The 139264-nt window shown below is 46.4% G+C and overlaps 3 protein-coding genes across 6 annotated transcripts in view; 1 reads left to right on the forward strand and 2 right to left on the reverse strand.

The window, feature by feature from the left end:
- LOC142488459 (uncharacterized) overlaps window positions 1-4717 on the reverse strand; it is a 9005-nt gene extending 4288 nt beyond the window's left edge. The window contains exon 1 of the mRNA XM_075588985.1: window positions 3546-4717. Within this exon, the coding sequence (XP_075445100.1) occupies window positions 3546-4572 (1027 nt within the window). The 5' untranslated portion in view covers window positions 4573-4717. The remainder of the gene's footprint in view (window positions 1-3545) is intronic.
- Window positions 4718-15024: 10307 nt separating this feature from the next.
- LOC142488439 (uncharacterized) lies at window positions 15025-59561 on the reverse strand. The gene is made up of 6 exons (XM_075588953.1): window positions 59212-59561; window positions 42168-42312; window positions 39241-39567; window positions 30437-30550; window positions 29947-30060; window positions 15025-17406 (listed from the first exon to the last, which is right to left on the reverse strand). Exons 3-6 carry the CDS (start codon window positions 39257-39259, stop codon window positions 15638-15640), a joined length of 2016 nt encoding a protein of 671 aa, XP_075445068.1. The 5' UTR covers window positions 39260-39567; window positions 42168-42312; window positions 59212-59561; the 3' UTR covers window positions 15025-15637.
- A 194-nt stretch (window positions 59562-59755) lies between these two features.
- Window positions 59756-97680, forward strand: LOC142488436 (uncharacterized). Of its 4 annotated transcripts, none has more exons than XM_075588947.1 (4): window positions 59756-60691; window positions 86820-87209; window positions 87496-87609; window positions 95057-97679. In XM_075588947.1, exons 2-4 carry the CDS (start codon window positions 87191-87193, stop codon window positions 96988-96990), a joined length of 2067 nt encoding a protein of 688 aa, XP_075445062.1. In that variant the 5' UTR covers window positions 59756-60691; window positions 86820-87190; the 3' UTR covers window positions 96991-97679. The 4 variants fall into 4 exon arrangements, with proteins under 4 accessions (XP_075445062.1, XP_075445063.1, XP_075445064.1 ...); XM_075588948.1 differs by having other exon boundaries at window positions 59756-59867; XM_075588949.1 differs by lacking the exon at window positions 59756-60691 and having other exon boundaries at window positions 86869-87209; window positions 95057-97680.
- The last annotated feature ends 41584 nt before the right edge of the window (window positions 97681-139264 follow it).

Here is a 139264-nt window from a genome sequence, read left to right on the forward strand (position 1 = left end):
GGAAACCAAAACACAGACATTGATACTTAAAGAATGTTTACACAATTAGAACCATCTGTAAACCCAATATCCAAGCTGACCATGAGCCTTTCATGAAAGCAGCATGTTGAACTGATAACATGTTAACCTGTTGGGTGCTGAATATATATAATACATGTGTATATACTTGTATATTGCTATAACTAAACTAATTTCATCAATTGCCACCGTCGGCCGGCACCCAACTACAAGCCAGGGGATTTAGTATGGCTCTCTTCTAGAAACATCCACCTGAGAGTTCCTTCCCCTAAATTGGCTCCTAGGTTTTTGGGTTCCTTTCCCGTCGTGGAGCAGATTAACCAGTGGCTTTTCGCCTTAATCTACCACCCTCCATGAGGATCCCAGACGTTTTTCATGCCTCGCTATTAAAACCCCACATTGCCAATCGTTTCTTTCCCAAACAGACCAGAAAGCCAGATCCAGTCACGGTACTCATAAACGAAGAATACAAGGTACAAGCCTTACTGGACTCCCGCGTCTCCAGGGGGTAGCTTCAGTTTTTGGTCCACTGGAGGGGTTTCGGACCCGAGGAGAGGTCTTGGGTTCCGCTCAAAGACATCCATGCGCCCAGCCTCCTGAAGACTTTTAGTGAGTACTGTGTGTACACACTGGTAGAGGTATCTTTAACTTCTTTTAGTTGTGATGTACTCGTGTCTTCTTTAAGTTCAGGGCAGATAGAGAGCTGCGGTTGGGGGGAGACTAGCACAGGAGCGGGGTCAGGGGAGCTGGCATCACGTGGAGCCCGGCAACCACAGGAGGGGGCAGCAAGACCGAGCAGCAGAGCAACCCTGGGGGCAAGAAGGAGAAGTCTTCATCTGTCCTGACTACAGTCTCAAACGCTGCAGCTTTTAATTAATTTCTGCATGGAGGAATAACGCCTGCCCTGAACTTAAAGAAGACACGAGTACATCACAACTAAAAGAAGTTAAAAATACCTCTACCATTGTGTACTCACACTGGTCCGTGAGGAAGCAGCCAAGTTTGCAGTGAGAAGTATAGAAACATCCCCGAACCTGATCTGAGACCCCCTGAGGCTCCGCCAGGGTAATGGGGAACTCTAGCTGCCATACCTGCTGCTTTTCCTCCCCGGGTACCACTAGCCCATCTTCTCTTACTGAGACCTCTTGCTGGCTACCTACCTGCAGCCCTCCCTCACTCCACTTCTCCCTAGGTAATCCTAACCTAGATACTGGAGTTACCTGAGTGAGGCCATCTCCCTGACACTGCCTCCCCATTACCGGAGAGGAGCCCAGGGGCATCTGTGCCGAAGAATCTGCCTTAGCTCCTGGCTGGCAGGTATCCCTGGGGGGGCTAAACTTACCACCTTCCCTGATACCTCCAGCCCATAGCAAGGCTGCAACAGCGGGGTCCTAACTTGCGGGATCCCCTGATGCTCTACCAGGATAATGGGAAAGCCGGACTGCCCTACGAGCTGCCTTTCCTTCCCTCCCCCCGGTAGCCCTGTCTTTTGCCACCCACCGGTCACTCCTACAGGGGGGCAACTGGGTACAGTGATAGAGAACAGTAAGTCAGGGTCAGTCTGTGACTGGGTCTGGCTTACCTCGCTGGTCTCCGCAGAGACTGCCACCTGCGTAGGTCACGATTGCAGGGGGACTGGAGTGGCCGCCGCTGGCGCCATCTTGGCCGGCGAGCTCCGGGCAACCGCCGCACCAGTACCCGGGTTCGGCACAAAGAAATCGGTGCAGGACATGGGTCCCAGGTCGCCATGGAGGAATTCTGCTCCCTCCAAACTAGATGCTACCCCCGCCTCCTGCACACCCTGTCCATCCCCCACTCAGAAAAGGCTCCGGCACTTTGCCGGAATCGCGGCTCTTCCGCCGCCGTCGTGGCCAGCGAGCTCCGGGTAACTGCCGCAACAGCACCTGGGTTCGGCACAGGGAAATCGGTGCAGGATACGGGTCCCAGGTCGCCGTGGAGGAATTCTGCTCCCTCCAAACCAGGTACTACCCCCACCTCCCACACACCCTGTCCCTCCCAAGCCATACGATGCCATTATACGGGTTACCTTCTTCGCAGCTTGTGAGCATTGGCCCTGAGGGGGGATACATTTGGATTGTGGAGCAGAGGAACATGTGTACTACAGGTACATTTCAGGTTAACCCCTTACTTCCCAGATGGCTGAAGGTGGTGCCTAATGGGGGTGACCCCTTTATTACTGGCTTGGCACCCCTCGACCGTCACAATACCTACCCTGTGTAAACACTTGGGTGACAAGATTTTCTTACTGAGAAACATTTTATACGCTCTGCACATGGGAAAGGTTTCTCACTTGTGTATATGCTCTGGTGTCTGAGGAGTGTCCTCCTTTTACAGAATGGATTTTGATGTAATCACCTTGTATGAATTGTTTGGGGTGTGTGTTGAGGTGCCTCTCAGGGCTGAAATGTTTCCCAAATTCTGTACAATTAAAAGGTGGCTCACTCCCTTGTGTAAATCTACTGGTGTAACAAGAGGTCCCACTTTGTATAAAATGGTTTATCACACTCTGAACAAGCAAATTATTTCCCCTGTGTGAATCATGTGGTGTATGAGGTCATTCATCCAAGAAAAGTTTTTCCTATACTCTGTCCATGTGAAAGGCCTCACCCTGCATGAATTTGTTGGTTTCTAAAGAGGTGACCCTTAACATTGAATTGTTTCCCACACTGAACAAGCAAATGGTTTCTCCATTGTAAATACTTGGGTGTGACAGGAGGTCACACTTTGTACTGAATTGTTTCCAACACCCTGAACTAGAGTTAGACAATAACAAAAATACTTCCCACCATAAGAGTATTAAGTAATTTATCGTGATAACAATATTCAGCAACATATTAACACCCAATAGAAAGCAAAAAAAGCAAAAGTCCTCAAAATGTTCAAGGTCATTTATTGTGAAACATATTTCTTATACAAATGCATTTCATTCTTAATAAAATGTAAAAACAAAAAACAAATACATTTTAGTATATTTTAATTTTAAGAATAAAAAATGTTTCAATAAAAATGTTACACTAACTACACCCACACTAAAGACCCCTTTCTTCACCATTTACAATTAGCCCCTCTACCCCCTTCTGCTGTACACATTAATAGGGCAAGGGGAGGCATGGGTTAAATGGCATGGGGAGGAGGGGGTTAAGAGGCACTGGTGAGATCCGAGAGAAATACAGGGGAGAAGAGAAAGGGTTTGAGTCATGGTGGAAGGGTTAAGAGGCATGGCAGAGGGGAAGTGGTTAATGTGGAGGGGTGAGATTACCAGCAGGATTCCTTATAACTGCAGCATGTAAAAGTCAAGGAGCTTCCAGACTCGTCCCACTTCCCTCTCTTGGTAAGTATTGAATTACCGGTTAGTTTTATTACTGTAGTATTACTATTCTACCGGTATATTGCCCAATCCTCCTCTGAAAAATCAAATGTTTCATCTCATGTATGAATCTTCATGTGTGTAAGGAGGCTGATCATATGTGAAAAGGTTTCCCGACACTATGTACATGGAAATGGTTTCTTCCCTGTATGAATCCTGTGGTGGGTGAGGAGATCTGTCTTCCGAGAAAAGCTTTTACTACACTCTGCACATGTGAATGGTTTCTCTCCTGTATGAATCCGCTCATGTATGCGAAGATCTGTCTTCTGAGAAAAGCTTTTACTACACTCTGCACATGTGAATGGTTTTTCTCCTGTATGAATCCTCTGATGTATGAGAAGATTGCACTTAATTCTGAATTGTTTCCCACACTCTGAACATGTGAATGGTTTCTCTCCTGTATGAATCCTCTGGTGTACGAGGAGTTCTGTCTTCCGAGAAAAGCTTTTACTACACTCTGCACATGTGAATGGTTTCTCTCCTGTATGAATCCGCTCATGTATGCGGAGATCTGTCTTCTGAGAAAAGCTTTTACTACACTCTGCACATGTGAATGGTTTTTCTCCTGTATGAATCCTCTGATGTATGAGAAGATTGCACTTAATTCTGAATTGTTTCCTACACTCTGAACATGTGAATGGTTTCTCTCCTGTATGAATCCTCTGGTGTATGAGGAGTTCTGTCTTCTGAGAAAATCTTTTACTACACTCTGTACATGTGAATGATTTCTCCCCTGTATGAATCTGCTCGTGTTTGAGGAGCGCAGACTTCTGAGAAAAGCTTTTACTACACTCTGTACATGTGAATGGTTTCTCCCCTGTATGACTCATCTGGTGCATGAGGAGACTTTGCTTATGTCTGAATTGTTTCCCACACTCTGTACATGTGAGTGGTTTCTCCCCTGTATGAGTCATTTGGTGTGTAAGGAGACTTTTCTTAATACTGAATTGTTTCCCACATTCTGTACATGTAAATGGTTTCTCCCCTGTATGAATCTGCTCATGGTTGAAGAGTTCTGTCTTCTGAGTAAAGCTTTTACTACACAATGCACATGTGAATGGTTTCACCCCTGTATGAGTCATCTGGTGCCTGAGGAGGCTTGTTTTTCTACTGAATTGCTTCCCACACTCTGTACATGTGAATGGTTTCTTCCCTGTATGAGTCATCTGGTGCCTTAGGAGGCTTGCTTTTCTACTGAATTGTTTCCCACACTCTGTACATGTGAAGGGTTTCTCTCCTGTATGAATCCGCTCATGGTTGAGGAGTTCTGTCTTCTGAGAAAAGCATTTCCCACACTGAGGGGAAGGGCATTCCAGAGGTGCGGGCAGTCAATGAGAGGTTTAAGGCAGGAGAGGGCTTTAGATACAAAAGGAGTAGAGAGAAGACATCCTTGAGCAGAACGCAAGAGTTGGGATGATGTGTAGCGAGAAATTAGGGCTGAGATGTAAGGAGAAGCAAAAGAGTGTAAAGCTTTAAAAGTGAGGAGGAGAATTGTGTGTGATACAGGATTTGATAGGAAGCTAGGAGAGGGATTTCAGCAGGGGAGACGCTGAGACAGATTTAGGAAAAATTAGAGTGATTCTGGCAGCAGCATTTAGGATAGATTATAGGGGAGGCAGGAAGACCAGACAGCAGGAGGTTACAGTAATTGACACAGAAGAGAATGATGGTCTGTGTCAGAGTTTTAGCAGTCGAGCAACAGAGGAAAGGGCGTATCTGTGTGTAAGAGATGTTTGCAGAGGTGTAGTATAGCATGGGTCTCCCTCTGGGCTTCGATTGACCCCGTTGGTTCCCCTTCATTCCCTTACCTGCCTCTGCGGCTGTGACCGACAACAGAGGATGAGGCGGGTGCGGGGAGGTGGATGGGAGCTGAGGCACAGAGCAGGTTCATGAGGTGCCAGGAAGGTTGCGATCGCGTTGTTGGCAGCTCACTTTGCAGGGCACCGCCATCTTAGAGGCAATTGCACATGCGCGAGATGCTGCGCATTCGCAGGACAAGCGCGCGAGTGGTGGCCAATAGGAAGAGGCTCCAAGCAGGGACTACATACCCCATGAGTCTCTGGGACAAGGTCAAATAGCGCATATCAGTCAATAGCGCCCCTGGATCCTCCTGCTCTGCAGATAGATACTTTTCGTGCGCTGCAAGCCACGCCAGTTGGAGCTGGGACAAGGAAGGGGTAAGAGGTATGTGCAGGTGTCTGTGCCACCTGCAATAGGCCAGATATCCCCTATTGGGCACCAGCTAGGCCCCGACTCCCTGGTGTAGCTTGTGGTTGCTGTAGGGACACTGCCCTGTAGAACCAGAGAAAAAGGGACAAAGCCAGGACACGGCTGCATCCTTGATCAGGGTGATCTGGGACCAGATCATCCATCTATGACCACAGAGACTTTAATGTGGTACAATCCACGTAGGACCCACCCAACGTTGAGGCGGAGGCGTCGCGGTTCATCGCTTCGGATCCGTGGATCCCATATTCATCCTTGCGCGCTCAGGTGTGGAGACACCCGGCTGGTATCTCATCTCACCAAGTGCACCAACCATACACGGGCTAGTAGGGCAGCGCTGTCACACATGAGGGACGGTGATTGACTCCGTGGACACCAGAGTATTGGGTGCTCAGGAGCACTTTAGTACTTGGGGTAAACCCCGCGAGGGTGGGGACACGGTGCAAAGGGGAGCACGGTGAAGTAAGTTCAGTAAGTGTTTTTATTAAGTGTTGTCATGGGAGAGGGGGTTTGGCCTGGTATTAAAGGGGTTACAACCCATTTGGCCACCCCCTGCTCTCACCTGGGAGGCGAGGGGTTAACTGGAATGATGTCCAGTACTGTAGTTATGCCCCTGCTTCAGCACCAACTGTGTATCCCCCTGTGAATATGTATTGTTCCCATTCCAGTGTCTGCACCAACACATACACTGGGATCTATGCGGGAGGGAAAGGGTTATGTTAATTCTGTGTTTATGGCCCTTCGTCCCTTTTCCCGCCTTTGCAGGCTCCATTTTGCAGTTTCTCCATAGGTCGCTATAACAGGGGACTTATCCCTGTTCAGTAATGTGCCTTTAATCTAGCAGTGTGGTAGTTAATTACTAAACACCACCTGCCTGATTAGATTGTTTACAAAAAGCCTGCCTTTGAGACAGGAAGTGACTCCTTAGCTCTGACTGAGAGCTGACCAGTCTTGAGCTCTGCACAGCAGAGCTGATTTCAAGACACAGGGAAAACTACTACACCTGAAGCTGAACCAGGAAGTGAGAAGATTTTCCCTCCAAGAAACAGATAAGACTTTTATTCTTAAGTGACTGCTTATATCTGCTTATTTCATGCTATATGTTTTGGGGCTGCGAGAAATGCTTGACTAATGGAGATGTGAACTAATTGCATAGGATTTCACTATAAATACTCGCAAGTGAATAGAAGCTTTGTTCCCCCCTCTGTGTTTTGGATGGATTTCCTGATGAAAAGGAAAAGGCACAATTTCACTTATTATAATTTCACATTATAAACGTCTCCAAATTGTGTACCTCTGTGAACGTCCGTCTACATATGGTGTCCGAGGTGGGACAAGAGGTGTCTTTGTGGTTAAAAAGGACCGCAGATTTTTAAGTGAACATTTTTTTAATGCTTTTTGCCTTCAAACAGTCTGAGAAAAAAAAAAAAACCTCATGCAACAGAGATCGGAATTAAAGAGATACACACCACTGAAACCACACTGCACTGAAACTTACAAAAACCCAGAAGAGACTGCTGAAGTAGCTAAACCTTAATTTGCCTATCACAAAGTGTAATATGGTCATTGAAATAGGGGTTTTGCCTTTCAGCCATAATCAGGGTTCAAGAAGTGAGTCAGCCCTTAAAAAGGGATAGGTGTTTGTTGTTTTCAAAAGTTTCGCTGAAGCAGTGAATACAGATGGTGACCCACGAGTGGTACTGATTTTGCAAATAAAGGTTGCCACACCGCATAGGGCTACCAGCTGTGAATGGAGTATATGCAGAAAAGTGTGAAAATTCTAGCAGATACAGTGGCAACAGCTGCAATAGTGCCTCCTGAGGTCAGGAAGAAAATTACACCTGATAGCCTAAAAATGGAGGACAAGATGCAGCGTTCCTGTAATGAATCCTACCCCACGGAAGAGTGGCCCTTCCAGTCCAATAAAGAGGAAGACATCTCTTACGGGGAACCCGAACCGAGTCAGACCCGCAAAACACCCCAAGAATGGTGGGGGTGCCTGAACTCGGCACGAACAGAAAAGACCGCTCCCTTTGATGACGAATATGATCAACAGGAGACAGAGCGGGAGCAGCAGATCACCCAATATTTCTGTCAGCTAAAGCAATTGCAAGAAAAGCCTGGCGTATATAATGAAGCTGCTAAAATTTCAAATGAAGATGGAGACCCCAATATCCCTGAAGGGACGGTGTCATCCAAATCAAAAAGGCGGAAAAAGAAAAGCAGTTCTTCACTTGCCGTGGAAGGAACAGACACGTCCACAGATCCTGTGGAGGAAAAGGGGGACCAAGTTACCCTGCAGCCTAGAGAAAATGGAGAATTCGTCCCACGGTTAACCGAATATCCAGAGGGCCCAAGGCAGAAGTCGTGTACCCCAAAGAAGTGTCTGTCCGGTGCCAACAGCGAGGAACCCTCAACCAGTCATCCCAGGGAAACGGAGCCGGAACCAGTGAGTGACGATCCCTTGACCAGCCCTGAAGACGCCCTGAAAATTGCCAGGCATGACTGTGATCTGCTCTGTGAAGAATTAGGAAGAGAGAGAAAAAATAATGCTGAGCTACAGAAGACTGTGCTCGCAATTTACTCTGCGGCCAAGACCGAATTGGAGGATCTCAAGACTGAGCTAGATACTGCAAAGGCTACTATGTCCGCCATGGATGAAAAGCAGAGCCAATCGGATAAAATGGTGGCTACGCTAAAGCGGAAGTATGAGGAGGCACTGAAGCAGATGACAGTCTTCCAGCAAGAGGTTCACACTCTTCGTATAGAGCTTGATGCCTCACATCATGAGACCAACAGGGCCGGGGGGAAGGAGGACCGGGGGGAAGGAACACCCCCGCACCACCACTGCCACGCTCCCCCGCGCCAATCTCCCGCCCCGCACGGGCAGCTAGCGGAGGACCGGGGGGAAGGAACACCCCCGCACCACCACTGCCGCGCTCCCCCGCGCCAATCTCCCACCCCGCGCTGGCAGCCAAGGGAGGACCGAGGGGAGGGGAGGACTGGGGGGAAGGGAGGATCGAGGGCAGTCAAGGGAGCACCGGGGAAGGAATACCCCCGCTACCATCCAGGGCAGGAGGCAGGGACATCACGTGAAAACACACAAACACACTTTTACACTTACCCGTACAGACCTCCCATCCCATCCTACCTCCCGAAAGAATTTTGTCTACTTCCACCTTCAAATCGCTAGACAAGATCAAAAGGGACCAGTAACAGATCCTTTCAGACATGGCGATAACCTCTAACAGGCTCTTCATCTCGCCCAGATTCGTTCCAGAGGTCCTAGATTGGGGACACTCTTCTAAAACCGCAGGTCACCCGGGCTTCAGAAGGACGTTAGACTTAATTAGTCGGAACTTTTGGTGGCCCAGTATGTCTAAAGACATTGCGGAATACACTCACGCTTGTCCTGTATGCGCCCAGAACAAGACACTTCCACAGAGACATCAGGGACTTCTCCTCCCTTTGCCTGTGCCTGTGCCTGCTCGTCCATGGTCCCATTTCTCCATGGATTTCATAGTCGATCTCCCTAGTCCTAGGGGCTTTAACACCATTTTAGTTGTCGTAGACAAGTTTTTGAAGATGGCCCACTTCATTCCCCTCAAGGGACTGCCCTCCTCTCCCGCCCTAGCAAATATTTTCTCCGAGCATATCTTTAGGATCCATGGCATCCCGTCTTCCATTGTCTCTGACAGAGGATCCCACTACGTCTCCAAGTTCTGGAGGACCTTCACTAAAAGACTGGGAATTGTCTCTTCCTTTTCCTCTGCATACCACCCCCAGTCCAATGGACAGACAGAGAGAACTAACCAGTCGCTGGAAAAATACCTCCGATGTTTCATCTCCGATTCCCAGGACGATTGGTCCCAACTCCTCCCATGGGCAGAGTACGCGGTCAATTCGACCTGAAGCGAATCCACCCGAGAGTCTCCATTCTTTGGCAGTTATGGGTTTCAGCCTCCCTGCTTACCTATAGAAAGAAGGGGTCCTCTGGCGCGTTATTCTGATTGTGGCTCCACGACGTTTAAAGCATATAAAATAAAGGAGAGAAGAGAGGGGACCACAGTGAGGGAACAGCACAGTGGTTATACACAGCTCTTCGTTTAAATAAGGGGGGTGGTGGGAAGGTCAAAGGGGGATGAAGGATAATAAAAATATGCTGTATGAGAGGAGACACACTCACATCAAATGTCTGATATCTTGAGCTGTTGTACTCTCCTCTTTATATGACTGGGTTGGTTGAGGGTGAGGAAAAGCCTCCTGGTATCCTCCTTAGCAAAAAATAAAAGGGAAAAATAGTGCAATAAAATTTATTAACAGATGAAAAAAAGAGATTTAACACTTACAAGCGGCCGATAATTTCAAGCATAGAGAGGAGATGCCGCCAGACTCCACAGCGCGTCCCTTCCTGGGTTGGTGTGTTTTGTCCTGGCTGGTTCCCTGTTGGCAGATGATTCCTGTGTTTGTCTTCAGTGTAGGTGGCTGTACTGAGAATGTCCAAAAGCCCGTGCACAGGCTATGTCCTCCTCCGGCCACCTATCCCTCTGTATACACAGTTTACAGCTCCCTGCTCCGTTGCGCGTGCGCATGCGCAGACGGCGAGATGCTGAGCCAGAAGAACAGGGAAATCAACTCCTCACTACGGTGGCTTGCAGTGGCCAAAAAACGTCAAACGCGTTTCGCCAATGCTTCCTCAGTGACGTATGCAAGCGCAGGGTAACAGCAGTCTTATATATCCTGTAGATTCATCAAGTTAACTCTTAGGATGCTGGTTTCTCTCATGTCACGTGTATATGTTATTAAACTCAATTTAACATGCTTTATACACTTATTAAAGGTAACACAGAATATAAACAGTAAGTATATATGAAAAGCAACACAAAATTCAACATATTTAAAAACAAATGGCATGCCTAAAAACTTTATTGATTGCAAGCCTCTTGTATATATAATAGATAAATACTTAAAATAAGGAAGAAACGATGGGCAATTGAGGGGGGGAGATAATTTACTCATGAAAAGAATTTTAAATTGTCATTAAAATATAAATTAGTATTTTTTAAAATGGTTTGGTAGACCTTAAATCAAGAATCTTAAAAGAGGTTATTCTAAGGTGTGGGTATTTAAAATGAGGAATAGATATTAGTTAAAAAGTATACCATGGCTCATAGGAGGTATAAAGAAAACTTAGGGATGCCATCTATTCAACATAAAGTTATTGCATCTAAACCATCCAGCAATATATATATATCATATACCCTATGTCTTGAGAACCATTTCCGCGCAACGGAGCAGGGAGCTGTAAACTGTGTATGCAGAGGGATAGGTGGCCGGAGGAGGACATAGCCTGTGCACGGGCTTTTGGACATTCTCAGTACAGCCACCTACACTGAAGACAAACACAGGAATCATCTGCCAACAGGGAACCAGCCAGGACAAAACACCCCAGCCCAGGAAGGGACGCGCTGTGGAGTCTGGCGGCATCTCCTCTCTATGCTTGAAATTATCGGCCGCTTGTAAGTGTTAAATCTCTTTTTTTCATCTGTTAATAAATTTTATTGCACTATTTTTCCCTTTTATTTTTTGCTAAGGAGGATACCAGGAGGCTTTTCCTCACCCTCAACCAACCCAGTCATATAAAGAGGAGAGTACAACAGCTCAAGATATCAGACATTTGATGTGAGTGTGTCTCCTCTCATACAGCATATTTTTATTATCCTTCATCCCCCATTGACCTTCCCACCACCCCCCTTATTTAAACGAAGAGCTGTGTATAACCACTGTGCTGTTCCCTCACTGTGGTCCCCTCTCTTCTCTCCTTTATTTTATATGCTTTAAACGTCGTGGAGCCACAATCAGAATAACGCGCCAGAGGACCCCTTCTTTCTACCAGTATCTATACAGAGGTTGGTGAATCACCTCTGAGAGACTCAGGCTGCGGAACTGTATTGTGTAAAGACTGAAGCTACATATTGAACAGTAGGATAACCCACTTTTGGCGCAACTTTTTCTCTTTTTCTATCCCTGCTTACCTATATCCAATGTTGCTTCTGGGGTACCGGTGGTAGACGAACGGACTTCCACTCTCCAAGACATTTGGTCCAAGGTACAATCTTCTCGCCACAAGGCCGCAGATACTGCTAGACTTCAGGCCAATCGCTGTTACAAAAGTTTCTTCTTCAGAAAATCAGGAATCAGTTTCAGTTCAAATATATCAGCAGTTTATTCTTCAATCAGCTTTCATTCTTCAATAAGCTTTTATATAGCAAAGATACATACATACTCTTACTTGTCAGTTCAAAACTAAGAAGGGTAGTAATTTAAACTATGTTAACCATGATTATTATACTTTTCTGAACAAAGAACTCATCAATCAATGTCTCCTTCTCTCCTGATTAAACACACTGATTTCCTCAGGAATAAAACCCCTAGGGATCTCAGTGCTGGCAGGGATATAATATATCACAGAACAGACAGGAAACCAAAACACAGACATTGATACTTAAAGAATGTTTACACAATTAGAACCATCTGTAAACCCAATGTCCAAGCTGACCATGAGCCTTTCATGAAAGCAGCATGTTGAACTGATAACATGTTAACCTGTTGGGTGCTGAATATATATAATACATGTGTATATACTTGTATATTGCTATAACTAAACTAATTTCATCAATTGCCACCGTCGGCCGGCACCCAACTACAAGCCAGGGGATTTAGTATGGCTCTCTTCTAGAAACATCCACCTGAGAGTTCCTTCCCCTAAATTGGCTCCTAGGTTTTTGGGTTCCTTTCCCGTCGTGGAGCAGATTAACCTAGTGGCTTTTCGCCTTAATCTACCACCCTCCATGAGGATCCCAGACGTTTTTCATGCCTCGCTATTAAAACCCCACATTGCCAATCGTTTCTTTCCCAAACAGACCAGAAAGCCAGATCCAGTCACGGTACTCAATAACGAAGAATACAAGGTACAAGCCTTACTGGACTCCCGCGTCTCCAGGGGGTAGCTTCAGTTTTTGGTCCACTGGAGGGGTTTCGGACCCGAGGAGAGGTCTTGGGTTCCGCTCAAAGACATCCATGCGCCCAGCCTCCTGAAGACTTTTAGTGAGTACTGTGTGTACACACTGGTAGAGGTATCTTTAACTTCTTTTAGTTGTGATGTACTCGTGTCTTCTTTAAGTTCAGGGCAGATAGAGAGCTGCGGTTGGGGGGAGACTAGCACAGGAGCGGGGTCAGGGGAGCTGGCATCACGTGGAGCCCGGCAACCACAGGAGGGGGCAGCAAGACCGAGCAGCAGAGCAACCCTGGGGGCAAGAAGGAGAAGTCTTCATCTGTCCTGACTACAGTCTCAAACGCTGCAGCTTTTAATTAATTTCTGCATGGAGGAATAACGCCTGCCCTGAACTTAAAGAAGACACGAGTACATCACAACTAAAAGAAGTTAAAAATACCTCTACCATTGTGTACTCACACTGGTCCGTGAGGAAGCAGCCAAGTTTGCAGTGAGAAGTATAGAAACATCCCCGAACCTGATCTGAGACCCCCTGAGGCTCCGCCAGGGTAATGGGGAACTCTAGCTGCCATACCTGCTGCTTTTCCTCCCCGGGTACCACTAGCCCATCTTCTCTTACTGAGACCTCTTGCTGGCTACCTACCTGCAGCCCTCCCTCACTCCACTTCTCCCTAGGTAATCCTAACCTAGATACTGGAGTTACCTGAGTGAGGCCATCTCCCTGACACTGCCTCCCCATTACCGGAGAGGAGCCCAGGGGCATCTGTGCCGAAGAATCTGCCTTAGCTCCTGGCTGGCAGGTATCCCTGGGGGGGCTAAACTTACCACCTTCCCTGATACCTCCAGCCCATAGCAAGGCTGCAACAGCGGGGTCCTAACTTGCGGGATCCCCTGATGCTCTACCAGGATAATGGGAAAGCCGGACTGCCCTACGAGCTGCCTTTCCTTCCCTCCCCCCGGTAGCCCTGTCTTTTGCCACCCACCGGTCACTCCTACAGGGGGGCAACTGGGTACAGTGATAGAGAACAGTAAGTCAGGGTCAGTCTGTGACTGGGTCTGGCTTACCTCACTGGTCTCCGCAGAGACTGCCACCTGCGTAGGTCACGATTGCAGGGGGACTGGAGTGGCCGCCGCTGGCGCCATCTTGGCCGGCGAGCTCCGGGCAACCGCCGCACCAGTACCCGGGTTCGGCACAAAGAAATCGGTGCAGGACATGGGTCCCAGGTCGCCATGGAGGAATTCTGCTCCCTCCAAACTAGATGCTACCCCCGCCTCCTGCACACCCTGTCCATCCCCCACTCAGAAAAGGCTCCGGCACTTTGCCGGAATCGCGGCTCTTCCGCCGCCGTCGTGGCCAGCGAGCTCCGGGTAACTGCCGCAACAGCACCTGGGTTCGGCACAGGGAAATCGGTGCAGGATACGGGTCCCAGGTCGCCGTGGAGGAATTCTGCTCCCTCCAAACCAGGTACTACCCCCACCTCCCACACACCCTGTCCCTCCCAAGCCATACGATGCCATTATACGGGTTACCTTCTTCGCAGCTTGTGAGCATTGGCCCTGAGGGGGGATACATTTGGATTGTGGAGCAGAGGAACATGTGTACTACAGGTACATTTCAGGTTAACCCCTTACTTCCCAGATGGCTGAAGGTGGTGCCTAATGGGGGTGACCCCTTTATTACTGGCTTGGCACCCCTCGACCGTCACAATACCTACCCTGTGTAAACACTTGGGTGACAAGATTTTCTTACTGAGAAACATTTTATACGCTCTGCACATGGGAAAGGTTTCTCACTTGTGTATATGCTCTGGTGTCTGAGGAGTGTCCTCCTTTTACAGAATGGATTTTGATGTAATCACCTTGTATGAATTGTTTGGGGTGTGTGTTGAGGTGCCTCTCAGGGCTGAAATGTTTCCCACATTCTGTACAATTAAAAGGTGGCTCACTCCCTTGTGTAAATCTACTGGTGTAACAAGAGGTCCCACTTTGTATAAAATGGTTTATCACACTCTGAACAAGCAAATTATTTCCCCTGTGTGAATCATGTGGTGTATGAGGTCATTCATCCAAGAAAAGTTTTTCCTATACTCTGTCCATGTGAAAGGCCTCACCCTGCATGAATTTGTTGGTTTCTAAAGAGGTGACCCTTAACATTGAATTGTTTCCCACACTGAACAAGCAAATGGTTTCTCCATTGTAAATACTTGGGTGTGACAGGAGGTCACACTTTGTACTGAATTGTTTCCAACACCCTGAACTAGAGTTAGACAATAACAAAAATACTTCCCACCATAAGAGTATTAAGTAATTTATCGTGATAACAATATTCAGCAACATATTAACACCCAATAGAAAGCAAAAAAAGCAAAAGTCCTCAAAATGTTCAAGGTCATTTATTGTGAAACATATTTCTTATACAAATGCATTTCATTCTTAATAAAATGTAAAAACAAAAAACAAATACATTTTAGTATATTTTAATTTTAAGAATAAAAAATGTTTCAATAAAAATGTTACACTAACTACACCCACACTAAAGACCCCTTTCTTCACCATTTACAATTAGCCCCTCTACCCCCTTCTGCTGTACACATTAATAGGGCAAGGGGAGGCATGGGTTAAATGGCATGGGGAGGAGGGGGTTAAGAGGCACTGGTGAGATCCGAGAGAAATACAGGGGAGAAGAGAAAGGGTTTGAGTCATGGTGGAAGGGTTAAGAGGCATGGCAGAGGGGAAGTGGTTAATGTGGAGGGGTGAGATTACCAGCAGGATTCCTTATAACTGCAGCATGTGAAAGTCAAGGAGCTTCCAGACTCGTCCCACTTCCCTCTCTTGGTAAGTATTGAATTACCGGTTAGTTTTATCACTGTAGTATTACTATTCTACCGGTATATTGCCCAATCCTCCTCTGAAAAATCAAATGTTTCATCTCATGTATGAATCTTCATGTGTGTAAGGAGGCTGATCATATGTGAAAAGGTTTCCCGACACTATGTACATGGAAATGGTTTCTTCCCTGTATGAATCCTGTGGTGGGTGAGGAGATCTGTCTTCCGAGAAAAGCTTTTACTACACTCTGCACATGTGAATGGTTTCTCTCCTGTATGAATCCGCTCATGTATGCGAAGATCTGTCTTCTGAGAAAAGCTTTTACTACACTCTGCACATGTGAATGGTTTTTCTCCTGTATGAATCCTCTGATGTATGAGAAGATTGCACTTAATTCTGAATTGTTTCCCACACTCTGAACATGTGAATGGTTTCTCTCCTGTATGAATCCTCTGGTGTACGAGGAGTTCTGTCTTCCGAGAAAAGCTTTTACTACACTCTGCACATGTGAATGGTTTCTCTCCTGTATGAATCCGCTCATGTATGCGGAGATCTGTCTTCTGAGAAAAGCTTTTACTACACTCTGCACATGTGAATGGTTTTTCTCCTGTATGAATCCTCTGATGTATGAGAAGATTGCACTTAATTCTGAATTGTTTCCTACACTCTGAACATGTGAATGGTTTCTCTCCTGTATGAATCCTCTGGTGTATGAGGAGTTCTGTCTTCTGAGAAAATCTTTTACTACACTCTGTACATGTGAATGATTTCTCCCCTGTATGAATCTGCTCGTGTTTGAGGAGCGCAGACTTCTGAGAAAAGCTTTTACTACACTCTGTACATGTGAATGGTTTCTCCCCTGTATGACTCATCTGGTGCATGAGGAGACTTTGCTTATGTCTGAATTGTTTCCCACACTCTGTACATGTGAGTGGTTTCTCCCCTGTATGAGTCATTTGGTGTGTAAGGAGACTTTTCTTAATACTGAATTGTTTCCCACATTCTGTACATGTAAATGGTTTCTCCCCTGTATGAATCTGCTCATGGTTGAAGAGTTCTGTCTTCTGAGAAAAGCTTTTACTACACAATGCACATGTGAATGGTTTCACCCCTGTATGAGTCATCTGGTGCCTGAGGAGGCTTGTTTTTCTACTGAATTGCTTCCCACACTCTGTACATGTGAATGGTTTCTTCCCTGTATGAGTCATCTGGTGCCTTAGGAGGCTTGCTTTTCTACTGAATTGTTTCCCACACTCTGTACATGTGAAGGGTTTCTCTCCTGTATGAATCCGCTCATGGTTGAGGAGTTCTGTCTTCTGAGAAAAGCATTTCCCACACTCTGTACATGTGAATGGTTTCTCCCCTGTATGAATCCGCTCATGTTTGAGTAGATCAGTCTTCTGAGAAAAGCTTTTACTACACTCTGAACATGTGAATGGTTTCTCCCCTGTATGAGTCATCTGGTGTCTGAGGAGGTTTGTCTTAATACTGAATTGTTTCTCACACACTGTACAAGTAAAAGGAGTCACTGCTGTCTGAATCATCTGGTGTGAATGAAGTTTCCCCTTCAGTGAGAAACTGCTCCCACCATCTGTACATGTAGAGGTTTGCTCCCTAGTGGGGACACACAGGTGTGTGAGCAGGTCCCTGTCCAGTGAGAAGCTTTTGCCACACTGACAACAGTGAAAAGGCTGAGCACCGCAGCTTCTTCTTAAATCTCTCGCATACCTTTTGCTGGACCCATATTTAGAGTTCGTCTCCGCTGTGTGCTGTACAAGGTCTGTAAATTCACAATCATGTGGCACTGGTTCCTTGCACGTGTCTAAAATGTGGCAGAAATCATTGTTTTTTGGCACTTCTGGGCTGTGAGGAGTCAGCCAGCTTCTGGATGTATCAGAGCTCAAGTTCTGTTCCTCATTCAGGCCGATCTCTAACAGAAGTAAACAAAAAAGACAGAACAAATGTTTTCAATTTTTAAATCAAATTACAAATCCAAAACACTGAAGAATTTACTTTACCAATAGTTAAAATTTTCTCTTCACACAGGGTTTTAAAATTGTGGCCCATAATGACTTTGGTGGTGGTCCCGAAGGCCTGAAATGTATATGTAGCAGCTCTCACAGTGAAATCATTGATACATATATAACTTGTATTTATTACTGTATGCATTATTTAAGGGTTCATGTACCTCCTCCAAATAATTAACATTGATAATGCCCATGAGAAGTAAAGTTAAGGAACTCCTGGTAAATCATATTAGTGCGTTAATAATATCAACTAAACCAGACAGCAACCTATAGTGTAAAGATACTGTAGATGCCCATGTATGCATGATATATATATCTATATATATATATCCGCAGTATACTCGGTGCTTTACAGCAGAAATAATACAGTACAGGGAATTATAATACAATAAGTGCAACAAACACAATCAGACAATAGGAACAGAAATCCCTGTCCTGGAGTGCTTACAATCTAAGTGATGCAGTGACTACACTGCCCATGTAATCTTCTGCCATAAGACCCACATAAATTATACTGCTCCATTTTGTGTCATATTTTGTCAGTCAAAAATACTATTCATATAATTTCCCAAGCACGCGGCCTTGGTGTAATATTTGACTCCTCTCTTTTCTTCTCCTCTCACATTCAAAACAAAGAAAAAAAGGAGCACTGCAGAAAAGAAGAACTGGAGGCAAAAGTAGAAAAAAATAAAGGAGTTATTGAGGCACACAGCCTAAGTTAAAAGAGAAACCTCCAACGCGTTTCTCGCCATGGGCGCTTTATCAAAGAGTGGTTTCCTGAGTCTAGAGAGTGTCACGTTATAGGCACTCACCGCCGGAAACACTGCCTACCTGTATCCCAGGTAAAAAAAAAAGTCCCATGGGAACAAAACAGTCCGGGGAAAATGTAACCACGGAAAGAAGGCAGTATAACTGTGGGGGAGAAATCCAGCAAAAGGACACAATAAAGAAAACAATAAAAAAAAACTTAAATAGACTCATAAAGGACAATAAAAATTAAATGAAAAAGCATCAAATTTAAAAGTGGATAGGATGTGGAGAGAATAAAAAGTAGTGAGTGGAGTACCTCAGGGATCGGTACTGGGACCCCTGCTTTTTAACTTATTTATTAAGTACCTTGAGGTTGGGATCGAGGGCAAAGTCTCCATCTTTGCTGATGATACTAAATTGTGTAAGGTAATAGAATCAGAGCAGGATGTAATTTCTCTTCAGAATGACTTGGAGAGACTGGAAACGTGGGCAGGTAAATGGCAGATGAGGTTTAATACAGATAAATGTAAGGTTATGCATTTGGGATGCAAGAATAAAAAGGCGATTTAAAAATTAAATGGAGATATATTGGGGGAATCCTTGATGGAGAATGATTTAGGAGTGCTTGTAGACAGCAGGCTTAGCAATAGTGCCCAATGTCATGCAGTAAATGCAAATTTTGGTCCTTGTTCAATTGGCTCTAAGGTCTTCCTCCAAGGTGAGCACTTCCAATGTTTCTGGATTTATTTATTTATAAAATTTTACCAGGAAGTAATACATTGAGAGTTACCTCTCGTTTTCAAGTATGTCCTGGACACAGAGTTAAGACAAATAATACATGGTTACAAATACAGTTACATAAATGAACAGGGTACATTATATACAAGACATTGCATGCACAGAACGATTGAGCGGATTTGATTTATGCCGTGTAATAAACAGCGGAATGGACCCTTCGGGAGTGCCCTGGTCTCTCCTTGATTTAGACCCCCTGCCAAGAACCAGTCGAACCATAAGACAGTAACTCAACATGAGTACAGAGTTTGGCATTCATGTAAGCCTCCTCTGTAACCCCTGTTCTACAGCCCCTGACAGAAAATCTGTTTGCCAATTCGGTGGCCTGTTGATCAAAAGAATCCTCGTTAGAGCAAAGCCGCCTTAGGCGGAGGAATTGGCCCTTGGGTATACCACGGACTATCCGCTTTAAGAAAGGTATTTCTGGAATTTTGTTTCCTATAAATGTCAGTCTGTATTTCTCTTGTAATGCCAATAAATAAAGTGATATCTAAATAATTAATGTGATTAATATGGGGTTCATAAGTAAAGTTAAGATTCAACATATTGGAATTAAGTGTATTAATGAAAGTGTCCAGTGAATGTGAATCCCCTTCCCAAATCATAATCAGGTCATCAATATAACGCTTGTAAAAAAATAACATGATGCCGAAAAGGATTAGAATCACCAAAAATAAATGTGGATTCCCAGAGACCCATAAAAAGATTAGCATACGACGGGGCAAAGGAGGTACCCATAGCCGTACCCAGTGTCTGCAAGTAAAACTGTGACTCAAATAAAAAATAATTGTGAGTCAATAAAAATGTGATGGAATCTAAAAGAAAAGTGCGAAGTGAAATAGATAATGAAGAGCCGAAGAGTAAGGGGTTAAATACTCCGCTAGCAATGCTCACAGGGAATGTCCACGTGTTAAACATACACTTTGTATCCTTTAGAATCTTGTTTTCCTTGCCAAAGAAGCCTAGACCTCCATTATCCACATCAGCCAAAATCAATAATGTCACATATCATGTCCTTTCATAACCCCTCTTGATAGACTTCCACTAGCCTTAATAGGTAAATCTTATGTGGTTGTCAGTGGTTTAGGGTACTGTAGACATATAGTATACATCACTTTCACTGTCCGGAAGAATTGCCGGGACTCTTGGAACGCGGTCCCCATCTATCAGTTAAGCTATGTCTAAAGATTGGATATTATTGTGTATCTAGTGACCCTTAATGAGAGGGTATTGTTTAAGCTGGGGAACCAGGTTAGTTAGGGATGGGTCCCTTGAATTTGTTTTCCCAAATGCGTTTTATCGCATCTATTGATGGTCAAATGCCCATAACTCTGCATTTCCAACCTTTATATGTGTCTGAGAGCCATATTGCACTTCTAACTCTGCTGCATGTGTCTTGTCCCATAACACCCAGCAGGCCTGGGGACTTCCTATGAGAGGCAATTAACTATGAATATTCACTAAATGTGACCATGCTCCTTGTAACAAGATAACAACCCTTTGTGCAGACAAAGGGGAAAAGGTACTCACCAGAGACAGGAAATGGAACAGTTTCACTCTTTATTGGGGTCAGATGTTCCTCAGCGTTTGCCTCTTCCTTCTCTGACTTAATCTCTAAACTCTCAGACCAGGCCACAGTTTACAATGGGTCTAGTTCTCCCGCACCTGCTCTCCCAATTACAGAAACAGGTATATATGGCAGCAAGCCGTGCTGCTTCATTCTCTCTCCTAGAGCCTGGAGGCTGGGGGCACGCTGCTCCCCTGTATCCAGTTCGGGGAGGACGCCCCCATCATGACTTTCACTGTCTGGAAGAATTGCCTGTACTCTTGGGACGCTGTCCCCATCTATCAATTAAGCTATGCCTAAAGACTGGATATTATTGTGTATCTAGTGACCCTTAATGAGAGGGTATTGTTTAAGCTGGGGAACCAGGATAGTTGGCCCAGCAACCGTTAGAGAGGCTGATACTACTGTATAGTTAGATCCCTAAAAAGGATCTTTTGTTTCTTAAAGTGAACGTGTTTGAAATGTTTAGTGTCACTTATTTATTTATAAAACATTTTACCAGGAAGTAATGCATTGACAGTTACCTCTCGTTTTCAAGTATGTCCTGGGCATAGAGTTAAGACACTGATATGAGTAAACCACTGGAGGTTAATGGCTGAGTGCTTCCAAAATGTATCTATTGAATCTGCAGTCCCTTACTGGGATGAAATAAAACAGGCAGAAGCCTGGAGTTACGCACTATACTGCTACCTCTTATTCTTGTGTTTTTTCTAAATAAACCCTAGAAGACTGTGTCGGTAAGAGCCCAGACAGACGTCAGCGCTACGCAAGGGTGGCGTTTGTCACTTATGGTGGAGAATGTGGGTTGACACTAAAAAGTCCGTGGGTTTGCAAATAAATGTGGATGTTAAAAAAGTCCGCCCAGCTAAAGAACAGTAGAAACTGTAAGTAAAGTCTGTCCTACTGTATATGACTGCCAGTTCTGCATACAGCATTGCCACGGTAGACCAGAACTTATGCGCATAAAATCACTGGGAACTGATTGGAGCGAGATAGCGATAAAATAAACATGTAAGTTTATTTCCTGATCACCCTGGCAGTGGGCACCATTGGGTTAATCCCTTCTCACTCTAGGTAGGACAGGAAATAGACTTTTGCAGGTAGGCCATATAAGGCCCCTCCCTCTACCTGCACCTTAGTCTTTTTCCTGTCCTCACAGATAGGTGTAGGATTTTTTTTATTTTCTAACAGGACTCACCTACTGCACCTTGTGCAGATATCCAGGGTCTCAGCCTTTCTGCCCTGAAGCTCTGATCGACGCGCCCTACGGGTGGCAAGACGGAGACCCCTTAGAGTCGGGGGAGCCCCTGTTGGGGGGGGGAGCAGCTGCAGCCGCGGGTGGGGAAGCTTAGGTGCAAAGCCCCAGGACCAAACAAAGGCACACAGCAGCTGCAGCTGGGAGCCGTGGAGGCCCAGACTCACCGCATTAGCATCTGGTACGCTGCGGTAAAGTACCCAGGAGCCCGCTACACGCGGAGGGGGGAGCAGCCATAGCTGCGAGCAGAAGGCTCAATGACCGCACTAGTGTCTGTGGATGCGGCGGTAAAACTACCCCAGGAGTCCCGCTACACGCGGAGGGGGGAGCAGCCATAGCTGCGAGCGGAAGGCTCAATGACCGCACTAGCGTCTGTGGATGCGGCGGTAAAACTACCCCAGGAACTCTGCTAGAAGCGGAGGGGGGAGCAGCCATAGCTGCGAGCGGAAGGCTCAATGACCGCACTAGCGTCTGTGGATGCGGCGGTAAAACTACCCCAGGAACTCTGCTAGAAGCGGAAGGAGTAGCAGCTTTAGCTGCGAACCGGGAAAGGTTCTTTTGACCGCGTGAGTATTTGAAATACTGCGGGAAAAAAGGGTACAGTACACGCGGCCGCTTGGGAGCGTGTGCGTCACGCCGGCAGATACGTGCACAGCACGTGAGCCGTGCACGAGCACTTGATGACGTCAGAGAAGCGACGACCACACTGTGTGTATGTGTGAGGAGAGCTGCAGCATGGAACGCTCAGCAGGGAGAAGCCAAGTGCTGGAAATGTATTCAAAAACGGAAACACCCAAAACTTCAGTTCCCAAGACTAGGTGAGTCCTTAGTTTTAGTTCTACAGGGGAAAGAGAGATGGTGTATATATATATATATATACACATTAGGGTGTATGTTTAGTATTTATTTTGTTTTTATAATTTAGTTCGGTGGTTACCCTCCCAGAAGCAGAATCTTCAAAAGGGAAGGGGGAATCCCTGCAACATAAAAGAAAGGTTGCTAAGAAAACTAAATGGTGTTCAGCTTGTGAAAAACCAGCCCTAATATGGAAGAAATTATGTGAAGATTGTCTTAAGGCAGCAGCAGGTGACAATGAACAAATGAGCAATTTCCTTGTATTAATGAAGGAGGCAGTTAAACAGAGTGTGGATGAAGCAGTCCAGCAAGCAGTTAACCCTACGCAGAAAAGATCTAGATCCCAAACCAGTTTGGATAAAGGGAAAGGGTTTTCGTCAGATGAGTCTGAAATTGATTGTTTTCAAATATCAGAAGGGGAAGTGGATTCATCAGATCAAGATATTCAGGAGGAAGAATCTGAATTTGATGTAGAGATGGTGGATCCACTTATCAAAGCCATGAGACAGGCGTTAAAACTAGAAGACACTGAGGAGTTAACCCACAAGAAGGATAAACTTTTGGGGCAAGACAAAAGAAAGGTAGAGAGTTTCCTATCCATCAAGTGATTAAAGACCTCATTCAGGTGGACCTGGCTCGACCAGACGCCAAAATATTTGCGCCTAAAAGATTTGGGAAGATGTATCCATTCCCACAGGAAGAGGTAAAAAATTGGTAGGTTAGCCCAAGGGTGGATACTGCTATTTCCAGAATAGTAAAAAAGACCACAATCCCAATAGAGGAAACTGCGTCACTAAGGGACGCTATGGATAAGAAAATGGATTATGTTTTAAAAAAAGCATATGTTACCGCAGGAACAGCCTACAAACCTGCCATAGCAACTACGTCAGCAGCAAGGGCTATGCGAGTATGGATTGCCAACATTGAAGAGGCAATAGACAAAGGCGTAAAAAGAAGTGCTATTCTTAAAGCACTGTCAGAAGTAAAATGGGCAACAGATTACATAGCAGAAGCTTCGTTGGATGCAGTAAAATTAGCTGCCAAATCTATGGCACTGACGGTATCAGCAAGAAGGGCTTTATGGCTCAGACAGTGGATGGCTGACACAGCATCAAATAATACCTTGTGTGCATTACCATTTGAAGGTGAATTCCTCTTCGGCAGCAAACTGGATGCAATAATAACAAAAGCATCAGGAGGTAAGAGCACTTTTTTACCTCAGGAATACAGAGCCAGAAGATTCGGCTTCCAACAGGCTAATAGAAACCAGTATAAAGAAGCAAAGACATATAGACCTGGTAGGTCTTTCCCAAGACAAACAACATGGAGAGGTGGCCAGAATCGGCTTTTTCGTGGCTCCAGAGCAAGAGGATCATTCACAAGGAATAAGTCCACATGAAGGTCAGAGGGCCCAGCAATTGTCCGTAGGAGGGCGGCTGAGACAGTTTTATACAACATGGGCCCAAACAATACTGGACAATTGGGTATTACAGACCATTCGTCAGGGGTACAACATAGAATTCAGGGAGATACCAAGAAGGAATATGGGCGTAATAACATGTATACAGTCCAAGGAAAAAAGAAGACAGATTAATTCGGCTTTAAAGAAATTATTACGAGCAGAAGTAATAAAGAAGGTACCTCAGGAAGACAGAGGAAGCGGAATTTATTCCAGGATTTTTCAAGTAAAAAAACCTACTGGGGATTACAGAGCAATCCTAGACCTAAGAAGGGTAAATTCATTCTTGAAGATAAGAAAATTCAAGATGGTGTCCTTGAATCTGATTATTCAAGAAATACAACCAGGAGACTGGATGGTGGCGATAGACTTAAAAGACGCTTATCTGCATGTGCCCATAGCAAAAGGACATCAAAGATTCCTAAGGTTTGCAGTAAATCAAGATCATTATCAGTACACAGCGCTGCCATTTGGTCTGGCTACTTCCCCAAGGACGTTTACAAAGGTTCTAGCCCCTCTAGTGGCAGAAATGAGAGAAAGGGGGGTAGAAATATACCCTTACCTGGACGACATCCTGGTAAAGTCAAAGGATTTGGAGAAACTCCAACAAGACCAAAATATGGTAATAACCTTCCTAGAACATCACGGTTGGTTAATAAACAGAGACAAGAGCCATCTCGTACCCACTCAGCTGTTAAGATTTCTGGGCGTAGAATTCGATACAGCAAAAGGAGAAGTGAGACTACCAGAGGCAAAAAGACAAGACATAGCCATACAAACAAAGAAGCTCAGGAAAGCTACCAGGACTTCAGCAGAAGAATGCATGAAGCTCCTAGGGAAATTCGCTTCAACATTAAGCGTCACAAAATGGGCAGCACTACATATGAGACCACTGCAAAACAATTTCCTACAACAATGGAATGGGAATCACAAAGACACAAGACAAAGAATCTTGTTACACCCACACACAAAACAGGAATTAAAGTGGTGGGAAGATACCCGAAACCTGGGAAAGGAAAAACGCTACAACCAGTACACTGGTTAAGAATTACAACAGATGCGAGCAAAACAGGTTGGGGTGCCCAGATGGGAGAAAAGGTGGTGCAAGGAACCTGGGGAAACCAGGAAAAGCACCTGCCATCAAATCTACTGGAATTAAAAGCAGTACAAAGGGCCCTAGAAGCTTTCCAAGACCATATAAGAGGTGGCTGTATAAAAATAGAATCAGACAACAGGTCAGTTGTCAAGTATATAGCCAAGCAAGGAGGAACCAGGAGCAGAAAGCTGATGAATCTCACAGCAGAAATCCTCTTTTGGGCAGAACGCCACTTGTTGGATATTACAGCCATACATATCCCAGGACTAGAAAATGTCACAGCAGATTTTCTAAGTCGGAACATCACACACCCAGGAGAATGGTCATTAGATCCAGAGGTGTTTCAAGAATTGGTAGAGCGATGGGGTCATCCAGACATAGATCTCATGGCGACACCCCAGAACCGCAAGGTAAGGAACTACTGTGCCAGACAGTTTCATCCAAGTGCACAAGCTACAGATGCTCTCAGCTTCAAATGGGACTTCAAGTTGGTGTACTTGTTCCCTCCAATTCCCCTAATTCCAAAAACAATCAGGAAAATCAGGGAAGACCAAGCAGAGGTGATATTCATAGCACCATATTGGCCAAGAAGGCTTTGGTTCACACACTTGGTAAATATGGCAGTAGATGCACCATGGCACATACCAGATCGCAAAGGACTGATGCGACAAGGACCAATATGTCATCCGAATGCCAAACAATGGGCTTTGACGGCATGGCGATTGAGCGGGAAACATTGAGACTGAAGGGTTGTTCAGACAAAACAATTCAAACCCTTTTACAAGCAAGGAAAAGTTCCACATCAAGTGTATACCATAGAATCTGGCTTTGCTTTTGCGATTGGTGTGAAAAAGAGAAACAAAATTTCCTTTCACCTGGAATTGTATCTATAGTGGAGTTCCTGCATAAAGGATTTGAGAGAGGTCTCAGCTCGTTAAAAGTACAGGTGTCTGCATTATCAGCCTTGTTGGAAAGAAATCTGGCAATGGAAAGATTGATCATCAGGTTCTTTCAGGCAGTTAAAAGGTTAAGACCTCAAATCAAAAACAGGGTACCTACATGGGACTTGTCCCTAGTATTGGATGTACTAACAGCAGCTCCGTTTGAACCTATAGAGGAGATAGGCCTAAAATGGTTGTCATGGAAAATGGCGTTTCTGATAGCAATCACCTCAGCAAGGAGAGTGGGAGAACTACAGGCACTATCTGCCAAGGAACCATTCCTAGTCATACATCAAGACAAAGCAGTTCTCAGACCAGTGCATCAATTCCTGCCAAAGGTGGTATCACAGTTCCACATGAATCAAGAGATTGTGATTCCGTCATTTTGTCCAGAACCAAAAAATAAGAAAGAAGAAAGACTACACAAGTTAGACGTGGTAAGATGTCTAAAGGTGTACCTGGAAAGGATGCAAGATGTCAGAAAGTCAGACAAACTATTCATCATTCCAGAGGGAACAAAGAAAGGTCAAGCAGCATCAAAGACAACAATTTCCCAGTGGATCGTGTCTTGTATTAAAAGGCTTATGAAAGCAAAGGACAAGATAAACCTTTGAACATTAAAGCTCATTCTACAAGGGCCATGTCTACTTCATGGGCATTTAAAGCCCAGGATACACCAGGACAGATTTGCATAGCGGCAGTCTGGCCCTCATTTAATACATTCTTGAAATACTACAGACTAGACGTACAATCATCAGCTGACGCAAGCTTTGGGCGTAGAGTGTTAGAAACTGTAGTAAAATAAAGTGTAAAGTGTATTAATAAAGGTTAAACTGATAAGGCATTAAACTGGTGTTGTCTATTCTGATGTATCCCTCCCTAAAATTTGCACTGCTTGGGTATGTCCCAATGGTGCCCACTGCCAGGGTGATCAGGAAAGGAGAAAATTTAAACAACTTACCGTAATTTTCTTTTCCTGGAACCATGGCAGTGGGCACATAGTTACTCTCCCTATGTATGTCTAATGCCTATCAGTTATATATTTTCAGCTATGGAAGAATCGTAAGACTAAGGTGCAGGTAGAGGGAGGGGCCTTATATGGCCTACCTGCAAAAGTCTATTTCCTGTCCTACCTAGAGTGAGAAGGGATTAACCCAATGGTGCCCACTGCCATGGTTCCAGGAAAAGAAAATTACGGTAAGTTGTTTAAATTTTCTCCTTTCTTTTCTGACTAACACACACCCGGTAAAACGAATAACATGGGATAAAAACACAGCAATCACATGAACGAAATACCAGGTCACACAGGTAGCAGCTCGTTCCTCAGGATTTGATCTTCACATGATTCAACAACAACAACACAGGAATGAGGGTTACAGGCATCTTTATAGACAGGGGTCCCTATACTGTACCTAACCTTCGCTCAATTCCATTGGTGGGAGAATATTTTCCTCCTATCAAAACCTGCCAGGTAACGTGGGAAATGGGCATAAGGCCAGCCCAGCTAACTCTTAGGCTGAGGACCCAGTACCTCCGCTGCACGCGCGCCCGCGAGACTGGCGGCGCGTGCAGCCGATTCCCCGGTCTGCAGGAAGCTGCAGACCAAAAGAGGGGGGGGGGGGGGGGAGGGCGTGACGGGGGTGGGACATTGGCACGGCCGTGACGTCACCCGGCATGTTCGCCCTCATTGGCTGAACCGCCGGGGGGCGTGGCTTAGCGCTCCGTTGCGACTCATGATCACAATTCTCTTGCGAGCAGGAGTCACTGTCGGCAGAGCGCAGCGCCCCCCTCTCGCAGCGGTCCCGGTCCCATTGTGCAGCAGCTATTGTCCCTGCAGCGTCCCCAACCGCGGGCGCTGCAGTAGCCAGCGGGGACCTGGCCTTAGCATGCTCAGTGAGCAGCAGGGTAGCACTGCTTAGTAAAAAGGGGCCACTCATTTCTGGGGACACAAATTCTGGGGTTGAAACATATGGCCTGGTTGTAGTATTGTCAGATAGCTGAGGAACTCACACTTCAGCTGTTTTAACAGACCCTGGCTATCTCCAAGACTGCATACTAAATAGGATGGCTCTGTGGCTTTGTCCTTCTTAGGTCTGGCAGCACCCAGCGGGGGGTCCCCTTTGAACCCCAGGCAGAACAAAGCCATCCCTTACCCTCCCCTGAATACATTAGCATATCTGAAGGGAACAGAAAACCAGCTTTGGCTTACATTTATAACATATAGAAAAGCATTGCTTCTTTTAAAACTCTAACTTCTGCCCTTCTAAATATTGTAACAACTATGTGGGTATGCCTGCCGGCTACGTTTAAAAAAAATTAACCCACTAGCATATATACATTTAAAGGGAATGAAACCGTTATTACATACAGATTCTGTTAACCCCTTCCGTCCCAAGATGATTTAGGGGACACACCATTTAAAACGCATGCAATCTGGGACAAATAAAGAAGGTGAAGGGGAATGCAAGCTATTACACACAGTTTACACATTAACCCCTTCAGTTCCAACACGATTTAGGGGCTCGATCGTCACAAGCATACACAGGGAAAAGTGTGAAAAGTATTGATGCAATAGCCCCTCCAGAGGTCAGGGTGAAGAATACACCTGAGTGCAAAAATGGAGGGAAAAAAATGTGTTTAATGTGTCATGTGTCTGACCACACAAAGTGGTGTCCTTTCAGGAATGAGCGTCTGAGTACCCAGTGTCCCCCCGCAGAGCAGTATGAGACGGAGCACAAGAAGGTCCAGAAACTGAAGCAAGAGCTAGAGGAGCAGAGACGCTGCTCCATTCCCAACCGTCAGGATGACCAAGAGAAAGAAACCTGGGAAGGCAAGCTGATGGGACCCTAGCAACGGGATTTGTCGATGCCCTAGATGTAATGAAGGCAGAGTTCCTAAACGTAATGAGGGATGCGTTCATGCACACAGAGACAGCGCCAGGAAGAGATAGAGGCTCTGAGAGCAGAATTGCGATATGTACGCAAGGAACAAGATTCTCTCACAAGTGGACTAAACATATTGAAAAGGGAGAAAAGCATTCAAATTATCCCAAAGCCCTGCAAAGCTCTTATCCAAGGAAGAAGGGAAAGAGAAAATTATCGGAGTATACGCGCCGCAACTGTAATCCTACAGGCTGCCTACAGAGGGATGAAAACTGGTCAGTTTAATCATCTAGTTCTCCCTCACCTGCTATCCTAACTAAGGAACAGGTATTTATGGCAGCTAGATTTGCTGCTTCATTTTCTCTCCTAGAGCCTGGGGGCACACTGCTCCCCTGTATCCAGTTCGGTGAGGACGCCCCCATTATGACTTTCACTGTCCGGAAGAATTGCCTGGACTCTTGGGGCGCTGCCCCCATTTATCAGTTAAGCTATGTCTAAAGACTGGATATTATTGCGTATCTAATTACCCTAAATGAGAGGGTATTGTTTAAGCTGGGGAACCAGGTTAGTTAGGGAAGTGTCCCTTGAATTTGTTTTCCCAAATGCGTTTTATCGCATCTATTGATGGTCAGATACCCATAAGTCTGCATTTCCAACCTTTATACGTGTCCGAGAGCCATATTGCACTTCTAACTCTGCTGCATGTGGCTTGTCCCAGAACACCGAGCAGGCCTGGGAACTTCCTATGAGAGGCAATTAACCATGAATATTCACTAAATGTGACCATGTGTCTTGTAACAAGATAACACCCCTTTGTGCAGAGAAAGGGGAAAAGGTACTCACCAGAGACAGGAAATGCATCTACTTCACTCTTTATTGGGGTCAGATGTTCCTCAGCGTTCAGTTCTTCCTTCTCTGACTTAATCTCTAAACTCTCCAGCACAATCACTGGGAAACCTGGCAATAAGAAAAGGGAAACCCATCATGTAAAGCTGGGAGTGGGGGCGCTTCTTGTGATATCAGTATACAGAAATACACCATACTGATTCCTATGGGGGAGGGGTGAAGTGATTGATTTTACTTAATTATTAACCCTTTGAGTGCTGAAGAAGTTTTTACCCCCCGAGTGCTGAAAACATTTGAGCTACCAATGTTCAAACCTCAATAACAATAATATTCCCAATATAACCTTAGATAAATCATTTTTTTCATTAGGACAGGTATCTTATAATTGTATGCATGCTTTAATATTATTTCCCAAAATATTGTACACATTTCAGTCCATGTTTTAAACATACTGAATAAAGACAAGTGAGGATGTAAGGGTACTTACCACAAACAGGAAATGCATCTATTTCTTCCTTTATTGGGGTCAGATGTTCCTCTGTGTTCGGCTCTTCTTTCTCTGACTTAATCTCTAACCTCTCCGGTACAACCACTGGGAAACCTGGCAATAAGAAAAGGAAAATCCATCAGGTAAAGCTGGGAGTGGGGGTGCTTCTTGTGCTTTCACCTCCTCTGATATTTATTTATTAAATGTTTTACCAGGAAGTAATACATTGAGAGTTACTGCTCGTTTTCAAGAATGTCCTGGGCACAGAGTTAAGATGACAAATGAGAGCATTGAGAAAAATGGACATTAAAAGGGGGTCTGACTCAAACAGCACTGAGATCTAAGCAGCCATTTTGTTTGACTATTATTGTCAGAGGTGTTGTCTTGTCTGCTATAAGTCTCGTCTGTCATTAATTTTGTAAGATGTTTTCTGTGGAATATGTGTGTTTGAACTGAATGTCTGAAGCAGACGCTCTCAGCAGATATTCTTGAATGCATAGCTGCAAAAGATAAGTGATGGGGATCAAAGAATAGTCTAAGAAAGAAAAAGGGAGTAGGCCTGAAAATAATGAGGGACCTCGTTATAGTTAGCGGGAATCGGAGATAAGCAAAACTTCACAAAGTGTAAATAAAGATATTAGGTAAGAGAAACAGCTAAGACAGCAATTACCATAATTAACCCGTTTGAAATAAATGTATAAACTATGAACCCCCAGATATGTAGAATCTGGTATAATGAGTTTAGCTGATTAACACATTCATTTTGTTTTTTATTATACAATTATGTCATTTTTAGTGACGCACAAGTCACCCCATAAGAGGGGTGTGCATTTTAGGTTTTAGGGTATAAATATATTGTATACCGTATTGCCTTTCGGAGAGCTTTCGCTTTGAAAGAACTGTGAGAGTCTCCGGTAGATTGTTCCATTTTTGGGGGCACAGTAAAAGAAGGAGCAACCGGATACTTTTTTGAGCTTGGGGACCATGAACAGTCTTTTGGACCAATCTAGTTCTTTGAGCATTTCGCAGTGATGTGTGTTGTAGTTGCATTGGAGAACAAAACGAGAAATTGAATTGTAGAAGGTGTCAAGTTTGCTAAGTTGGGTTTGGGGTGCCGAGCCATATACTAATGTCTCCATAGTCGATAATTGGCATTAGCATCTGCTGTGCGATACGCTTTCTGACCAGCAGACTTAGGGAGGATTTGTTCATGTAAAGTACACCTAGTTAGATTTTGGATGCCAGGGTATCAATGTGCATCCCAAATGTTAAGTGGGAGTCAAACCATATGCCCAGGTATTTAAAACCAGTAACAGGAGTTAGGGTGGTGTTAGTGTTGAATCTGATCTGGAGCTCAGTCACTGGAAGCTTTAAAAATGTAGTCTTGGTCCCAAATACCATTGTTATAGTCTGGTCAGTGTTTAAAAACAGTTTGTTTTGGGAAATCCAGTTTTCGAGTCTAAAAAGTCAGACTGATGTGTTGAAGGTCGGAGAAGCTATGGCTGTGTGCATATAGGATTGTGTCATACATGTGTATTGAAGCTTACTTACAAGCTGTAGGAAGATCATTGATGAACACTGAGAAGAGTAGGGGCCCCATAACAGAGCCTTGCGGGACACCACCAGGTGATATCCAGGGGATTGGAGTTAGAGCCTGAGATGGACACATGTTGGGATGTACCTGATAGGTAGGACTGAAACCAGTTTAAAGCTTGCTTCCCTATTCCAGAGCTCTGGAGTTTGTTAAGCAGAATAGCATGATCAACAGTATCAAAAGCCTTTGCAAAATCTAGGAATACTGCACCAGTGAGTTGTCCCCGTTCCATTCCACACTGGATTTCATTGCAAACTTTTAGCAGGGTAGTTACGGTGGAGTGTTTGCGGTGAAAGCCAGATTGGAATTGGCTAGGGAAATTTGTCTTGGTATAGTAATCGGGAGTGGACACATTTTTCCATGACTTTGAATAGAATTGGGAGAAGGGAGATTGGCCTGTAGTTTGAGACAGTGTTGTTGTCCCCACTTTTGAAGATTGGGACAACTCTGGCAGTTTTCCAGGTCTTAGGGATATGGCCTGCAGATAGGATAGAGTTGACTATGGAAGCAATTGGTTTGGCAATGGCTGGGGCACCAAGTCGTAGGAACCTAGATTGTAGTAAGTCAGGTCCACATTGGCTGCTTCGTTTTAAATTTGAGGAGCGCTTGTGTAATCTCCTTTTCAGATACTGGGCCAAATTGAAAATTTTGGCCAGTGTTGGGAGGGGGTGGGGCATTATGGGTACTCCCAGGATGCAGCCCATAGTCAAAGTGGCCCTTTATAAGTGGCATGACTACTGAACAACTCAAGTTTAAAAGGAAGGAACTCTTATCCTAATGGATCTTATCCTTCTTCTCTCCTCAGGTAAAAAACCATCTCTAAATCCTCATTGAAGCCTTTGCTGTGTGTATTATATATATGCAAGTGATCTAATGCTAGGTAAAAACCATCTCTAAATCCTCATTGAAGCCTTTGCTGTGTGTATTATATATATGCAAGTGATCTAATGCTAGGTAAAAACCATCTCTAAATCCTCATTGAAGCCTTTGCTGTGTGTATTATATATATGCAAGTGATCCAATGCTAGGTAAAAACCATATTTGAATGCTGTTTTCTGTCTATCCCTAATCAAATTAAGTGTTGTCACCTAGGCAGGGAACACCCTGTGTAGAAAACCATCTGTTTGAATGTGCCTCAGATGTGCTAATTAAGCAGACAGAACCACACTGTCAGGTGACTTTTTAGGCCTATATAAACCCAGTCAGAATAGCTAGTCTGCCTGCAGCCCATATTCAAAGTGGCCCATTATAAGTGGCATGACTACTGAATAACTCAAGTTTAAAAGGAAGGTCAAAAGAAGTGAGGAAGAAGTGGACACCCCAACAGGCCCTGATTCCTGCATTTGAACAACGCTGGAAAGGAGGATATCATCTATACCAGATTGCATCATTACTGCTGTGATGCTGCCTTTACCATTTATATTTGCTGTGACTTCACTTCTTCTCAAATTATGCACTTATTTTTACCAGCATCAGTATGTCTCTAACTCCATTCATATATCTCCATCTCTCCTTCCTTCACCACTTCACTGTTCACATGAACTCCTTTCTTACCTGCGTCCTCTGACACCACACAGCTATATCCCCTGCACTAAAAAACACCCCTACAAATCATCCTCACACATCCTCTTTCTATCCATGCTTCGCCTCCTTGCTTCTGGGGATATCTCTCCCAATCCTGGTCCGTCTTATTCCTACATGCGCTCGTCCTCGCCTGCCAATTGCTACCTCTACTCCTTCTGGTGTCAACCCCTCCAACCTCATACCCATCCCCTGCCACCCTCCCTCCTCTCTCCCTCCTCTCTCCCTTTCTTTTTTCTCTCTCACACTCTGCTCCTATTTGCTATAACTGAGACCTGGCTCACTCAGTCTGACTCTGCTCTGGAAGCTGCCCTCACCTATGGTGGCCTTTCCTTCTCCCACACTCCGCGCACTGATGGCAGGGGTGGAGGCGTGGGGCTCCTGCTCTCCTCTCTCTGTCGTTACCAAACCCTTCCTATTCCTCCCTCTCTTGCTTTTCCCTCCTTTGAGGCTCACACTGTCCAGATTTTCTCTCCTCTCCCTGTCCATGTGGCGGTCATCTATCGCCCACCTACATCTACTCATCCCCCTTCTGCCTTTCTCTCTCACTTTGAATCCTGGCTTTCTTTCTCCCTCTCCTCAGACTCCCCTGTTCTTCTCCTTGGGGACTTCAATTGCCACATTGATGACCCCTCTCTCCCTTGGGCTTCCCGCTTTCTTTCTCTAACCTCTTCTTTTGGCCTTCAACAGTGGACTGCAGCCAGCACCCACAAGGATGGCCACTACTTAGACCTGGTTTTCACTAAGAACTTCTCTCTCTCCGATTTCTCCATTTCCTCTCTCTGACCATCATCTCATCTCATTCTCTCTATCTCGCTTCTCCCCTTCTCCACCTACACCCCGGTTCTGCAGAAACCTGCGCTCTATTCACTTATCTGACTTTGAGTCCACTTTACGCTCCTCCCTCTCCTCTCTCAGCTCTGCTACAGACCCCGACAATCTGGTCAGGAACTACAACTCTGTCTTGTCCTCGTCTCTTGCCCCGCTTTCTCTCTGCCGCACTCGCCCTTCTAACCCTAGACCCTGGCTAAATTCCCACACACACATGCTGCATTCCTCCACTCGTACCTCTGAACGCCTCTGGAGGAAGTCTCACACTCTCGCAGACTTCCTTCACTACAAATTTATGCTATCCTGTTTCAACTCTCCTCTCTCACAAGCTAAACAAGCCTACTTTTCTGCACTAATCAACATGCACAAGTCTAACCCACACCGACTGTTCTCTGTCTTTGATACTCTACTCAAACCACCCTCAGCTGCCTCTCCTTCCTCCATCTCCGCTCAGGACTTTGCTGACTATTTTAAGGAAAAGGTGGAATCCATACGGCAGAACATCCCCTCTGTTTCTTCCTCCCATCCTACACCTCTTCCTAACTCGCCTCCTGCCTTCCTTGACTCTTTTTCCACTGTCTCAGAGGAGGATGTGTCGCTGTTGATCGCCTCTTCTCCCTCTACCACTTGCCCTCTTGACCCCATTCCCTCCCATCTCCTAAAACCTCTTGCTCCTACTATAATCCCTACGCTCATACACATTTTTAACTCCTCCCTCTGCTCTGGAACCTTTCCATCCTCCTTCAAACATGCAACAGTCATACCATTACTCAAAAACAGCAAGCTTGACCCTACTTGTCTTTCTAACTATTGACCTGTCTCCCTCCTGCCTTTTGCCTCTAAACTCCTTGAACGTCTTGTATTCTCTCGCTTGCTCCATTTTCTCAACACCTATTCTCTCCTAGACCCTCTACAATCTGGCTTCAGCACTGCTCACTCCACGGAAACAGCCCTCATTAAAATAACTGACGACCTCCATGCTGCCAAAGACAGAGGTCATTACACTCTGCTCATATTACTCGACCTTTCTGCAGCATTTGACACCGTGGACCACCCTCTTCTCCTTCACATTCTCCATACTCTTGGTATTCGGAACAAAGCTCTATCCTGGATCTCATCCTACCTCTCCCATCGTACTTTCAGTGTCTCTTCTGCCAACACCTCCTCCTCCTCTATTGATCTCTCTGTGGGGGTACCCCAGGGCTCTGTCCTGGGACCTCTTCTCTCTGTACACACTCTCTCTAGGTGACCTAATAACATCTTTTGGGTTTAAATATCACCTCTATGCTGACGACACACAAATATACTTTTCAACACCCGACCTTACACCTGCTGTACAAACCAAAGTTTCTGAATGTCTCTCTGCTATATCATCCTGGATGGCCCTTCGCCGCCTTAAACTCAACATGGCTAAAACAGAGCTCCTCATACTTCCCCCCAAACCTGGCCCTACTACCTCCTTCCACATTACTGTTGGAACTACGATCATTCACCCAGTAGCCCAAGCACGCTGCCTACGGGTCACACTCGACTCCTCTCTCACATTCGCCCCTCACATTCAAAACATTTCTAAAACTTGTCGCTTTTTCCTCCGCAATATAACAAAGATACGCCCTTTCCTCTGTTGCTCGACTGCTAAAACTCTGACTCAGGCCCTCATTCTCTCCCGTCTTGATTACTGTAACCTCCTGCTGTCCGGCCTTCCTGCCTCTCACACTCTTCTGCCCCTCCTTACATCTCAGCCCTAATTTCTCGCTATGCACCATCCCGACTCTTGCGTTCTGCTCAAGGATGTCTTCTTTCTACCCCCTTTGTATCTAAAGCCCTCTCCCGCCTTAAACCTTTTTCACTGACTGCTCCACACCTCTGTTATGCCCTTCCCCTCAGTACCCGACTAGCACCCTCTCTATCCACCTTTAAGACCCAACTTAAGACACACTTGCTTAAAGAAGCATATGAATAGCACTGTGGATATTCTGAACACATGATACATAAAGCTTGCCCCCCTGCAGACGCACTTACCAGAACTCCCTCCTACTGTCTCTGTACGTTCTCCCTACCTACCAATTAGACTGGAAGATCCTCGGGGCAGGGACTCCTCTTCCTTAATGTTACGTTTATGTCTAAAGCACTTATTCCCATGATCTGTTATTTATATTATCTGTTATTTATTTGATTACCACATGTATTACTACTGTGAAGCGCTATGTACATTAATGGCGCTATATAAATAAAGACATACAATGAGATTCAGGTTTGTGGTTTGGGTTGCGTTTCACTAGTAAGTTAGTAGCACACCCCACAAAGTAATCATTGAATGCATTTGCAATGACAGTGGGGTGTGTAAGAGTAATATACCCCTTAGTGATATTACTTGGTTGTTGATGGTTAGAAGGCTGGAATATATTGTTGATAACCATCCAGAAGTTAGCTGGGTTTGATGCATTCTGGAGAAGATTGTCAGACTAATATTGTGCTTTTGCATGCCTTGTGCACATGTTCCGCAGCCATCTGTAGTGATTGAAATCCTTGGTAGTGCCAGTTACTTTGTAGCTTTTCCACAAGGCATCCCTGAACTGGTAGAGTGCTATAAGGTCAGTTGTAACCCATGGAAGGTGGGCCCCCGTACCCTTATTCAGCGTTGTGGAGCATGGGTATCACAGAGTTTTAAGAACTCGGATTGGAAATAGTTGAGCGCAGAAACAGGGTCGGGAGTTAAATCAATTCTGTGCCAAGGGCAGTTGGTAAGGTAAGCCAGAAACTGTTGTGGGTTAAAGTTTCAAAATGTTCTAGTGAGGAGAACTTTGGGCTTGATTGGGACGGTTTAATTTTACTTAAACAGTACACTATTGCATGCTCACTGAAAATATCAGGAAGGATGCCAGAGGATTGGATTCTGCTGGGATTTGAGGAGAGAATCCAGACTAGCAAGGAATGGTTGTGCGATTCCAGGTTTGTCCGTGTGGGTTGGGAGATGAGTTGCATTAGGTTAAGTGACTTGATTTGTATCTGGATTTTGTGGTTTTTAGGGTCAAGCCAATTGAAGTTGAAATCACCAAGAACTACAGTAGCAGCTCACTCTTCTCATTCAGAGAGGAAATGGAGCCAAGAAACTGGGTGATATCAGTCAGGGATTGTAGAGGGGCTTTAGGGGGGCGGTAGATGCCAGCAAGCCAAATGGGCTTAGAAAAGGGAAGGCAGATTCTGCCAACTAGGATTTCAAAAGAGGGTGGGCTTGGGGGGCAATTTAACAGTGTAATTTGTAAGGTGTCTCCAATATAAAATAACACCCCTCCTCCTCTCTCTGATCTATCTCTCCTAGAAATGGAGTATCCCTGAATGGCAATATTTGCATCGGGAGTTTTAGGGATTAGCCTTGTTTCTGTGAGAATGATGGCTTTGGGTTTACACATAAAGCACCATGCTCTTAGTTCATCCAGTTTGGGCAGCAGGCTCCGGATATTTATATTGGTATAATATAATACCTCTTGTAAAGAAATGTATTACTAGCCCTTCTGGCAGAAAATGACAGAGGTGAAGATATATTATCTTCTTACCTGGCTGGTGGTTCTATAAGAAATTAAAACCAGAGACAGAACATGAAACACATACAGAGCTCAGTGCTACATCCAAAGACACTAATACACGGTACAGTGCCTAAATATATAGAGATAGAGATATCTTTTGAATAAAATGGACTTTTAGTTTAACTCTTTGGCCAAAGTGTTGTAAACCCTTGAGCCCCTCCGAGGCAGACCACGTCTCAAGGGTCCTAACTCTAAAATAGATTCTTAATAACCTATACCAGGCCTGCACAACTCGTAAAGCGAGAAGGGCCGAACTGCTCCAAGGAAAAAAAATTTGGGCCGCACGGGTAAAATCATCATCATCATCATCTCTCCTCATCATCATCCTCGTATATCTCCCCCAGCACCCCTCATCATCATCCTCATACCTCCCCCAGAACCCCTCATCATCATCCTCATACCTCCCCCAGAACCCCTCACTATCAACCTTTGCGATACTCCCCATCTATCTCTCATACCCCCATCTCTCCCCCTCTCCCACGCACATAATACCCCCCTGCACACCACACACATCCCACCCCCCCTGCACCTCACATCACTCTCCCCCCCTGCACCTCACATCACTCTCCCCCCCTGCACCTCACATCACTCTCCCCCCCTGCACCTCACATCACTCTCTCCCCCTGCACCTCACATCACTTTCCCCCCCCGCACCTCACATCACTCTCCCCCCCTGCACCTCACATCATTCTCCCCTCCCCTGCACCTCACATCACTCTCCCCCCCCCTGCACCTCACATCACTCTCCCCCCCCCTGCACCTCACATCACTCTCTCCCCCTGCACCTCACCTCAATGCACCTCACCTCACCTCACCCCCCTGCACCGTCCCACGTTGCGAGCGGGTGGGGGGGGGGGTGGAGGGAGCAGGGAGGGGGAGCGGGCCCAGCGCATGCGTGGCGGGGCCGCGGAAAATCACTGTCATTTTTTTATTTTTTAAAGTTTTTTTTTATTTTTAATTTTTTTAAATCTCATCGCGGGCCGCACAGAGAGGCCAGGCGGGCCGCATGCGGCCCGCGGGCCGTATGTTGTGCAGGCATGACCTATACATTACCAGGAAGAATGATTTATAATAAATCTGTCAAAAATGTATGTTTTGCGGTTCTATAAGAAAACAAGATTAGTTTGGGTGTTTCACTCACATAACTGCAAAATAACCAGATATTCCCCCCTTGCATATTCCAAAGACACTAAAATATCTCCTCTACTCACTTAACAAGCGTGGATCCATGCTGGCAGTGTTCCTCCTGGAGGTGCTGGCAGTGGGCAGTGGTCCTCCTGGAGGTGCTGGCAGTGGTCCTCCTGGAGGTGCTGGCAGTGGTCCTCCTGGAGGTGCTGGCAGTGGGCAGTGGTCCTCCTGGAGGTGCTGGCAGTGGTCCTCCTGGAGATGCTGGCAGTGGTCCTCCTGGAGGTGCTGGCAGTGGTCCTCCTGGAGGTGCTGGCAGTGGTCCTCCTTGAGATGCCGGTAGTGGGCAGTGCTGCTCTGGAGGTGCTGACCGGAAGTTACTTAATCTATATTTGTTGGATTTTAGAATGTGCCTGTATATAAAACAGAATTGTAATGATCATTTTGTTTGGACAAATATACAGCATTTAGTATCAGCTCTTTCAAACGTAAATCATTAACCCCAAAGGAGTCGGAGAAGACAGGGGCACCAAAAAACACATATGGTCCATCCGCAAACAGGCACTTAATTTCAAACACTGCAAAACTTTAATGGCTCAGGATTGTGTCACAACATAACCATCTAGAAAAGTGTAAAGAGAGTTGGAGATTAAGGCTGCTTCCAGGGTGAAAGGAAATGCGGAGCAGTGACATCACGCGCATGTTAAGCAGGAGACAAATCTTGTACTGCTAGAGGAAATTTGCTAGGTGCCAATGGTACGCGGGGGGGGGGGGGGCGTGCCGACGGGAGGGCGGCGTGACGACGCGGGGGGGAGGGGGCGTGCCAATGGGACGACGCGGGGGGCGGCGTGCCAAGGGGCTGCCGGGGGAGAGGGGGGGGGGCAATGGGACGCTGGAGGGGGTGTGCCAATGGGACGCGGCGGGGGGGCGTGCCAATGGGACACGGCAAGGGGGGCGTGCCAATGGGACACGGCAAGGGGGGCGTGCCAATGGGACACGGCGGGGGGGGGGGGCAGGCGTGCCAAAAAAGTGTGTTTGGAGAGGAAAAACAAAAGGGGGGGGTTCAAAAATGGCTGCAATGAAGCAGGGAAACCAATACAGACAGTGACCCACAAGCGGTACTGATTCTGGACGTAAAGACTGCCACACCGCATAGGACTACCAGATGTTATTGGAGTATATGTAAGAAAAGTGTGGAAGAGTTGATATGAAGCTGCGCAGAAGCAGGGAAACGAATACCGAGTGTGACCTATGCGAGGTACTGATTCTGGAAGAAAAGGTGGATGAAAATTTTTAACTGATAGTTTGCTGGAGTCCAGGCTGCACAGTGACAGTGAGACGCAACAGCAAAATGCCAATAGGATGTATGGAGTGCGAGGACCCAGGGCACTCGGAAGAGGCGCATCCATACGTTCCAGTATGAACAGTACCGGCAGTATGAGGAAGATTGTCTACAGCGACAGCGAGCAACGCGTGGTGGGCGAGGAGAAAATACAGACGTTTTGAGCAAAGAAAGTGAGTTCAGTACTGCTCACGCCTCAGAGCTACCAAAACAAAGAAAGAAAAGAGTCAAAAGAAAAGAAGTTCGCAACGGACAGCGGAAGTTACAGAAATGGTTAATGATGAGCCTGCGACATCAGGAACTCGCAATTACGAAGGGAGCCGAGAAGTTCTGCAGCCTCTAGGGACTGGCAAATCCTCCTGGGACTGGCAGAATATCCAGTGGTGAAGGCGTGGATTCAAAAGGAGACGGCTAAGTAAACAGGTGAGAAAACAGGTTGATGATTCAGGTTAAAGATGCATTACGAGGTGCCAAGCATGACTATGATCTCCTCCACGAACAGTTTGTTAAGGAGCAAGAAGCTACGACTGAGCTACAGAGCGGTCTGTCCACAGTGATCGCCAAGTATATACCTTTGGAGAAGACGAAGCGTCACTTGCAGAGCGAGTTCCAAGACATGAGGACTAACCTTGAGCGCTCAAATACAGCTGCTGCCATCAGGGATGAAGAGGCAAAGGTTGAATTGGAAGTCTCACCGCAGCGCTGAATTTATATGATTACGCCCTTGAAGAGGTCGGGCAAGTATAGAGACTGTAAGAGAAGAGAAGAAAAACCTACAAGAGAAGGTTTCAGAGTTGACTAACCAGGTCAGTGAATGAAATGAGAAGCTTCACCAAGCAGAAAAAAAGTGAAGAAACAATTGGCCCTGTAAAAGCTAAAAGTGCAGCAAGCACTGCAGAATACAGAGAGAGTACGGCAAGAAGAACGTGTCTTCTTGGAACAGTGCACACAAGCAGACAACAAGCTGCAAAGGCAGCTGCAAGGTCTGTGCGCAAGTCTGCAGGAGGCCAAGGAGAAACAGGCGGATGCTGAGGAGAAGCAGCAAGTGCTACTGGAGGGTCTGAGTACCCAGTTTGTCCCAACAGAGCAGCATGAGGAGCTGAAGGCCACACTGAGCAGAACAAGAGCATTGCTGGAGGAGGACCTTAGAGGCCAGGTAACTCTGTATGAGAGGGAGCACAAGGCAGTCGAGAAATTAGAGCTGGAGCAGCAGAGAGGCTGCTCCATCCCCAAAAGTCAGTACACCCAGGAGAAAAAGGCGTGGAAAATTGAAGCTGCTGCGGAAAATTTTTTTTTGGCAGAACTGCAAAATATAATGAAGGTGGCATTGATGCAAAGTCAGAGCAAGCACAGGAAAGAGGTGGAAGATCTAAGTGGAAAAATTGCAAGATCAAGCTGAATTTTTCAAAAATAAATTGGAGCAATCTCTGAAGCCATTTGAAGTCAAAGATAGAGATTACAAAACTAAGAGACACTTGGGGGACTCACCACTTGGACGTCACCAGCGATGGAAGCCAATCGAGGGAGCTCCTGGGACCCTCCCAAGATTAATAATAATAATAATAATTCAAGTTTTCCACAACAAAAAAAGGCACAAGAAGCATCACAAAACCCTAGAACCAAACCAAGATGTCAGTAAAGTATAAAAAACCCACAGCAAAAGGAACTTACGTGCTTTTTTGGAGGCTCTCAGCATGCAGCCAACCATGAGGGAGTAGATCGGGGAGCAGATAAAGTATGTGAGCAGGAAGATCAGGCTGGAGAGGGCAGCGATTTCACAAGAGGGTCACTTGCAGAGGGTTCATCGAGGAGCTCTCTAAAAAGAGAACATAATCATTTCAATCAGAAAAGAAGAAATTGTCGTTTTGTGCCAGCGGACCACATCTAGAGTCCAAAATGGAGGACTCCCTTCAACTGCAAGTACAAACAGATGACGAAATTCTGAAACTGATTTCATAGTTCAAACCCCTCAAATAAGCCCAAGAAAATAGGGAGGGGAGACAGAATGTTAGAATTCGGAATATCCCGGAAACTATCCCAATGGATGACTTACGCCCCTATCTCAACATATTATTTAAAAACATTGATCAATCGCTGGAAGAAAAGGAGATTGTGATGGACAGGGCCCACAGGGCCTTAGGCCCTAGATCAGAAGAGCCCAAGATATGCAGGGACGTGATTGTCAAGATGCACCACTACACCACAAAAGAAAGAATCATCAGATGTTGCAGGGAAAGAGGGGACATCCACTTCGAGAACAACAACCCCCAAATATTCAACGATCTTGCTAAAGAAACAGTGACCAGACGGAGAGACCTAAAACCACTGACTTCCCTCTTGAGGGAGAGGGGAATCAAATACAGATGGGGCTACCCATTCAAACTAATGGTCATAAAAACGGAAAACAATTCGTCCTGAGATATCCAGAAGTCCAAAATTCCTAAATACACTCGGGATTACATCACCTCCGGACAGCACAAGTCCAATCCCCAAACATCAGAGACCAGAGCGGCAAGGAGTCCCCCCACATGCCTTAAAGTTGTTAGCCTCCCAGAATCACCAAAGACCCGCAAGAAATAGGAGCCGACCCCACCCCCCTTTACATCCCATCCCCTGCTCAACGACCTACCAGCATCAACAAAATAAAAGAACCAGAACCACAACGAAAGAAGAAAGATCCAATAAAAAAAAAACCCCCACAAACAAGCTAAAGGTCCAAATAGAAACATAAGAAAAAAATGCCTACCTATCCACTCGGGCTGATGACATACCATGGGAGCCATCCGGTCCTGGGGATCAGAAGATCAACGCAGAGTACACCCGGCACCACAAGCTGCGGGCCTGGCGGCAAGCGCAACAAGGGAGATCCGACTTGGAGAGAAACACGTGGGCTCCAGAGCTTCGAGTGTGGCTGGAGTCCCAAGAGCTGCAGGAGATCGGGCGCAACACGTGGATTCCAGGGGGACATCGATGTTGGAAATGCTTTCTTCCCCCCCTCAGTGCCCCGTGACAAGACCCCCCTCCCATATCCCGCGCCCCGACACCACCCCCCCATGTGCCCCACACCCTGACCCCCTCGTTCATGCCAAAAACTGCAGGTGGAGACCACAACCGTCCAAGGCCTGGACCGAGGGGGTTACGGGCGGGAGAGATGGGAGAGACCTGGGTATCCGGTCAGAGGAGTGCCAGCGAGCCAGGAGAGGAGGCGGCGAGGGGCACATGGAAGATCGGGGGTGGGACTGGGAGAGCAGCGTGAGGGCTCTGGAGCTCTGCTAGAGATCCGGATGCTCCCTCCCCCTCCACGCTGGTGCCTGAGCTCTGCCGGAGAGCCGGACCCTTCTACGGAACTACCCCCAGTAACTACGGAAGCCTGAGAGGTCCAGAAATCTCCACGTTTATCGGGCAATGACACGGCCGTGTAAGTCATTATATTATATATATCTTTATATTGAACACCATCACCGTTTTTCGATCACAACGTCTACATTACCAGTACCACCCAGGGAATTCACTCGGAGAGGACAAAGAAACCCTGTTTGGTTTACACAGTATCAGATTTATTCCACTTCCTACGTCAGTGCACCTAGTTGCATGTAACATTGCACCTGCGCTGTCACTATTTTGATATAACAGAATTGCTACCTTCTGTGCATTCTTTTATGTATTGCGCTCCCCTAATCTGTTTCAACATTTACCTAAGGATCCTGGGAGTTTCACTACCGGGTTGAGCTGCTACAGAATACTTCGGGCCAGTATTATATATTATTTTTATGGCATTCTTCTTGCGTTCAAATAGAACTATTTATTGCTTGGGAAGCGCCTCAGTTCTTTCTTCTATTAAATGGTCCAACCAACTATATTATGCTAAAGTGAATAAAGCAGACAGGATCCTGGCCAACAAGCTCAGAGGCATAAAAACCGAAGCACAAATCACACTGACCTACACTGGCGACACACTTTATTCGAGCTCGGCTAGTCCCACGAATTCGGGTATACCCGGGTGTATTGAGGTTTGTGACTGTTTTCTGCCCGAGTGCATTGAGTTATTTTCCAAGCAGGGATTGAAGCATTTTATTCCCTCTGGCTGCAATACTGCACAGTATATATATATATACTGCATTACAATTCATGAATTTATGCCATCTGGTAGACACGCGAAGCATTGCAGCCTATTAAATCCTAATCATTATCATTTAACAGATCAGCCGCCCATCAGCCAGGCATGAACCCAGGCTGAGAAGGCAAATGCAACGGGGCTTATCAGAGGTGTGGAGCGGCGCATTCCAGGTATCTGCCAGGTACATACCGGGTATTTGCTCGAATAAAGTGTGTCGGTGCAGTATATGACCTAAATCAGTCAGAAGGGCTCCCTCACCTCTCAAACTCTGAGACCATATCAAAATACCTAGGCTCCTGTAATCTCCCGCAGATAACCGAATTAGAAAGAACTAACCTAAACAGCAAAATAATACAACTCGAATTAGTAAAAGTGATAAAGGACCTTAAATCAGGAAAATCACCAGGACCTGGCGGCCTTTCAAACATATATTACAAACAAATTCTAGAAGGAAAACTGCTATATTAGCTGTAGTCATGTTCTCTGTGGTCAAATCATTCATAAACCAGGCCGAGACCCCTCTAATGTGGCAGTTACCATCCTATATCCCTAATAAACTCAGACATTAAAATATACAGCAAGATCCTAGCCAATACGTTAAACCCAATATTACCAAGGCTTAACAGATCAGGTGGACTTTGTCTCAGGCCGACAGGCTTCGGACAATACAAGAAAAATAGTCAATAGCATAGAACATGTCCACTCCACTAAAACAAAGGCAATCCTACTGGGCCTCGACGCAGTGAAGGCGTTTGACAGAATAAAGTGGAAATTCCTGGACAAGACCATGCAGTCCTTTGGTTTCTCTGGACCATTTCTAGAAGGAGGTCTGAGCCCTCTATCACTCCCCTATAGCCCTAGTTAAAATACCAAGTAATAAACTAGATAATGGCACAAGGCAGGGCTGCCCCCTATCTCATCTCCCCTCCTCTTTGCCCTATCAATTGAGCATCTGGCCTCAAAGATAAGAACGCACCCAGTTAGTCAAGGAATAAAACATAGGTGACAATAATTACAAGATATCGCTGTTCGCAGACGATGTCATCCTAACCTTAGCCAACCCACTGATCTCTGTACCAAATCTGCTGAAGTCACTATAGAAATTTGATGGGCTATCAGGATACAAAATCAACAAAGGACAAATCAGAAGCCTTGAACCTGTCCCTCCCACACCCAGACATCAAAATTCTACAACAAAAAAATAAACATTTTTTAAATGGCGACCAACTCATATTAAATATCTAGGGGCCAATATCTCTAGAAACTACAAATCGCTCTATCAAAACAAGTTTATTACCCCCACTACCACATTATTTGTCAACATTAAAAAGGACCTATTTAAGTGGAGCAAGCATCAGATATCATATATCGGTAGGATAATCTCCATAAAAATGAATATCCTCCCCAGACTGCTATATTATTTCCAGACCCTTCCAATGTATGTGCCAAGAAGTGAACTAAGAGTCCTACAGAACCAAATCTTTCAATTCATCTGGCAAGGGAAGAGATCAAGGGTGGCTAGGTCTGTGCTGATGGCCTCCAAATCGAGGGGCGGCATGGTTGTCCAGATATACTTCGGTACTTCCATGCAGCATAACTACGCCAAATAGTCGGCTGGAACGCTGTTCTGCTGGGTAGCAATCGAATCGAGCTACTCAGAGGATTGCCCGTTACCAATATCGCTCTGGACAACAGGGAAAAAAGACCAGGGACATAAAAATATATACCGCGGGAAAGGGTTGGGGAGGGAATGAGAAAAACCCTGCTTAGCTAAATAATACCAAGTAATAAATGAGAGTAGATAAGGTGCTGGACTGAGAAATGTCTCAACAAATGTACCAAAAAGAAAGAACTCAGTACAAAATAGTAAAATAGCACTCATTCATCCAAATATGTATGTGAGAATAATTAAAAATAATCTTTATTCAGTTATTTTAATCTAAGTGGTGCATCAAAATAGTCCAAACAAGGCGATGTACAGAAGGGCGGTGTCACTCCGTAATTAGAGGCAGTAATTATACTAGTGTACAGGTGTGTACAGTTATAGTTGATATTGATGATAACCTCCATCATTAAGGAGGTATAGGTATAGCTATTGCGTTAGAACAGCTTATTCAGTTCAGTCCTGACATAGTTAGTGAAGTGACTTGAATATATAGCCTGTTAATAAATTGCTGAACTTATGTGCCTCTGGGCTCACTTTATCCCTCTGAAGATGCGGTTGGTTAAGAAAAGACTCACAGAGTCACTATTGGAGAAATCCCAATAGCTAAAAAGTGGATATACTTGGACCCTAAATATCAGTCATGTTAGTATATAGATTGATTAGCCAATTTATTAGTACCCCTTGAGGGAGAGAAAGACTGCTTGCAAGCATTGGCTTGGGATCTAAAGGAAAGATATTCTGTTGGTTAATAAGTAAATCATTAATTTGTAACATGATTTGTTTTTCCCAAATGAGATTTGTGTTCTCCAAAAAAGAAGGATTTACATTCTTATCCATATCTTTGATGGTAGGAATATAATGGATTGCGACAGATTTATCATTAGGTTGTGATTCATTGCTCAGTCAGATAAGTCATTAGGCAGGTGATAGCATTGGGTGCGAGTTCCCATTGCTGGGGCTCAAAATAGTATCATTATTGTTAAGCCGGCTTTAAAGTGTAGCCGCTAAAACTGTAGTTCAACAGTATGTAACTTAATAAATATAACAGCACATAGCAGATTGTTACAGAAAAATGTATAACTGTGTTGGTCAGATGAAAACAGAGGAACAGCGTCCGACTACTGACTATATCGGTGGCGGCGTTTGGAGCCACTCGCCTCAAATATTGTAACCTTATATTCTTACTAAGCAGCTTTCTTAGCAAGTAGCTGATGTTGCCATAAAAATGAGAGCCTACGTCGACGATGGTTTCGCGTAATTGCTTTATCAAGACTGTCGGGCTAAACACAGCCCAAGCAACGAGCGTAATTGCCTGTACCACGCTCACTGCGGACCACATGCAGACACTGGCTAACTGCCTTGTCTCTGTTTTACAGAGGATCCTGCAGGCATATGAGATTGTGGTTTTGAATTTGTGAAGTCGGGTTACAACACATTACAGCCTGCTCTGTTAGTGTGCTGCAGCACGCCTCAGCTCCTGAGAGGGGAGCTACTATCTGCTAATTATACTAGGGGTTACTTATGGTCTTGTGTGTGAAAAAAAATTTAAAAATGATAAAGGTCCTGTCCTTAGGACCGAAACGTCGGTGACTGTGCCTGCTTTTGAATACAATTCAACTTTTGATACTACCAAGTGTGCTGCCTCTTCCTTACTTTGTGTTCCTTGGATTTCCTGGATCTTCTGGTCTGCCTGGTAAGGAGCCTTGTATTATACCTTTCTTATGGGACTAGCACCTGCCTACATCTGTATTTGTGCCATCTGTTCTCTTACTAATATACATACATACATACACACACACACACACACACACACACACACACACACACACACACACACACACGTCCCCCTTGCCTACAATGCGGGCGTGGGAAGGGGGAGGTTGTGACAGCTGCCGGAGCGATCGGGTGCCGCCGGTGCAGTATGTGGCTGTCAGGGAGACTGCAGGGCGTCGTGCGTACAAGGAGATGGAGCTCTGTTGCTCCGCGGTGCACCCGGCAAGCGGGGGCCGCCATGACAGTTAGGCACGCATGCGCAGAAGGGTCCCGGCGGTGATCAAGAGCTTGCGCTGAGGCCTTGGTAGAGCGGGTGCCATGGTTGGAAGGGTCCACAGGGAAACTACATATCCCAGGATCCCCTTGGGCACTCACGTGGGCAAGGTTAGCCAATACTGCTTGTCACGGTAGACCCGACTTAATTCACACCGAAAATACTGGGAACTGATTGAACAGGACAAGATGATAAAACAAACTGAAGATTTATTCCCTTTCGGGCAAACAACACTGTAACACAAATAACACTTCCGGGTAAATGACAGGGTGAAGTATCCAAGAATAACTAGCTATTCTCCCTTGATGGATTTAGAGTCAAGAACAACACTCCTTCCCAGAGTGTCTCTCTCAGCTGGTCCTCAGAGTAGAACTGATTCTCTGATCAGTAGCCCTCCTTATATAGGCATCTGTGGCTATTCTTTACATGGGAGGAGCTGCTGGCCAATCAGAGCAAACCTGAGTGTCCACTCATCAAATGTCTAACACATCCACGCTCCAAACCATTGTCTCAATACACATTTATCTTAAGGAACCTCAGCTGATTAAATCAGAGTCCCCTTCATACAAATATAACTCACATGCAAATCCCTGTAAGGAATCCACACCTCAGTTTACTGCTTACCTTGCCTTACAGACCTGTGCAATCCTGGAACACTACCCCTGGTATCTACAGCAGCTGTGCAAGCTATTTACTGCAGCTCTAGCCTTGTACTCACTCATTGGAGCAGTGCCCTCACACCCTCCTCCGGGGACTGGCCCACTGGCCTTTAAGTACTGCATTCCCCCACAATCCTTCTCTGCCGAGCATAATGGATGTTCACTGTGTTTGCCACAGCTACCTGTTTGGCCGCCTTGTTGCTGTTCATGTCCATGTTCCTTGTTCATGTTCCTAGTTCTGGGGCCTGCTGCTCTCTCTCCATTGCAGAGGCCGTGTCCTGCTTCCTGTGCTGAAGAGGTGGATCTCCAGCATAACTTCAGCTCCCTGTTTCCTGAGGCCTGCTGCCCTTCCCATAGCAGAGGCCTGTCTCTAAGTCCTGTAGCTCTCTCTCCCCACACAGGCTCGTCCTGGACTCCTGCGCTGAAGCATTGGTTTACCAGTGCTGCCTGGCGGTGTGCCCACTCCTGTCAGCCTTCTCCTTCCTGAGTCCGGCGCCATGGGCCGTGGACGCCACTCACGCAAACCCTGTTCCCGACCTGCAGCAATTTCGCTGAAGCAGGAAGACCTGCTTGATCTCCTGTTGCCGACTCCCTGCTTGGACTACGTTAACCATGATGTCTCCAATCCTGACCCTGGCTCATCCACTGACTACGCTGCTCTCTCCAGTCTGACCCTGCTATGTACAACTACGAACTGCGCAATCCGGATCAGCCTGCGCGGTCTAAGGTCAGTGCTTATATAACTCCACCTCAGCCACGCGGTCTGACCCTGGTTTGTGGCGAGCACAACCGTGACAATCCCATTACAAGTCTGCTCTCTTAGAAATTAGTACAGTCACATAATCCAATTAACACTTTACAGGGCCGTGACGGGAGCTTTGTGACAGGCTATTAATAGTACACAAAATAACTGGGTCGAACTGAACGAGGCTTAGATATAATAAAGTATATTTATTACTTAAATAGGTGAACACACAATATAGTACAGTAACAGGCAAGAAGTACACTTACTTGGGGGTGGGGAATAAGAAGTATCAACTAGCATTTCTCCAGCAATCAGGTAACAATTCAGATGGTATATTGAAGACAAAGGATATAGGGTTGACCACAGTTTATATATCTTTTGTGACCCTATCCTTAACATTAAGTACAGGTGATTGGGCCACAATTACCTGTAGCCAATCTTTAACGTGGGAATACATTTTAATCCATGCCCCCTGCTAGTTAGGACATGCGCACTAGGACCCTGGTGTCTCAATTCTGTAGCCCCACATTTACATCAGGAATGCCAGCCAGTCTACCAAATGGGATTTCTGGCAGGATACTCTTTGTTGTAAGGTGTTAAATGTGACACTTACAGACTGCTCTGGTTTGAGTCGTCTCCGCCCTCAGGTAAACAGTGAGGGTGACAAAATCCTTTTAACCACACTTACGTCCTAGACATTGGGTCGCCTCTCTGACCATATGCTTCCTTGTATGCAAAGGAATTTCCTCTGGGTTTTATCCCTGCCTTGGGATACAGTGTGATAAGTAAAACACAAACATATTAAAATATCCGGTTCCGTTGGGTCCAAACTACCCAGATCTCAATGCCGGAACTGGGACACCATATGGTCCGAGTTTCAGCCCGCTGGGACCTTCGGAACCGGAGTTACACAAATACACCTTAAACCGTTTCCTATTTTAATACAAAAAACTCCGCTGTAAATTAAATCACGGTTTTTCACTCAATCCCCATTGAAAACAACGGGCTCCGCCGCCATAAACTTTCAATGGCAAACTGCCGCCATTGGCGGCTATGGGAATCCTCCGCCATAGACTTTCAATGGGGCATCGCCGCCGTTGAAGTCAATGGGGTTTCTCCGCCATAGCCGGTCAATGGGAATTGGCCGCCATTGGAGTCTATGGGAAAAGTCCCGAACCTTCAAGGGGGTCCATACTCCGTCGGGTTGGTCCGAGAGGGTCAAGGATGGTTCTGCAGTCATGCCGGAGCAGTGACTATAGGTACCCCAAACCCTGGCCCTCTGGACCGTCCGGAACCGGAGCTATGGATTCATGGTTTTCAGCTTTTCACACTTAGTCAATTTCCTGAGCGGTTTCTGCCACCGCCATTGGAACCTATGGCGCGACCCGCTCTCTCGGCACGACCCTTCTCGGGGTCCAGTATTCGGGGACCCGGTGGTGGTCGAGTGGGGGGAGGTCTAGGAACTAGGGGCAAAAAGAATTTTATTCCTGGGTGCCCTAGAACTGTAGATTCCCACGCCACTTAACGTTGCACTTGACTAACAGTGATCAAAGCTCTCTTTTAGAAAAAAGTATCCGCTTTGCGGTTTGGACGGCAGCCAACTCGTTCCTGGAAAGCGCCGTCGAGGAATCTCCATTGAAGTCAATGAGCCCATTGACTTACAATGGGAAACCGCCGCTCCTCCTCTCGGACGCCATCTGCTGGTATTCACGGGAAACAGGTCCAAAACAGCAAGATCCGCCATTGAAATGCATGGAGCTCTAATGGTGGCCTATGGGACCCTGCAAAATTGTGCCTGAAAAGGCGGGAAAATTACACAAAGGGCTATAATCATTAAAGAACTATTAACCCTTGCACTCCCGGATGGATCCCAGTGTATGTGTGATGCAGATACCGATATAACCACACATTACAATAAAACATGGGAACAGGGGAATATACATTTTCATGTTAGAACAAGGGTTAAATCACACTTCTGGCCGCAGCCCAGTTAACCCCTTGTCTCCCTGGTGAGGTCAGGGGATGGCCAAATGGGGTGCAACCCCTTTAATACCAGGCCACCCCCTTTCTCCCTCTACAAGGGCTGACTCCCAAATTACATCATAGTGCTTTCACATAGATCACGAAACACTTTACCTCATATTGCCAGCTCAACTAGACTTGGGAATTGAATTAACAGGGAATAAAGTGCTTGAGAATACACATACATAGTTCATTATACAGTAACCCTTTCTCTCCCCAACAGGAATTAGGGGTAACTAGCCAGGTATAACCCCCTTTTTTACATGCCCGATTACCCCTTACCGTCACACCTCCCCTACCTCAGAGTGCAGATTGTGCCCCGGCCACCTCGTCCGGTGGTTGGGCTAACCTGTCAGCTCGAGGTAAAAAGTTCACATGGACTGTCCTGCCGGGATAGGCCATCGGCATTGCCGTGTTTACTGCCCTTTTTATGCTGAATAGTGAAATCAAACTCTTGCAAAGTTAGACTCCAACGTAGCAGCTTTGCATTCTCACCCGACACCCTCTGCAGCCAACTCAAGGGGTTGTGGTCCGTGACCACGGTGAATGGGCGACCGTATAGGTATGGCTGTAGCTTGCATAGGGCCCACACAACCGCCAAATATTCTTTTTCAATGGTGGCATAAGCAGTCCCATAATCCCCTGAACACTTTGCAGGGCTGACTCCCAAATTACATTACAGTGCTTACTCATAGATCACAAAACACTTTACCTCATTTGCCTGCTTAACAAGACTTTGGAATTGAATTCACAGGGAATAAAAGTGCTTTGGAATACACATACATAGTTCATTATACAGTAACCCTTTCTCTTCCCACACAAATTAGGGGTAACTAGCCGGGTATAACCCCTTTTTTACAAGCCAGATTACCCCTTATCGACACAGGGTTGTAGTATGGTACTGTGAGGAATTGGATACATTTTGCGCGCTTGGAGCCACGCTAGTCAGTTGGAGCCAGTACAGACAATGGGAAGGTAGGGTCCGAGTGTCAGTGGCACTCAGACTAGGCCAGAGAATCCCCTTAGGTCCCAGATAGGCCCCAATCACGTGTAGCTTGTGGCTGCTCCAGGGAAGGCCCTTAGATAGGGATGCTTCCCCATTTTACTGTAGTGTCAGAGATACAAGGAAGACGCGGTGTGGTGATCTCGGCCTGTGGTCTAGGACCAGACCACCGCGGTGTTATCAAAAGACTCTTAAAAAGGTGAGACCCTCCTACCGGAGTCCACCCATCGCAGAGCCGGATGCCGTCGTGGAGGGCCACGTCGCTGGATCAGACGGATCCTCATTGCCAAGTCAGCCACACCGAGTACTGGAGTACTCGGCAGGACACACAACAAAGTGCACCAACAGTTCACAGGATAGCGCTACTCCCTACACTTTTGGGTGGGCTGGACACTGGGAAAAGGGACATCAGGGTATTGGTGCCTAGCACCCGATGTACTTTGGGACACTCACTGGTGGTACTGGGCGGGGTGTTCATTATACTGTGCGGTGGTGTTATATGTGCGGTCAGTAAAGGTTGTTATTATATACCGTGTGTGTTTACTATTGGTTCCTGAGGGGCTCCTCCCACTACGCTGGGATCCCTCGCAGGTGGAGACGCTGCACCAAGACGATAATTATACCACCCCAGGCCCCCCCAAATAAACATGTGATGCAGAGTGTGAGCTAACAGGTAACGGCAGTCTCTTTATTTAGGGGGAAAGAGGGACACACACACACACACACACTTTTGTAGCAAATCACATGTCCAGTATATATCAGTGGGTGTATGTTTGCATATTTATAGATATGTTTGCTTATGTATGTACGTACATGTGCCAGTTTACATGCATGTATGGTATATAGCTGTGTATGTACACTGCTTGTTATGTGTATATATTAATATGTAAGTGCATGTGTGTACTGTACACATGCACAATTGCACTATTCCCTGATAACATTCTTTATAGAGATCACCAGACAAAATAGTTATAGTAGTTTTAATAGTGATAGATATTTTAACACATTCACTGCCTTGTCCCCCTCACTTCTCCTTAATGTCTAGGCTGCCTTTGCATATCAAAGACAATAGCCTCCTACAGTATGTTTCTGCTGTTTATTTTCACACCAGCATACCTGCTTCTACCTCCTTATTTCACACGTCCGATCTACATCTAATGTAACCAAATATCCCTCTTACATATGTAGCCCCCGTGTCTAGAGAGACTACCTGTGCTGCGTTACTCAAGTGGCTTACAGGAGGCCTGATCCTACGCCGCTGGGAGCCTGGGGTGATCCCGTTCGTGGTACACAGCGCCTCCACCTGGGAGAGATCCTAACGCAGTAGGATAGCCTCTCTCAGGAACCCAATGCAGACAGTAAATACACACAACTGGTATATAACAACAGTATTTACTGACACAAAACAAGACACAACAATATATCAATGGCCATTCAATATTCTGCCACCCACAGTAACACCTCCCCGGCGGAACCCCCAAAGTACTGGAGGGCCTAGGCACTTAACCCATTAGTGTCCACAGACCAGTCCCTCCCCAAAGACCCTGTGTGGGATTGCGCTACCCACCGTGTATATGGCCGTTGGTGCATATGGATGTAATACCTCCCTGGTCTCAGCCAGACCAGGCCAACCGAGCAGCTGAGTCCATGGATCCACGACGTGGTCCCACACCGCGATCTGCCGAATCCTCTTCCGCTCTGATCCACAGGCGAATGCCTCTGGAGGGGTCTCCCGCTGAAGTGTGCCCCCGTAATATTGTCTCTAATGGGGTCTGCCTGGATCTGGTCCCAGACTGAAGGCTATAGCTCACCACGTGGAGTGAGGGCTAGCTGGGATTTGGGGGAAATCTGGCCCAGTCCTGCGGAGCACAGCTTCCTGGACATTACCTTCTTCCTCTCCATCCTGCTCCTGACTGGCGTGATGAGCGCACCAAATGTATCTCTTTTGGGGCTCTGTGGGTCCAGCAGCCTTAATAGCTACAGTATGCTGGCCAATGTGACCAGCAGCCCCTGAGGCTGCTGGGATATGTAGTTCCACATGGAGCCTTATTCTAAAAAAGGCAGCCGCAACCTTTTCTATTGCGCATGCGCAATTTGCCATCTGCGCATGCAATCTAAGATGGCGGTGTCCTGCCGCAGAGCTCTGGATCGCCAGTCTCAACACTTGCGCAGCCTGCCGATGGTGTCCCTACTTCCCGGCGGGTCTGCCGGCCACTCAAGCTGCAGCACCCGGTAGCCCAGCGGTATCCTCCCTCGCAGCTGCAACGGAGGTAAGGGGGACCAGGGGATGAACCCGGTTACACACTATATTATATTGTGTTTCTGTATTTCTGCCAGACCTGATGAAGGATCCTGAGAGGTTTGAAAACTTAAAATCAAATATAATGGAGAAAGACCTCGCTCTAACCCCTTGTTGGTGAAAGCGTGCTGCCTAGGGATGTACAAAATAGATAAAGATGTGTACCAAGGAAGGTACACTGAAGAATCCCCTTGCAGGCGCACCGCAGACCTTCTATACTATAAAGGTCTGCGGTGCGCCTGCAAGGGGATTGTTCAGTGTACCTTCCTTGGTACACATCTTTATCTAAACTTAAAATCAAGGAAGGGGAAGGAGGGAAGGGGAAAGGGGCAGGGGGGAGCTCCCGCATCAGCTAAAGTGTAATGGTAAATTGTGGGCAAGTAGGTAAGACCATATACTGGTGCAAAAGAGGATAGGGGTAAATACAGATAAACAAACAGAAGGTTCCCCCTTGAATGCACTCAGAGCGTGCTATTCTTGCATACCCACAAAGACCTTTAACAACTGGAATGACACACACACAGTTTCAATATCCGTCAGTTTATCAACTGTAGAACTATGGGCGTTGTCTATCAGATTATCTGTGTCTGCAATAAAAAATACATCGGCAAAACAAAACGCCAGTTCAGGCACAGAATACTTGAACATCTAGGGGACATTTGTAATCATCGCGACACCCCTGTTGCTAACCACGTCCATAATCAACATCAGGGAACATCTACAGCTCTGCAGTTTGATGGGGATTGAGGCAGTGTCCAACCACAGTAGAGGGGGAGATTGGGATAACGAGATTCTGAGGCGTGAATCTCGTTGGATATACACTTTGGGTACCCTTACGCCTAAGGGACTCAATGAGGAATTTCTCTTCTCCCCCTTTATTTGATATTTGTACCCTGGCGGTCTAACTATGTACTCTCTTTGAGATCAGCTATTGCCCTCGAGCTATTTCCTATTTGTCAGTTTTGTCTTTTGGCCCTGTAGACTTAGTGACATCTATCTCACCCCATTGTCGGCTAGAACTTTGCACTCTACCAACACAACTTACCTCCTCCTATGTATCTATTTTTATTAATATTGTCTCCCACACTTACAGGCTGCAGTGTGGTTACCAGTCCATTTTCTGCACTCAGTGCAGCATTGTGATAGGAGAGCTCTGATATGGATATATCCTTTGGACATATACCTGCACTCCCCATTCTGAGCCTCCTCACTGGCGGTGTAAGCATTTAGACTTACCTGCTATTACCACCAATGCCATTTACCCATCTACTGCTGCGACACACTTTATTCGAGCAAATACCCAGTATGTACCTGGCAGATACCTGGAATGCGCCGCTCCTCACCTCTGACAAGCCCCGTTGCGTTTGCCTTCCCAGCCATGGTTCATGCCTGGCTGACGGGCAGCTGATCTGTTAAATGTTAATGATTAGGATTAGGATTTAATAGGCTGCAATGCTTCGCGTGTCTACCAGATGGCATAAATTGATGAATTGTAATATATATATATATATATATATATATATATATATATATATATATATACTGTGCAGTATTGCAGCAGCGGGAATAAAATGCTTCAAACCCTGCCTGGAAAATAACGCAATGCACTCGGGCAGAAAACAGTCACAAACCTCAATACACCCGAATTCGTGGGACTAGCCGAGCTCGAATAAAGTGTGTCGCCAGTGTATTTGCATCTCCACAAAACTTGTGGACCTCAGCCAGAGTGTGCCCTGGATTGTCAACTACTCACACTTGTCATTAACATTAATGGTACTATGTTTATTGATTGGTGCGATCCAGGTCCGCTCTGTCAGTAAGTAGCATGCTATGACTTAGACATTGTGACAGTCTGCCCAGTAGGCAACTCAGGGAAGATACTCCCCCGATGGTTGCTATGGATACCAAAGGCTACTTAATGTGCACGTTCACTACGTGCCTGTACCTTTGAGAAAGCGCGAACACGCGCGTCAGGTGACCGGAACGGAGTGACGTCACCGTGCTGAATGGACACCACACACAAGCGTGTCAGCGTCTCTGCGATTTCAGTCGCCGAGATTGAATCAGAGATTCTCTCTGCATCTCAGCAACTGTACCACGGCATCCTACCTTCATTTCCCCTTACGTTTGGACACAGTGAAGCTGATATGGATGCGTACAGCACGCTAAGCTAAGTGTAGTACCCTACTAGCCTTGCCGTTTTGATCCCTTGCGGACACTGTATGACACCATGCTAGGCAGAGGCATTATGTCCTCTCTACACTGCTGTACCTGCTACAGTTCCACTACCTAACTAGACACCACTATGATTCATGAATATCTGGATGTGGTAACACAGTGCTATCTTTATAGTCCCTACTAGTTAGGTGCTACTATTGATCAGTTAGTCTGTGCATTTTATACTTATCTTGACCAAGAATACAATTTACTGATACATGTATGCATGTTTTATGTACGGCGACATAATATTGTACTCTATTAAGTATACCCAATGTACTGTATTTTATGCATGTTGACTAACCAAATCTGTCATCTCAATATGCAGTATCATTAGCACTTATTGCCATGAGACTCTTTCTTAGTGGTCCTATGTAAAGAGACTATATGTGATTTCTGTGCAACTTATTATTGTGTTGCAGAGGCTCTAACTGGATACGGTCTCTGAACCGTGCCTCAGGGCATTAACATAGCACATTTTGTGCTCGCCCCTTTACAGAAATTTAGACTAACACGCTAGGACTCTTATCTCCACCTGCAGCTACGTTTATTTAAGATTTATCGTTCTGCGTGTGGCTACGTGTTTTTTATGTACACCATTCAGTTCTTACTGATTTTGTGATTTTCACACCGTTTTCGCTTTGTATTAAATCACACCTATGGTGGGCCATCGACACTGTATGGGTCTTTACTTTTTGACCTTTTTGCTTTAGTTATTCACCTCCTCAGATTCAGTATCAGCAGCCTGCATTAGACTAGGACTGTTGATTTTTTAGTCAAAAGGGTATCCATAGTTTGGATGAGCACCTTACTCTGTAGGTATTTATATGTGAATTTCTTAGCTATCTGGCCCACAGCGAGTTGATGTACTGCTATATTTATCATCTTCCGTTTACTAATGTGCAGGAAGATTCTTTGGTTTGCCATTAGGGGCTGGTCCTGGACTGTTTACACCATGCCCCTCTTTACACGTAATATTTTATGAGTATATATGTGATGAAAAGGTTTTTAATGTATTAATCATATCACATCCACTGACCTATCTGAGTGCATTCAAGGGGGAACAGTCTGTTTGTCTCAAGTTTGAAAGCTTGTAACATTTCAACTACTTGTTGGTCCAATAAAAGGCATCATATCCCCTCCTCCCTCTCGTTACTGCAAGCAATGTTTCATGGATTACTACAGCTAATAGTTCTGTATCACCGGATCTTGGACCTTTCTGTTATCTTTGTGTATTTGCATCACTTAGAAAATTATGGGTTCACCCCTTGTATGCTACAGACGTGAGGCACCACATGCTTGGGTTTCTATATGGCGGCGCATACACAGAGACCCAGACACAGCACCCACCTCTATGCCTGGGGTCACCCTGCTCCCCCTCCGCTGTAGTTCTGTGTTTCACTCCTAAATCTCCAGCTGTGCACCTATGTCTGTCTGTGTCTCTCTCCCTCCTGATCTCAGAGCCGGTCATGTTGCTCCCCCAACAACATCCCCCTCAAAATAACTCTCTCCTCCGCAGCTGATATTTGGGACATCAGAACATACAGTCAGACCAGGACTGTCCCCGGGGAAACGTGTCAGCCTCACACAGAGAAGCTATAGCCCATAACACACACATGATGCTGCCCCTGTGGTAATGAAGGAGTTAAACTCCAACCAATACTCCCTCAATCTAATTACTTTCTAACTCTATTTAATAACTTTCCCAATCTAATCCTCACTGATCCCTAATGTTAATTCCCAATGTAAAATAACCCCCATTATCTCCCAGTCCCTGTGATACAGGAGGAGTAACCCCCCCAGTGCCAGAGGCCCCCCCCCCCTCACTATCAGAGGCTCAGCCTCTCAGGCTCCTGTGTGTAAGGAAGCTCAGAGCAGCACTGGGATAATGTGCACAGGTCACACAAGGGAGGGGAAGGGAGGAGGAGGAAAGCACTTACCCAATAACACAGGCTGAAGATCTCTGTGCAGCAGGGGGTGGGCAATGTGAGGGGGGCACAGGAAAAGGGACTTAGAGGCTGCAGAGCCTATTCCTCAGTGCATAGAGAGGGAAGAGAAGGGGCCAGAGCGCCTCTAACCAGCTCCTCCTGAGCTCATATGGAACAGTGACCCCTGATGGGCTCCCAAGCAAGGTGCGGTGAGTTATCCCTGGTGAGAGCCTATTCCTCAGTGTGTCTGTGATGTGTGTGTAGTGACGTCTGGTGATATACTCTGTGTGCTGTGTCTGGTTATAGGGCGCTCTGGCCTCCCCTCTTCCCTCTCTATGGTCTCGCTGCTGCAGCCGGATGTCCTGGTGTGTGAGGTTTGATTCCGGCAGGAAACACTGACCCTGAGCACAGACTGTCCCACATCCTGAGGGGGGAATCCAGGTCACTCCCACAGGGAAGGACTGAGAGATCACAGGGGCTCCCCCCTCCCTCCATAGGAAGTACACACACAGTGAGGGGGGGATAAAGTGCACATCTCAGGCACTGAGGGGGGGGGGGGGGGGGGACACACTGAGGAATAGGCTCTGCAGCCTCTAAGTCCCTTTTCCTGTGCCCCCCTCACATTGCCCACCCCCTGCTGCACAGAGATCTTCAGCCTGTGTTATTGGGTAAGTGCTTTCCTCCTCCTCCCTTCCCCTCCCTTGTGTGACCTGTGCACATTATCCCAGTGCTGCTCTGAGCTTCCTTACACACAGGAGCCTGAGAGGCTGAGCCTCTGATAGTGAGGGGGGGCCTCTGGCACTGGGGGGGTTACTCCTCCTGTATCACAGGGACTGGGAGATAATGGGGGTTATTTTACATTGGGAATTAACATTAGGGATCAGTGAGGATAAGATTGGGAAAGTTATTAAATAGAGTTAGAAAGTAATTAGATTGAGGGAGTATTGGTTGGAGTTTAACTCCTTCATTGCCACAGAAGTAGGGTATAGAGAGTATATGTAACGGGGTTCACATTCGCCAATATAGCCAATAAGGCTGCTGGACCCACGGAGCCCCAAAAGAGATACATTTGGCGCGTTCATTGCACCACGCCAGTCAGGAGCAGGATGGAGAGGAAGAAGGTAATGTCCAGGGAGCTGGGCTCCGCAGGTCTGGGCCAGATTTCCCCAGGTTCCAGCTAGGCCCCAACTCACTGTAGTTGTGTGTGCTGCAAGGGAAGGCCCATAGGTAGGGACGCTTCCCCATTACTGTATAGTGTCAGGGACACAGTGATCACGCCACGTGGTGAGGTATAGCCTGCAGTCTGGGACCAGATCCGGGCAGAACCCATTAGAGACAATTTTACGGGGGCACACTTCAGCGTGAGACCCCTCCAGAGGCATCCGCCTGTGGATGAGAGCGGAAGAGGATTCGGCAGATCGCAGCGTGGGACCACGTCGTGGATCCCGGACTCAGCTGCTCGGTTGGCCTTGTCTGGACTGAGACCAGGGAGGTATTGCATCCATATGCACCAACGGCCATATACACTGTGGGTAGCGCAATCCCACACAGGGTCTTTGGTGAGGGAAAAGGGAGACCAAAAAGCGCACCAGCACAAACGGAGCAGGAAGAAACCAGGACAAAAAAATGATTAAAAGGGCACTTTAATGTGGCAAAAGACCCATCCAATGCATTTCGAACGTCGCAGCGTTCTTTTTCAAGGATCTTTGGTGAGGGACTGGTCTGTGAACACTAATAGGTTAAATGCCTAGGCCCTCCAGTACTTTGGGGGTTTTGCCGGGGAGGTGTTACTGTGGGTGGCAGAATATTGTATGGGGGGGTTAAGGCTGCACACCACAATATATAAACAAATACATACAGTTTACCGGTGCTGCTGGTTCAAGGAAGTACCTGCCAGGAATTTCCAAAGTACCCTGAGGAAAAAAGAGAGATCCAGCGCTACACGGATTTCAAGATAATGAATTTATTGTGCCACACGACGTTTCGACCAACAGGTCTTTTTCAAGTGACAAGGCATGCCTTGTCACTTGAAAAAGACCTGTTGGTCGAAACGTCGTGTGGCACAATAAATTCATTATCTTGAAATCCGTGTAGCGCTGGATCTCTCTTTTTTCCTCAGAATATTGTATGGCCATTGATATATTGTTGTCTTGTTTTGTGTCAGTAAATACTGTTGTTATATACCGGTTGTGTGTATTTACTGTCTGCATTGGGTTCCTGAGAGAGGCTATCCTACTGCGTTAGGATGTCTCCCAGGTGGAGGCGCTGTGTACCACGAACGGGATCACCCCAGGCTCTCAGCGGCGGAGGATCAGGCCTCCTGTAAGCCACTCGGGTAACGCAGCACAGGTAGTCTCCCTAGACACGGGGGCTACATATATAAGAGGGATATGTGGTTACAATAGATGCAGATCGGACGTGTGAAATGAGGAGGTTGAGAAAATATCTATCAATATAAAAACTACTATAACTATTTTGTCTGGTGATCTATATAAAGAATGTTATCAGGGAATAGTGCAAATGTGCATGTGTACAGTACACACACAAGGTGCTTATATTAATACATACACAGCTATATACCGTACATGCATGTAAACTGGCACATGTATGTACTGTACATACATAAACAAACATATCTATAAATATGCAAACATACACCCACTAATATGTACTGGACGTGATTTGCTACAAAAGTGTGTGTGTGTGTGTCCCTCTTTCCCCCTAAATTAAGGGACTGCTGTTGGCTCACAGAGGGCCCAAGCCCCTGGGAGCCTGGGGTGGTATAATTATCGTTTTGATGCAGCGCCTCCACCTGCGAGGGATCCCAGCATAGTGGGAGGAGCCCCTCACAGGAACCAATAGTAATAGTAAACACACACAGTATATAATAACAACCTTTACTGACCGCACATATAACATAACCGCACAGTATAATGAACACCCTGCCCAGTACCACCAGCGAGTGTCCCAAAGTACATCGGGTGCCAGGCACCAATACCCTGATGTCCCTTTTCCAGTATCCAGCCCACCCAAAAGTGTAGGGAGTAGCGCTATCCCGTGAACTGTTGGTGCACTTTGTTGAGGTACCTGCCGAGTACTCCAGTACTCGGTGCGGCCGACTTAGCAATGAGGATCCAGCGACGTGGCCCTCCGCGACGGCGGCCGCCTCTGCGTTGGGTGGATTCCGGTAGGAGGGTCTCACCTTTTTAAGAGTCTATGATAACACTGCGGTGGTCTGGCCCCAGACCACAGGCCGAGATCACCACACAGCGTCTGCCTTGTGTCCCTGACACTACAGTAAAATGGAGAAGCATCCCTATCTAAGGGCCTTCCCTGGAGCAGCCACAAGCTACATGTGATTGGGGCCTATCTGGGACCTCTGGGGATTCTCTGGCCTAGTCTGAGTGCCACTGACACTCAGACCCGACCTTCCCCTTGTCTGTCCTGGCTCCAACTGACTAGCGTGGCTCCAAGCATGCAAAATGTATCCAATCCCTCACAGTACCATACTACAGCCCTATTGGCTAACCTTGCCCACGTGATCGGGGCGTCCCAGGGGATCCTGGGATATGTAGTTCCCCTGCGGACCCTTCCTACCATGGCCACCGCTCTACTAAAGCCTCTGCGCATTCGCGATCACCGCCGGGACCCTTCTGCGCATGCGCGCCTAACTGTCATGGTGGCCCCCACTAGCTGGGTGGGACGCTGAGCCTCCTGAGCAATGGAGCTCCATCTCCTTATACGCACGACAAACTGCAGTATCCCTGACAGCCGCATAACGCACCGGTGGCACCTGATCACTCCCGCAGCCATCACAGCCTCCCCCTTCCCCTCATCGGAGGTAAGGGGGCAAGGAGGATATGGCTACATCTATACTGTATGTAAAAAAATAAACTAAAGAAAAGAACCCCTATGCTGAGAGCACACAATTGGCTGGTAAACTGATACTATTATCCCAGGAACCAGACAATAAAGGTAAGTATGTAAAACTAATTGTAATGGTGAATTACTTAAAAACAAACTTTATTGGGAGGAATCCTCAATTAAAATAAATATGTAGATCGACCTCTATGTGAGGTAAACTCCAGCCATACTAATATGCAATATTTTTGAGGTTCACAATCATTCACCTGTGACTCTTGTCACTTATTTACCATCCTTGGTAGGTGGTGCAAATTTAAGTACCTATTGCCTTCAATAGGGTTCATTATCCTTCATTCCTATACCCATCTCCTTTTTATCATTTCGCCTTTTTGTTTTAGTTTATCACATAGAGGTCGATCTACATATTTATTTTTATTGAGGATTCCTCCCAATAAAGTTTGTTTTTAATTTATTCACCATTACAATTAGTTTTACATACTTACCTTTATTGTCTGGTTCCTGGGATAATAGTATCAGTTTACCAGCCAATTGTGTGCTCTCAGCATAGGGGTTCTTCTCTTTAGTTTATTTGTTCATTTATTTCCCCTGATTGTAGCGCCTGTGCCTAGGCAGTAGCGAGGGTCCCCTTTCCCTCCCCCCTTCCCATTTATTTCCCCAGATTGTAGCGCCTGTGCCTAGGCAGTAGCGAGGGTCCCCTTTCCCTTCCCATTTATTTCCCCTGATTGTAGCGCCTGTGCCTAGGCAGTAGCGAGGGTCCCCTTTCCCTCCCCCCTTCCCATTTATTTCCCCTGATTGTAGCGCCTGTGCCTAGGCAGTAGCGAGGGTCCCCCTTTCCCCCCCCTTCCCATTTATTTCCCCTGATTGTAGCGCCTGTGCCAAGGCAGTAGCGAGGGTCCCCTTTCCCCCCCCCCCCCCTTCCCATTTATTCCCCCTGATTGTAGCGCCTGTGCCTAGGCAGTAGCGAGGGTCCCCTTTCCCCCCCCCCCCCCCTTCCCATTTATTCCCCCTGATTGTAGCGCCTGTGCCTAGGCAGTAGCGAGGGTCCCCTTTCCCCCCCCCCCCCTTCCCATTTATTTCCCCTGATTGTAGCGCCTGTGCCTAGGCAGTAGCGAGGGTCCCCTTTCCCCCCCCCCCTTCCCATTTATTCCACCTGATTGTAGCGCCTGTGCCTAGGCAGTAGCGAGGGTACCCTTTCCCTTCCCATTTATTCCCCCTGATTGTAGCGCCTGTGCCTAGGCAGTAGCGAGGGTCCCCTTTCCCTTCCCATTTATTCCCCCTGATTGTAGCGCCTGTGCCTAGGCAGTAGCGAGGGTCCCCTTTCCCTTCCCATTTCCCCTGATTGTAGCGCCTGTGCTAGGCAGTAGCGAGGGTCCCCTTTCCCTTCCCATTTATTTCCCCTGATTGTAGCGCCTGTGCTAGGCAGTAGCGAGGGTCCCCTTTCCCTTACCCCCCTTCCCATTTTTCCCTGGTTGCATCTATATGTAGCCAGGTCCCCTCTGGCTCCCCGGTCCTCCTACTTTCCCCTTACCTCCGCTGCCATGGGGGATGTTGTGGGGGTGGCTGGTGAGGCAAGCCGCTCACCGGGAGCTCGCGGCGTGCCTGGCTAGAGGGGGCCGACATCTTGGATTGCGCACGCAGGCGCGAGAGTAAGCGCATGCGCTGGAGGACTCGTGGCGGCCATTAAAGGTGCAGACATGCGCATTAGATTCACAGCGATGGCCAATACAATTCAGCTCCGCCGGGGGAACTACAATCCCCAGCAGCCCTAGGGGCTGCTTGTCAGGTGGGGAGAGGCAGCCAATAGGGATAGAGGATTCTCCTGCACTAGGATATACATTTTCACGCGCTTAGACCGCGTGTTAGTCGGAGCTGGGATGCAGAGAAGGTAGGGTGTGTGTGGACCCCCTTAGGCCCCAGCTAGGCCCCGACTCCCCTCAGATTGTGGTTGCTGCAGGGACAGGCCCATAGATAGGGACACAGACAGGACACAGCTGCAGTCTGGCTTCAGGTGTTCTGGGACTAGACACCCATCTAATACAGAGACTATCCAAGGTGGTACAATCCCTGCGGGACCCACCCACCGTGGAGGCGTCGCGGGTTACTGCTAAGGATCCATGGATTCCATTCTAAGTACAGCATCTGCGCGCCCAGGTGTGGACACACCCGGCAGGTACCCAACTACGTGCACCAACTCATCTTCACCTTTGAGGCAGCACTGTCTCACACAGGTGGGGGACGCTGGGACGGTGCCCGAAGCACCTCAGTACATTGGGGTAACCCTGCAGGGGTATGGACACGGTGTTGGGGATACAGTGTGAGGGGTTGCGGCCTTGCAAGGCCTAGGGTTATAGTACTGTCATTGGTTATTATTGCTTATATGTATACAGTAAGTACTTGTTTTATTACATCAGTATGTATTGTACATATTTGGCCCTACACAGGGTAATCCCACATAGTTAGGATCCTGCGCAGGTGGAGGCGCTGTCACCAGAAGAATCGGGTACACCCCAGGCTCCCATCGGCGGAGGTTCAGGCCTCCTGTGAGCCACAGGTAAAGCACCACATACACTGTAGACGCCTTATCTCCCAGGGTGGGGGAATAAGCTTTACATTTTGGAGGCTCTGCTGAAATCTCCGACCTGGGGTGCACAACTTAAATTAAAAGCGGTCTGATCAGTCTAGAACCATGTCCATAACATCCCGCAAGAGCGTCCACGAGTGGGCCCTGTGGCACCACACATCTCGCCACGTGGTCGCTGTTGGTCGAGTCCCAGTTTCCCGGCCTTTACCCAACTTACAAACTGCCCTGAGACAGATACCAGGGTTCACAAAAGCCTGTGTGGTAGACGCTAAATGGGATACCGACATACAGTGGAGTACCATCCTGGTTGATTGCCGCCATGATATTACGGGGGTCAATGCCCCGCCGTTCTTACAGCTCCCTGACGCCCAGCCAGGTGGGAGTCCACTTATCTACCCTAGAGAAAAAGCTGGCAAAATGCGCTGCACCACTTTCAATGAATAAGAAAAGAGGGTGAAAAATAAAACGAATTTATTAAGAGCAGAAACAGGAGAACACTGCACTGACATGTATCTCTCCGTGGAGCTTTATCAAAGTGTATAAAATCTTACCTCCTGCCCTGGTTTTTGTATGCTCGCCGAATCCAGAAGTATCTCTACAGATTCCCGCCGTACAGACTGACGTGATGACGTCAAAATCGTTTGATTCCACTACAATTTGTGTGCCTCTTCCTTTCTCCTATCTTGCTATATATATATATCTACTATATATTTCTGAAAGCACTGTATGTCTGCGTCCCTAGCGGCAATCTCATTGGTCCCTTGGCCCGCCCGCCCCCGCACACCTCTCATTGGCCTGAGGCGGAGTGACGGGCCAAAGGACACACAGGGACACACACACACACAAAACACACACACACACGAGAGTAGGGGGGGGTGTTACCTACATTAGCGGGGCTCACAGTGTTAGCAGCACCCGCGCGCACCTCCTCTCCCCGTGTCTCCCGCGCTTTCACCCCGCCCCCTTCCCCGGCGCCGCTACAGTCAGCGGGACACACACACTATTATTACCCCTTCAGGGCCCCCCCCCCCACCCAGTGTCAGCGGCCGTGCGAGACACCCCTTCTATATCTCCCACCTCTCCCCCCCCACACATATACATGCCCCCCCCTCCCCGGCGCTACAACTCACCCCTTCCCCGGCGGGGGAACTGCCAGTGGCCAGGCAGCTTGCCTCGCGGCGCAGAGTACCCAAGATGGCGGCGCCCGGGACACAGCGGGGGAGCAGCCACAACACTCTGCCTCCCGCCTCAGATCCACGTGGGACCTGCCGGATGGATGAGTGAGCGGCCTTCACCTCCCCTCCACCCCCCCTTCACCTCCCCTCCACCTCCCCTCCAGTGTCAGTGTCTCCCCGATACCCCACCCCCCTTCACCTCCCCTCCACCCCCCCTTCACCTCCCCTCCACCCCCCCTCCAGTGTCAGTATCTCCCCGATACCCCACCCCTTCACCTCCCCTCCACCCCCCCCTCCCCTCCAGTGTCAGTGTCTCCCCGATACCCCCCCCCCGGCGCCGCTACAGTCAGCAGGGGAGCAAGCGAGCGCCCGGGACACAGCGGGGGAGCGGCTACAGCACGCTGCCTCCCGCCTCAGATCTACGTGGGACGTGCCGGACGGGTGAGTGAGCGGCCTTCACCTCCTCTCACCCCCGTTCACCTCCCCTCACCCCCTTTCACCTCCCCTCACCCCCTTTCACCTCCCCTCTCTCCACTTCTCCCTTCCACCCCCCTTCACCTCCCCATTTACCTCCCCTCCACCCCCCCCATTCACCTCCCCTCCACCCCCCCCCCTTCACCTCCCTTCCACCCCCCCTTCACCTCCCTTCCACCCCCCCTTCACCCCCCCTTCACCTCCCTTCCACCCCCCCCTTCACCTCCCCTCCACCCCCCCCTTCGCCTCCCCCACACCTTCCCACCGCCTCCCCCACCCCTTCCCACTGCCTCCCCCACCGCCTCCCCCCCCCTCCTTCCACCACCTCCCCCCCTTCCTTCCCACCACCCTCCCCCCCTCCTTCCCACCGCCTCCCCCCCCTTCCCACCGCCTCCCCCCCCCCCTTCCCACCGCCCCCCCTTCCCACCGCCTCCCCCCCTTCCCACCGCCTCCCCCCCTTCCACCACTCCCCCCTCCCCCCTTCCCACCACCTCCCCCCTCCTCCCCCTTCCATCCCTCCTCCCCCTTCCCATCCCCTCCTCCCCCTTCCCACCACCTCCCCCTTCCCACCACATCCCCCCTCCTCCCCCTTGCCACCACCTTCCCCCTCCTCCCCCTTCCCACCACATCCCCCCTTCTCCCCCTTCCCACCACCTCCCCCCCTTCCCACCACCTCCCCCCTTCTCCCCCTTCCCACCACCTCCCCTCTTCTCCCCCTTCCCACCACCTCCCCCCTTCTGCCCCTTCCACCACCTCCCCCCTTCTCCCCCTTCCACCACCTCCCCCCTCCTCCCCCTTCCCACCACTTCTCCCCTTTCCCCCCCTGCTCCCCTTCCCCCCCTCCGCTCCCCTTCCCCCCCCCTCCGCTCCCCTTTCCACCCCCCCTCCGCTCCCCTTTCCCCCCCCTCCGCTCCCCTTTCCCCCCCCCTCCACCCCTTTTTCCCCTCCCACCCCCCCCACACTTCCACCCCTTCCCCCCCTCCTCTAACCCTTCCCCCCCTCCTCTAACCCTTGCCCCCCTCCTCCACCCCTTGCCCCCTCCTCCACCCCTTGCCCCCCTCCACCACCCCCTCCTCCCCTTCCCGCCGCCCTTCGCCTTCCTGCCCGCCTTACTGCCTCCCCACCACCGCCTCTGCCTTTCACCCGCCCTTACTCCGGCCGCCTCTGCCTTTCACCCACCGCCTCACAGCCGCTGCACGCACTCAACAGACACCCGCCACACACATCTGCTGCCTCTCCCGCCCCTACGCACCGACATCACTGACCCACCGCCTCACACCCTAGCAGGACCCCCACTCACAGACAGCACTCACAACCCACGCGCCACCCGCCGCCTCACACCCTAGCAGGACCCCTACTCACAGACAGCCTCACTCACACAACACACGCGCCACCCGCCGCCTCACACCCTGCAGAAGGACCCCCACTCACAGACAGCACTCACAACCCACGCGCCACCCGCCGCCTCACACCCTAGCAGGACACACGCCACATTTTTACATCACTTATAGAGCACCAAAATAAATACATTGTACTGTGGTGTGGTTACAATAAACCATTTTTATACAACATCGTATTACATTTTCTTCCATCTTTCTTTTCAATATTATTATCCAACCTTTACAACAAACAGTCACCTATTGTTCCACAATTTATAAATAATACTACCTATTACGCATTTACATCCCGGGCAACGCCGGGTCTCTCAGCTAGTATATATATATATATATAATGATCCATATTGATGGATCAACTTTAGTTTAGATATGTATATAAATATACCCAAACTACATATTCAAAATGAGCAATACCTAAAACAAGGGACAGAATATAAATTGGAAAACATATGTAAATAACATTTCATATGATCATATTTAATGCATTAATAATTAAAGCTCGGGATATATTATTCCTATACTAATCCAATGATGAAAAAGACAGTACACCCGTTTTCAATTCCATGGTTTTACATATCAGGACATAAAAATCATCTATCTGTTCCTTAGCAGGTGTTATAATGAGGTAAATACAGCCTCAGAGGAACAACACATGACATATTACACCGTCGTGATTTATTTAACAAAAATAAAGCCAAAATGGGGAAGCCATGTGTGAAAAACTAAGTACACCTTATGATTCAATATCTTGTAGAACCACCGTTAGCAGCAATAACGTGAAGCACCCTATTTCCTCAATTCTAAGACGCACCGTTGCTTTAATTTAAAAAAATGGGGGAAATCCCCACTATATTAAATGTGTAGATTTTTTTTTTTTTAACTAGCAGACAATAGCACACATTTATCTGAAGGTTGGGGGGGGGGGAAGGGAGGAAGGGGGGGGGGGGAAGGGAGGAAAGGGGGGGGAACAGGAGGGGGAGAGAGGGAAAGGGGTGGGAAGGAAAGGGGGGAGGTACAGAGACAGACTCACACAGAGACAGACACACACAGACAGAGAGACAGGCGCGGGGAGGGGGGTGGGGCTCGTGGTGCCGGCAGCACAGCTGTGAGTAGCAGGGCATGCAGCGGACACACTGCTCTGCTCCTTCTGTGTTGGGACCGGCACCTGCGGGGGGGGGGGAGGGAGGCGCAGAGCATGCACCGGGACACACTGCTCTGCTCCTTCTGTGTTGGGACCGTGCACCTGCGGGGGGGGAAAGGGAGGGAGAGGCGCAGAGCATGCACTGGGACACACTGCTCTGCTCCTTCTGTGTTGGGACCGGCACTTGCGGGGGGAGGGGGGTGGGAGGCGCAGGGCATGCAGCGGGACACACTGCTCTGCTCCTTCTGTGTTGGGACCGGCACTTGCGGGGGGGAGGGAGGGAGGCGCAGAGCATGCACCGGGACACACTGCTCTGCTCCTTCTGTGTTGGGACCGGCACCTGCGGGGGGGGGAAGGGGGGGAGGCGCAGAGCATGCACTGGGACACACTGCTCTGCTCCTTCTGTGTTGGGACCGGCACTTGCGGGGGGAGGGGGGTGGGAGGCGCAGGGCATGCAGCGGGACACACTGCTCTGCTCCTTCTGTGTTGGGACCGGCACTTGCGGGGGGGAGGGAGGCGCAGGGCATGCACCGGGACACACTGCTCTGCTCCTGTGTTGGGACCGGCACTAGCGGGGTGGGGGGGGAGGGGAGTTAGGCGCAGGGCATGCAGCGGGACACACTGCTCTGCTCCTTCTGTGCTGGGACCAGCACTTGCGAGGGAGGGGTGGGAGGCGCAGGGCATGCAGCGGGACACACTGCTCTGCTCCTTCTGTGTTGGGACTGGAACTTGCGAGCGAGGGGTGGGAGGCGCAGGGCATGCAGCGGGGGACACTGGTCTGCTCCTTCTGTGTTGGGACCGGCACTTGCGAGGGGAGGGAGGTGGTGGTGGAGTCGCGGAGCAAGCGAGGGACACACTGCTGAAACCACCGATAGCAGCTTTAGGTTAAAGGCTGAAAGCTGCTGTGACTTGCTCTGCAGCGCCCCCTGGCGGCTTTTTTTCCCCAGTTCATCGATTTGTGAGACGCAGTCCTTCGATTTGTGAGACGCAGTCCTTTTTTCAGCCATGTGAAATTGGGGGGAAAAAAGTGCGTCTTACAATCGAGGAAATACGGTAATCGTTTTCTGTATGACTTTATCAGTCTCTCACATCGTTGTGGATACAGGAAATGGGAAGGAGCGCACAATCCGACGGGAGCAAGGAGAGGACCCAATACAAAAAAATATAAATTTTATTGTATCATAAACCTAAAACCCAACGCTGGTGAGTTCTTTATCAACGCGTTGGATTTTAGGTTTATGATACAATAAAATTTATATTTTTTGTATTGGGTCCTCTCCTTGCTCCCTTCGGATCCTGCGCTCCTTCCCATTTCCTGTATCTACTACCACTGGAAGCTGCACATCCTGCCAGCCTTAAACCAAGGAACTGTGAGTACTTTATTGCTACAGGGATACTTCCAATGAGACTGATCGTGGGGGGGTCATTCCTGCCCATTACCTGTCTTCAGGAGGTTTATTAACCCAATATTGCTAGCTACTATTTCTACTCAACATTTTGTTTCTGGATTATCCTTGGATACTGGCTTTGGCTATTATTGGTTATTATACCTTGCATTTGAGCGCTTCTTCATCTCTATCTATCTGGACATCGTTGTGGAGGAATTTTGGCCCACTCTTCTTTACAACGTTGCTTCAGTTCATTAGGTTTGTGGGCATTTATTTATGCACAGCTCTCTTATGGTCCAGCCACAGTATTTCAATCGGGTTGAGGTCTGGACTTTGACTGGACCATGCAACACCTTGATTCTTTTCTTTTTCAGCCATTCTGTTGTAGATTTGCTGATGTGCTTGGGATCATTGTCCTGTTGCATGACCCAATTTCGGCCAAACTTTAGCTGTCGGACTGATGGCCTCACATTTGACTCTAGAATACTATACAGAAGAGTTCATGGTCGACTCAATGACTGCAAGTTTCCCAGGTCCTGTGGCTGCAAAACATGCCCAAATCATCACCCTTCCACCACCGTGCTTGACAGTTGGTATGAGGTGTTTGTGCTGATATGCTGTGTTTGGTTTTCGCCAAACGTGGCGCTGTGCATTATGGCCAAACATCTCCCCTTTGGTCTTATCTGTCCAAAGGACATTGTTCCAGAAGTCTTGTGGTTTGTTCAGATGCAACTTTGCAAACCTAAGCCGTGCTGCCATGTTCTTTTTAGAGAGAAGAGGCTTTCTCCTGGCAACCCTTCCAAACAAACCATACTTGTTCAGTCTTTTTCTAATTGTACTGTCATGATCTTTAACATTTAACATGCTAACTGAGGCGTGTAGAGTCTGAGATGTAACTCATGGGTATTTTGCCATTTCTGTGTGCATTGCACGGTCTGACCTTGAGGTGAATTTGCTGGGACGTCCACTCCTGGGGAGATTGGCAACTGTCTTGAATGTTTTCCACTTTTGAATAATCTTGGCAACTGTCTTGAATGTTTTCCACTTTTGAATAATCTTTCTCACTGTAGAATGATGTACTTTAAATTGTTTGGAAATGGCCTTATAACCCTTCCCAGATTGATGGGCAGCAACAATTGCTTCTCTAAGATCATTGCTGATGTCTTTCCTCCTTGGCATTGTGTTAACACACACCTGAATGCTCCAGAACAGCAAACTGCTAAGACTTCAGCATTTATAGAGGTGGTCACACTTGCTACTGATCAATTAATCAAGGGCATTTGATTAGCAGCACCTGTCTGCTACTTAGCATCTTAATTCCTATGGAAGCATTAAGGGTGTACTTAGTTTTTCACACACAGCTTCTCCATTTTGGCTTTATTTTTGTTAAATAAATCATGACACAGTGTAATATGTCGTGTGTTGTTGTTCATCTGAGGTTGTATTTACCTAATTTTAAAACCTGCTAAGTGTGACAGAGTGAAGTCAACTTTTATCAGTTACACCTGGGAGACATATGTCTGAGTGCTTCATCCAGCACTCATAAGGGTTAACTCAGGTGGAAGTTAGGAAATCAGAACTCTTTAGCTGACACCTGAGAGCCAGCAAGGTAGAAAAAGGTTCATGTGACTGGCAGTAGCTGCCTTAGAGAGGAGCACACTGCTGCGTGAGCCCTTAGCCAGAGGGATTTTACCAAAGACTACTTCAACCAAAGTAAGGATTATTCATTTGTTTACTGACTGCTTAAAGTACCCTTATGGTTTGGTTCTGGTTTAGCCAGCCAGCCTGCTAGATAGGTCTGCTGTGTTATTAGTCAGTTTTTCTCCCAAAGTGGAGCGGGATTTATTTTGTTAAAGGGACAGTGTACCCGCATGTTATGTTACTGTGGAGAAATAAAGCCACTGAACGTTTTCATTTATCCTGAAACTATACGTGTGGACTGTTCCCTGACCTCGGCTACAGGCCGTCCTGCCACAGGTGGTGTCAGAAGTGGGATTTAGGACGGCCCCTGTATCTGAAGGGCCACACAAAAAAAAATGGAGAATTTTTTTTCTCAGTTACTTGAGCAACAGCTCCAGCTAGCAGAGAAACAAGCTGAGCAACAGGCCCAGCAAATACAATGGCAGGCCAAGCAAGCAGAACATCAAGCCCAGCAAGCTGAGCGACAAGCACAGCAAGCTGAGCGACAAGCCCAGCAAGATGAGCAACAGGCCCGGCGAGAGGAAAAGCTACTCCAACTGCTGGTCGAAGGCCCAACCCCAGGCAGACCAGGGATTCCAAATAACCCACCGGTGATGCTGCCTAAGATGAAGCCAAACGAAGACCCAGAGGCCTTTCTCCTCACTTTTGAAAGGGTAGCCACGGCCCACGGCTGGACAGTTGATCGCTGGGTAACGACTCTGGTTCCACTCCTCATAGGGGAAGCTCAGGCAGCCTACCAGGCTCTTCCAGCAGACGAGGCCATGGACTATCAGCAACTAAAGGCTGCTATTCTGGATCGCCTAGGCCTCACTCCAGAGACCTACCGACAGCGGTTCCGGACAGTCAAATATTCAAACAGAGACAGACCCCGGGTCATAGCCCACCGCTTAGTAGACTTATGTACCAGGTGGATACAACCGGAAAAACATGACAAGGCAGAGATCCTTGAACAGTTTGTGCTCAAGCAGTTCATACAGATACTGCCCCTCTCCTCCCGCTCCTGGGTAAAAAGACTGGCTGCATTTTCCCTGGATTCAGCGGTCCGCTTGGTGGAAAACTTCCTGGGCGACGACACCCAACAGGATAGCTGGGAACGTCCAGTGCAAACACCAGTTGCTTCCGGTGATGCTAGAGGCAGGAGAGCAGACAATCGAGGGGTCTACAACCCGCCAGCTCGGGAGATCCAGTCAACCCAATCGGAAGACCCTTTCCCATCTCGGAGGGTTCCTGGTACAAACTCCCGCAGAGACGCCCATCCTGGGTCCGAGGCCACTGGATCACTCAAGGGAGGCCGCCACCCACAGTATTCCCCGAGAACCTGGACTCCTGTCACCCACCCGGTGGAGAGGATAACTCCACCAACCAGAAGGGAGGACCCCATCCAACAGCGGAGAGGTCCAAACACCGAGCCCCGTCGAGAGCTTCCGCGGACGACCGAGTTTGCGGACTCAGGAGATGAGGAGATGGACTGTTCATATGGCAGAACCACTGCCACAGCTTGTCTCCGAGGGGACCACAATCCATGGTTAGTCCCAGCATCTCTGGAGGGGACAAAAGTAAACGCATGCTGGACTCGGGCTCTGGAAAAACCCTGATCCTAGAGGGCCTAATTCCAAGCAATAGACTATCTTATGACTCTCCTTGGAATATCGAGTGTATCCATGGGGATACAAAGAGATACCTGACGGCGAACGTTCTACTGCGTATACAGGATCAAGAGGCTAGCCTACTAGTGGGAGTTGCTACCTGCTCCTGTTCTACTTGGCCGAGACTGGCCCTACCTCGAAACATTGTTGGCCCCTACTCCTACGGAGCCTACTTCTCTGGTACCGGAGAAGCCCGGAGACTTGTTCCCTTTTTCCCCAGAGATTTTCCCCCGTAGACACCATGTCCCAAAGACACGTAAACAGAGACGTGCGGAAAAAGAGGACTGGTTAAGAAAGGCTGGGACTTTTGGTAACATTAGTCAGCCCAAAGGACTGCAGGTCATGGCCGGGGATGACCAGGGTGGGGAACAGATAGATACGGGAGTGTTGCCAGACCTGGATCTTCCTGACTTCCGTCAGAGGCAGAGGGAGGACCCAGCTCTGGCTAGACAATATGAGAAGGTGGTACAGGTCAACAACAAGATAATAGATGAACAAGGTGTAAAAGTGTTTCCACATTTTGAACTGTTGAATGACATACTATATCGTGTGAATAAGGTTACACAAACAGGGGAGGTCATTCGACAGATGCTAGTCCCTAAAGGGTTGATTAAAACAGTGTTCACCCTAGCCCATACTCTCCCATGAGGTGGTCATTTGGGCAGAGATAAGACCACGGACCGCATCTCGTCCCGGTTTTACTGGCCAGGCATACATGGTGACATCATGAAACTATGTGAGACATGTCCTGAATGCCAGTTAACTAGCCAAAAAGGACAGAAGCCGGCTCCCTTGGTTCCTCTGCCCTTGCTAGCCGTCCCATTCGAGAGAATTGGGGTAGATCTGGTCGGACCTTTAGAACCCTCTGCGAAGGGACATAAGTTTATACTCGTTGTTGTTGATTATGCCACCAGATATCCTGAGGCCTTCCCTCTGAGATCAGCCACTGCTAAACAGGTTGCTCACAGGCTGTTAGAACTGTTTTCTAGGGTAAGACTTCCCCAAGTAATGTTAACTGACCAGGGAACAAATTTCATGGCAAAGTTAATGCAGGATGTCCTGAAGTTATTGGAGGTAAAATCCGTCAGGACCTCGGTCTACCATCCTCAGTCTGATGGATTGGTAGAGAGGTTTAACCGTACTTTAAAAACCATGCTTAGGAAGTTTGTGGACACTGAAAAGCGAGCTTGGGATGAACTTCTCCCTTTCCTGTTGTTTGTGGTACGAGAAGTTCCCCAATCATCCACAGGCTTCTCCCCGTTTGAGCTCCTATATGGATGCCAACCTCGGGGTATTCTCGACCTACTGAAGGAATCCTGGGAGGAGGAGCCCTCCCCCTCCAAGAATATCCTTCAGTATGTCATAGACCTTAGAAACCGCCTAGACATGATAGGTCGGTTTGCGAAGGAAAACCTCAAATCTGCTCAAGAACGTCAAGAGAGGCAATATAACCAAAATGCTCGCTTGAGGGTCTTCCAACCTGGGGACCAAGGGATGCTACTACTACCGACATCAGAGAGTAAACTCCTTGCGAAGTGGCAGGGTCCTTTCCAAGTTCTCTGCCGCACCGGGGAGGTGAACTATGAGATCTCTCAACCAGGGTCCAGGAAGGGTAAACAAATCTACCACGTGAACCTCCTGAAACCCTGGAAAACGATGAGATCGCTGTTCATTCACCCTCAGGAAGGAGAGACGGATTTGGGTCCAAAGCTTCCAAAGGGTAGTACGTACAATGACCATCAGGTTCCCATGGGAGGGCAGTTAACAACGGAACAAAGGTCAGACCTACTTGATGTATGTGACCAGTTCCCAGATGTTTTTTCTGAGCTGCCAGGGCAGACTGATTTAGTGTCCCATAGGATTGAGACAGAACCTGGCGTAAAAGTACGGTCCCGTCCCTATAGATTGCCAGATGGCCGAAAAGATCTGGTAGAGAGGGAGATAATAGACATGTTGGAATTGGGCGTGATCGAGGAGTCCCACAGCGAATGGTGTAGCCCTATCGTGTTGGTTGGATGAATTGCTTGACTCGCTTGGTAAAGCAGAGTATATCTCTACCCTAGATCTCACGAAAGGATATTGGCAGATACCTCTAGCGGAAGAATCCAAATGCAAAACTGCCTTCGCCACCCCTCTCGGGTTATACCAATTCGTCACTATGCCATTTGGGTTACATGGGGCTCCAGCCACGTTCCAAAGGTTAATGGACAAGGTACTACGACCCCATAGGGCATATGCCGCGGCCTACTTGGATGACATTGTCATCTATAGCAGACACTGGCAGTCTCATATAAAAAGGTTAAGGGCAGTCCTAACGTCCTTAAGAGAAGCAGGGCTCACTGCAAATCCAAAAAAAATGTGCCCTGGGTAAATCCACTACAAAGTACTTGGGCTATGCCGTTGGGGGAGGGATAGTAAGGCCACTAGCTAGCAAGGTGGCCGCAATAAAGGAAGTCCCCACCCCACGGACAAAGACACAGGTCCGCTCCCTTTTGGGGTTAGCAGGGTATTACCGGCGGTTTATCCCCAATTTTTCAGAAATATCTGCACCCCTAACAGATCTGACAAAAAAAGAGTGCCCCGACCCAAGTTAAATGGTCTTGGGAGTGCCAAGACGCCTTTGACATGCTAAAAAAAGTGCCTGTCAGAGGGCCCCGCTCTTCAGAGCCCTGATTTTAAAGAGCCCTTCATCATCCAGACGGATGCCTCAGAGGTAGGACTGGGAGCAGTGCTGTCTCAGCAATTTGATGGTAACACCCCATACTGTTCATCAGCCGGAAGCTGTTCCCAAGGGAAGTGAGGTATTCCGTTATTGAGAAGGAGTGCCTCGCTGTAAAATGGGCAATTGAGGCCTTGAGACATTATGTCGCCGGAGTACACTTCACCATGGTCACTGACCATGCGCCCTTGAAGTGGTTAAAAACCATGAATGGCACAAATCCAAGGTTGACCAGGTGGTATATGGCCCTCCAACCCTTCTCTTTTGATATTCAGCATAGACCTGGAAAGGACCATGGAAATGCTGATTTTTTGTCAAGGGAAGGAGTGGAGGGTCGGGCTTCAGCCGTGTGGGACACTAGCCACACACAAACGGGAGGTATGTGACAGAGTGAAGTCAACTCCTATCAGTTACGCCTGGGAGACATATGTCTGAGTGCTTCATCCAGCACTCATAAGGGTTAACTCAGGTGGAAGTTAGGAAATCAGAACTCTTTAGCTGACACCTGAGAGCCAGCAAGGTAGAAAAAGGATCATGTGACTGGCAGTAGCTGCCTTAGAGAGGAGCACACTGCTGCGTGAGCCCTTAGCCAGAGGGATTTCACCAAAGACTACTTCAACCAAAGTAAGGATTATTCATTTGTTTACTGACTGCTTAAAGTACCCTTATGGTTTGGTTCTGGTTTAGCCAGCCAGCCTGCTAGATAGTTCTACTGTGTTATTAGTCAGTTTTTCTCCCAAAGTGGAGCAGGATTTATTTTGTTAAAGGGACAGTGTACCCGCATGTTATGTTACTGTGGAGAAATAAAGCCACTGAACGTTTTCATTTATCCTGAAACTATACGTGTGGACTGTTCCCTGACCTCGGCTACAGGCCGTCCTGCCACACTAAGGAACAGATGGTTATTATGCCCTGATATGTAAAACCATAGAATTCAAAGAGGGTGTACTTTCTTTTTCACACAACTGTATATGTGTATATTGTGACAGAAACCAGGGGTTGGTAATAAACTCCATATACAGGGCTCCCAGGATACTGAACAGTTTCTGTCCTGTCTAAGCTGAACAGGGCAGCCTCGTGGTACAGGCACTCCATTCCACAGTTTGTCTGCTGCCTGTTTTCTGTCACCTGTCATGCTGATTAGAGTTCAGGTATATAAGACCTGTTTCCTGTTTCCTCTGAGCCCCGCCCAAGAGCCTGGAAGGCTGCTGAACTGCAGAGGGGTGAGAAAGCCTCTTTCCCAAATCGCTTCATTCATTCTGTTAGTTTGTCTAAAGACTGCAAAGGTACTTATTTTGTTGGTGGAAGTGGACAAGCCACTTCCAACTCTGAGTCAGGGACATCTAAGTTTAAGTTATCGCTCAGACGAGCAGCTTTTTGTTTGGCTTTGTTTTCTGTTTAAACTGTGGCAGTCTCAGTGCCTGGGACTGAATAAACCAGGCATAGCCTGTTTAAAGGAACAGTACGTGACGTCTCATCATTTAACCTACCCTAAAAGACCGTGTTCTAACAGTCCCGGACAGACGGCGGAGCCCCGGAGTAAGCCGTTTGTCACATATGGTGGAGAATGCAGGCAGAACACTGAAAGGTCTGGGGGTTAAAGAACTTTAAAAAAAAAAAAAAAGAAGGTTTTTTTTTTCTCTCTCTCCAAACAAGATGGAAGACGTGGTGAGTGCGCTGGTACGCAATGTCGCTGTCCAGAAAGACGCGAATGAAGCCCAGCAACAGGCGAGTGAAACCCAGCGACAGCTGTTAATAGCCCAGCAAGAGACTAATGCAAACCAGCAAGAGACAAACCGCCTGCTGAGAGAGGAGCAAAAGCGGTTCGCTCAGGGCTTACAGCAGGAACTCGAGATCCTGAGGGGGACTATCAGTAACCTTCCACTGGCAGAGGCAGCCCCAGTTCCGAAAATGACCAGGGCAAGCCACTACCTTCAGAAGATGGGACCCTCGGATGATGTGGAAGCCTATCTTCTCACGTTTGAACGCACGGCACAGAGAGAGGGATGGCCAGAAGCTGAGTGGGCTGGTCTAATCGCACCCTTCCTAAGCGGCGAACCCCAGAAGGCTTACTTTGATCTAGAACCAGCCGAAGCTAACGTCTATGCAAAATTGAAGTTCGAGATCCTCGCCCGCCTCGGCGTAACCACGGCTGTTCGTGCCCAAAGGTTTCACGCATGGTCCTTCACGATGGATAAAGCCACCCGAAGCCAGATGTATGACCTCATCCACCTCGCCCGGAAGTGGCTACAACCCGAGATCAACTCAGCAAGCCACATCGTGGAACGGTTGGTCATGGACCAGTTCTTGAGGAAACTTCCCTCTGCCTTACGCCGTTGGGTCAGTCGGAGTGACCCCCACAATGCGGATGAGCTTGTGGCCCTTGTAGAAAGGTACAGTGCAGCAGAAGAGCACCCGCAACCCACAGTCGTGGAGCAACCCTACTATCCGAGGTTCCAGGACTCTTCCAGAGACGGTAAAAGGGTACCGGGGTTAAGGGGCGCTGAAGAGCGGCGACCACCTTCACGCCGCTCCAGCAACAGTGGTTCGCACACTAAGGGCAATAGCCAACATGGGGAGCCGGGAAAAGGCTCTAAGTGGGACACAGACTATGTACCTAAATGTGTAAATTGTCATGAGAGGGGCCACACAGCAAAAATCTGCCCACTAAATGATGAGCCCATGCAATGCAACAGCGTGGAACCTTATTCGCTGTTGTCCCAATGTATGGGCCCTAGCCCAGAGGACCCCTTGAATAACCATCTGTGGGCATTTGTAAAGGTTAATGGTAAGAGGGTTCGGGCACTTCTTGACTCTGGGAGTATGGTCACACTAGTGTCCGAATACCTATTGCCCATTAAGAAGAAACAGGTAAACAGTTCACAAAGAGTGGCAATTTGTTGTATACATGGGGATAATCATGAATATTCCACTGTTGATGTTTTTTTGAAACAGAATTTGGTTCTTTAGATTTCAAGGTGGGTGTTGTACCCAAACTGGCACATGATGTGTTAATAGGGACCGACTTTCCCCATTTTCTAAAAATGTGGTCCCCAGCTCAGAATAGCGCCCAGAGTTCAATAGCAGACCATAACGAAGTGTTAGAAGAAACAAATCCTTTCCCTTTTTCAGAAATGGAGGTTGACGAGGGCCCAAATAAGAAGGGGGAAAAGGAGGAGTGCTGTGAAATTCCCTTCCCCATCACTACTTTGGTAGGGAATACCCCAAATCAAGATGTTGATCAGGCACTTACCACCCCAGTACAGGATAAGACCCTCGCTGACCTAGAGGTCAGTCCTGGGAGTTTTAAGAAGGCCCAGTGGGAGGACCCCACATTAGCGGTAGCAAGGGGAAATATACGGGACCAGAATAGTACTCATGGCCAACCAGATAGGTCACTTGCTTACCCCTACTTCGAGGTAGAGAACGACCTAGTATATCGGGTTGATAAAAGAAAATCAGTTACAACTAAACAATTGTTGGTACCACGGACATTCCGTAACGTAGTATTACACCTCGCACATAGTCATCCATTGGGGGGACACCTAGGGGTGGAAAAGACAAAAGAAAAGGTTCTCCGAAGCTTTTATTGGCCTGGGGTTCTGGCAGAAATTACAAACTATTGTTCCTCATGCCCAGAATGTCAGATCACCGCCCCGTTCAAAGCATACCGCAGCCCATTGGTACCCCTTCCCATAATAGAGGTACCATTTGACCGGATTGCTATGGATCTAGTAGGACCCCTAATAAAGTCTGCTAGGGGACATCAGCATATATTGGTAATATTAGATTATGCTACCCGATATCCGGAGGCAGTTCCCCTACGTAGCACCTCTGCTAAAAACATAGCAAAAGAGTTAGTACTTCTGTTTTCCCGGGTCGGAATTCCTAAAGAGATCTTATCTGACCAGGGAACACCATTTATGTCCCAAGTAACAAAAGAGCTATGTAAACTCCTAAAAATCAAGCATCTCAGAACCTCAGTCTATCATCCACAAACAGATGGTTTAGTGGAAAGGTTCAATAAAACCTTAAAGAGCATGTTACGCCGGGCGGTCGATAAGGATGGGAAAAACTGGGACTGTTTGTTACCATACCTGTTATTTGCCATTAGGGAAGTTCCCCAGTCATCCACAGGCTTCTCCCCGTTTGAACTATTGTATGGCCGACATCCAAGGGGCTTACTGGATATAGCCAAAGAAACTTGGGAACACGAGGTTACCCCTTACAGAAGTGTAATAGAGCATGTTGCCCAAATGCAGGACCGCATTGCTGCAGTCCTACCCATAGTGAGGGAACACATGGAGAAAGCTCAAGAAGCACAAAGGAATACGTATAATAAGGGTGCTAGGGTCAGAATTTTTTTTCCAGGTGATAGGGTACTAGTTCTGGTTCCCACCGTGGAGAGTAAATTCCTTGCTAAATGGCATGGGCCATATGAGGTCTTGGAAAGAGTGGGAGAAGTAAATTATAGGGTAAGGCAGCCAGGTAGGAGGAAACCTGAGCAAATTTACCATATAAACCTACTCAAGCCCTGGAAAGATAGAGAGGTCTTGTTAACCCTAGTACCCCCAGGTCCGTCAGAGAATCAAGAAACTGACCCAGAGGTTAGCATAGCTGAAACACTGTCCGTGCATCAGAAACGAGAGGTCCAGAGTTTAGTGAGAAGGAACAAAGAAATCTTCTCTACACAGCCAGGTAAAACTAACGTAATTAAACATGACATAGTCTCTGAACCGGGGGTCCGAGTTAACCTTAAACCGTACCGAATCCCAGAGGCCAAGAGAGAGGCTATAAGTTTAGAGGTTAAAAAAATGCTAAAACTAGGCGTAATTGAGGAATCCCAAAGTGGGTGGAACAGCCCTATAGTTTTAGTCCCAAAGCCAGACGGTACAACAAGGTTTTGTAATGACTACCGGAAACTAAACGCGGTGTCAAAATTTGATACTTATCCTATGCCCAGGGTGGATGAACTTGTAGAGAGACTGGGCAAAGCCCGATATCTCACAACCCTAGACCTAACAAAAGGGTACTGGCAGGTTCCCCTCACAGAAAGGGCAAAAGAAAAAACAGCCTTCTCAACCCCAGACGGCCTCTTTCAATATAAGGTGCTGCCTTTTGGCTTACATGGAGCTCCCGCCACATTCCAAAGAATGATGGATAAAATTTTAAAACCACATGTTCGGTACGCTGCCGCCTACCTGGATGATGTGGTAATCCATAGTGAAGATTGGCAGTCCCACCTTCCAAAGGTCCAAGCTGTGCTCGACGCAGTTCGGTCTGCTGGACTAACTGCTAACCCCGCTAAATGCACTATTGGTCTGGAGGAGGCCAAGTATCTGGGGTATTCTATTGGTAGAGGGTTACTCAAACCACAAACACTCAAAGTAGAGGCGATACAAAATTGGCCAAGGCCAGTCACAAAAAAACAAGTAAGGACCTTTTTGGGGTTAATTGGCTACTATAGGAGGTTTATTCCCAATTTTGCAACTAAGGCAACCCCACTAACCGACCTCACAAAAGCAAGAGGACCGCTAATGGTAAAGTGGTCCCCCGAAGCCGAACAGGCCTTTAGAAGCCTGAAAGAAGCTCTCTGTGCCCAACCAGTGTTGGTCACACCTGACTTCTCCAAAGAGTTCGTAGTCCAAACCGACGCATCTGAGGTAGGGCTGGGGGCGGTACTCTCCCAGGAGTCTCAAGGGGAGGAGCACCCCATCCTTTATTTAAGTAGGAAACTAAATCCCCAGGAGAAAAATTACTCCATAGTCGAGAAAGAGTGTCTCGCAATAAAGTGGGCTGTAGAGACACTCAAGTATTATCTGTTGGGGAGAAAGTTCCGATTGGTCACAGATCATGCACCCCTTACCTGGATGTGTCAAAATAGGGAGAAGAACGCTAGGGTGACCAGGTGGTTCCTAAGCCTACAGCCCTTTAAATTTTCTGTGGAACACAGGTCGGGGCACAAACATGGCAATGCCGACGGGTTGTCAAGGATGCACTCCCTAATATCCATGGTCGCTCACCCCTCGAGGTCTGAGCTGGGGGGGAGGATATGTGACAGAAACCAGGGGTTGGTAATAAACTCCATATACAGGGCTCCCAGGATACTGAACAGTTTCTGTCCTGTCTAAGCTGAACAGGGCAGCCTCGTGGTACAGGCACTCCATTCCACAGTTTGTCTGCTGCCTGTTTTCTGTCACCTGTCATGCTGATTAGAGTTCAGGTATATAAGACCTGTTTCCTGTTTCCTCTGAGCCCCGCCCAAGAGCCTGGAAGGCTGCTGAACTGCAGAGGGGTGAGAAAGCCTCTTTCCCAAATCGCTTCATTCATTCTGTTAGTTTGTCTAAAGACTGCAAAGGTACTTATTTTGTTGGTGGAAGTGGACAAGCCACTTCCAACTCTGAGTCAGGGACATCTAAGTTTAAGTTATCGCTCAGACGAGCAGCTTTTTGTTTGGCTTTGTTTTCTGTTTAAACTGTGGCAGTCTCAGTGCCTGGGACTGAATAAACCAGGCATAGCCTGTTTAAAGGAACAGTACGTGACGTCTCATCATTTAACCTACCCTAAAAGACCGTGTTCTAACAGTCCCGGACAGACGGCGGAGCCCCGGAGTAAGCCGTTTGTCACAATATATATATCATCACGTTTTAAGTTATGGTGGGTGAAAAGGGCAACAAGAAACCTCCACCGTACTGCATATAGCAAATAGAAAAATCACTTGTGAGCACATTCAAAGCCAGCAGTACAACCAACTTCACAGTGATGCTACCCATTAAGGTTGAAACATGTCTGTGAATGGTTTCTCTGGCTTTGCATCTGATTCCCATGCTGTGCTTTAAAGCTGTGTTGTTAACAGCGAGCATTAGCTTATATGGGCTCCATGTATACTCTTTGAGAAAGGGCAGTCTATGCCCGAAACACATGGGAGGATGTTCCCCCCTTTTTTTGTTTGTCCTGAGTGTTCCCTTCATGTAGTTTAATAAATATTTCCTGTTTTTAAATCCATCTGGTGAGTCCCAGTCCCTTTTGAGTGGTTGCCCCATCGATCAACTTTTTTTCTATGGGCTCCATGTAGCAATGGCTTTTCAGGCAAAAGGTGACACGGTGTGCTCATTTGCATGTCATTTCCCAGAATCCCTTGCTGCAGTTGAAGCACTGTATGATGGGTAATAATGGTGAAAGGCAGAGTTGCAGACCTACCTAAGACATGTGAATGTGCGCACAAGTGATTTTTTTTATTTACTGTATGTGTGTGTCTATATGTATATATATATATATATGTATATATATATATATCTTTCTCGAGGGGGAAAGATCCTATTTTGTGGATCGAAACGTTGGATTTGTGTGACTTATTGCTGAATACAGTTTTTTGGACCTTACTACTCAGTACTGTCTTTATTTTTATCATCACCATGGTTTGTTTGTTTGTTTTGATATATTTATAATATTATTATTTACACTCTCGAAGCCTTTCTTATTGTGTTTACAATACTTGTATTATACGTGTGGATACGTTCCACAGATATAACACAGAGAATAGTGCTTTTGATTCAGTACCAGAATATAACTATTCCTCTGGAAATTATCTGGGTCGGGAAGCAGTGATCCCGTCATAATAGGATGGGCTTATAAGGGTGTGAGCAGGTCAGAAGTCTGTGTCCTACCTTCAGATGGGCAGAGCCTATTCCCTCATGTCATGTGCTGACATTGAGAGACCAGGAGAAAATAAATAATCAGTGAGTAAAATGTCAGTGTTTCCCCAGGCATTCCTTTATATAAGAATGTCCTGCCAGGTACAAATGAGCTGAATGTGAGAAACTGGAGGTGATCGAGGAACAAATTAATGAGGGTGTGAGGGATCAAACCCCCCTATTTATTATGGGGGGGTAAGGTGAGGGGAAGTTACTGCACTGGTTCCTCTGCATTACCCACTTCTCACCGTATGAATTAGGAAAGTGAGACTGTCTCAGTATGGAGCAGAACTGCTGGACCTAAGAGAGTATCGGGAGCATTTACCAAAGTCTCACTCATGTACAGTATCTGCTTTGTATTCATACTATGGAACTGTACAGTATGTTACACTATGGGAGAAGAGCAAAACAGCGCACTGCCAGGGAGCCAGGTGGTGTAAATAAAAAGGTCTATTTATTCAGTATTTACTTCACAATAAACATACCCCCCAGGGGGAGAAAACAGTACGTCCTACGCGTTTCGGACCTTACTCCTTGATAAAGGACCCCCATGGTCCGAAACGCGTAGGAGGTACTGTTTTCTCCCCCTGGGGGGTATGTTTCTTGTGAAGTAAATATTGAATAAATAGACCTATTTATTTACACCACCTGGCTCCCTGGCAGTGTGCTGTTTTGCTCTTCTTCCATTTACTGGACTTTAACCAACGGATCTGCACGCCCAGGGGAAAGGACTATGACGGATTTCGTTTTACAGATGGAGTGGGTAAGAGTTTAATACAATTGATGTGTGATTATTATAGATGACTACAATTTCAGCAGTGAAGAAGGTGGATTGGTCAGCGCACGGGTTTTTGCTCAGAATTTGAGAGAAAAGATGGAATACACGAAATCAATGTATTGAACAAACATGTGTAATCAATGGATAAATACATGTGGAAACATTTTTGATATTAAAAATGTATGTAATAAAAGTTGTGATATTGTTTATAAAATATAAAAGTAAAAATGTATATAAAAAAAAATATATATATATAAATCTGTATAAATCTATATAAATTTATATAAATTAAAAAATGCAATACACCCAATTTTTAATTTTTTATTTATATTCCCGTGCGCTGACCAATCCACCTTCTTCACTGCTGCTATAAGAAGATTCCGGGCCTTATCTTCTCAACTGGTCTAACTGCAGAAAACAACAAGGGCAAGTACAGTATACACTTTCTCTTTTTTTGATTACACACTATCCTATAGGCGTTATTACTAGTTAGAATAAATAGGGAGCGCCCCAGTCTTTTCCTTTTTGAGTACAATTTCAGCACTGTTTATCTCCAATGAGGGGTCACTAGAGTACCTTATAGGTGCAACAGTTGGTCCTCTTCAGGAGACTGATGTGTTTGACAGGTCACTCACATATCACATTTCTCAGCTAACCCACTCCACATCTAAGCCCGTCTACCAGTCCTGTTTATCATTTAATATTGACATTTTGGAAACTTCCACTGATTTTGGAGCACCCATTCCTTTCCATATCTCCATACGCTGTTGCACTATGGGGACTTTACTGGTCTTTTGGCTGCTAATCTCTGACTCTCTTTATACTTTTCTAGATGGTTATGTTGTGACACAATCCTGAGCCATTAAAGTTTTGCAGTGTTTGAAATGAAGTTTCTGTTTGCGAATGGACCATATGTGTTTTTTGGTGCCCCTGTCTTCTCCGACTCCTTTGGGGTTAATGATTTAGGTGGGAAAGAGCTGATACTAAATGCTGTATATTTGTCCAAAAAAACTGATCATTCCAATTCTGTTTTATATACAGGCACATTCTAAAACCCAACACATATAGATTAAGTAACCTCCGGTCAGCACCTCAAGAGCAGCACTGCCCACTGCCAGCACCTCCAGAGCAGCACTGCCCACTGCCAGCACCTCCAGAGGACCACTGCCCACTGCCAGCACCTCCAGAGCAGCACTGCCCACTGCCAGCACCTCCAGAGCAGCACTGCCCACTGCGAGCACCTCCAGAGCAGCACTGCCCACTGCCAGCACCTCCAGAGCAGCACTACCCACTGCCAGTACCTCCAGAGCAGCACTGTCCGCTGCCAGCACCTCCATAGCAGCACTGCCCACTGCCAGCACCTCCAGAGCCCACTGCCAGCACCTCCCAGAGCAGCACTGCCCACTCCCAGCATGGATCCCCGCTTGTTAAGTGAGTAGAGGAGATAATTTAGTGTCTTTGGAATATGCAAGGGGGGAATATCTGATTATTTGGCAGTTATGCGAGTCAAACACCCAAACTAATCTTATTTTCTTATAGAACCATCAGCAGGTAAGAAGATAATATATCTTCACCTCTGTCATGTTCTGCCAGAAGGGCTAGTAAAACATTACTTTACAAGAGGTATTATATTATACCAATATCAGAGGAGGTGAAATCACAAGAAGCGCCCCCACTCCCAGCTTTACGTGATGGATTTTCCTTTTCTTATTGCCAGGTTTCCCAGTGGATGTACCGGAGAGTTTAGAGATTAAGTCAGAGAAGGAAGAACCGAACGCTGAGGAACATCTGACCATAATAAAGAGTGAAACTGTTCCATTTCCAGTCTCTGGTGAGTCCCTTTTCACCTTTGTCTGCACAAAGGGGTGTTATCTTGTTACAAGGCGCATGGTCACATTTAGTGACTATTCATGGTTAATTGCCTCTCATAGGAAGTCCCCAGGCCTGCTGGGTGTTCTGAGACAAGCCACATGCAGCAGAGTTAGATGTGCAATATGTCTCTCAAACACGTATAAAGGTTGGAAATGCAGAGTTATGGGCGCCTGACCATCAATAGATGCGATAAAATGCATTTGGGAAAACAAATTCAAGGGACCCTTCCCTAACTAACCTGGTTCCCCAGCTTAAACAATACCCTCTCATTTAGGGTCATTAGATGCGCAATAATAGCCACAGTCTTTAGACATAGCTTAACTGATAGATGGGGGACAGCGTCCCAAGAGTCCAGGCAATTCTTCCGGACAGTGAAAGTCATGATGAGGGCGTCCTCCCCGAACTGGATACAGGGGAGCAGCGTGCCCCAGCCTCCAGGCTCTAGGAGAGAAAATGAAGCAGCAAAGCTAGCTGCCATAAATACCTGTTCCTTAATTAGGATAGCAGGTGAGGCAGAACTAGATGATTAAACTGACACGTTTTCATCCCTCTGTAGGACGATAGTTGCGGTGCGCATACGCCGATAATTTTCTCTTTCCCTTCTTGGATAAGAGTTTTGCAGTGCTTCTGAATAATTTGAATGCTTTTCTCCCTTTTCAATACGTTTAGTCCACTTGTGAGAGAATCCTGTTCCTTGCGTACATCTCGCAATTCTGCTCTCAGAGCCTCCATCTCTTCCTGGCACTGGCATCTGTGTGCATGAACGCATCTCTCATTACGTTTAGGAACTCTGCCTTCAATACGTATAGGGCATCTACAAATCCCGTGTCTAGGGCCCCATCAGCGTGCCTTTCCCAGGTTTCTTTCTCCGGGTCATCCTGACTGTTGGAGATGGAGCAGCGTCTCTGCTCCTCTAGCTCATTCTTCAGTTTCTGGACCTTCTCGTGCTCTTTCTCATACTGCTCTGCGGGGACACACTGGGTACTCAGATGCTCATTCCTGAACGGACACCACTTTATGTGGTCAGACACATGACACATTAAACATATTTTTTCCTCAATTTTTGCACTTTCAGGTGTATTCTTCACCCTGACCTCTGGAGGTGCTATTGCGTCAATACTTTTCACACTTTTCCCTGTGTGCTGTATGCAGAACTGGTAGTCATACACAGTAGTACAGACTTTACTCACAGAGTCTGTACATTACTTCGGCTGGGCAGCCATTTTAAACCCCCACATTTACTGCACCGACACACTTTATTCGAGCAAATACCCAGTATGTACCTGGCAGATACCTGGAATGCGCCGCTCCTCACCTCTGACAAGCCCTGTTGCGTTTGCCTTCCCAGCCTGGGTTCATGCCTGGCTGACGGGCGGCTGATCTGTTAAATGATAATGATTAGGATTTAATAGGCTGCAATGCTTCGCGTGTCTACCAGATGGCATAAATTCATGAATTGTAATGCAGTATATATATATATATATATATATATATACTGTGCAGTATTGCAGCCAGTGGGAATAAAATGCTTCAATACCTGCCTGGAAAATAACGCAATGCACTCGGGCAGAAAACAGTCACAAACCTCAATACACCCGGGTATACCCGAATTCGTGGGACTAGCCGAGCTCGAATAAAGTGTGTCGCCAGTGTATTTGCAAACCCACAGACTTTTTAGTGTCGACCCACATTCTCCACCATAAGTGACAAACGCCACCCTTGCATAGCGCTGACCTCTGTCTGGGCTCTTACCGACACAGTCTTCTAGGGTTTATTTAGAAAAAACACAAGAATAAGAGGTAGCAGTATAGTGCGTAACTCAGACTTCTGCCTGTTTTATTTTGTCCCAGTAGTGGACTGCAGATTTAATAGATACATGTTGGAGGCACTCAGCCATTAACCTTCAGCGGTTTACTCATATTAGTGTCTTAACTCTATGCCCAGGACATACTTGAAAACGAGATGTAACTCTCAATGCTTTACTTCCTGGTAAAATGTTTTATAAATAAATAATAAATAAGTGACACTAAACATTTCAAACACCGTCACTTTAAGAAACAAAAGAAACCATAAAAGTAACACCTATCCCTTTTTAGGGATCTAACTATACAGTAGTATCAGCCTCTCTAAGGGTTGCTGGGCCAACTAACCTGGTTCCCTAGCTTAAACAATACCCTCTTGTGACGTGGGGAGGAAGGGGTTAAACTTATTTGCTATGCATTACTGTGTTTGCCCTGTCCCAGCCATTTTTATCCCCAATTTGCAGGCCACTCCCTGCCTGCAAGGTTAAAAGAAAAGATGCATTGCTTGCCATACCCTCTACCCGACACATGATGGCAGTCTAGCAACTGGCATTTCAATGAGAAATACCAATTCTAGAACGAAAGCACCCAGAAACCTGATTTTTGAGGTGCAAGTACACTAAGACATCACATGCGCATACAGTACATATAAAAATGACGGTTATAACACAAACGTAACATGTTGTTTTAATAAAGTGTGTAAAAACTGCAGATCTTAAATGTAAGGCAGGAGGTATTTTTTGTAAGTCCAAGCAGGAAGTTCTTGGACATCCAGCTGTGATATGGGTGACTGAGCTGTGGTATTTTTATGACAGAGCCTCAAAGGGATCGAGCTGATTAGCATCTCCCTGGCTAAAAGAGTGTCAGTTATGAAAAGACCCAGCAGACACATCATGTATACAAAACTGGCATACTGATGCACAACAGATGTCATGCTAGTGACACCTCTGAGTCAGAAATCAGACTCAGTGGCACCAAGTTATGGGTGTAGCCCAGGTATGCTAAGTGGCATAGGCGTCAACCTGACCCATGCGCCCTGCCCACCGGACAGCCCTTATGACCGGTCTTATGAACTGTGGGTTAACTGGCTATTGGTGGGTTAATAGTTCCCACGATCGGGATTGGATCCACATGTTAAGATAGCTTTGGGCAGTCTATAACCGTGGCTCCCCAGGTATCCCCAGTGTGATTCCTGAATTTTAATCCATGATGTAAAGATACTAGACTTTGTTTCAGCACAGCGGCAACTGGTCCAGGAGTGAAGGGGTTAATAACAACATAACCACAGGACTTTTAAAACCAAGGTTGCATTTCTGGCGCTTGCAAGCAAAGGACAATTTCTTTCGTTCCAAAGACAGTTTATTTAGTTCCCATATCCTATTAAGTGCTGTTTTAAGTGTATTCTGCAGATGTCGTGTGTTTGTCTATCAAGGAAATAAATCACAATTTATTTTGCAGCCTCCAGAACAGAGAATGAAGCAGCACGGCTAGCTGCCATATATACCTGTTTCTGTAATTAGGAGCCAAACAACAATGGGGAAAGGGGAAGGGGTAGAAACCCTCGCATCAGCCTCTAATGAAGCAACGGTGCAATAAGGGGAGAGAACAGAATTGTAACTAAAACAAAAGACACCCTGTGGGCAGCACTCGTTGTATGCAAAGATGAAATGGTGATAAACTTAAAATTAAAATACTTTAATTATATTTGTTAAAATAAGTGTCAAAATCGTTGAAATAAATGGTCATACTGTCAGTTGACCATTTATTTCAATGATTTTGACACTTATTTTAACAAATATAATTAAAGTATTTTAATTTTAAGTTTATCACCATTTCGTCTTTGCATACAACGAGTGCTGCCCACAGGGTGTCTTCTGTAATTAGGAGAGCAGGTGAGGGAGAACTAGCCCCCTTGTAAACTGTGGCCTGGACTTTCCATCCACCAGCCTAAATGTGAAGCTGTGGAATGGATCCTTTTGCACTATTCCTGCACTTTCTGACCTAAATCAGGCAGAAAGCTGCCTAATATCCTGGGACTAAGTCACAGTATTTATCACGTTTCTCACTTTATTAAGTTAAGATTATTTAGCACATTTATTGTCATCACCACCTTCTTGGAGCGCCTTTTTCGTTTTCTATCACATGACCACCAGCAGGTAAGAAGACAATATATCTTCAAAGCTATCATTTTCTGCCATAAGGGCTAGTAATACATTTCTTTACAAGAGGTATTATATTATACCAATATCAGGAGGTGACATCACAAGAGCCCCCATTCCCAGCTTTACATGATGGATTTTCCTTTCTTGTTGCCAGGTTTCCCAGTGGTTGTCCTGGAGATTAAAGAGTAAGGCGGCACATTGTGGCTAGCATTGGGTCTTTGGGACATGGTTTGTCGCGATATGTTGATGGTTTGTTACAACCGATAGTTAAACATTTACCATCCTTTTTGAGAGACTCTACAGATCTGTTATGTGCTATAAAAGCTGTTAAATGGCATAAGAACTATAGATGGGTTACGATGGACATTATGTCGTTATACTCCATCATTGATCATGACCAGGGTATTAAGGCTTCTCAATTTTCCCTTCAGTCCTCCTCATTATCTATTTCACTTCGCACTTTTTTTTTAGATTCCATCACATTTTTATTGACTCACAATTATTTTTTATTTGAGTCACAGTTTTACTTGCAGACACGGGGTACGGCTATGGGTACCTCCTTTGCCCCGTCGTATGCTAATATTTTTATGGGTCTCTGGGAATCCACATTTATTTTTGGTGATTCTAATCCTTTTCGGCATCATATTATTTTTACAAGCGTTATATTGATGACCTGATTATGATTTGGGAAGGGGATTCACATTCACTGGACACTTTCATTAATCCACTTAATTCCAATATGTTGAATCTTAACTTTACTTATGAACACCATATTAATCACATTAATTATTTAGACATCACTTTATTTATTGACGTTACAGGAGAAATACAGACTGACATTTATTGGAATCAGAATTCCAGAAATACCTTTCTTAAAGCGGATAGCAATCACCCCAGGTCACTCATCCGTGGTATACCCAAGGGCCAATTCCTCCGCCTAAGGCGGCTTTGCTCTAACGAAGATTCTTTTGATCAACAGGCCACCGAATTGGCAAACAGATTTTCTGTCAGGGGCTGCAGAACAGGGGATATACAGTAGAGGAGGCTTACAGTACATGAATGCCAAACTCTACTCATGCTGAGTTACTGTCTTATGGTTCGACTGGTTCTAGGCAGGGGGGTTTAAATCAAGGAGAGATCAGGGCACTCCTGAAGGGTCCAATCCGCTGTTTATTACACGGCATAGATCAAATCCGCTCAATCATCCAGAAACATTGGGAAGTGCTCACCTTTGAGGAAGACCTTAACCTTAGAGCCAATTGAACAAGGACCAAGATTTGCATTTAGAAAGGCTAAATCCTTGGCAAACTATCTTTCGCCTAGTTTATTTACCTCCAGGTCAGACAGTGTTCATGAATCAAATTTAATACATGGTTTTTTTTTTTTTCAAATGTGGTAAATGTTGTATTTGTTGCTATGCCAATCCTATCAAATCTATTGATATTGTACACAGTAAGAAAACACACACAAATCCAGTTCTTATTCATTGTAATTTTGTGATTTATTACTTAACCTGCGGTAGTGGTCGGGGATTCGTTGGGCGGTCAATCAGACCAGTGAAGGTCAGAATTATGGAGCACATTCGTTCTATTAAAAAAACTAGATCAGATGCTCCCAGTTTCCAAACATTTTACAAATTGTACATTGGGAAACTTGTCCACCTTTCATTTTCCAGCGATTGAATCTATACCTGTTCCTACACGTGGGGATTGAATCTATACCTGTTCCTACACTAGGGGATTGAATCTATACCTGTCCCTACACGAGGGGATTGAATCTATTCCTGTTCCTACACGAGGGGATTGAATCTATACCTGTTCCTACACGAGGGGATTGAATCTATACCTGTCCCTACACGAGGGGGTGATAGAATGAAACAGCTTAAATCAGCGTGAGATGTTTTGGATCCACTCATTAATACTCTATCCCTTTTGGGATTAATACAGAATGGGACCTAAAACATTTTCTCTAAGCTATATTATTCCTTTGCGCATTCTCAGGTTATATAATACTGTGTGTTTTTCATATACATTTGTTTCTATCATTGAGATACATATGTGTCTCTCTCTAGTCACATTTGATGAGTAGTATTGTATTCTTACTGTGCCAATTTTCTCAGTGTGGTTTATTTATTTACATCTTATTCATTATGTATATTCCCCTTATCAAGATTCAAATTGTTCTTTGCCTTGGTAGTTGAGTTTACATTTATTATATGTATATTATTACATGATTATATTATTTGGTGTTACAGTTAATTTAATTAATCTAAGAATTTTATTCTCTCCACATCCTATCCACTTTTAAATTTGATGCATTTTCATTTAATTGTTCTTGTCCTTATGAGTCTATTTAAGTTTTTGTTATTGTATTCTTTATTGTGTCCTTTTGCTGGATTTCTCCCCCACAGTTATACTGCCTTCTTTCCGTGGTTACATTTCCCCCGGACTGTTTTATTCACATGGGATGTTTTTACCTGGGATACAGGTAGGCAGTGTTTCCGGCGGAGAGTGCCTATAACGTGACACACTTAAACTCAGGAAACCACTCTGTGATAAAGCGCCCATGGCGAGAAACGCGTTGGAGGTTTCTCTTGTAGCTTAGGCTGTGTGTCTAAATAAATCTTCTATTTTTCTACTTTTGCCTCCAGTTCTTCTTTTCTGCAGTGCTCCTTTTTTTCCTTGTTTTGAATGTGAGAGGAGAAGGAAAGAGAGGAGTCAAATATTACACCAAGGCTGCGTGCTTGGGAAATTATATGAATAGTATTTGTGACTGACCAAAAATGTCACAAAATGGATCAGTTTAGTTTGTCGGTCTTATGGCAGAAGATTACATGGGCAGTGTAGTCACTGCATGACTTAGAAATCCCTGCCCTGGAGAGCTTACAATCTGTTTCTATTGTCTGATTTTGTTTGTTGCACTTACTGTATTATAATTCCCTGTACTGTATTGTTTCTGCTGTAAAGCGCTGAGTACACTGCGGTCCTTATATAAATAAAGATACACATACATGGGCATCTACAGTATCTTTACACTATAGGTTGCTGTCTGGTTTAGTTGATATTATTAACGCACTAATATGATAGACCAGGAGTTCCTTAACTTTACTTCTCATGGACATTTTCAGTGTTAATTATTTGAAGGAGGTACATGTATCCTTAAATAATGAATACAGTAATAAATACAAGTTATATATGTATCAATGATTTCACTGTGAGAGCTGCTACAAATACATTTCAGGTCTTCGGGAACCACCACCAAAGTCATTAGGGGTCACTGGATGTCCATGTGCCACAATTTTAAAACCCTGGGTGAAGAGAATATTTTGTTAATTAAGTATTGGTGAAATAAATTCTTCAGTGTTTTGGATTTGTAATTTGCGTTCAGCAATTTGATTTACTGATTGATACATTTGTTCTGTATTTTTGTTTACTTCTGTTAGAGATCGGCCTGAATGGGGAACAGAACTTGAGCTCTGATACATCCAGAAGCTGTCTGACTCCTCGCAGCCCAGGAGTGCCAAAAAACAATGATTCCTGCCACATTTTAGTCACGTGCAAGGAACCAGTGCCACATGGTGGTGAATTTACAGACCTTGTACAGCACACAGCGGAGACGGACTGTAATTATGGGTCCAGCAAAAGGTATGCGAGAGATTTAAGACGAAGCCGCGGTGCTCAGCCTTTTCTCTGTGAGTGTGGCAAAAGCTTCCCACTGGACAGGGACCTGCTCACACACCTTTGTGTCCCCACTAGAGAGCAAACCTTTACATGTACAGATGGTGGGAGCAGATTCTCACTGAAGGGGAATCTTCTTCCACACCAGATGATTCAGACAGCAGTGAATCCTTTTACTTGTACAGTGTGTGGGAAACAGTTACGTACCAAGAGGACCCTCCTCAATCATCAGAGGGTTCATACAGGGGAGAAACCATTCATATGTTCAGAGTGTAGTAAAAGCTTTTCTCAGAAGACTGCGCTCCTCATCCATGAGCGGATTCATACAGGGGAGAAACCATTCACATGTTCAGAGTGTGGGAAACAATTCACAGTTAAGAGCAGTCTCCTCATGCACCAGATGACTCATACAGGAGAAAAACCATTCACGTGTACAGAGTGTGGGAAACAATTCACAGTTAAGCGCATTCTCCTCATACACCAGATGACTCATACAGGGGAGAAACCATTCACATGTACAGAGTGTAGTAAAAGCTTTTCTCTGAAGGCGAAGCTCCTCAACCATGAGCGGATTCATACAGGGGAGAAACCATTCACATGTGCAGAGTGTAGTAAAAGCTTTTCTCAGAAGGCGGAGCTCCTCAACCATGAGCGGATTCATACAGGGGAGAAACCATTCACATGTTCAGAGTGTGGGAAACAATTCCGTATTAAGAAAACCCTCCTAAGACACCAGATGACTCATACAGGGGAGAAACCATTCACATGTACAGAGTGTAGTAAAAACTTTTCTCAGAAGACTGAGCTCCTCATACATGAGCGGATTCATACAGGGGAGAAACCATTCACATGTACAGAGTGTGGGAAACAATTCCGTATTAAGAAAACCCTCCTCAGACACCAGATGACTCATACAGGGGAGAAACCATTCACATGTACAGAGTGTAGTAAAAGCTTTTCTCTGAAGGCGAAGCTCCTCAACCATGAGCGGATTCATACAGGGGAGAAACCATTCACATGTGCAGAGTGTAGTGAAAGCTTTTCTCAGAAGGCAGAGCTCCTCAACCATGAGCGGATTCATACAGGGGAGAACCCATTCACATGTACAGAGTGTGGGAAACAATTCTGTATTAAGAAAAGCCTCCTCAGACACCATATGACTCATACAGGAGAGAAGCCATTCACATGTACACAGTGTAGTAAAAGCTTTTCTCAGAAGAGGGAGCTTCTCATCCATGAGCGGATTCATACAGGGGAGAAACCATTCACATGTACAGAGTGTGGGAAACAATTCGCAGTTAAGCGCAGTCTCCTCATACACCAGAGGACTCATACAGGGGAGAAACCATTTACATGTACAGAGTGTGGAAAACAATTTGCAGTTAAGAGCAGTCTCCTCATACACCATATGACTCATACAGGGGTGAAACCTTTTACATGTACAGAGTGTGGGAAACAATTTGCAGTTAAGAGAAGTCTCCTCATGCACCAGAGGACTCATACAGGGGAGACACCATTCACATGTACACAGTGTAGTAAAAGCTTTTCTCAGAAGAGGGAGCTCTTCATCCATGAGCGGATTCATACAGGGGAGAAATTATTCACATGTGCAGAGTGTGGGAAAAGCTTTTCTCAAATGAGCCACCTCCTCACCCACCACAGGATTCATACACGGGGGAAACCATTTCCATGTACATAGTGTGGGGAAAACTTTTCACAGAGGATCAGCCTCATTACACACATGAGGATTCATACATGAGATAAAATATGTGATTGTTCAAAGTAGGGTTGGACAATATACCAGTAGCATAGTAATACTGCAGTAATAAAAATGGACGGTAACGCAGTACTTGCCATTACTTCTTACCATGGCATTCCTATCAGCAGCTGCAGAGAGGCGTGGGGTGGGGACTGTGTCAGAGAGAGTACTGAGTGTGGGTCTGGTAGAGACAGTGGAGTGGGAGCGAGTCTGGGAGCTTCTTGACTTTCACATGCTGCAGCTATAAGGAATTCTCCTGCTGGTAATCTCACCCCTCCATATTAACCACTTCCCCTCTGCCATGCCTCTCACCCCTTCCCTTACACCATGACTCAACCCCTTTCTCTCCTCCCCTGTATTTCTTTTGGCTCTCACCCGTGCCTCTTCACCCCCTCCTTCCCCATGCCCATTAACCCACGCCTGCCCATGCCCTATTAATGTGTACAGGAGAAGGGGGGTAACACATTTTATAAATAAATGAAATGGTGAAGAAAGGGACTTTAGTGTGGGTGTAGTTAGTGTAACATTTTCAGTGTAACATTTTCATTGAAACATTTTTAATTAAAATATACTAAAATGTATTTGCTTTTTTACATTTTATTAAGAATTAAATGCATTTGTATAAGAAATATGTTTCACAATAAATGACCTTGAACATTTTGAGGACTTTTGCTTTTTTTGCTTTCTATTGGGTGTTAATATATTGCTGAATATTGTTATCACGATAAATTACTAAATACTCTTATGGTGGAAAGTATTTTTGTTATTGTCTAACCCTAGTTCAGGGTGTTGGAAACAATTCAGTACAAAGTGTGACTTCCTGTCACACCCAAGTATTTACATGGGTGAAACCATTTGCTTGTTCAGTGTGGGAAACAATTCAGTGTTAGGGTCACCTCTTCAGAAACCAACAAATTCATGCAGGGAGAGGCCTTTCACATGGACAGAGTATAGAAAAAAACGTTTCTTGGATGAATGACCTCACACACCACATGATTCACACAGGGGATATAATTTGCTTGTTCAGAGTGTGGTAAACCATTTTATACAAAGTGGGACCTCTTGTTACACCAGCAGATTTACACAAGGGAGCAACTTTTTAATTGTACAGAATTTGGGAAACATTTCCGCACTGAGAGGCACCTCAACACACACCAGACAATTCATAAAAGGGGATTACATCATAATCAATTCCGTAATAGGAGGACACTCCTCAGACACCAGAGCATTTACACAGGGGAGAAACCTTTCCCATGTGCAGAGTGTATACAATGTTTCTCAGTAAGAAAACCTTGTCAACCAAGTGTTTACACAGAGTAGGTATCTATGTATCTTTGTCATTATTTATATAGTGCCATTAGTGTACATAGCGCTTCACAGTGACACTCATATAAATAACAAAATAACACATAAATGGAAGAAGTGCTTCAGACATAAAAGTAACATTTAGGAAATGGAGTCCCTGCTCCAAAAGAGCTTAGAATCTAATTGGTTGGTTGGAAGAACGTACAGAGACAGTAGGAGGGCATTCTGGTAAGTGTGTCTGCAAGGGGCCATGGTTTATGTATGAGTTGTAAATTATCAGCCATGGAGCTACTCGTATGCTTCCTTAAAGGTGGATAGAGTGGGTGCTAGTCGGATACTGCGGGGAAGGGCATTCCGGAGGTGTGGGGCAGTCAGTGAGAGGTTTAAGGCAGGAGAGGGCTTTAGATACGAAAGGGGTAGAGAGAAGACATTCATGAGCAGAACTCAAGAGTTGGGATGGTGTATAGCGAGAAATTAGGGCTGAGATGTGAGGAGGAGCAGAAGAGTGTAAAGCTTTAACAGTGAGGAGGAGAATTGTGTGTGATATAGGATTTGATGGGATGCTAGGAGAGGGATTTCAGCAGGGGAGACGCTGAGACAGATTTAGGAATGAGTAGTGTGATTCTAGCAGCAGCATTTAGGATAGATTATAGGGGTGACAGGTGAGAGGCAGGAAGGCCAGACAGGAGGTTACAGTAATTGAGACAGGAGAGAATGAGGGTCTGTGTCAAGAGTTTTAGTAGTCGAGCAACAGAGGAACGGGCGTATCTTTGTGTAAGAGATGTGTGCAGAGGTGTATAGCATGGGTCTCCCTCTGGGCACCCATTGACCCTGTTTGTTCCCCTTCATTCCCTTACCTGCCGCTGCGGCTGTGACCGACAACGGAGGATGAGGTGGGTGGGAGTTGAGGCACGGAGCAGGTTCATGAGGTGCCAGGAAGGTTGCGATCGCGTCGTTGCCGGCTCCCTGTGCAGGGCACCGCCATCTTAGAGGCAATTGCACATGCGCGAAATGCTGCTCATTCGCAGGACAAGCGCGCGAGTGGCGGCCAATAGGAAGAGGCTCCAAGCAGGGATTACATACCCCATGAGCCTCTGGGATCCTCCTGCTCTGCAGATACTTATCGTGCACTGCAAGCCACGACAGTTGGAGCTTGGACAAGGAAGGGGTAAGAGGTATGTACAGGTGTTTGTGCCACCTGCAATAGGCCAGATATCCCCTATTAGGCCCCAGCTAGGCCCCGACTCCCTGGTGTAGCTTGTGGTTGCTGCAGGGACAAGCCCATAGATAGGGACACTGCCCATGTAGAACCAGAGCATAGGGACAAAGCCAGGACACGGCTGCATCCTGGACCAGGGTAATCTGGGACCAGATCATCTATGACCACAGAGACTCTAAGGTGGTACAATCCACCCGGGAGCCACTCAACGTAGAGGCGGAGGCGTTGCAGTTCATCGCTTCGGATCCGTGGATCCCATATTCATCCTTGCGTGCTCAGGTGTGGACACACCCGGCTGGTATCTCTTCTCACCAAGTGCACCAACCATACACGGGCTAGTGGGGCAGTGCTGTCACACACGTGGGAGGGTGATTGACTCCGTGGACACCAGAGTGTTGGGTGCTCAGGGGCATTTTAGTACTTGGGGGTAAATCCCACGAAGGTGAGGACTCGGTGCAAAGGGGAGCACGGTGAAGGGGTACGACCCTGCGAGACGTGTATGTTTTGGAGTGTTATTAGTAGTAGTCTGTGCAGTAAAACTGTTATACCTACACAAGTGTGTTTTTTGTTTCAAACTTTTTTATTGGTTTTCACAGGGATAAACAAATTAGTTATATAACAGCGTTTCAAGGGGGTATCTTTCCAGCATTGTTTCTATAAAAAGAACCAGAAGCTTGTACTCAAAAAGAACCAGCTGTATCTGTACTAATTCCAGAGATTCTTTAAACCATGAACCCTTTTCAAAATGTTCTTTGCAAGGTAGAGTCCCCTTGCATATCCCTGTAGAGACAAATGAAAGAATAGAGGGAGGAAAGGACAGAAGGAGAAGAGAAAAGGGTGAGAAGAGGGAGGAGGAGGGGGGAAGGGGAGGTAGGATATTCATGGGACCGGGATAGAGAGGGTAGGGAGGGAAAAGGATTAGTCCTCCTCTGACCCCACCCACCAGGTCCCCAGCCACTACTTCCGTGTCCTAGAAACCTGTTCCTTGTTTTTTTTTTTTTTATAACAATTTTTTTATTGGACACTTTCAAATACAGGTGTACATACAGAAATGTCATGAGCCCACAACATTTTGACTCAATACAATCGAGTAGTGACCAATAACATTTTCCTGTTTTCCAGAGGGGGAAAGAGAAGGAGGGGGGGAAAGAGAGGGGGGGGAAGGAAAGAGACAAACAAGTAGGGGGGGTGGGAAATGGGTGGGTGGGGGGGTGGGAAATGGGTGGGTGGGGGCGTGGGGGGGCCGCACAGCGGCTTCCTTGATACTCTCTCCTGCAGTCTGGGGGATACTAAAGGTCCAAAAGGTTGGCCTTTTTAGGGTTTATCTCTCTAACCATGGGTCCCATGTGTTCCAGAACTGAGGCATCTTCTTTTGGAGCATAGCCGTGAGCTTCTCCATAGTCATGACCTCATTGATTCTTCTGACTACTGTAGTTCTTGAGGGGGCTTTGATCTGTTTCCAGGCAGCCGCTATAGAGCATATGGCCGCTGTCAACATGGCCGTGATCAGCCGTAACATTGGCGGAGGGAGGTCATCGATGGGTTTGCTCAGCACCAGGGTCAGAGGATCCAGGGGAAGGGGGAGTCCCGTGGTCTCGTAGATAAACGTCTGGATCAGGGTCTAGTACCTCTGAATCTCCAGACATGACCACCAAATGTGGGCCATGTCCCCCTTTTGACCATATCCCCACCAGCACAGGTCCAGTGTGCCTGGGTAGACCTGGCTCAGCCTAGCCGGGGTCAGGTACCACTGAAATATAATTTTACAGATGTTTTCTTTTATTATTGTGCAAATTGATGTTTTAGCAGCTTGCTCCCAAATCTCCTCCCAGTCTTCCAAGTCTATTAAGAGGCCCAGTTCCTCCGACCATTTTTGCATGTAGCGGTGATCCGGTGGGCTAGATGTCGGCTCCAATCCCTTATATATCTCGGAAATCAGACCTCTCTGGTAGGTGTTTTTGATGCATAAAGATTCAAATCTGGTCAACGGGGGGAACTTGGAGGTTGGGGACAGTGATAATAGGAAGTGCCGAACTTGTAAATACTTAAACAGGTGAAGACCCTGGATCAGGTATTTATCCTTTAGCGCCTGAAAAGTTAAGATCTCCTCCTTCTGCAGCAGATCGGCAACCATCCTAATATTGTGACCCTGGAATTGGTCAAATTGTCTTGGGGAACACCCTAGCAGGAAATTGGGGTTCCCAAAGATTGGAGTGAGCTGGGAGGGGGAAGCTAACAGACCATACTTCCCTTTGCTTTTAAGCCATGCGTCCCACGTGTATCTCATTGCTCCCAGGTCGAACCTCTGTGGTCCAGCCCCTCTACCACCTGTGGTCCATAATGCCACTTGGAGGGAATGGGGATGTGCGTAATGTGACTATTGTGAGCCAACAGGCTGAGGCCGGGTCGCAATTCCAAACTACAGCCTGCTTCAGTTGTGCTGCGAGATAATACCTGACTAAGTCGGGGGCCCCCATACCTCCTCTTGCTCTTGAGGAGAGCATCACTGATCTTGGGACCCTTGGTCTCTTATCGTTCCATATGAATTGGTGGAGTAGTGATTGGATATTCTTCAGGGCCGCTTGCGGCACCGCAATAGGGAGGGTTTGGAAATTATACAGTAACCTTGGGAGAACATTCATTTTTACGGAAACTATTCTCCCGAACCAGGAAATTTGGTGTTTTTTCCATGCTTCCAGGTCTTTTTTAATCTGGTCGAATAGGGGGGGGGGGGGTTAGTTATATTTGAAGAGGGTATTGTAGGAGTTTGAAATTTTAACCCCAAGATATTTAATATAGGTGGAACTCCACTTGTATTTATAGTTAGATTGAATAAGTTTCCACGTCTGGGCTGGGAGGGATATATTTTAGGGCTTCTGACTTGTCCATGTTAACTTTATAGTCAGAGACTGACCCAAATTGGGTCAGTAGCCTTTGAAGGTTGGGGAGGGAGGTATGGGGGTCAGCAAGGGTCAGAATCACATCGTCAGCGAATAGGGAAATTTGGTATTCTCTTTCCGCAATTTGGATCCCCTTAATACTTTTTTCTTCTCTAATTTTGGCCGCTCGGGGCTCAATAGTTAAGGCTAATAGTAGGGGGGAAAGCGGGCAACCTTGTCTGGTCCTGTTCCTAATTTTTATTGGGTCAGAGAAGCCGCCTGATAATTTAACATATGCTGTTGGATTTTGGTAGAGGACTCTCACCCCCTCCAGGAAAGGGCCACAGAAGCCAAACCTCAGCATTGTTTGGTCTAGAAAGGCCCACTTGATTCTGTCGAATGCCTTTTCGGCGCCGAGGCTCAGAATCATTGCTTTGGATCCAGTGAGATGCACGTGGTCAATTATGTCCACAATTTTGCGGGTATTGTCGGAGGCCTGTCTTCCAGACACAAAGCCTACTTGGTCTACATGTATGAGTCTAGGGAATTCCGTTTAGCCTGTTTGCCAGGATCTTACTGTAGATTTTGAGGTCGGTATTTAACAGGGAAATGGGCCTGTAGTTACCGCAAAGGAGCGGGTCCCTACCCTTCTTATGGATTATAGTCAAATTTGCTGCTGTGATCGTGGTGGGAACCGGCTCCCCTTGAAGGAAGGAATTGTACATGTCTAGTATGTAGGGGGAGAGGGCCGGCATGAGCATCTTGTAGTAGGAGTTCGAAAAAACGCCTGGGCCCGGAGTTTTGGCTAACTTGTGTGAGCTAATGGCTTTAGATAGTTCCTCTTGGGAAATGTTTTTGTTCAAACTCTCTACCTCCTCCAGGGATAGGGAGGGGAGGTTACACTGCTCTAGATATTGTGTGATTGTATTAAGGCTGACCGGGTCTTGGTTTGGGGGGTGGAGGTTGTATAAGTCCGAATAAAAATCTGCGAATTCCTGTGTTCTCTCTTTTTCTATGTATGAGACCTGTCCTTTTCTTGTCTGAATGCGGGCTATCTGGGATTTAACTCTGGCGTCCCTGAGCTTTGAGGCCAAGAGCGTATCTGCTTTATTTCCTTTGTCAAAATATTTTTGTTTTGACCACCTCAGTGCTTTCTCTACCTCTTCGAGTTGGGTCTGTTTCAGGGCGGATCTAGCTAGGTTTAATTGTTTTAGCGTTTTTTTAGTCGCCGTGATTTTATGTTGCTGTTTCAGCTGAGTGATCTTATCTCTGAGGTATTTTTGGAACTTAAGTTTCATTTTCTTTTTATAAGAGGCGATTGAGATCAGGTCTCCTCTGATAGAGGCTTTATGAGCCTCCCAGAGCATAGCTGGGGCTGAGACGGAGCCTGCATTAACATTGATAGTTTTTGACGTATTGTTATTTCCGTGTCAGGACAGTTTAGCATAGAATCGTTTAATTTCCATTTATACTGGGTATTTTTCACAAAGGGTAGGGATAGAGTGAGGTCGATCAGTGCGTGGTCGGACCAGGAAATTGAACCTATGCTTGACTGCGAGGATGCTTGGAAGACATTACTCGTACCTAGAAAATAATCGATCCTCGAGTAGGACAGATGAGGGGTGGAGAAAAAGGTATAATCCCTTTGACCCTGGTGGTGAGCCCTCCAAATGTCCACTAGTGAATATTCCTCAATGATGTCTCTAAATTTCTTGGCTTTCTTTTGGGACTGGGTGGTGTAGACGGACGTTCACAGAGGTACACAATGGGAGGCTTTATAAGGTGAAATTATAATAGGCTTTATTGTGCCTTTTCCTTCTCATCAGGAAATTATCCAAACACAGGGGGTGGGGGGAACAAAGCTTCTATCCACTTGGGAGTATTTCTAGTTAAATCCTATGCAATTAATTCACATCTCCGTTAGTTAAGCATTTCTCCCAGCCCCAAACACATAGCATGCAATAAGCAGATATAAGCAGTCTTTTAAGAATGAAAGTCTTATCTGTTAGCTGCTGTAGAGTAAGCTTCTCTGCTCTCCTGGAACCGCACCCATGCGTGCACAGAAAATATCAGCATCCAGGTTTAGAAGTCTTATTTGGTGTCTTACAATCAGCTATGCTGGGCAGAGCTCAAGACCGGTCAGCTCCAGAGATGTGTGTTCTCTTGGTCAGTCTCTCCTGGGAGACTCAAGAACACTCTGCTCTGTCTCCAAAGGTCAGCTCACAAGTGAGCAAAGGAGTCACTTCCTGTCTCAACAGACAGGCTTTTGTAAGCAATCTAAATCAGGCAGGTGGTGTTTAGTAATTAACTACCAGCAGTTAACCACCACACTGCTAGATTAAAGGCACATTACTGAACAGGGATAAGACTCCTGTTACAGGTGGCATATGGAGAGGGAGTGGATGGTAGAAGGGTGGGGGCAGGGTTTGATTTGTCTTGTGCATGGGAGGCCACCATATTAAAGTCTCCGCCGATAATCAGGGATGAGAGGGATTGCTGCAATGAATCCAATGATTCGAGGAGATTTGTTAGGAAGGGGAGTTGGTTGTCATTGGGGGCGTATACATTAACAAGTGTAATTGGCGTGCCTGATAGAGTGCCCTGGATTACCAAAAATCAACCATCTGGGTCTGGAAGTGACTTGGCTAGAACAAAAGGGACCCCGTTTCTGATGAGGATGGCTACTCCTCTTTTTTTTGCTTGGCGAGGATGCGAAATATGCCTGGAGGAATACGCTTTTGAATGTTTTGGGGAGCATCTGTGAATTAAAGTGGGTGTCTTGAATGAGGACAATGTCACCCTTTGATTTTTTCAGGTCCTGGAGGACTAGCTTCCTCTTTTTTACTGAGTTGAGGCCTTTGACATTAAGCGAGATTAATTTGATGGAAGACATTATACTATGAGAGACATTCTCAGAGCTCCAGGCTCTGATGCTCTTGTATTTCCCATGTCAAGAGCCCCATTTTGGTTTATAAAACGTAGGTCCAGTGACGATATGGAGGAAAATAAAGTGGATGCCTCAGGGCGGGAGGGGAGAGGGGAGGTTAGGATGGACACAGTAGGGAAGGAGAAAGCAGATGGGCCTTTGCGAGGCCCAAGAAAAATAACCTTAGTCACGAGAGTGAGAAAGGTAGCGGGGTCAAACACCCCTGGAGAACCTTCCAGGACAACAAGCCTGGTGTAGGGCAGGGTACAGGGCCCGAGACCCTCCCTGTGGTAGAACTTAAACCACCTGTAACAGTTTGGTGGTGGGGAAACTTTCACTGTTCTTAACTATGCTATGGGACTTGTACTTGCGTTGTTCGAGTACTTTGATGGTGGGGGGAGATTCACCTCTTTGTGACATTTTCCTTTTAATACTTTTTGGGCATAATCAAATTTGGCATATGCATATTAACATCTTTATAACATTTTTACATTGAGCTTTGTGCTCCTAATCATGAGTTCCAATCTTTATAAAAGGGGGGGTATGGCGGGGGCAGGGAGCTTGTTTTCATGCAGATGTGTAGTTCCAGGGAGGGGGAGGAGGGTGGAAGGAGGAGGGTAGAGGGTAGAGGGCAGAGGGTAGAGGGTAGAGGGGGGAGGAAGGAAGGGGGGAGGAAGTGTGGGGGAAGGGGGGAGGAGAGGAGAGGAGTGGGGTCAGGGACGGAGATGGGGGGGTGGAGGAGGAGGTATGAGGGGGGGGTTTACACCTTTGTTGCATTTTCATTTTTACACTTTTATAACATATTCACATTTGACGTGTGCGTATTTACATCTTTATAACATATTCCCATTGGACTTTGTGCGTCTAACCGTAGGTTCTAACTCCTGAGTCCCCACCTCTATAGTAGTTAGCCGGGACAGAAGGGGTATAGAAGGGGAAGGGACTGTGTATGGGGGAGGCAAGGAGCTTGTTTTCCCTTATGTTGATCGTCAATGGGTACATTTATACCTTTAGCTTTACTTCTGAAGGATCAATATTCAGCTGAGTAGTTTTAGGGAGAGAGGTGGGGGGAGAGGGAAGAGGAGAGGGGATGGGGACAGGGGATGGGGACAGGGGGGGAGGGACAGGGGGAAGGGACAGGGGGGAGGGACAGGGGGGGTGAGGGGTGGGGAGGGGTGAGAGACGGGGGGGGCCTTGATTATGGAAAACATCCTAGAACAGGGTCCCTAGAAACTTTTAGGCACATCAACAGTGATAACTTTTTACAAGCATGAAGTGAAGGACCATATTCCAAAACCCTATATTCACTTGGGCTTGAGCTTGGGAGAGGCCCGGGGCTCCAACGGGCGAGGCGGTGCACGGATCGGAGGGGTGGGGGGGAGGCCAGAGGGGAGAGCAAGTGGGAGATCACAAGGGCCAGGGACAGGGATGGGTGGGCGCATAGGAGCTGAACCCGGTAGAAGGGGGGAAGCAGCGGGGGAGGGAGAGGGGTGCCCCCCCCCCCCATCGGAGCGGCCTCTAGAGCTCCAGCGGTAGAAGGGTAGGGCGGGGAGAGAGCTAGAGGAGCTCGAAGCATTAAGGGCTGGTCAGGGGTGGCACAATCGGGAGGAGCTTCTCCCCTCCAAGCGGCGGGGTGACGAGGAACTGATCATGAGGAGAGCACTCGTGAGACTCTCAGGTCCAGCTGGCCCTGGGCTGTGAGGGTGGTGTCTGGGTGTTACTCACGGCTTCATCCCTCCAGGAGCCACAGAGAACAGACCAGACCAAATGGAGCAGCTCGGGGCGCTGGTGTTCCCGCATTGATACCCGGTAGGTTTCTGCCGCTGCTTCTTTCTTGGTTCTTTCTCTAGGAGCTGTTACGGGTCTGCAGCTCTGGGTACTCTCCGAGAGGCAATTCTCTCAGTGTAAGGAATCCGCTCCTCGGTTTAATGTTTGCCTTACCTTGCAGACTTGTGCAGTCCCGGAACACTTCCCCTGATATTTACTGCAGCCTGGATTCACTCACCAAAGCAATACTGCCACACGCCCCTTCTGCCATTGGTTCTCTGACCTTTAAGTGTTGCCTTCCCACAATGCTCCCTGCAGAGCATAGTCCTTCCTGGATGTCTCTGTGTTCTGCCATAAGCCTTGTCTTGTCTGTCTCCTTGGTTCCTGAGACCGGCTGCTAGTGTCACGCAGCGGTCTGTTCCTGTGCTGAAGCGGAGTACTCTCCTTGTTGTCTTCAGCTCCCTGGTTCCTGTGACCGGCTGCTAGTCTCATGCAGCAGTCAGTTCCTGTTTCCTGTGCTGAAGCTGAGTACTCTCCTTGTTACTTCAGCTCCTTGTTTCCTGTGACCAGCTGCTATATTCATGCAGCAGTCTGTTCCTGGTTTCCTGCACTGAAGCGGAGGTTTCCCTGTGTATCTTCAGCTTCCTGGTTCCTGGGGCCTACTCTTTCCCTAATCTAGAGAGGCCGTGTCCTGGTTCCTGCGCTGAAACGGAGGATTCCCCAGCCCTCTCAGGACTCTTGCGCTGAAGCACTGGTTTACCAGTGCAGCTAGGCGGTGTGCTACTCTGGTCTGTCTACCACCTCCTGAGACCAGTACCATGGGCCATGGTCGCCGCACGCGCAGAGGCCACTCCCGCGCTCCTAAGCTGAAGCGGGGCTCTCCTGACTAACTGTTGCCGAACTCCTGCTTGAACAACGTTTACCCTGATGTCTCTAGTCCTGACCCTGGCGTGTCCACCGACGATGCTGTCTTCTCCTATCCTGATCCTGCTACGTACGACTACGAACTGCGCAATCCGGATCAGCCTGCGCGGTCTAAGGTCGGTGCTTTTACAACCCCACCTCAGCCACGTGGTCCGACCCAGGTTTGTGGTGAGCACAGTCGTGACAGTATACTCGGCCCCACAAACTCGGACCGCCCTGTGGTGAGGGTTGGTATGTTTCTGTCTGAAATCCTGTCCCGGCCTGTAGACCAGTCCTAGTTTGAAAACCAGTATCTGTGCGAAATACTACCCCTGATTGAAGATCAGATTATGTATGACGGTTTAACCCCGTTGCAAAGACAATGCCGTAACGATCTCATTAGTAAGGCTTATTGCCTCAAGGACTTAAAACAGTATCTGGGCGATTGTGTTTGCTCCTCTGGTTCCCCTTTAACCTGGGATAATGTGCATCCTATCAAACTTGCCAACGCCCGAAATGCACTCCTTGCCTTGGCCTTATCATTGGACATTCACCAAGTACAACAGGACCCTCTCTTCATGGTGGTTCATGCTCAAGACACACTCCGTGTACTTTCCCTGACTTTGGACATTTGCATAAAGGAACAGGACCCTCTCCTCGCCAGCTACGCTGCCGCTTGGCAGTCCACCTGTGCTGCCAGTCCTGTCGCTAAACCTGGGGACGTATCTCCCTCTCCAGGAAATGACCAAACTGACCCACTATCACTGCCCCCTAATATAGAAGCTGCCACGGTCCCTAGCCCTGATGGTACACCCGGGTACTCTGACACCAATGATACGTCTACGTTAACCCCTGCTGATCAGTCCTGTGAGGTTCCCCTGGAGTATACGTATATTTCTCTAGCCAACACTAAGGCTCTAGTATCCGAGAACAAGTCCCTTTTTCCCTCTATTCCTAACTCTGAATCTCCCTTTTCAGCCCTCAAAGTTTTTCCTGCTTTAACCCCTGCTAGGCAGTTCTGCATGCCTTCCCTGTCAGGGAACAAATCCCTCCTACCTCCACGTACTCAGTTTGAATTTCTAAGTTCTGTTCCCAGGGTCATTCCTGTATTAAACCCTGTGGGGCAGCTCTCTGAGTCCCCTTTGGTAACCCCCTGTTCTCCGCCAGCCATGGTCACGTCCCTAGCTCCAGAGGAAGAATCCCTTGTCTCACCTATTACAGAGGAAAAACTCTCTATGTTCTACTCTCAGGTATTATCTGCTTTAACTCCTGTAAATTCTTGCTGCCTCCAAGCTAATGCCTTCGTTCTAGCCTCAGAGAATGTGTCCCCAAATCCTATAGCAGAGGTTGCATTAAATGACTTCCCCAAGGTTGCTGAATCCTTAGTTAGTTTTTGCTATAAAACCCCTGCTTCAGCTCAAGTTTCAGCTGCTGTGCCCCCTGAAACTTCGGCTAAAGTTCTGATTCCAGTTAAATGTATTCAGTTACCAAGTTTTTCCCTAAGCTTGGTCGCAGAGTTCCCATTTCCAGGTACTTCGCTGAACCAGTCTGTCACCCACTAGAAATCCTCCCCAGGGAGGTCAGTACGCCGCACAGCCGTGGAATAAAAGCTTCAGGAAAGGCTGATCAGTGTGGCATGAAACTTTAATAGAACATAGTGCAAACGGATCCTCTTGACGCGTTTCAGCCCGTCAGTACCGGCACTGCCGCCGGTCAGGTGACCACCCACCGCGATCGAGCGGGTGCAGGGTTGGCGGCAGAAGAGATTGCTGGCGACGTGAGAGGATCATCCCATCAAGAGACAACGCAGACAGAGGGACACACAGCATTGTTCATGCAGGAAGACAGACGGGCCACTTCATTACGTCCCCCAGTGCAACTGTAAGTTATCTTCCTTCAAGTTTTTCTCCAACCTCATTGTGCTTATAGCTAGCCAGTTGCAGAGAATTACATGTAATCAATAACACACTGGGGGATAGTGGCAGTTATCAACCAGATTTATTGTCAAAACACCATTTCACAGCTGCAGCTACACTTTCTGAGCGCCTGGTGGGTTAACTGGCTGTTTACCCGTTTTCACAGTCTGTCACCCAGAGAGCGATGATCCCTGCTTCAGCACATAGTCCCCACGTCGTGGAATCTGCAGTCATTTCTGGTTTCACAGACACTCCTTACCAAATACCCACTTCAGAGACCAGTACAGTTATGATTACCCCCCGTGTACTGTCTGTGTTCTCCCCTTCTCAAAGCTTAGGGTTAAAACCGTACAGTGGTCAGTATGCCCCTCCTGGGGTTCATGTTGTGTTCCCAGGAATGTTTGCTGACACACTGTTTTCACTTAAAAGCGACGCTTTTTCATATGTGCTAGCTAGAAGCCTGCACACAGTTTCCCCTCTCTCTGAAATTTGCCTTGTCGGCCCTGATACTCGGAGAGGTAAAAACCTCCCTTCAGATTCAGAATCTCTTTCTATAGAGGTCGTCCTTGCTGTTAGTTCCCCTGATTTCTCTGCCCATGCAAACCCTCCAGGGATCAGCATATCGGTTGTTACCCCCTTAGTACAGTCTGAGACCACCCTGCCTATATTACAAGTCCTGGTGTTTAAATCTGAGCTATTTAGTTTTACTGCTCTTGCTAAACCTCAGTCCCTCAGCACCGCAGCTAAACGTGCTCTAGCAACCGTTGGGTTACTCGGGGTAAAAATTAAAATTCCTGTCTTAAAGGGTACTTTCTCACACATGTCCAGCAAACCTAGAACCTCAGTGATTGATTCTAAGTCACTTATCACTATATCTGATGTTCTCACTAATCAAACCCTGACACCCTCACCACTGACTAGGAGTCCCATTATCAGAATTTTTGCACTAGTAAACACGCCTAAATCTGTTTTTGTCATGACAAGCACCCCTGTTGTTAGGGCCCTTGCAGTTTTGGATAAGACTCCTTTTACTTCAAAGGTTTCTGCTATTAAGAGTTTCCATGGTTCCAACGTACCGCTTATTGTCTCTTTAACTCCCATCATTACTCTCCCATTACCAGTCACTGATTCCCAGGCACCAACTCCTGACGCTAGTTCTCCTATCGGTACCCCTCCTTTGCGAGATGTTTCTGTTATGGATTCCGAGCCTCCAGCTCCGGAGTCAATTCCTTTACTCGCTGCTGTTTTTGTAGTCTCTGAGGTCCCTGTCACTGAAGTACAGACTTCAGCTTCTGAGGTTAGCTCCCCTCCCTCCGCTACCCTTGCCCTGCCTGATTCTCAAGTTTCTGATATTAGAGCCCCAAAGCCTATTCCTACTCCCCAGACAATACTATCTCCCACTGAGGGTTCCCCAGTATTTGGGAGCTCCACTGCTGAGTGCTTCTCTGCCTCTGTGAAACAATGTTTTTCCCCCTCGGAACCTTCTGTTGCCCCTGTTATTTCCTTTGAGTTGGAAATACTCTGTACGTATCCCAAGATTTCGGTCTCTATGTCTGGTTTACTGCTTGCCTTGTCACCTTCCATACCAATACCAGGAAATGCTCCCACCCACCCTATACCCTCGCCGACCACTACCTGGGAGACCTCTGGAGGAGAAGTCCCTCTCAAATTCCTACATGCAGAGGTCAGCCAAGACTTTGTCTGTCCCGAAGGTCGCCCGGGTATATTCGATCAACTATCAAGGCCGCTTATCCTAAATTCTGGTCCCATTACTAAAGACTGGGCTCCCAGTGGGGGTTCTTCTGCCGTTTCTGCTCCGGAACCCTCTGGTTCTTCACAGCCTTGGATTCCCAAGCCATTTCGCGGGGCGAGCCAGGTACCAATGATATCTCTACCACCACTCTCATATCCTAGAACAGTACTCACCAAGAAACTGCTCGTTTACAAATCCCCTTTCCGCCTAAAAAAACTTTAGGAACAACTCGATGTCCCCGAGACCCATGGATGGCCCTAGCTGGCCGCAGTTCTCTCCGGGGGGGTGGGGGTACACAAAGGAGTGACCACGAGTCTCTGAACCATGACTCTAACACCAATCCTAGACGGTTCTGGAACAACTCCTGGTCCACCAACTCTATGAGTGGTCTTGTTCGCCCGGAGGTCTCACGTGAAGAGGGGGGTACTGTAAGGAATCCGCTCCTCGGTTTAATGTTTGCCTTACCTTGCAGACTTGTGCAGTCCCGGAACACTTCCCCTGATATTTACTGCAGCCTGGATTCACTCACCAAAGCAATACTGCCACACGCCCCTTCTGCCATTGGTTCTCTGACCTTTAAGTGTTGCCTTCCCACAATGCTCCCTGCCGAGCATAGTCCTTCCTGGATGTCTCTGTGTTCTGCCATAAGCCTTGTCTTGTCTGTCTCCTTGGTTCCTGAGACCGGCTGTTAGTGTCACGCAGCGGTCTGTTCCTGTGCTGAAGCGGAGTACTCTCCTTGTTGTCTTCAGCTCCCTGGTTCCTGTGACCGGCTGCTAGTCTCATGCAGCGGTCAGTTCCTGTTTCCTGTGCTGAAGCTGAGTACTCTCCTTGTTACTTCAGCTCCTTGTTTCCTGTGACCGGCTGCTATATTCATGCAGCGGTCTGTTCCTGGTTTCCTGCACTGAAGCGGAGGTTTCCCTGTGTATCTTCAGCTTCCTGGTTCCTGGGGCTTACTCTTTCCCTAATCTAGAGAGGCCGTATCCTGGTTCCTGCGCTGAAACGGAGGATTCCCCAGCCCGCTCAGGACTCTTGCGCTGAAGCACTGGTTTACCAGTGCAGCTAGGCGGTGTGCTACTCTGGTCTGTCTACCACCTCCTGAGACCAGTACCATGGGCCATGGTCGCCGCACGCGCAGAGGCCACTCCCGCGCTCCTAAGCTGAAGCGGGGCTCTCCTGACTACCTGTTGCTGAACTCCTGCTTGAACAACGTTTACCCTGATGTCTCCAGTCCTGACCCTGGCGTGTCCACCGACGATGCTGTCTTCTCCTATCCTGATCCTGCTACGTACGACTACGAACTGCGCAATCCGGATCAGCCTGCGCGGTCTAAGGTCGGTGCTTTTACAACCCCACCTCAGCCACGTGGTCCGACCCAGGTTTGTGGCGAGCACAGTCGTGACACTCAGAAGCTCTGTGTTGGGGCGCTGTATGGCGGGAACTCGGCTCCTCCTCTCCCTCTCTCTGGTTTTCTAGCCCTGGGAGGCCTAGAGACTTTAGATATGCGGGGGCGTCTTCTGGTCTTGAGATTGTTCTGAACCTGCCGCTCCTTTGGACGATCAATTTAAATGGAAATCCCCATCTGTAACGGATCTTTTGGTTGTTTAAAATTTTGATGAGAGGTTTCATGTCGCGTCTTCTCAGTATGGTGGTTCTGGAGAGATCGTTGAAGACTTGCAGGGCTTCATTCTGGAAGTTGATTTCCCCTCTCTCTCTCTGCACTCATACATCAGTTTTTCTTTTATGGAGTATGAGTGCATCCTTACGATGACGTCTCTTCTCCTTCTAGGATCCTCGGAGCGGGGACCTAGGGCTCTGTGGGCGCGATCCATCTCTAGGTCTCTGGGTTCAAGATCAGGAATCAGGGATGAGAACAGTTCTTCCAGGTAGGTTTTTAGGTTTTCAATTTTTATTTCTTCAGGGATGTTGCGTATCCTGATATTTTGGCGGCGATCTGTTTTCTTTATCCTCGATAGCATCCTTTAGGGAGTTGATTTCATATCCCAGGCGACATATCTCTTCTTCCGCAGCTGTTTGAGAGAGGGACACCTCCTCTAGCTTTGTTTCCACTTTGTCTGTGCGTCCTGTTAGTTCTTTTATTTCCGTTTTAACCCCCGTGATAGCTGTTTGGAGGTCTTCTTGAAAGTTGTGCCTCATCGTTATTGAGAATTGGTCAAATAAGCTCTCGAAGTAGGTGTTTGTAGCTTCGACCGATTCTCCCTTGTCCCACAGCCCCTCCTCGGCGGCGCCGCGTGTGTTTGCCTCAGTCCATTGAGTGTTCTCTTCGGCACCATCTTGGGGAGTCAGGGTTTCAGCTCCTCGGGTTGCCGATTTTTGAATTGACTCGCAGAACTTAGCAATGTCTTGGTTCCCAGTTTTTTTTTGTTTGTTTGCCATCTTCAGGCTTTTGTCTAGTCGGGTCCCCGAAAAGGTGTTTTTTTTGGTGGTTTTTTCAGCTGATTTTAGATGCTTTAGGCAGAGAGTCTCGGGAGCTCTTCTCTCAAGCTACTATGCAGGCTGACGTCACCGGAAGGTCTCCTCCTTGTTTTTTTTTAAAGTTAATTCCCAATTCTTAGCTCTGTGGCCATGGCTCCCTTGTTATATAAAATTGTTCCATTTTGTGACTGAGTTGTGCTGAGAGTTTCTCCATGAGTCTGACCTCATTCACTCTTCTGACTACAGTTCGCTTGGAGAGGGCATTAATTTTCTTCCAAGCCGCAGCTATGGAACAACGAGCCGCAGTAAGGATAAATGAGACTAATTTTCTCAAGGGTGTTTAAAGGACTTCAATAGGCCTGGCCAGTAAAAAAAAGTCAGTGGATCTATCTGTATTCTTACTTCTGTGAGGTCCTGGATCATGTCCTGAATCATAAGCCAGAACTTTTGAATCTGCGGAAAAGTCCACCAGATATGAGCCATACAGTATCTCCTCTCTGGCCACACCCCCTCCAGCAGAGATCAGGGGTTCCAGGGAAGATCTGGCTCAGCCTACTTGGAGTTAAGTACCAGTGAAATAGAATTTTGTATATGTTTTCTTTTGTTGTTGTACAAATTGACGTTTTAGCTGCCGATACCCAGATATCCTCCCAGTCGTCTCTATCTATTTCCATATTGAGGTCTTCTGCCCATTTTAACATATAATTATGATCAGTGGTTGACAAATCACCAAAAAATCTACTCGCCACACAAAAAAATCTACTCGCCACCTAGTACCAAACGTGTGCTGCTTGGGCCAATATTTACTCGCCCGGGGGTTAAATCCACTCGCCCGGGGCGAGCAAATGTATAGGTTTGTCGAACACTGATTATGAATGGTGGGCGTTGCTGATGATGCTATTCCCGTATATATTTCCGAAATCAAATCCCTCTGGTATGAACCCCTTCCGCACAGCTTTTCAAATTTTGTTAGATTGGTAAATGTTTTTCTTTGTGAGGTTGCTTGCAGGAAATGTCTAATCTGGAGAAAGCTGAAGGTCAGAAGATTCTGAGTTTGATATTTCTTTTGAAGGTCTTGATATGACAGGATCTTACCTTTATCTACCAAATTGGCTGCTATTAATGTTTACATCTCTAAATTGTTTGATATCCTTTGGAGAGCAGCTTGGGGGAAACTCTGGGTTTCAAAATATGGGAGTTAATAGAGTCGGGAATGAGGACACATTGTATTTCCCTTTATTTTTGGACCATATCTTCCACATGCACCTCATTGCTCGCAGGCCGAGACCATCCGCGAGCATCTCCCTCTCCCCTCCTCCCCCCCTCAGGGACCACTGTGCCATCGAGAGGGAGAGAGGGCTCGCATAGGAGGACTCAATCCCCAGCCAGCAGCAAGTTGCTGGGTCGTTATTCCACATTACTACTTGTTTTAGTTGGGCCGCGTGGTAATATTTGATAATATCCGGATCCTCTGCATCCCTTTGGTGCTAACATTATCGATCTTGCCACCCTTGGCTTTTTATCTTTCCATATAATTTAAAAAATCCGGTTTTGGATATTTTTAAGCTCAGGCAGGGGGACATTTATCGTTAGGGTCTGGAAAAGTACTGAAGTCTTGGAAGTATATTCATGTTAACTGAAGCTATTCTTCCTAACCAAGATATCTGATACCCACTCCAACTCTATTGGTCCTTTTTACTTTTTGCAAAAAGGGATGGAAAGTTACTTTGAAAGAGAAATTGATAGGAGCTTGCTATCTGTATACCTAAATATTTAATATTCAAGGAGCTCCATTTATAATTGACGTTTGTTGTGGCAACTTAATTTCTGGGGCCATAAGAGATAAGTTCAAGTGTTCTGACTTATCATTGTTAATTTTGTACCCTGATACTTTGCCAAATTGGTTTAGTTTGGATTGCAAGTTCAGGAGGGATGTCAATGGGTTGGCCAACGTTAGTATAATGTCATCGGCAAATAAGGAAATTTTGTGACTAGTTGCTCCAATTTCGATTCCTTTTATATTAGTTTCGTCTCTATTTGTTGCTGCGAGGGGCTCAATCGACAATGCAAAAAGAAGCGGAGACAAAGGACAGCCCTGTCTGTTACCATTTTTAATTTTTATGGGGCTTGAGTCTCCTCCTGGAAGCTTGACATACGCTATGGGCGTCTTGTAAAGAGTTCAAACACCCTCCAAAAATGAGCCCCTAAATCCGAATTTTATCATTGTTTGGTCTAAAAAAGCCCACTTTATTCTGTCGAATCCTTTTTCCGCGTCTAAGCTTAGTAAGATAGCCTTCGTACCTGTCAGGTGCACGTGGTCAATAATGTTTAGAATCTTTCGGGTGTTGTCTGAGGCCTGTCTTCCCGAGACAAACCCCACTTGATCTACGTGAATCAAACTCTGTAAAATTGGGTCCAGGCTATTTGCCAAAATTGTACTATTCATTTTAAAATCTGAGTTGAGGAGGGATATAGGCCGGTAGTTGCCGCATTGGAGTGGATCCCTTCCTTCGTTATGTATAATAGCCAAACTGGCCATTGACATTGCGGTTGGTATATCCGCTCCCTCCAGAAATTAGTTAAAAACTTTGAGCATAAACGGGGACATCACCGTCTTAAATTTCTTATAGTACTGGTTGGAGAAACCATCCGGACCTGGCGTTTTATTTATTTTCAATTGTTTGATGGCATCTGAAAGTTCTTCCTGAGATATTTTCGTGTTTAGTTTTTGAGAATCTTCTTTCGATAGCGTGGGAAGATTACACTTTTCTAGATACTCAGATATTGCTACCGAACCAGTATATGAGTTCTGAGGGGAGTTTAAGTTATATAATTTAGTATAAAAATCTGAGAACTCGAGCTATTTCTTTTTCCTCAAATGTTTTAAGTCCTAATTTGGTTCGTATTTGGGATTTAACCCTTAGACCTCTTAGTTTGTTAGCCAATAACCGGTCTGCCTTGTTGCCCTTATCGTCATAACGTTGGTTTGTCAACCGTAGCGCTCTCTCTACTGCGTCTTGTTGAATCTGCTTAAATTCTGTCCTAGTTTTATCTAAGCGTTTAAATAGTTTTTTTGAGGGCTTGTTTTATGTTATTGTTCCAACATGCTAAGTTTTTCAGAGAGTACCTTATATAATTTTTGTTTAACTTTTTTCTTATACGACGCTATGAATATAAGGTCTCCTCTAGTGTTGTACCGGGTAGCGATTAAAAACAAAAACGAGTAACGGGTACCCGGCCAAAATCAATGGTTCTGCCCGGCCGGGTACCCGGTTACCCGGTTTGGCACTTACCTGCAGGGCGGCGGTGGCTATGACATCTAGGAGCAGCAGCATTGGAAGTGTCTTCAGCCGGCGTGGGAGCTGCAGGAATCCATTCCACAGCACCGCAGCAGATAAGCAGTGTGAGCCGCCGGGGAATCATGTTGTGACGAGGATGTAGGTGTTCAGGTCTATTTAACTGTTCATATCTTAACATCCAGACATTTGAGTATGCAATGGAGAAATCTACAGAGATAGGCTAATATTGTATCTAAAAGCAAAGGTAGTGCCACAAATAGCTGCCCGTGTCTATGTTGGTTAGAGTATAAATGATAGGTTGATCAACAAACAAAGGAGAAACTCTGTAAAAACCAAATGCTACCTTGAGACCCCTTAGAAAATGGTGTTTCTAGCCTCTAATTAACTCTCATGCGTGTATACTGAGAAAAGGTACAATGCATCTATATCGATATTAAACCACAGGACCATTAAGACCTGTCTAAGACATGCAAATGAATATACAGGAATATTTACAGTTGCTTTATGCTTTACTGTGGAGGTTTTAGTCACTTTTTTTACCCACCATAACCTTAATAAATGTGGTGATTACCTACTCTTTAATCTCATCTGAGCAAATGTCAGCAGCACACCTCACACTGATGATACCCATCAAGGTTGAAACATGTCTGTGAGTGGGTTTACTGACTTTGCATCTCCCAAGCCCTTGCTTAAAAGCTGTGTTTAAAGCAGCATGCATTGGCTAAGGGTTGCTCATGTAATGTGAGCATGAGATAAAAGGTGGCACTGTGTGCTCATTTGCATGTTATTTCCCAGAATCCCTTGCTGCAGTGGAAGTGCTGTGTGCTGGGTGATAATGGTGAAAGACAGGGTTGCAGACCTGTCTAAGACATGCAAATGAATATACAGGAATATTTACAGTTGCTATATATATATATATATATATATATATACATACCATGTTCGACAAATCACACAAAAATCTACTCGCCGAACCAAAAAATCTACTCGCCGAACCAAAAAATCTACTCGCCACCTAGTCCCACCCCAACCCTAGTCCAGCCCCCAACCCCGCTTTAAAATAAAATATATAAATAAAATACATTTAATAAATTCCTAGTCAGAACAACATTCGAGAGAGGGGAGACAGAGAGAGAGGGGAGACAGACAGAGAGGGGAGACAGAGAGAGAGAGGAGACATAGAGAGAGGGGAGACAGAGAGAGAGAGAGAGAGGGGGGAGAGAGAGAGGGGGGAGAGAGACAGAGAGAGAAGGGAGAGAGACAGAGAGAGAGAGAGGGGAGAGAGACAGAGAGAGAGAAAGAGACAGAGAGGGGGGAGAGAGAAAGAGAGGGGAGAAACAGGGGAGAGAAAGAGAGAGGGGAGAGAGAGACCAGAGACGGGGAAGACCAGAGAGAGAGGGGAGACGGGGGAGACCAGAGAGAGAGGGGAGACGGGGGAGACCAGAGAGAGAGGGGAGACCAGAGAGAGAGGGGATACGGGGGCGACCAAAGAGAGAGGGGAGATGGGGGAGACCAGAGAGAGAGTGGAGACGGGGGAGACCAGAGAGAGAGGGGAGACGGGGGAGTCCAGAGAGAGAGGGGAGACGGGGGAGACCAAAGAGAGGGGAGATAGGGGAGACCAGAGAGAGGGGAGACGGGGGGACCAGAGAGAGGGGAGACAGGGGAGACCAGAGACGGGGGAAACCAGAGAGACCAGAGACGGGGGAGACCAGAGAGAGGGGTGGCGGGGGAGACCAGAGAGATGGCAGATGGGGAGACCAAACCTGGAGATAGTAAATATCATTAAATAAAAAATAATTGTGGGAAAGAATGAATCAGATGCAGTCCAACAGAAAGTTTTGTTGGATATCAGGAAGTTGGTTGTCTTTGTTGAGAAAGTATTCGACCGCTGCCACACCTTTATTGTGCTCAATATTGGTGTATAGAGCCTGAAGATCAAGGGTAGCCCAAAGGTATGGGGATTTCCATTTTATATCCGAAATGGAGTCCATGACATGCAGGAAGTCCCTAATGTACGATGGTAAATTCCTAACAATAGGCTGAAGATAGTAATCAACATATCTGGACATACCCAATATCATTGACTCCATCCCGGATATAATGGGTCTACCCGGTGGGTGGACAGGGTCCTTGTGCACCTTGGGGAGGTGGTAAAAGGTCGGGACACGTGGGTGTGCATTGTACAAATTTTTAAATTCGACTGGTGTAATAACACCCTCTAATTTGGCCTTATTTAGGAGTGAGAGGAACAGAATTTGATATTTCTCAACAGGATCTGGGGAGGGGAGAGAGAGGGGAGAGAGACAGAGAGAGAGAAAGAGACAGAGAGGGGGGAGAGAGAAAGGGAAAGAGAGGGGAGAGACAGGGGAGAGAAAGAGAGAGGGGAGAGAGACCAGAGACGGGGGAGACCAGAGAGAGGGGGGAGACGGGGGAGACCAGAGAGAGAGGGGAGACGGGGGAGACCAGAGAGAGAGGGGAGACGGGGGAGACCAGAGAGAGAGGGGAGACGGGGGAGACCAGAGAGAGAGGGGAGACGGGAGAGACCAGAGAGAGAGCGGAGACGGGGGAGACCAGAGAGAGGGGAGATGGGGCGACCAGAGAGAGAGGGGAGACGGGGGTGACCAGCGAGAGAGGGGAGATGGGGGAGACCAGAGAGAGAGGGGAGACGGGGGAGACCAGAGAGAGAGGGGAGACGGGGGAGACCAGAGAGAGAGGGGAGATGGGGGAGACCAGAGAGAGAGGGGAGACGGGGGAGACCAAAGAGAGGGGAGACAGGGGAGACCAGAGAGAGGGGAGCCAGGGGAGATGGGGGAGACCAGAGAGAGGGGAGATGGGGGAGACCAGAGAGACCAGAGACGTGGGAGACCAGAGAGAGGGGTGGCGGGGGAGACCAAAGAGAGGGGAGACGGGGGAGACCAGAGAGAGGGGAGACGGGGGAGACCAGAGAGAGGGGAGACAGGGGAGAACAGAGAGAGGGGAGACGGACGAGACCAGAGAGAGGGGAGATGGTGTGACTGACTGGGGGGGTGACTGACTGACTGCGGGGGGTGACTGACTGACTGGGGGAGTGACTGACTGGGGCAGGGGTGACTTACTGACTGGGGTTGGTGACTGATTGGGGGTGGTACCTCTGGTATCACACACATACTCCCATACACATTCTCCCATACACACACACACACACACACACACACACACACACACACACACACACACACTTTCTCCTATACATACACACACACACACACACACACACACACACACACACATTCTCCTATACACACACACACACACACATTCTCCCATATATACACACACACACACACACACACACACACACACATTCTCCCATATATACACACACACACACACATTCTCCCATATACACACACACACACACATTCTCCCATAAACACACACATTTTCCCATATACACACACACACACATTCTCCCATATACACACACACACATTCTCCTATACACACACACACACACACATTCTCCCATATAGACACACACACACACACACACACACACACACACACATTCTCCCATATATATACACACACACACACACACACACACCCATATACACTCCCATATACACATACACACTCTCTCTCTCTACACACACAGGGGGAGGGGGGGAGAGGAAAGGCCGCGACCAGCACTACCAAGATCCCCCCCCCCCCTCGCGCCCATCTCCCGCTCCGCAGGACCGGGGGGAAGCGGGGACCTGAGGGGACATCCCCACTCCCATCTCCCGCCCCGTGGTCTGACACGGGAACCAGGGGGAAGCGGGGACCTGAGGGGACATCCCCGCTCCCATCTCTCGCCCTGAGGTCTGACACAGGGACCGGGGGGGAAGTGGGGACCTGAGGGGACATCCCCGCTCCCATCTCCCGCCCGCGGTCTGACACGGGAACCGGGGGGAAGCAGGGACCTGGGGGGACATCCCCGCTCCCATCTCCCACCCTGCGGTCTGACACAGGGACCGGGGGAAAGCGGGGACCTGAGGGGACATCCCCGCTCCCATCTCCTGTCCTGACTTCTGACACAGGTACCAGTGGGGAAGAGGGGACCTGAGGGGACATCCCCGCTCCCATCTCCCGCCCCGCGGGCTGACACGGGGGGAAGTGGGGACCTGAGGGGACATCAGGGGACATGAAGGGGGGGGGAGGCACAGAGAGTACTTACACTGGCGACACACTTTATTCGAGCTCGGCTAGTCCCACGAATTCGGGTATACCCGGGTGTATTGAGGTTTGTGACTGTTTTCTGCCCGAGTGCATTGAGGTATTTTCCAGGCAGGGATTGAAGCATTTTATTCCCACTGGCTGCAATACTGCACAGTATATATATATATACTGCATTACAATTCATGAATTTATGCCATCTGGTAGACACGCGAAGCATTGCAGCCTATTAAATCCTAATCATTATCATTTAACAGATCAGCCGCCCGTCAGCCAGGCATGAACCCAGGCTGGGAAGGCAAACGCAACGGGGCTTGTCAGAGGTGAGGAGCAGCGCATTCCAGGTATCTGCCAGGTACATATTGGGTATTTGCTCGAATAAAGTGTGTCGGTGCAGTACTGTGTCCAACAGATCTCCGTGGAAAAAGAATGGCTGCTCGTTAGGGGCAGGCTCATATAGAGTCTGGCCGCGCGCCCACAAAGCCTGGGAGAGCGCACCAATCAGCAGTCAAGTAGGGGGAGTTTTTTGTTTTCAGCGCGAAAAGGGAAAATTAAAAACAAACAAACACGTGTGCTGCTTGGGCCAATAAGAGCTCGCCCAGATGTTAAATCCACTCGCCCCGGGCGTGCAGATGTATAGGATTGTCGAACACTGTATATATATATATATATATATATATATATTTATATATATATATACACACACACATATACAGTTAGGTCCGGAAATAATTGGACACTGATACAAGTTTTGTTATTTCAGCTGTGCACCAAAATAAATTCAAGTTACAGTTAAATAATGAATATGGGCTTAAAGTGCAGTATATGAGCTTTAATTTGAGGGTATTCACATCCAAATTGGAGGAAGGGTTTAGGAATTACATCTCTTTAATATGTAGCCCGCCCCCTTTTTCAAGGGACCAAAAGTAATTGGACAATTGACTCAAAAGCTGTTTCATGGACAGGTGTGGGCTATTCCTTCGTTATTTCATCATCAATTAAGCAGGTAAAAGGTCTGGAGTTGATTCCAGGTGTGGCATTCACATTTGGGAGCTGTTGCTGTGAACCCACAACATGCGGTCAAAGGAGCTCTCAATGCAAGTGAAACAGGGCATCCTAAGGCTGCAAAATAAAGAAAATTTATCAAAGAGATAGCAGGAACATTAGGAGTGGCCAAATCACCAGTTTGGTACATTCTGAGGAAAAAAAGAACTCACTGGTGAGCTCTGCAACACAAAAAGGCCTGGACGTCCACGGAAGACAACAGTGATGGATGATCGTAGGATTCTTTCCATGGTAAAGAAAAACCCCTTCACAACATCCAGCCAAGTGAAGAACAATTTCCAGGAGGTAGGCATATCATTATCCAAGTCTACCATAAAGAGAAGACTTAACGAGAGCAAATACAGAGGGTTCACCACAAGGTGCAAACCATGCATAACCATTCATAAGCCTCAAGAATAGAAAGGCCAGATTAGACTTTGCCAAAAAATATCTAAAAAAGCCAGCCCAGTTCTAGAACAGCATTCTTTGGACAGATGAAACCAAGATCAACCTGTACCAGAATGATGGGAAGAAATAAGTATGGAGAAGGCTTGGAACGGCTCATGATCCAAAGAATACCACATCATCTGTAAAACACGGTGGAGGCAGTGTGATGGCATGGGCATGCATGGCTTCCAATGGCACTGGGTCACTAGTGTTTCTTGATGATGTGACAGAAGACAGAAGCAGCCAGATGAATTCTGAAGTGTATAGGGATATATTGTCTGCTCAGATTCAGCCAAATTCAGCGAAGTTGATTGGACGGTGCTTCACTTTACAGATGGACAATGACCCAAAACATACTGCAAAAGCAACCCAGGAGTTTTTTAAGGCAAGGAAGTGGAATATTCTGCAATGGCCGAGTCAATCACCTGATCTCAAACCGATCGAGCATGCATTTCACTTGCTGAAGACAAAACTTAAGGCAGAAAGACTCACGAACAACCAACAACTGAAGACAGCTGCAGTAAAGGACTGGCAAAGCATCACAAAGGAGGAAACCCAGTTTGGTGATGTCCATGTGTTCCAGACTTCAAGCAGTCATTGCCTGCAAAGGATTCTCGACAAAGTTTTAAAAATGAACATTTTATTTATGAATTTTGTTAATTTGTCCAATTACATTTGAGCCCCTGAAATATGGGGACTGTGTATGAAAATGGTTGCAATTCCTAAACGTCTCATACGTTATTTTTGTTCAATCCCTTGAATTAAAGCTGAAAGTCTGCACTTCTATTGCATCTTGGTTGTCTCATTTCAAATCCATTGTGGTGGCGTACAGAGCCAAAATTATGAAAATTGTGTCAGTGTCCAATTATTTTCGGACCTAACTATATATATATATATATATATATATATATATATATATACACAGACATATACTGATGCAGCGGCTGTTATTTGAACAAATCACGGCGCCGATTTTCAGTTCTCTGCTGTTCCCCACGCAGCATGAACGCGGCCAATCGCCCCAGGCACCCGCGTTTATCGCGGATTTTTGTTTGAATTTCATGGATTCTGTTTCTTCGTCAGGGAAGTGTTGTATACAAGAAACGCGTTGGATCGAATGAGGGCGCATTCCTATTATACCTATTCCTATTATACCTATTGAGGTTTTTATTGCCATTTGATTCTTTCATTATCACCCTGTGGTTCGGGACATTCTCGGGACATTCTCTTCCTAAACGGTGACTCATTTAGACGCGACCCGCGTCTCTGGCTGGCGCCGCTTGATGACGTCACTGGCGTGCGTCTTGTGACCGGAGACAGAGGAACCGGTAGAGAGGTCTTCCCCTTCATGGCGGTGAAAACCGGAGAGGTCTCCCCTTTCGTGGCGGCGTTTACCGCGCCTGCATCCTACTACCAGATGTCTTGGTTTGATCGAGCAGATGTTTGCATCGATCCTACGGAACCTGCGGGAGGAGAGCTGATCCCGGTGACCCACATCAATCATCCACGATTGCAGAGCGCAGAGTGGTAACATGTCCCTAACATGTCTTGCCTATTTTTCAGTTATTTGATGTTCGTGCAACACTCACCTGATTACTAATACAATATTGTTTATATACTACACAATGAGGTTGTTTGCGCTGTCTCTCTTTTTGTTTTTGGATCCAGACAGAGGAAGAAATATACACGTTACAGGAAAGCAGCAACAGGTGGCGCTAGTTGTAATACTAGCGATACGGATTTTTCTGATTCTCAGGATAATATCGCCACCTCTAGTGCTTTTTTAGGACCCGCCAGTGCCCCTCACTCAAAACCCCCGGCACACGATTCAAGTGCACAAGACAAACCAGTGGGGTGGGGGATGGAAACTAAAGATTTCTACCACGTGCGAGCAAAGAGAAGATGGGGCCCCTGCCAGCGAAGGGTTACAAACCGTAATACACAACATCACCTCACATATATTGACACCAGCAGAAACGTCAGTACTCAATAAAGGCCTTTCATATATTCCCACCCACTCACAGAAGTCCTTCAACTGGGAGGTGGATATGTTTAAGTTGAATCGACGTTTGCGGCTTAAAGATTTTTTTACTATCACTGAGGCAAGGTTGGAATCCCAGAACCAGCTTGAGCCGGTACCAACTAATAGATTCAAACCTTCTAGCTCTTTTGACCCACATGTGGTCAATCATAGTATCACAACTTTTATGGGCCTACTTGAGAAGGATACTAGACAGGCGGTCAAGAGTCATAAGACCAGCTTTTGCAATTTGTCTAAAGATGAAAAGAATGCATTGAAATCCCTTAAATCCAACACCGACATTATTATTAAAGCTGCTGATAAGGGGGGTGGAATTATAGTGATGTCTTATAAATATTACAGAGATTAAATTTTAATGCAGTTAAACAACAACAGGCATTATAAAAAAACTGCCTGCAGATCCTACCCTTATTTATAAAAAGGAAGTAGATTCCATCCTCCATATGGGTTTCAACAATGGATGGATTTCGGATGAGACTGCTAAATTTCTAACACAGGAGTTTCCTGTAATACCTGTGATGTACTCACTACCCAAAATTCATAAGTCTCTAACTTCGCCACCAGGGAGACCTATAATATCGGCACGGAGATCTCTTTGCCACCCTCTTTCACAGTATGTGGATTACTTTTTGCAGCCGCTAGTACAACAAATGTCTTTATATGTACAAGATACCACCAGTTTCATCAATCAATGGCTGAGATCAAACATGATCTGAAGGGTGTTCTGTTGGTTATTCTAGACGTCTCTAGTCTATATACAAACATTCTTCATCAGGATGGTTCTAATTGAATTAATTCTTCATAAGAACTTTTTTATGTTCAATAGGTCTTACTACCTTCAGCTAATGGGAATGGCGATGGGGTCTAACATGGCCCCATCTTACGCGAATCTCTTTATGGATGCATACGAAAAGATCCACCTTCTCACGGATGCACCACACTCTGAATGTATCACACATTATAAAAGATACATTGATGATATCTTTATGCTCTGGGAAGGGTCGGAAAAAGATCTGTTACAATTCGTGGCCCATATCAATGAGATACCGTCCACCATTAGATTCACGGAATGTCATAGTGATACGCAAATTGCATTTTTGGACACAGTGGTATTTGTCAATAATGGGATACTTGGTACACGTATTTTTCATAAACCAACAGATCGGAATATCTTATTGGACGCCAATAGTCATCATCCAGTGACATTAAAGAGAGGCCTTCCATACTCACAGATGCTGAGAGCAAGACGTATTACTAGCAACCCATTGGAGGTGAACACTGCATTATCAAAGATGGCAGAGCGATTCAGAGAAAGAGGATACCAGGAAGAAGAAATACTATAGTCCCTTGCTAAGGCAAGAATTCCCACTCGGGAGGAACTCCTCAAGCCATCCACTAAAAAATCCAGAATGGATCGATTCAATGTGGTCTCCACCTATAGTACATCATCGGGATTGATACAACAAAGAATCAGGAAGAACTGGCATATTTTGGCCAACGATAAAAGGATTGGTAAATATTTTAAAACACCACCTCTATTTTGTTATAAAAGAGGACCATGCCTGGGAGACACGTTAACATCTTCAGATCCGGTGGACAAATATATGTCACCTACAACTTGGCTGGTACAACACCATAGTGTACACAAATGTAAGGGCTGTATCAATTGTCAGTATCTCCTGCTGGGGAAATCCTTTGCTCATCCACATAGTGGACTTTCTATCAAATTACGATGCTTAAAGAGAGTAAAGACCGCTCATCCATTCAATTTAGATGTTTATACAATGTAAGCAGTTGCTCAGAAGGGTAAAGGATGTCTATGTTTTAACAGTGTTGATCAAGAAGATCAGAAAGGTAACCCCATAGCACCCGGCACTCAATGCTATGTATAGTATAATTACTCTAGACACCAGTAGTCCAGTAGGCACAATTACCTATTTTAACAAATGTATAGGGGGTTAATAACCCTTGTACCAAGAAGTCCAGTGAAAAAATAAAAAAAGTTTTATTTGTCTAAATACTGATTAAAAACACATATATATACAACATTAAAAAAACTATTAAAATACCCCTTCAGAGGTGGCTTGTAGGGTTAATGGTAGTTCAGTCAACTATCTATCATAGATAGGAACTCCAAAAAGCCTTCTAGCCAATATTGTGACTGTTCAGTGGTTTTTGTCAAACTGTATATTCTGGAGATAGAGGTAGTAAATTTCTTATCATATAGCTATTATACATCCGTTGCGCAGTTCTATTCCCCTCTAGTAGTAGTATATTTTCTGTCAGTGTATACATATGTAAGGCAATAGCGGAGTGATTATAGATGCAGCTTATCACTATTCTATGTATGAATAGGACGACACAATCACATATATACGCCTGCATATAGGGGCAATACAGGAAGGCTACAGCTGTATACAGGAGCCTCCGTGATGCTGCGAATTCGCAACTAGACCCACACCGGGTCCGTGTGTATAATACAAGCCTGTCTTCTCCTTGCAGGTAACCACTGAATGCCGCCACCTCTGATGACGTCAGCGAGTGACGCCTATTCCCGACGACCGTTTCACGTAATGCTATGCTTCTTCTCCCCTGCTCACAGCCCCCCTTGCTCAAAGTACACACCAGCTCAAAGAGCCCCCCTCTCCCTGTCTGTATCTCTGTTGCTGTGGGGGAGCATTGAAGGGAGCTGATCCCTGGCCGGGAACTCGGAAACAGCTGACATCCCCTGAGCTCTCCTCCCCCTCGCAGCTTCTCTGCACAGATCAACTGTTGCAGATGCTAGGTAAGTGCTACTGTGGGGTGTGGGGTGCTGCTGTTTTTCTGCTGTGGTTTGGGGGGGTGCTGCTGTGGTTTGGGGAGGTGCTGCTGTGGTTTGGGGGGGGGGGTGCTGCTGTGGTTTGGGGGGGGGGTGCTGCTGTGGTTGGGGGGGTGCTGCTGTGGTTTGGGGGGGGTGCTGCTGTGGTTTGGGGTTTTTGGCCTGCCGCTGCGATGCCGGGCCTGAATCTGTGCTGCTGTGGGGGAGCATTGAAGGGAGCTGATCCTTTCAGCTAGGGAACTCAGAAACAGCTGACATCCTGTGAGCTCTCCTCCCCCTCGCAGCTTCTCTGCACAGATCAACTGCTGCAGATGCCGGGTAAGGGTAAGTGCTGCTGGGAGGGGGAGTCCGGGGGCCTGCCATTGCGATGCTGGGCTCTGGGAGAGTTATCGCAGCTCTCCCCCTTCGGCAGCGTGGAGTTCCATATCACGGCGGCTATTTAAAAATATTTTTTTTTGCGGCGCCCATTTTGTTTTTTCGCGACCCCGTTACTAACGCGGTGGTCTCGGGTGGACCCCGAGGACCGCACTATAACGGGGTTTACCTGTATATGTTTATATATATTATATATATATATACACCTTCTCTTATCTCATTTGAGCAAATGTCAGCAAGCCAACCTCACACTGATGATACGCATCAAGGTTGAAACATGTCTGTGAGTGGGTTAACTGACTTTGCATCTCCCAAGTCCTTGCTTAAAAGCTGTGTTTAAAGCAGCATGCATTGGCTAAGGGTTGCTCATGTAATGTGAGCATGAGATAAAAAGTGGCACTGTGTGCTCGTTTGCATGTCATTTCCCAGAATCCCTTGCTGCAGTGGAAGTGCTGTTTGCTGGGTGATAATGGTGAAAGACAGGGTTGCAGACCTGTCTAAGACATGCAAATGAATATACAGGAATATTTACAGTTGCTATATATATATATATATATATATATATATATATATATATATATATATATATATATATATATATTGCAAAGAAAAGGAAGCGCCAGCTCCATAGCATAATACTGTAAAAATAGAAGGAATCTTTATTCAAGCATAGAGTAGTCACCAGGACCTATACTCACATAGTGGGTAAAAACACAATAATTTGAGACAATCTGTAAACAGCTGCGGGTCAGCGCAGATGGATGTGACAGACAGGTGGCCAGGAACAGTAGGTAATGAAGGCAATAGTCAATAAGGGAGGACAATCCACAGTATACCTCTTAATTTATTTACCAGGAAGTAATACATTGAGAGTTACCTCTCGTTTTCAAGTATGTCCTGGGCACAGAGTTAAGACAAATAATACATGTTTACAAATACAGTTACATAATGAGCAGGGTATACATTATATACAAGACATTGCATGCACAGTTAAAGATAATTTGTATTATGGGCGTATGAAACAATTACAGACCATATTAAAATGTGTGACAGCCTTAGATTTGAAAGAACTTAAACTGGTGGTGGATGTAAGAGTCTCCAGTAGGTTGTTCCAGTTTTGGGGTGCACGTTAAGAGAAGGAGGAGCGGCCAGATACTTTGTTGAGCCTTGGGACCATGAACAGTCTTTTGGAGTCTGATCTCAGGTGATAGGTGCTGCATCTGGTAGGGGTGAGGAGCTTGTTCAGGTAGCTGGGTAGCTTGCCCATAAAGAATTTGAAGGCAAGACAGGAAAGGTGAACTTTGCGCCTAGACTCGAGTGATGATCAGTCTAGTTCTTTGAGCATTTCGCAGTGATGTGTGTTATAGTTGCATTGGAGAACAAAACGACAAATTGAGTTGTAGAGGGTGTCAAGTTTGCTAAGGTGGGTTTGAGGTGCCGAGCCATATACTATGTCTCCATAGTCAATAATTGGCATTAGCATCTGCTGTGCGATACGTTTTCTGACCAGGAGACTTAGGGAGGATTTGTTCCTGTAAAGTACCCCTAGTTTGGCATAGGTCTTGGTTGTCAGGGTATCAATGTGCATCCCGAATGTTAAGTGGGAGTCAAACCATAAGCCCAGGTATTTAAAACTAGTAACAGGAGTTAGGGTGGTGTTGTGTTTGTTCTAATCTGGAGCTCAGTCGCTGGAAGCTTTAAAAATTTAGTCTTGGTCCCAAACACCATTGTTACAGTCTGGTCAGTGTTTATAAACAGTTTGTTTTGGGAAATCCAGTTTTCGAGTCTGAAAAAGTCAGACTGAAGTATGTGTTGAAGGTCAGAGAGGCTATGGCTGTGTGCATATAGGATTGTGTCATCTGCATACATGTGTATTGAGGCTTCCTGACAAGCTGTGGGAAGATCATTGATGAACACTGAGAAGAGTAGGGGCCCCAGAACAGAGCCTTGCGGGACGCCACAGGTGATAGCCAGGGGGTTAGAGTTAGCGCCAGAGATGGACACATGTTGGGATCTACCTGATAGGTAGGACTGAAACCAGTTTAAAGCATGCTTCCCTATTCCAGAGCTCTGGAGTTTGATGAGCAAGATAGCATGATCAACGGTATCAAAAGCCTTTGCAAAATCTAGGAATACTGCACCAGTGAGTTGTCCCCGTTCTATTCCACACTGGATTTCATTGCAAACTTTTAGCAGGGTAGTTACGGTAGAGTGTTTGGGGCGAAAGCCAGACTGGAATTGGCAAGGAAAATTTGTCTTGTTATAGTAATCGCTTAATTGGGAGTAGACACATTTTTCCATGACTTTGGATAGGATTGGGAGAAGGGAGATTGGTCTGTAGTTTGAGACAGTGTTTTTGAAGATTGGGACAACTCTGGCAGCTTTCCAGGTCTTAGGTATATGGCCAGCAGACAGGATAGAGTTGACTATGGAAGCAATTGGTTTGGCAATTGCTGGGGCACCGAGTCTTAGGAACCTAGATTGTAGTAAGTCAGGTCCACATTGGCTGCTTAGTTTTAATTTGAGAAGTGCTTGTGTAATCTCCTCTTCGGATACTGGGCCAAATTGAAAATTGTGGGCAAAGTTGGGAGGGGGTAGGGCTGTAGGGGTACTCCCAGGATGAGGTTCAGGTTTGTGGTTTGGGTTACGTCTTGCTAATAAGTTACTGTAGTAGCACACCCCACAAAGTAATCATTGAATGCATTTGCAATGTCGGTGGGGTTTGTCAGAGTAATATCGCCCTTAGTGATATTACTTGGCTGTTGGTGGTTAGAAGGCTGGAATATGTTGTTGATAACCTTCCAGAAGTTAGCTGGGTTTGATGTGTTCTGGAGGAGATTGTCAGAGTAATATTGTGCTTTTGCGTGCCTTGTTTGCCTTGTGCACACGTTCCGCAGGCATCTGTAGTGATTGAGATCCTTGGTAGTGCCAGTTATTTTGTGCAAAAATACAATACAGACCGGCGCTGCTATAGTCCAATGGTGAATAAGTAATGTTCAATATTGAAATGTTCTCACACGGAGGGTGGCTACAGATATAGCTTTCCTGCTGTAGCTTCACAGTGTGGACTCCATCAATATATGCAGAGAGAGGAGAAACAAGAAAAACACATCATAGTGCAGAATGCATTGATATAACATAAAATACACACAACAGACAAGACAAGACAACACTACATAAAACAAATAAGGCTGACTGGTATATGATAAATTTATTAAACACAATTAATTGTAGCAGATGTGGGATCCGGTTGGTTAAAACCGGAATCCTACTTACAGCACTGCCACAGATCATAAGCAGGGGTTCTCAGGTAGCTTTTTCGCCGGCTGCAGCTCCGTTTGACACGTGACTTTCAGGGATCTCTTCCGTTCCGAAACCGGAAGTGCGTCGCTCCGCGTGACTCACTGATACGCCTGAAGCCGTCGGTCAACCTGCTGTCCGCAATATACTCCTGTGGGCGAATGAAATCGCCAAAATCCTTCTCCAATATGCTACTGCGGCTGTGGATGCAAGTCTCTGCCAACTGCACGAGTGATAATAAAAACTGCCCAACGCGTTTCGTGCGCATGCGCACTTCTTCAGGGGATATTAGTCACTGGACATGGATTACTTAAATACTGTTTAAGCCATTACTATTGGATGATATGACCTAGAACTAACATTTCATTGGTCAGTATGCCTGTCAGTCATGTCCATTATACAATCAGCCTAAAATACATACATAACAATACTTACAACGAATACACTACATACAAAACATGTAAAAAATAATAAAAAATAATTAATGATAATAACAATGGTATATGTTAACTCCTATATTAATAGCAAACATATACACTTAGTTATAACAAACAGATATAATTTTCCTATACCCCATAGTAACGTATGACCAAATGTCTCAAATTCAAAGTGACATAGTATTTAAAATATTATTAATATATATAAAAATATATATTTTTTAAATTATCTTAAAATTATTTCAAAAAATAACCTTTAATTTTTTTTAAAAAAAAATTTAAAAAAATTTTCTTAAAAAATTTCTCATAAGATTAAATATGATATATTAAAATTTCATCTTAAAAATGTAAATTTTAAAAAGTTTTTTCAAAAACATTTTATTTTAAAAAAGCTCCCAGGTCGAAATCGATGTTTAAACCATTGGGGGAAAGGGTTTTCAGCTCATAGATCCAGTAGGACTCCCGTCTACTGATCTGATTGAGCTGATCGCCTCCCCTCCAATTGGCCTACACTGTTTCAATAGCTTGACACTTTAATCCCGCCGGATTTCTATTATGGTGCATTAGGAAATGGTGGGAGACACTATGTGTTATGAGTCCTCTTCTAATATTATATATATGCTCATATACTCTCCTCTGGTAGCACCTCCCTGTTCGGCCCACATACTCAAGGCCACAGGGGCACTCCCCGGCAGACCTATTATTTCAGGTATATCATCCCTCACGTCAAATTTATCACAATTTATTGACTATCACCTTCAGCCTTTAGTCTGCCAGGCGAAATCATATTTACGTGACACTACCCATGTCCTCCAGTTATTGAGGGACGTTGAATGGTGTCCTGATTATACATGGGTGACTGCAGACGTAACATCTTTGTACACCACAATTAACCACCGTAAAGGGTGTCAAGCAGTAGAACGCATGTTAGAATTAGACACCACCATTTCCAAAGTTTGTAAATCATTTTTGTTAAATAGTATTAGATTTATTCTAACACATAATTATTTTCAGTTTAATGCACAATTTTATCTACAGGTCTGTGGAACGGCAATGGGCACCAGGTTTGCCCCAAGCTATGCAAATCTATTCATGGACAGTTGGGAGGAGGATTATGTGTGGAACAACTGTCCCCTTGGGGCACACCTGGTGCTCTGGCGCCGTTTCATAGACGACGTGATTTTTATTTGGTCAGGGAGTACAGAACAGTTGGAACACTTCTTTGTCTATTTAAACAACAATGACAGAGATCTCACATTTACATTCAACTATAGTAAAGAAAATATAGAATTTTTAGATCTCAATATATCTGTGGTGAATAACAAGATTCAGACCAAGACATATTTTTAATCTGTACAGGCAAATAATTACCTACGAGCTGACAGTCAACATGATCCTAGCTGGATAAGGAATATTCCTAAAGGACAGCTCACCCGCTTGAAGCGTAATTGCTCCAATCAGGAGACATTCGAGATTCAAGCGGAAGAGCTAAAAAACAAGTTTAGGGCTAGAAAGTATTCCGATAAATTATTACAAGAAGCAACACAACAGGTTGAAAAAATTGATAGGAATAGCCTCTTGGAATATAAGAAACCAGTTAAAGAAATGGAATTTAAGGGTAATTTGGCCTTTGTCACACAATATAATGAAATGGCTCCAAAGATCCGTCAGACTATAAATAAGCATTGGCCAATTCTTTTGTGTGACAGTACCTTAGCTGATTGTCTTCCAGCCAAACCTAAAATTATCTTTACGAAAGCAGCGAATTTAAAGTCACGTTTGGCACCTAGCTGCCCTCTGGGTCAAGCTAAACCTATGTCAACAAATGTTAAAAAAGGTTTTTTTAAATGTGCTCGGTGTACTGCCTGTGCTTATAGCTGTAACACTTAAACATTTAGATCAAATGTGACAACAAAAGTATACCCTATAAAATCATATATAAATTGTCACACGACATATGTGATTTATCTGCTCCAGTGCCCCTGTGGCCTTCAGTATGTGGGCCGAACAGGGAGATGCTACCAGAGGAGAGTATATGAGCATATATATAATATTAGAAGAGGGCTCATAACACATAGTGTCTCCCACCATTTCCTAATGCACCATAATAGAAATCCGGCGGGATTAAAGTGTCAAGCTATTGAAACAGTGCAGGCCAATTGGAGGGGAGGCGATCAGCTCAATCAGATCAGTAGACGGGAGTCCTACTGGATCTATGAGCTGAAAACCCTTTCCCCCAATGGTTTAAACATCGATTTCGACCTGGGAGCTTTTTTAAAATAAAATGTTTTTGAAAAAACTTTTTAAAATTTACATTTTTAAGATGAAATTTTAATATATCAAATTTAATCTTTTGAGAAAATTTTTGAGAAATTTTTTTAAAAATTTTTTTTTTTAAATAAAAGGTTATTTTTTGAAATAATTTTAAGATAATTTAAAAAAAAAATATTTTTATATATATTAATAATATTTTAAATACTATGTCACTTTGAATTTGAGACATTTGGTCATACGTTACTATGGGGTATAGGAAAATGATATCTGTTTGTTATAACTAAGTGTATATGTTTGCTATTAATATAGGAGTTAACATATACCATTGTTATCATTAATTATTTTTTATTATTTTTTACATGTTTTGTATGTAGTGTATTCGTTGTAGGTATTGTTATGTATGTATTTTAGGCTGATTGTATAATGGACATGACTGACAGCCATACTGACCAATGAAATGTGAGTTCTAGGTCATATCATCCAATAGTAATGGCTTAAACAGTATTTAAGTAATCCATGTCCAGTGACTAATATCCCCTGAAGAAGTGCGCATGCGCACGAAACGCGTTGGGCAGTTTTTATTATCACTCGTGCAGTTGGCAGAGACTTGCATCCACAGCCGCAGTAGCATATTAGAGAAGGATTTTGGCGATTTCATCCGCCCACAGGAGTATATTGCGGGCAGCAGGTTGACCGACGGCTTCAGGCGCATCAGTGAGTCACGCGGAGCGACGCACTTCCGGTTTCGGAACGGAAGAGATCCCTGAAAGTCACGTGTCAAACGGAGCTGCAGCCGGCGAAAAAGCTACCTGAGAACCCCTGCTTATGATCTGTGGCAGTGCTGTAAGTAGGATTCCGGTTTTAACCAACCGGATCCCACATCTGCTACAATTAATTGTGTTTAATAAATTTATCATAATACCAGTCAGCCTTATTTGTTTTATGTAGTGTTGTCTTGTCTTGTCTGTTGTGTGTATTTTATGTTATATCAATGCATTCTGCACTATGATGTGTTTTTCTTGTTTCTCCTCTCTCTGCATATATTGATGGAGTCCACACTGTGAAGCTACAGCAGGAAAGCTATATCTATAGCCACCCTCCGTGTGAGAACATTTCAATATTGAACATTACTTATTCACCATTGGACTATAGCGGCGCCGGTCTGTATTGTATTTTTGTGTTCTGTTTTACTAACTGAGTCTTGGAGTTAGTGTCACCTGGCAGCCTAGTCAATATTTATTTTAATTAATTAATTTGTATGTAGGGTCACATTCATATCACGTTATTATCACTTAGGATTGTAATATTGATTATTAATTCTTATAGCGCTATATACACCCCCTTTTTTCTTGCCAGTTATTTTGTGGCTTTTCCACAAGGCATCCCTGAACTGGTAGAGTGTTATAAGGTCAGGTGTAACCCATGGAAGGTGGGCACCTCGTACCCTTATTTTGCATAGTGGAGCATGGGTATCACAGAGTTTTAAGAACTCGGATTGCAAATAGTCGAGCGCAGAATCGGGGTCAGGAATTAAATCGATTCTGTGCCAAGGGCAGTTGGTAAGGTCAGCCAGAAATTGTTGTGGGTTAAAGTTTCTAAATGTTCTAGTGAGGAGAACTTTAGGGCTTGATTGGGGCGTTTTTATTTTCCTTACACAGTACACTATTGCATGGTCACTGAAAATGTCAGGAAGGATGCCAGAGGATTGGATTCTGCTGGGGTTTGAGGAGAGAATCCAGTCTAGCAAGGAATGGTTATGCGATTTCAGGTTTGTTCGTGTGGGTTGGGAAATGCGTTGCGATAGGTTAAGCGATTTAATTTGTATCTGGATTTTGTGGTTTTTAGGGTCAAGCCAATTGAAGTTAAAATCCCAAAGAACTAGCAGCTCACTCTTTTCATTCAGAGAGGAAATGGAGCCAAGAAACTGGGTGATATCAGTCAGGGATTGTAGAGGGGCTTTAGGGGGGCGGTAGATGCCAGCAAGCAAGATGGGCTTAGAAAAGGGGATGCATTCTTCCAACTAGGATTTCAAAAGAGGTTGGTCTTGGGGGGCAGTTTACCAGTGTAAATTGTAAGGTGTCTGCAATATAAAATAACACCCCTCCTCCTCTCTTTAACCTATCTCTCCTAAAAATGGAGTATCCCTGAATGGCAATATGTGCATCAGGGGTTTTAGGAGTTAGCCATGTTTCTGTGAGAACGATGGCTTTTGGTTTATGCATAAGGCACCATGCCCTTAGTTCATCCAGTTTGGGCAGCAGACTCCGGATATTTATATGGGCGAGAGATAGGCCGTTTTGGAATTTGAAGAGGGTATTCTCAGGGGTATGGGACAGAGTTGAAGTGGGAGGGCCTGGGCTAGGTTCAATATTACCTGCTAAAGAGAGTAATAGTATGAGTAGAAATTTGAGTAGTTGTTTGCAGGTTGTAACTTTATGATTTTTGCCAATTGAGTGGGCGGTGGTTGGAGTGCTGGTTTTCAGGGTTCTCCACCAACATTCAGTAGATAGTGCAAGGCTTTCGAGTAGTCCAGGGTGTATGGTGATGTTGGGCGTGGGCCAGGAGGGGGGAGTGTGTAGTGGATAGAGAGAATAACATTTCAGTGAGGCCATGAGAAAGAACAAAGTTGAGGTAAAAAGCAGGTTCATTATGCCAGAGGTAGGTTAGTTGTAGATTAATGCAGTATTGATGAATGCACCACAGCGTTAATCCCACCAGTTTGTGGAGTGTGTGATATCACGTCCTCCTGTGGTGATGAAAAGTGTCCTCGCTGGGTTCTCTGCAGCAACAGCTGGTTTGAGGGGCTGCTGTGAATCAATGTGCCTCGCAACAATGGCGGCACCACGAGGAAATAAGGAAAGAGGTAGCTGTGAATCTGCAAAGCCTCCCAGTTGGAACACAGCAAACCTGCCTCCCCATACAGACTGGTTCCTGATCGGGACTTTTCAATTGTACCCAATTAGGGGAATTGATGGGGTAAAGACTCACAGTATCTCTGACCCTCATCTATAAGCAGTCTAGGTGTTTATATATTATGTGTATTAGATGGTATATAGAAATGATGTACATCAAATATGCAGCTATGATATAGAGGACACCAAGATAGAGAGGAAATAAAAAAATCCATTATAAATAAAAAAATCAGAAAAAATAGATAAAAAACAGAAAAAATATATAATTATAAGTCCCAGTTCATGTAAAGATAGTCTCTCATATGTAGCTTGTCAGAGACTCGTGGTAAAATAATCCAAAGTTCAAATATTAGGTAATCGTGGTGATGTGCAACTGGAAGATAAATGTACCATGAATTTGCACTGTTCTTACTTGAGATAGTATGGGGACCTTCATGCTGTTAGATATACTTTCTGCTCTAGCGCCTCAGTTAGCTTACCAAGTCGTCCCCTGTCTCGCTGCTTCTCCTGATCTGGTGGTGGTGCAGGGACCTTCACGCTGTCGGACTCTGCACCCTGCCCGCTTAGCTGATGTCGCTCTCTGCTCCTGCGCCTCGGATCTCCTGCCAAGTTGTCCCCTCTTTCCACCTGCCTGTAATCGAGTCAGACCAACACTTTCTTGCCACATGCGATGTCCCATCACTTTATACTGTAATTGCACATGAACAAGGGTGTAGGGCAGCACAGCACTTTTTAAATTTAGATAACACCCATACACCAGCACATATTGATTTTCTAATTAAAGCAATTGATTTTACACATACTCACAATTTCTTTTGGTTTGATGACAATATATACCTACAAATTAAGGGGACAGCTATGGGCACTAGATTTGTCCCGAGCTATGCTAACCTCCTGATGGGATTATGGGAAGAACAACATATTTGGTCCAACCAAGAGCTCGGGGCAAATCTAGTGCTCTACAAATGCTATATTGATGATATCATCATCATTTGGTGTGGGGATCACGAAAGTCGAAACACATTTTTATCACATCTTAATTGCAATAGTTACAATTTATCATTCACTTCTAAATTTAGTAAATCAGAACTGGAGTTTCTGGATCTTCTCATCTACACTGGCGACACACTTTATTCGAGCTCGGCTAGTCCCACGAATTCGGGTATACCCGGGTGTATTGAGGTTTGTGACTGTTTTCTGCCCGAGTGCATTGAGGTATTTTCCAGGCAGGGATTGAAGCATTTTATTCCCGCTGGCTGCAATACTGCACAGTATATATATATATACTGCATTACAATTCATGAATTTATGCCATCTGGTAGACACGCGAAGCATTGCAGCCTATTAAATCCTAATCATTATTATTTAACAGATCAGCCGCCCGTCAGCCAGGCATGAACCCAGGCTGGGATGGCAAATGCAACGGGGCTTGTGAGAGGTGAGGAGCGGCGCATTCCAGGTATCTGCCAGGTACATACTGGGTATTTGCTCGAATAAAGTGTGTCGGTGCAGTATATTAAAGAAGGAGATATATGGAAAAAAACATTTCATAAAACAGTTAATTGTCTGAATTATATTGAGGCGGGGAGTAACCATTACAATAAATGGTTAAATAACATACCATTTTGGGAACTCAGAAAAGTTAAACGAAACTATTCAGATCCTGCTGTTTATGAACAAAAAGCAGGTGCTATTCTGGAAAAGTTTAGATCCAAATTGTATGGACCTAAAGTTCTAGAACAGCGTTTCCCAAATGGTGAGTCGCGACCCGGCACCGGGCCACGGCACCAAAATTGCCGGGTCGCAGCGAGGCTGGCCGTGCGGTGTTTCCCGTCCCCCCCGCTCAAGTTTAAAAAAATGGCGGCGATTCCCCCCGCGGTCCCGCGCGCATGCGCAGGGCAAGCAGGGCCTGCTCCCTTCCTCCCCCCCCCGCTCCCAATGTGGGACGGAGGAGGAAGTACCAGCTCCT

Source organism: Ascaphus truei, chromosome 2, assembly GCF_040206685.1.
Source record: "Ascaphus truei isolate aAscTru1 chromosome 2, aAscTru1.hap1, whole genome shotgun sequence".
In the NCBI taxonomy this organism is placed as follows: Eukaryota; Metazoa; Chordata; class Amphibia; order Anura; family Ascaphidae; genus Ascaphus; species Ascaphus truei.

Excerpts from the sequence above, each read along its gene's own strand:
- LOC142488439 (XM_075588953.1), bottom strand. Across the intron at positions 30,061-30,436 it reads AGATGCATTTCCTGTTTGTG|GTTTCCCAGTGATTGTGCTG; the intron begins GTAAGTACCCTT and ends TCTTATTGCCAG. Across the intron at positions 17,407-29,946 it reads AGATGCATTTCCTGTCTCTG|AGATCGGCCTGAATGAGGAA; the intron begins GTGAGTACCTTT and ends TACTTCTGTTAG.
- LOC142488436 (XM_075588947.1), top strand. Across the intron at positions 87,610-95,056 it reads TGTTCCATTTCCAGTCTCTG|AGATCGGCCTGAATGGGGAA; the intron begins GTGAGTCCCTTT and ends TACTTCTGTTAG.